General features: G+C 51.4%; 8 protein-coding genes and 1 long non-coding RNA gene across 13 annotated transcripts in view; 6 read left to right on the top strand and 3 right to left on the bottom strand.

The window, feature by feature from the left end:
* Positions 1 to 1,059, top strand: part of Prr15l (proline rich 15 like) — a 5,815-nt gene extending 4,756 nt beyond the window's left edge. Inside the window, exon 2 of the mRNA XM_075942250.1 lies at positions 1 to 1,059. This exon is cut by the window's left edge and continues 130 nt beyond it. Within this exon, the coding sequence (XP_075798365.1) occupies positions 1 to 201 (201 nt within the window). The 3' untranslated portion in view covers positions 202 to 1,059.
* Positions 1,060 to 3,347: 2,288 nt separating this feature from the next.
* Pnpo (pyridoxamine 5'-phosphate oxidase) lies at positions 3,348 to 9,572 on the bottom strand. Its single transcript, XM_075990935.1, has 7 exons — positions 9,291 to 9,572; positions 7,614 to 7,738; positions 6,416 to 6,515; positions 5,531 to 5,584; positions 5,165 to 5,293; positions 4,733 to 4,803; positions 3,348 to 4,556 (listed from the first exon to the last, which is right to left on the bottom strand). Exons 1-7 carry the CDS (start codon positions 9,426 to 9,428, stop codon positions 4,388 to 4,390), a joined length of 786 nt encoding a protein of 261 aa, XP_075847050.1. The 5' UTR covers positions 9,429 to 9,572; the 3' UTR covers positions 3,348 to 4,387.
* On the top strand, positions 9,556 to 27,949 carry LOC142860128 (uncharacterized). Of its 3 annotated transcripts, XR_012912298.1 has the most exons (5): positions 9,807 to 9,909; positions 10,396 to 10,601; positions 17,703 to 17,839; positions 25,305 to 25,511; positions 27,041 to 27,949. It is a non-coding gene; the product is annotated as an uncharacterized LOC142860128 (long non-coding RNA). The 3 variants fall into 3 exon arrangements; XR_012912299.1 differs by lacking the exons at positions 9,807 to 9,909; positions 27,041 to 27,949 and adding an exon at positions 9,556 to 9,777 and having other exon boundaries at positions 25,305 to 25,558; XR_012912300.1 differs by lacking the exon at positions 27,041 to 27,949 and having other exon boundaries at positions 9,887 to 9,961; positions 25,305 to 25,558.
* On the bottom strand, positions 18,854 to 45,248 carry Sp2 (Sp2 transcription factor). 2 transcript variants are annotated; one of them, XM_075990933.1, is made up of 7 exons: positions 45,183 to 45,248; positions 27,935 to 28,014; positions 25,554 to 26,528; positions 22,892 to 23,204; positions 21,806 to 21,980; positions 21,422 to 21,615; positions 18,854 to 19,942 (listed from the first exon to the last, which is right to left on the bottom strand). In XM_075990933.1, the coding sequence occupies exons 1-7, from the start codon at positions 45,187 to 45,189 to the stop codon at positions 19,842 to 19,844; spliced, it is 1,845 nt and encodes a 614-aa protein (XP_075847048.1). In that variant the 5' UTR covers positions 45,190 to 45,248; the 3' UTR covers positions 18,854 to 19,841. The 2 variants fall into 2 exon arrangements, with proteins under 2 accessions (XP_075847048.1, XP_075847049.1); XM_075990934.1 differs by having other exon boundaries at positions 27,935 to 28,011; positions 45,183 to 45,244.
* A 36,616-nt stretch (positions 45,249 to 81,864) lies between these two features.
* Positions 81,865 to 92,332, top strand: Sp6 (Sp6 transcription factor). The gene is made up of 2 exons (XM_075990932.1): positions 81,865 to 81,926; positions 88,945 to 92,332. The coding sequence occupies exon 2, from the start codon at positions 89,002 to 89,004 to the stop codon at positions 90,130 to 90,132; it is 1,131 nt and encodes a 376-aa protein (XP_075847047.1). The 5' UTR covers positions 81,865 to 81,926; positions 88,945 to 89,001; the 3' UTR covers positions 90,133 to 92,332.
* A 4,840-nt stretch (positions 92,333 to 97,172) lies between these two features.
* Scrn2 (secernin 2) lies at positions 97,173 to 101,021 on the top strand. 2 transcript variants are annotated; one of them, XM_075990928.1, is made up of 8 exons: positions 97,173 to 97,313; positions 97,644 to 97,817; positions 98,091 to 98,272; positions 99,249 to 99,448; positions 99,853 to 100,068; positions 100,138 to 100,303; positions 100,392 to 100,572; positions 100,707 to 101,021. In XM_075990928.1, the coding sequence occupies exons 2-8, from the start codon at positions 97,644 to 97,646 to the stop codon at positions 100,863 to 100,865; spliced, it is 1,278 nt and encodes a 425-aa protein (XP_075847043.1). In that variant the 5' UTR covers positions 97,173 to 97,313; the 3' UTR covers positions 100,866 to 101,021. The 2 variants fall into 2 exon arrangements, with proteins under 2 accessions (XP_075847043.1, XP_075847042.1); XM_075990927.1 differs by having other exon boundaries at positions 97,178 to 97,326.
* On the bottom strand, positions 100,994 to 107,431 carry Lrrc46 (leucine rich repeat containing 46). Its single transcript, XM_075990930.1, has 8 exons — positions 107,177 to 107,431; positions 106,978 to 107,086; positions 104,708 to 104,816; positions 103,607 to 103,653; positions 103,278 to 103,387; positions 103,062 to 103,131; positions 102,634 to 102,779; positions 100,994 to 102,205 (listed from the first exon to the last, which is right to left on the bottom strand). The coding sequence occupies exons 1-8, from the start codon at positions 107,196 to 107,198 to the stop codon at positions 101,841 to 101,843; spliced, it is 978 nt and encodes a 325-aa protein (XP_075847045.1). The 5' UTR covers positions 107,199 to 107,431; the 3' UTR covers positions 100,994 to 101,840.
* Positions 107,432 to 107,584: 153 nt separating this feature from the next.
* On the top strand, positions 107,585 to 114,962 carry Mrpl10 (mitochondrial ribosomal protein L10). Its single transcript, XM_075990931.1, has 5 exons — positions 107,585 to 107,706; positions 109,165 to 109,334; positions 112,601 to 112,765; positions 112,989 to 113,133; positions 114,097 to 114,962. Exons 1-5 carry the CDS (start codon positions 107,655 to 107,657, stop codon positions 114,351 to 114,353), a joined length of 789 nt encoding a protein of 262 aa, XP_075847046.1. The 5' UTR covers positions 107,585 to 107,654; the 3' UTR covers positions 114,354 to 114,962.
* Positions 114,963 to 116,962: 2,000 nt separating this feature from the next.
* On the top strand, positions 116,963 to 133,616 carry Osbpl7 (oxysterol binding protein like 7). Its single transcript, XM_075990926.1, has 23 exons — positions 116,963 to 117,162; positions 118,405 to 118,559; positions 118,665 to 118,790; positions 118,939 to 118,992; positions 120,179 to 120,292; positions 120,627 to 120,722; positions 120,841 to 120,958; positions 121,577 to 121,680; positions 121,895 to 121,987; positions 122,077 to 122,209; positions 122,294 to 122,388; positions 122,569 to 122,664; positions 123,626 to 123,763; positions 124,404 to 124,497; positions 125,552 to 125,784; positions 125,964 to 126,101; positions 130,379 to 130,442; positions 130,565 to 130,643; positions 131,633 to 131,777; positions 131,879 to 132,023; positions 132,107 to 132,233; positions 132,348 to 132,470; positions 132,631 to 133,616. The coding sequence occupies exons 2-23, from the start codon at positions 118,485 to 118,487 to the stop codon at positions 132,737 to 132,739; spliced, it is 2,499 nt and encodes an 832-aa protein (XP_075847041.1). The 5' UTR covers positions 116,963 to 117,162; positions 118,405 to 118,484; the 3' UTR covers positions 132,740 to 133,616.
* The last annotated feature ends 3,521 nt before the right edge of the window (positions 133,617 to 137,137 follow it).

Below are 137,137 nucleotides of genomic sequence, written 5' to 3'. Positions count from 1 at the left end.
GGTGCGGAGACCCCGAGCCCTGATGCCGGAAGTCCTCACAGCGACTTTAACACCCGCCTGGAGAAGATTGTGGACAAGAACACCAAAGGCAAGCACGTCAAAGTCTCCAACTCAGGCCGTTTTAAGGAAAAGAAGAAAGTCCGGGCCATGTTGGCAGAGAACCCCAACCTCTTTGACGACAGGGAGGACAAAGGACAATGAAGGCAGCCGAGGAGGACACTAGCGCCTCCCTGCCCCCTGCCACTGGTGGGGTCTGAGGCAGGAGCTTGCCACGCTGGCCTCTTTGGTCATAGCTGATGCCATGGTGGCAGGTGATACCTGCTGGCAGGAGCACCTGGTTCTTAGGTTTGTATTTATGTGCCCCAGATTTACGAAGGGCCTGGGAGATCCCAAGGCCCTCCTCCCCGTGATCACAAACAAAGGCACTCCGGTCTAGGATGAAAAATGGCCGCCTACAAGTACAGCTGTCCTTGGCAAAGCAGCTTGGCTCACAGGGAGGCGGCAAGGCAGAGAGTAGACAGGGAGCCTGGCAGACTCCACCCCCTCCCTGGGCACAGGGTCAAGGGTGAGTTTGGTTCGCCGCTCCCTCTACTTTCTCTACCTGTGACTTGTTCCCCCCGGACCAATCCTAGAAGAGCAGAGTTTCCAGAAGTCACGTGATAAGAGGTTTCCTTGGTGCCAGAGGCGGAGCTGTTGAACTTGAGATCACCTCTGAATTCAAGGAGTAAACCTCCTGGAACTTCGCTCCTCAGAGTGGAGCAGCAAAAGATACGAGCACTCCCTGGGGTGCTACAGAAGGCCAAATCCGAAATCCCCGAGTTATTGCCTTGACCAGCACGTGTGTGGGTGCTGAATTAACTACCCCGAAAGAGAAGCCTCACTGGTCCAAGGGTCCAAACTAGAGGAATGGATGGGTTTCCTCTACTCCTTCCCCGATAGTATTTAAGATGGATCCGCCCCAGAACTCAATCCTGGAGCCTTGAATTTTGTTGGAAAAGTCGTGGTAGGCTTTACCTAGTAATAAACAGTGCTGAGAAACCAGAGGTATCTATGCTTTTATCTCACGTGTCTGGGGATGGCCACGTCCCTACTTTCATGTGGGCTCTTCAAACTTCAGGAAGGGACCCCAAGTGTGACAGTGTAGAAGCTGTGTCAGTAATTCCACCATCAAGCTAGGCTTCATATGTCAGGGGAGAAAGGAAGGAGACAGACACCCCCTGGACAACGAGAAGTTGTGGGGGCTCTAAGAGAGTGGGTTTGAACTTCAGCAACCGGCCCCAAGACTCTGTAGTTCTCAGTGGTTCAGCTTGGGACCAAGGTTTAAATTCTGGTGCCACCGAGTAGCCTGCTGAGTCTGGGGACATTTTATAGAGAGACTTCTCTGTAAAGCCAGGTGTGAGGGCAAATCTCAACTCTTGGTGAGGCAGGGGGATTGCAGTTCAAAGGTCAGCCTGGGGTATACTGGAAGGCCCCATCTCAGGAAATACGACAAAACCTCCTCAGAGTCTCAGGTGGTTCCCTTCCTCTTCCTTCTCTTACAGAATGCCACCATCCCCACCACTTTAGTTAAAGAAGCAGGGGAGAGTTCTCACCCTGTCATGTCAAGTCTGGTTCTTACCCAAGCCACGGGACCTGAGAACTAAAGAAAAAAAAAAATCAGTCAAATCCCTGGAGCTCACAGTGGGAAAGACCAAGGTGGCCACTCAGCTATGTGGTTCAACAGCTTCGAGGTCAGTGCCTCAAAGTCTGCAGGGCCACCCCACCCTAGGGAGCTGTTGCTGAGGAAGTCTATTGCCAAAACAAACAGACCTATACAAGGAGACCTTTGTCAGGTGCCTCGCCCAGGCCAGGGGAACTCAGGGGATAAGGGAGGCTGAGCAGGAGCTGAACAGAAAATAGACTGAGGGGCCCTGCCTTTACCTCAGCCTTTTGCACCCCTCTTCTTCCCAGAACTTTCTAGGTCTGTTACTCAATTCATAAAGTCTCCCACAAAGAGCTGAGATGCCCCCCAACCTTGCAACCTTGCTGTTAGCTTACCACACACACTGTTCACAGCAGGCTGTCTCCCTAGTCCTCCCTGCCCCCATCATGGAGACGGGTACTGCTGTCAGCTCCATTTTCTGGTGGAGTTATCAGAGGGTGAGAGAGGTTAGTTAAGCTACCAGCCCTTGGCCAGGCACTTGGTTAAAGGGAGAGCTGGTCTGTCTGTGTGACCCATGATGCCCCACACCCCAGCACCTTCCATTCTTGAACCTCTTCTATTGTGTGCTGGGGTGGCAGGGGCAGGAACAGTTGCCCTCTGCAGAATGCCATGGGAGATGAGACAGGACAGCGTTTAGGTCTTAGGCCACTGGGAGGTGACAGCCGCCAAGGGGAATGTAAAAGCTCTGGCACCCATGGGAGAGTCAACCCGTGAGCCTAGAGTCTGGGTAGCCTCTAAGAGCCATCCTGAAGGGAGTACCTAATTCTAGACAGGAAATGAAGACGGGTACTGGGTATAGACTCGTGTTTGGTTTTGCTTTTTAGAGACAGGCGCTCACAGTGCAGTCCAAGTTGGCTTGGAACTCACTATGCAGCCCAGGCTGACCTCAAACTCATTACAATCCTCCTGTCCTAGCCTCCCAAGAACTGGGATTAGAGGCATGAACCATACCACTTGGTTTATGCCCCCTCCCCTCTGCCAGACACAATGCTGAGGACTGAATGTACATATGCTACTGCTGAACTTCCTTCCATGGGGTCTCTGTGTTTCACATGCCCTAGAATGATCTCTGCAGGAATCCTCCAAGGAGACAGTACATGTCACCCTAAGCTGAAGGCCTGGTTGGCTCGAGAGACCCAGCTGCCCCAGGGAGTCCCAAGCAAGGCAGCTGCAAGCTTGCAGGAGCTGCTAGAAGGAGGAGGAAGAGGAGGAGGAGGAGGAACCGAGAGTGCAAACACGTGCAGGACCCGGGAGAGGCCATGGTTATCAACCACAGTTTCACTGGGAAGCCACCCAAGCGGAGGAAGGGGGAGGAAGAAGAGGCCGCCTGGAACTGGCCTCCACTGCCCAGTAAGGGTCAACTCTAGCCAGTGGGCTCCCCCTGCTGGACCCAATCTGTCTGGCCAGAAGCTAGGAGGGAGGAAAGTCTTGTACATCCATTTGCTCCCCAGCTTTCCTGTCTGCTGAGGTACCTCCTCCTGGGACCGACAAAAGGCAGAGAACCCTGATTGCTCTTTGAGCTGACGAGGGAGGGGGACTTGCTTGGGGGAGGGGGAGGGAAATGGGAGGCGGTGGTGGGGAAGAGACAGAAATCTTTAATAAATAAATAAATTAATTAATTAATTAAAAAAAGTCAGGTCAAGCATTAATGTCACGCACGGCCGACAGTTTTTATTACATACTTGCATGTTGGAAATGGCAGCTGAGATCAGGCTAAAAACTGGGGACATACACAACCCCCTAAAAGAGGTGGGGTACAGCAAGGTGTTCTCTTCAACAACTCATGTGCACATACTAACAAAGTCACAGTCCACAGCACAACAGCAAAAGAGGTGAGGGAGGGAGGGGAGGGTGCCTGGTGGGCAGCCACAGGGTCAATGTCCTTCTGGACCCAGGTTTAAGTAGGGGGATCAACGCAGAAGAGGAACCCTTGTCAGTGACAGAGGCTGACGCACACACCCAAAACGTCAAAAGAAGTACAGCGTCCAGAGTAACAAGTTCATGACCAACCAGAACAAACAGTAGTTCTCTGATCTTGGATGAGCCACAGAAAACACGGATTGGCCCAGTCTCCTTTCTGTGGTCAGTGAGCCATGCACGTCGGCAGCCTGATGATTCTGTTGCTGGAAACGGAGTCATACCAGCTGCTGCCCCCTCGATGGGCTTTTCCAAAACCCACAAACAAAGCCAAGGGAGATAATTATGAGATCCTTTGCCATTCGTGACTCTCTATGACAGGATCACTCTCTGCTCCAGCTGAGTTCGAAGGAGCTCAGGAGTTCGAGTCCTAGAGAGACTTTGACATAAAGGATAGGAAGGGAAATGGACTTAGTTTAAAAACAAGGACTAGAGCTGGGCCTGGTGGCACTGGCCTGTAATCACTGCTCCTCAAAAGACTGCGGCAAGAGGAACTTAAGGCCAAGACTTGACTGGGGTACACACACCGTGAGTTCAAGGCCAGCCGAGGCGACTTAGTCTCCAAATAAAAGGTTAAGAAAAAAATATTGGGACTATAGCTCAGCGGTAGTGTTACCTACAATGAGCAAGGTCCTAGGGTTTAAGCCCAAGCGCCCCCCAAAACAGAGAAATGTAGACCTGGCTCCCAGTCCTTTGCCCTCTTAGCAGTCTTTCCCCCACTCTCTTTCAGCTGATTTCAGACGATTCCCCAACATTCTGAGTCCAGAGTCACGGTGCAAGTCTCTCATACACCCAGTCTTCTTCCCCGTGGTGGGTCATAGGTCCCAAGGGGGCATCTCCTGCTGTCAGGCCTCGCCGGAAGACAATGCGGTCATGCAGGCGGTTGGTTTGGCCTTGCCAGAACTCTATCACCTGGGGGTACAGGATGTAGCCACCCCTACGGGAGAAGCAGAGCTTTATTGTGCCCTCCTCCTCTCTCATCCTAAACTCTCTTGCAGGAAGCTCCTGGGATGAGCTAGTGAGGGTTTCCCAGAGAAGGAGATCTGCCCAACCCCCCGCCCCGCCCCACCACCATGTCCCTTTTGGATGTCCATCAGGACAGGTGTCACTTACCAGTATTCCGGCTTAGGCACCTCTTGTTCCTGGTAGAGCTGCCCCAATTCCTCATTTTTCTTTCTCAGGTACTGTTCAGGGAAGACAGAGTAGGAGCCAGGCATGGGTGATGATCCACTTAAGGACTTATGAACATAGGTTCTGGGGCAGGACCCCGGCCAGGTACGGGAGACAGAGGGGAGCGAGGGGTTCTGGGGCAGGACCGCGGCCAGGTACGGGAGACAGAGGGGAGCGAGGGGTTCTGGGGCAGTGGTCAACAGGAGAGCCAGACAGAGGAGGCCTGTTTTCAGTCTTCCCACTCTTCTCCCCAGGGACAGCATCGTCTTTTTCTCTCTGCTAGATTGACAGGGCCCTGGCATCTCCCGGAGACAGTCCCTGGGGATGTGCCCAGAGCCTCAGGAATCAAGAGGATCATGCTGAAGCCCCACTCACCTCCCGATCGGGGATCACAGAACTTTGCCGACTGACCACAGCCCCAATCTGGCTGCTCTTGGGGCGGGAATGGAAGTAGTTCTCAGCGTCCTTCTCAGGCAGCTTCTTCACAGGGCCCTCCACACGTACCTGCATGCGGATGACCCTGGCTAGGCGATGCTGGGTCCTACCAATCCCTCTCACCGGTACATGCCCTGTTGCTGTTTTCTCTATCTGCTACCCCACCACTCAGCTCCAACCAGGCCGTCTGAGAGTGCGTGAGAGGCAGAATAATGTGCCTGGTCTGGGGACCCTCCCTGCAATCGTTTATAAATTGACCCCCGCCCACACAGTCCACAGGAAATTGTCTTGGAGATGCTCACTCACCTGCCGGTTCAGGGGCTCCCAGTAGAAGACAAGAGAGGCAAAGGGATTCGAGTCCTGAAACAAGAGGGAAGTCATAGATACCACTGACACAGGAAAGCGATACTCCCTGCACGGAGGAGGAAGGCAGGAGATGGAGGAGACTTTCGACAGATGCATTCACTGTTCCATCTCATTTAAATTCTCAAAGGCGAGCCTCCTGTTTCAGTTCTGAAGACAGGCTCTCAGGGCAGAGTGACGTGAAGTTCACACAGCCGGTGCTAGAGCCGGGTTTAAGCCGGCTTAATTCCCGGAGTGAGGCTTGGCCTCTCCAACCACCAGAGTTGTGGCGTTAGGTATGTTTGTTATTGTTTGTTTTGTTCTCATTGTTGTTTTTGAGATAGAGTCCTACTCTGTGGCCTGTGCCAATCCTCCTGTCTCAGCCTCCACACCCAGCTCACCCATAGAGCTTTGGGAGGTGCCGTGAAATGAACCCCAGGGTGGCATGACTAAATACAAATGAAACGCCAACTCCTGCGCCCCTTAGAACAGGTGTTGGGGACAAAACAGATTAAATAAAAAGCGGCAAGCTCTACTCCACAGAGATTACTGGGGAGCAAATATCCATCCTGTAACCACATAAAGAAATGCACATCAGAGGCTGAAAAGAAATGACAAAGTAAAGCTGTAAGGTGCCCTGTGGGCAAACACTGCCAGGGGCTGAGCCCCACAGGAATGGCAGCTGATTGGGTAGCAGTGATGGAGTGGAGGGTGTGGGTCATTCATTCATTCAGAGTACCAAGGTCCTGTAGCAGGAGGAAGCCTGAGCAGAGACAGGACAAAGCAGGGGAGTGGCAAGAAGACCTTGTAAACAGGGTGGAGGCTGGCCCTGCCAGCCCTGACCCTCACCAGCTCTTTTCCCTTCCGGCTCTCGTAGTTAGTGAAGAAGCGGAAGCCATCCTTGCCAAAGCCCTTCAGCAGCAGCATGCGGGCAGAGGGTTTTCCGTCTCTAGGGCACACAGCAGAGCATCAGGTCAGAAACCAGTCCAGCATTCTCACCCCTGAGCAACCCCTTCAGCCACGCCCCTTAGGGAGGCAAAAATCAATCGTGTAATACATAGCCACAAACTGGGGGGGGGGGGGGGGGGAGGAGTCAGAAAGCCAAGCTGTGGGGTCCAGTGCCATCAAACAATGCCCTTGGGAATTTTGCTGGAGGTACAAGTGTGATTCCACTGTCTGGGGCTCCTCGTGGAGCAAACAGCGTCTCCCTAAGGGATGTATGGCATACAACATCCCCGACAGCCACTTGCTCTTGAACGTCTAGCCTCCAGAAGTGTAAAAAGTAAACTTTTATTGCCTAAGCTACCCAGTCCATGGCACCTTACTGTGACAATGTTGAAAAGCACATGAGACTGGAAGAGAAAGGATCAACACCAAAGCGTGGAGCCAACTGAGCACTCAAAAAGAGGCAGTGATGGACGGACCTCTGCTCAGAGCTCTGGGTGATAACCCAGAGGGTGGTGTCAAAGCCCCATCTCCAAGCCTGGTGCTTTAGTGAGAAGGGAAAAGAGCAACTGAGTAGGCTAACAGATCTCTCGCCTGGTGGTGGTGGCACAAGCCTTTGATCCCAGCACTTGGGAGGCAGAGGCAGGAAATAATCTCTGAGTCTGAGGCCAGCCTGGTCTACACAGAGAAACTCTGTCTCAAAAAACCAGAGACAGACAGACAGATTTCTCAAAGGGTAGGACTGATTGGCGAGTCCTATGCCGGGTTTCAGGAGAGGGAAAGGGCCTCAGGAGCAGTCCCAGGAGATGAAGGGCGATAGGGCTTAGGCAGATACGAGCATGAGGGAAGTCAAGGGCGTGAGTAGACACATCAAGGATCAAGATGTATAAGGAGCTGCATTTTATCGCTGAAGAGCATTTAGTGATCTGGCTTTTTGGTTTACCAGCTAAGGACTGGTTTCCTGGGGCTCAGAGAAGATCGGTAACTCAGCTGGGGCTCTTTTAGTAGAACTGCAGACATACAGTTGAGTGCCCTTAGTTTAGGCCTTCCTACGTCTCAACCATCTGGACCCACCCACACAGGGGCCCACGGCTGTGCCTACCTGGTGCAGGTAGCCAGACACATAGCATTGGCTTCCCCTATGTCCGGACACTGAATGGCCTCCTCAAACCAGGAAGCAAACTGCTTCATGGGGTCCAGAGAGGTCAGATGAGACTCCTCAAATGCCTAGAAAGAGAGACTGACTCATTTAGTGAACACATAATGCTTTTTTTGTGCCTGGTATGAAGTACTTTTCAAGTGTAAATGCATTTAGTTTTCTATACAACCTTGAAACAAACCGGGCATGGGGGGGGGGGGGCACACGCCTTTAATCCCAGCACTCACAGCACTCAGGAGGCAGAGAAAGGGGGATCTCTGTGAGTTCGAGGCCAGCCTGGTCTACAGAGCGAGTTCCATCCAGGACAGGCGCCAAAGCTACAGAGAAACGCTGTCTTGAAAAACCAAACCAAACCAACAAAAACACCTTGAAATAAAAGTACTACCAGGAAGTAGATTCTGTGCCCATTTATAGGAGATGAAACAGGTATAAAATGACCCAGTAAGTTTCTAAGTCTCCTAACCAGGAAGGGACGAACCAGGGTTCGAGAGTGCCGAAGTTCCCGCAGGCCACCTCATCATTTCTCATGGGTTAGTTCTAAGCTTCACGAAGACCTATGTTTTAGACAAGCACTTCTGGAAATGTTCACACACAGTCACGCTTAGCAGATGCAGCTCTAGATCTCACATCCAAAATTGACCTCTTGGTCCCTGAGCTGAGGAGGGAAAAGGAAACCCAGCAGGTACTGAGGGAGGTAAAAACTAAGCTACCAGGTTAGCCTTGAACTCATTGTGCAGCAGACAGATGACCCTGAACTTTGGAGCCACCACGCCTAGTTTATTTGGCGCTAAGGACAAAATCCAGAACCTTTGTGCACGCACACAGGGCGAGAACTCCACCAACTGAGCTACAGACCCACCCTCCACCCCTTTATTGTTTTATACCGTGTTTTGTGACTTGTTTTGTTTTGTCTTTGTTTTTCGAGACAGGGTTTTTCTGTGTTACTGTCCCAGCTGTCCTGGAACTAGCTCTGTAGACCAGGCTGGCCTCAGACTCACAGAGATCCACCTGCGTCTGCCTCCTGCGTGCTGGGATTAAAGGCGTGCGCCACCACGGGCCAGGGTTTTGGGACTGTATATAGGTACTTTGCAAATGCCTGAATACAGGTTGGTGAGATGGCTCAGCCAGTAAAGGAATCTGCCACCAAGCCTGATGACTTGAGCTCAATCCTGGGTGACCTACATGATGGAAGAAAAAAAACCAATTCTTGAAAAACTGTCCTCTGGCCTATACTCCACACACACGCTAAATGAATAAAAACGTAAAACTTAGAAAAACCCTAGACCCACAGACCCTTGTAAAGTCGGTATTATCACTTTATGGATTAGTAAACTGAGGCCCAGAGACGATAAATTGCTCAAGGTGATATGGTGGGGAAAAAAAAAGCTGGGTTCCAACCCAGGTCGTTTCTGAAGTCAGTACCCTTCACAACGGCCTATGACACATCTTTTCCCCACGTTTTCCTCCCTAGTTGTCTCTGAAACAGCCTTCTGCCATCAGAGTGATCCCTAAATCCTGTTGCCCCATGAGTGGTCCCTGAAGCCCCAAAGCGCTCCTCCAACCCCTTGGAAGATGACTCAGGAACACCCCCTTTTCGTGCCCCGGCGTCAGCGGCTGCACCTCTCGGTCCCCGCGGTAACTCTTGCGCATCGGTCCCAGGTCCATGACAGCACCCCGACAGCACAGGTGACGGAGGTAGCCCGGCCACTTCGAAGGTCTCCTGAACGTCACGCTGACGCTCAGCAGCCCGTACGTCATGTAGGCAGCCGGCCACGTGACCCGGCGTCGCCTGATCCTGGGTTCCTCTGGGTTCGGAACCAATTGCTTAGCCTGGGTGCCTAGCCTGGGAAGAATTAGCTAGCAGCCCAGACAAGCTAACAAGTTCTAAATTCTCGGAACCAAGGTGCCAGGACAGCCAATAGCTGTCCAGGATCAGAGCTTGGAGACGGACGCGGAGAACTCATTGGTTTGAGTTTCCTGAAGCGAGACCAATTAGAACGAGAACAGAGGAAGTCAGCAGCCAATGGAAAGCGCCTCCAGGGACGGGAGCAGAGAGACAAGGAAATGCTGTCACTGCCGTTAACACGCACGTGGAGGGTTGTTAAAGGTATAGGGACCGCTGCAGCCGACGCGGGAGGGCGGGGCGGAGTCTCGGGAGCTGGAGAGGAGTGGTCTGCATTAAGTGGCTGAGCTACTGAAAAAAAGAGCCTAGGGCAGGAAGCACCTCCTGGAAGCGGAGGTTGGTAGACTGGGGAAGGAAACAAGGCTTTAGGGCCGGACTCTGAAGCAAGGTGATGGGACATGGAGAAAAAGGGGGTGGTCTGGTGGAGGGAAAAGACTGTGGCTTGAGAGTAGCAAAGGTAGAAACGGATTGTGGACCATATGGGACATGTGTTGAGGGCCTTGAGGGTGGGGTGGTACTCTGGGGATTGGGAAGATGCTCTGGTGTCATGGGGAAGACTGCGAGGTGAGAAGGGAGGCAGCTGAATAGAAAGAAGAGGGAAAATTGCGATCAGGCTACCCCTGACAGGAGTGGTATTCCCCTATGCCTTGGAATCCACTCCTGCCTCGTTTTCCTTAGGGGTGGGCTGGGCTCAGCGCATCCTATCCCTGGGCAGTGGATAAAACATACTGGCCACTGCGCTAACAGATGGAAGGGCTGCCCCTCTCCCAGGCCTCCTGCATCTTGGTTATTTCCCCCTTTTCACATTTTTTTCCTTCCTAGGTAGAGGGGAGGCATAGTTCATGGTCAGTGCCAGCAATAGCCAGCTGAGGATACAGAGGACGGGAGCCTGCAAAATGATTTCATGCTGTAGATGTAGGACTGAGAAGCAGGTGTGGTGGAGATGACTGTAGCCCTGGTGTCTGTCAGCATCTGGAATGGGAACCACAGGAGCAAGCCATCTAGACAGGCACCTAGACCTGTGTCAGGTAAGGAACTTCTTGGCAGGCTTACGTCTGCGGCGGGAACCTGTCATCCTATGTTCAGAGCTTGAATCAACGGAATCTGCTGCCCAGAAACAAGACGAAGCTTGCTGGGCATAGTGATGCGTGTCTATACATAATCTCCGCACTCAGTTGAAGGCCAGCCTTGGCTACATAGCAAGTGTGAGGCTAGTTTGGACCCCATAAAATCCCGTCTTGAAAAAGACAAAGCTCAGTTGTATGAGTCTGTGGGTTCTCTGCCGGTTGGCATTTTGGGGGCTATGATTGTTTCTCCCATGAACATGATGGAGACTGCAGTTGACCTAAGTAGTCATTAGTGTTCCTTGGACAGCTCCACTCTGGGCTACACGTTCATTGGAGCTAGAGTTTTATAGGCTAAGACCGTAAAGTCGAGAGTGTGAGCTGCATGTGGTGCCACACACCTGTGGCTCCAGCCCTTGGGAGACTGAGGTGAAAGGATCATGAGATCCAACTTGACTACATAGTGACCCCTGCCTTTAAAAAAAAATCTCGTGAAGCCTGTGGTGGTGGTGGCGCACACCTTTAATCCCAGCACTTGGAAGGCAGAGGCAGGCGTGTCTCTGTGAGTTCGAGGCCAGCCTGGTCTACAAAGCATCTCAAAAACCGAAAAATCCCACGAGATGTGTATTTTTGTGTCCTATCCATCTGATAACCCTTTGCTATAGACTATCTTTGGGCCAGGCGTTGAGTGAGGTCTTACTGTTACCAAAGTGAAGGCAACAACATGGTTTCTGTCCACAGTGGGGCAGACCTATGAGCCAAAGAGAATCGCAGGTGGTAACACGTTTCTGTTAGGCAAAGGGAAACGGAATCAATGGGGACAGCCAGTCCAGACAGGCTTCAGCGGAGGCACTGACAATAGATTTGTCTCAAGGAGTATTTGTCAGATGGGCCTTGGGACAGGTGTCAGGAAGAGGGAAAGTGGCCGGTAGTAGAAGAAGATATACCTGGGGAGGCAGAGGCAGAGGCAGGCAGATCTCTGAGTATAAGGCCAGCCTGGTCTACAGAAAAGCCAGAAAAAAAGGAAGAAAGACTTCATTCAGGGCTGGATAGGTAGCTCAGTGGCAAAATGCTTTCCTTCCACCACCATAAAAACAAATGCAGGCCGGGCGGTGGTGGCGCACGCCTGTTAAGCCCAGCACTCAGGAGGCAGAGGCAGGCGGATCTCTGTGAGTTCGAGACCAGCCTGGTCTACAGAGCTAGTTCCAGGACAGGCTCCAAAGCCACAGAGAAACCCTGTCTCGAAAAACAAAACAAAACAAACAAAAAAAACAAATGCAAACCGGGAGGAGGGGATCGCTGGGTTTGCCAGCCTCTCCCTTTCCTTGGCATTTATCTAGGAAATTTGCTGTGAGCTCCTCTGTTTTCCCTTTGTCTCGAGTTAACAAACAGGCCTGTGTTGTGTGTTTCTGCTTGGTGGGATTTGGGGTCTGAACCACAAAGCTGCCCTGCGGTTGTGTAACCAGCAGCAGAACAGCCGTGGCTGGCCCTTCCTTTAGTCTTTTTTTGGAACGGGCACTGCATTTTCGTATTGGTACTGCGTGCAACTTTTTAGTGTTCTTCTTTTCTTGAGAGAGGCCTAACTCAAGCCAAGCAATGTCTTGCAAAATTGCATTGCGTTTCACAGAGAACTACGCTGCTCTCTCAGGATGAAACTGAGAAGTTTGGGGTTCAGGAGCTGTTTCCTGGCTGTTTGCTTCCAAAGTCCACCCCCCCTTTTTTTTTAAAGACAAGACAGTTTATCACTATGTAACTCTGACTATTCTGGAACTTGCTGTCTTGCTGTGTAAATCAGGCTGACTACAAACTCCTGCCTCTTGTCTCTTTAGTACTGGATTAAAGTCATGCATCACTTTTATTTATTTTTTATATTTATTTATTATGTATACAATATTCTGTCTGCCTGCAGGTCAGAAGAGGGCGCCAGACCTCATTACAGATGGTTGTGAGCCACCATGTGGTTGCTGGGAATTGAACTCAGGACCTTTGGAAGAGCAGGCAATGCTCCTAACCACTGAGCCATCTCTCCAGCCCCCATGCATCACTTTTATTTATTTTTTAAACTACTTTTTCATTCAATTGTCTGATGAGATTATTGCTTCTTTCTTTCATTTTCTTTTTTCCTTCAAGACTGAGTCTCACTATTTTACTCTTGTTTGTTGTTGTCCTGGGACTCATTCTGTAAATCAGGCTGGTCTTGAACTCACAAAGATCCTCTTGCCTCTGCCTTCCAAATGCTGAGATTAAAGGTATGCACCACCATACCTGCTGTTTCGTTTTGTTGTTGTTTTTTTTTCTTTTGCTTTTTGAGACTACGTTTCTCTTTGTAACCCTGGCTATCCTGGAACTGCCCCAGTAGACTAGGCTGGCCTCAAACTCAGATTCTCTCCTGCCTCTGCCTCCCTTAAATCCTGAGTGCTGGGATTAAAGGTGTGCGCACCACTGCATGATACTGGTTTTTCTTTTTAATTTTAGCGATCGGATTTGTATTTTGGAATCTTGCTCTGGTGACCAAGTGGATGACAAGGAAGGGAGGGTGAGACCAGTGGCAGGAAGCATCTGGGAACAGCTGTAGTATTTAGTGTTATTCAAATGGAAGCTGGAGGTGAGGGGTGGGGGAAGCGGTGTGGCTAATGCATAAGTATTGAGAGGGAGTGTGGAGAGGGGATCAGCTCACCAGGACTGACTCTAGGCTGTATGTGGGTGCTGCTGCTACTTATCCGTGGTAGAAGTTTGGGGGGCAGATGAATCCATCAGCAGAGCTGTCGAGGGTTTATGGGACACTTGTGTTTGGCCCGGATGGAAAATGGAAGCTGGAGCCTAGAAGGTCATGAGCCTCCAAAATGGCACTTAAAGCCGTAGGAACGGGCACTTAAAGCCGTAGGAACGCTGAAGCTGTATGAGAAGAATGGCTCGGAATTTGGGACGGTAGTGAAATGAGGCTGTCATGGTACCACCTCTAGCGCTGCAGGAGGGAGCAGGGCAGGGTCTGTTCCCGAACAGTGGGGTGGGCTGGGGACTGAGCTCAGGAATTCTCAGCCTAGGTGAATTCAGCCTAGAGCCACAAGGCACACAGAAAGGTGAAGGTTGGCTTCCCGCCAGAGCAGCTTATCACCCCAGCTGCACCTGAGCTCTTAGGGGCTTGCTGTGGGTGGGACTTGGGGAGGCCCCACCTTATCAGTGCCCTGCCTGTGGGGCTGTGTGGCTAAGCCCTTCCTCCTGCCCCGAGATGGCTTCCCTACCTGGTCTGTGGTCTTCATCCAGTGTAGCTGCTGTTGTCCATGAGCCTGGGAGCTTCTCTGAGGTGGAGTGAGGGAGATTACGTGGCTTCTGTGGCTCCATCTAAAAATCTTAGCCCACAGACATGCTCAGGAAATGCTCATCTGTAGTGAAAAAGGACGCGTCCAGGTTCAGTGAGAGACGCTGTCTCAAGGGAAGAGGACATCCGGTGTTCTCTGACCTCTGTGTGCGGTTGCCACCTGTCCTGTGATTGCTACGGTCCCTTTAACCCCAAAGATTTCCGCCAAGGGCTAGAGAGGTAGCCTAGCCCTGAGGGCTCCTTGGGCTGGTGAAGGAAACCATCCTGTCTGTGGAGGACAATGTATAAGATGCGCAGCCTGAGAGGAACTGGAGTGGGCACTGCAGTGAGTACCTCCAAGACCTTTTGCTTGAGGGAGGATGGATGGAGCCCTTCTGACCCTGCAGCCTTCAAGATTAGGAATGAAGAAGCACAATGAGACCGGGAACAGAATGGTGCCCAACATGTGGACAAGCACATCCACAGAAAGCCTGAGAGAGCCTGGGAGCAGAGTTAAGCATGGCTTCTTGGTAGCAGCGATTTCTCAAGATTTGCTCTGCTTGCTAGAGGCAAGCACATCTCATTTAAGAGAGGCTTCCTGACTCAGCTTCAGCTGCAAAACCTTGAAGCTTTTTTTAAGAAGTCCTGCCACAAAACACTTAAATGGTGTTGATGAAAAGCTGACTGCATGCTTTTTGGTGGTGGCAGGGACCTTGAAACACCATAGAGTTGTGGCAATAAACATGACTCCACCATGAGGCTGGAATCTCAGAAAGCTAAAGAATGGGCTGGATCCAGCCATCAAACCCAGCCATATTGCTTGACAAATTAAAGACTTGTGTGGTCAGAAGAAAGAGAGATATATAGTAAAGATGAAGAAAACCTCTAAATGGTTTCAGTGTGTTTAAAAAATATATATAAGCTTGGGAGAAAAAAGAAAATAGGATAAAGTCCTTAAAGAAAGAGAGTAGTTGGGTGTGGTGGCACACACCTTTAATCCCTGCACTCTGGAGGCAGAGGCAGGCAGATCTCTGTGAGTTTGAGGCCAGCCTGGTCTACAGAGTGAGCTCCAGGGCAGCCAGGTCTACACAGAGAAACCCTGGCTCAAAATAAATAAATATATATATAACCAACCGCCTCCCCCCCACACACAAAAGATATTTGGCAGAGGAAATTTTAAGATAAACATAACATACATACTACTCTTGGTCAGAAATATATGAAAAAAAAATGTTCAGTTTCTTAAAAAAAAGATGTTTAAAATTGTGAATGAGGCAGATGCAGAGAAAGGAGAAAGCAGTTGTTCCATAAACTAGATAAACTGATGATTTGAATCAGAATGGTCTCTATAAGCTTATATATTTGCATGTTTGGGCCCCAGTTAGCGGAAGTGTTTGGGAAGGATTGTGGGTGTGACCTTGTTGGGGGAAGTGTGCCACTAGGGTGGGATTCGAAAGCCCACATCAGGCCCAGTGTCTCTCTCTGCCTGTTGCAGATCAGGCAGATGAGGATGGCAAGCTCTTTGCTACTACTCCAAAGACGTGCTTGTCTGCTTCCTGCTGTGATGGACTAATCCCTCTCCAAGCGTAAACCAGCCCCCAGCTACATGCTTTCTGTTCTGGCTTTTGTGGGCACTGCATGCATGTGGTGCAGATACATATATGCAGACAGAATGCTCATGCACATAAAAATAAAAAATCCGTTTTTTAAAAAAAAGAGGAGGCTGAGCAATGGTAGCATATGCCCTTAATCCCAGCACTCGGGGTGTAGAGGCAGGAGGATCTCTGTGAGTTCAAGGCTAATGTGGTCTACAGAGCAAGTTCCAGGACAGCCAGGGGCTGTTACACAGAGAAACCCTGTCTAAAAAAAACAAAAAGAAAGAAAAGGGGGGGGGGCAAAACAAATCCCCTATGTGTAGTGGTACATGCCTAGAGACCCCACACTCAGGAGGCTGAGGTTGGAGAATCTTGAGTTCAGGGCTCCCTTGAGTGCTATGTAGTAAGATTGTCTCAGAAAGTCAAAAGAAAATGAAGCAGTCCATTGCTTGGGTTTGCCTTCAAGAAGTGAGTCTTTCCTACCCTTGTCCAGGAAGTAAGCCTGGAGTCTGGGCTGAAGAGCTGCAGTGTTGCCTGTGAGGGGAGTGGAGAGGCAAGGATACAAGGAGGTACAGATGACCTAAGAAAGGAACTTGCAAAGGAGCAACCACACTCGGGTTGTAGGGGCCCCTAAACCTCTGAGCGTGGCTGTACCTAGTTGTCAAGAGCCCCTTCAAGTGTCTGGTGGAGGTCCCTTGCTCAGAGGAGAATGGGCACAGCAGCCTTGGCCACTGCAGCTCTCAGATACAGGATGGCTTAAAGCCAGACAAGGCCCCTGTGCCAGTGAACCCTTGGTTTGTGTGTGTGCCCATGTGCTTGCATGTGTGTGCCCATGTGCTTGCACAAGTGCAAAAATACTCAGGTCAGGGGTCACCTTTGGATGTTTTTACTTAGGAGACATCCACCTTGATTTTTGAGACAGGTTCTCTTTCTTGGACCGATTAGCCAGTCCCAGAGACCTGCCTATCTCTGAATCTCCTAGGACTGAGATGATAAACATACCACCAGGATTTGCTTTTTTTTTAAAATGATTTATTTTTTATTTATGTGCATTGATGTCTTGCCTATATGTGTGTCTGCGTGAGGGTATGTCTGAACTGGAGTTATAGACAGTTGTGAGCTGCCATGTGGGTGCTGGGAATTGAAAGGGGGTCCTCTGGAAGAGCAACCAATACAAGTTAACCACTGAACCCTCCTGGGCTGGCTTTTTATGTAGGCTCGAACTCAGGTCAGGTCCTTATGCTAGCATAGCAAACACTTTACCCATTGAGCCATCTTCCCAGGTAGGAGCCTTTCTACTCCTTGATCTCGTGCTAGGTAGGACATGTTCTCTTCCTTTTAAAACTCGGGCATCCAGGGACTGGAGAGCTGGCCCAATGGTTTAGAGCTCTCCCAGAGGACATGGGTTCGGTTCACATGTGGACTCAACTTGTCTGCGCCTCAAGCTCCAGGGGATGCGAGGCCTCTGGCCTCTGAGGACACCTACCCGCATGGGTGCATGCTCTCATGCACACACACACCCCCTATGGATAATTTAAATAATAAATTTTTAACAAACAAAACATTCCAGGCATCCCACAAGAGACAGGGGTAGAATGCCACAGCCTGTATATCTGCGTTGTCTCCCCGAGAAGGGAACTCCCATATACCAGCCTGCTCCTTCCAGCTGTGCGGTGACATCATTTGTTTGGTTTTTGGTTTTTGTTTTTTTGAGGCAGGGTTTCTCAGTGTAGCCTTGGCTACACTCGGTAGACCAGGCTGGCCTCTCAGAACCACCCGCCTCTGTCTCCTGAATTCTGGGATTAAAGGCGTGCGCCACCACGCCCTGCTAACACCATCCTGTTCACAAAGGAGGCCAAGGGGTCAGCTGGAGGTAAAGCAGACCTTGAAGTCCCCAGGTTCCTGTGCCTGAGGTAGTGTGTGGCAGAAAGTGGTCAGCTGGGTTTTTTTGCACTCCCAGGATTCAGAGCACAGCAAGACCCTTCCCCAGCCTCCAGGGCTACGCTGAGATGCAGGCTGATGGGCTAATAAGGCTTCTGTGCCAGGGTTGATCCAGCTGTTGGTCTAATAATGGCTTGAGAATAGGCAGCACGGGGCACCCTCTGCTGACAGGAGCGATTAAGGGCAGAGAGCCCGGATCCAACTGTGATCCTTGTCCTTTTTACTTTTCAGCTATGTGGGGGTTGACTGGCCCTGGGGAAAGGCTGTTGGCTACTGCAGGTGGCTGGCGACAAGGCTGGAGTGCAAGGGAAAGAAAGGCCAGCGCAGAAGTCTCGGCACACAGAGCTGCGGTCCTGGCTGGTCTGAGGGTAAGTACAAAGTGTCCAGTTGTCTAAGTGTCTGAGGCAGACTAGCTTCCTTTTTCAGGCTTACACACGAACGCATTTCAAATCTGACTAAATCACAACCTATGACTTCTGTGTAGTCCAGTCAAGATGAAAAAGTCCTGAACACAACAGGCATGGCCAACCGGTTGTCCTCTCTGAGGAGCTGGGTCTGGGGACAGAGGAGAAGCAGAAGCCAGAGCTGGTCAGGGTCTTCTCTCTGAGAGAAGCTGGGCCTCTAGCTGCTGACCCTGGAAAGAGCTCTCACTCGATGGGAACTGTGTTTGGTGTAAACCCAACCTTGTAAGCCAAGTTGGTTTTTTTTTCCTCCAAAGATTTATTATATATACAGTGTTCTGCCTGCAGGCCAGAAGAGGGCACCAGATCTCATTACAGGTGGTTGTGAGCTACTATATGGTTGCTGGGAATTGAACTCAGGACCTTTGGAAGACCAGGTAGTGCTCTTAACCTCTGAGCCATTTCTCCAGGCCCAAGCCAAGGTTCTTAACTCCTCTGCTAGCTTTTAATGGACTAGAGGCAACTGCCTTCCTCCAGGGCTGGAGCAGGATAGAGGAGTTAGTCCACCAGCTCAGGAAGTCCCTTCTAGGATTTGTCTCTGTGGCTGATGCAAGACTGGTTAGTGGAGAAGGAAAAACAGACATCTGCATTAATCTCTGGGCTCTGTGAAGTCCTGCTCCGGAAGTCCCCAGAGGTGCTCCAAGCACTCCTCTCCTTTGGGGCTATGGTTTGGACTTGCTAGGGCTAGGAGGGTAAGTAGAGAGTGTGAGGCTCCCTCCTCAGGAGTCCCTACTGTGGACTCTGAAGGAACAGACAAAGGGAGCCCAACCGCCGAGAGCAGACTTTGCCGCGGGCAACTAAATTTATTAGCGAGAGAAATTTTTGTTAGCCCAGCACTGACCAACAAAATACATCATTAATAAAGGATAACAAATCTGTCACTTAATTAAGAAAACATCCTCAAGCAGTTACAACAAAAAATAAAGTTGGATTTTTGTTTAATTTAAAAGCCTCAAAAATAACAAGCAATATGTTTTTTTTTAAAACATGTCGTAGACACAATCGTCTATTATACAATATACACTGTACACAATAGAGCTCAGGCAGGTAAGGTGACGAGATGAAAGGATGTGGAGGGAGTCAGAATGGAAGTTGTTTCCATGTGAGTCCAGATCTGAGTTGAAATGTGTCATTTAGAAAAGAATTGTTAGTGAGAAAAAAACTCCTATGCTCAGCATTGCCCCTGAAACCCTAAACTGAACGCAGGTGAGGGGCGGCAGCTAGTAAAGAAAGGAAGAAGGGAGCAATTAAATAAAATGTCTTTAAAGCACACACATACACAGTGTTCATCATCTGAAGTCCGAGAATAAGGCAACGTTCTCCATAGAAAAAGGAGTGGGAGGAGTCCGCCGGCATCTGACCTTTCAAATAGGAAGTTGGAATGTCTGGAGGAGAGCCATGGCAGGGGCTGGGCAGTGGAGTGGAGGCAGCCTCCCAGCCCTCCGCAGAGGTGGGAGTCAGTGGGAGGCTGGGTACAGGGCCCCGGGGTGTCCCTAGTGGCCAGGGGAGGTAATTGAGGGGGACAAGAAGGCAGAGGATTGGGGGGCATGGCACAATGGGACTCCGGCAGTGTTGGGGCAGGGCATGGATAGGGGGCTCACTTTGCTCCTCGACGGAGTGAAATGCATGTTTTTCCTTTGGAAATAAGGGTCCCCACGCGTCCTGGTTTAGAACGTCTCATTGGGCATGGCCAGTGTGCGTAGCCTGGGCAGGCCAGGAGCTCCTGATGAGAAGGGAAGGGCCTTTGGAAGGAGGGGAGCACAGGAGGAAAGCCCCTCCCTGTGGGGACACAGCCACAGAACAGGAGTGGGGTGAGGGCCGCCCAGGGCATTTGTGGGCACCTGTCCACCACAGACCCAGGCCAATTAGATGGGGATTCCATCTTCAGGGCCTCTTGCTTCAGCTGGCCTTACAAGTTCTTCGTGACTAGGTGGGTCTTGTAATGTTTGGTGAGGTGGTCACTCCTCATGAAGCGCTTCTGACACTGGGCGCATTCGAAGCGCTTGTCCCCTGGAAGAGGAAATAACTGTTACCAAAGAGCCCACGTACAGACACTGCCACAGTCCCAGAAAGGAGAAGCACACGGGAGAGCCCGGGAAAAGCTGACCTGGCCTCATCTCCGTATGCCACTAACAGGGTCCTTCCTGTCATCTTCTGATCTCATCTCTCTGCCCCAGCTGTCCCTTCTAATCCACCTCGTTCCAATGAGTTCCTTGTTCCCTGCCCAGACTGTTCCCTTGAGCCTCTGTGTACCTGCTTTATTCTGGACTGTGTGCCTAGGAGTTTAAACTTTGATCGACATCCTCCTTTCAGGAAGACATGCTCACCCACCAAGTCTGGACCATACTGTCAGGGTATTTATACTTCTGCCTCTGAGGGGGTCTGATCCAGCTAGAAGCTGTAATTTTGGGTCACATGTCCCCTGACTCCAGTCTCTGCTCAGCAGGGCACCATTCACTACCTTGTGGACACTGGGCACCTTCTATAGGGTGCTCTGTATTTGTGAGTGCATTAAAGCAAGGAATGTGATAACAACCTTGACACCAACCCTAGCAGGCCTGGAATACCAGCATTCAGGAGACAGGAGGACCACCAGAGTTTAAGGTAGACCTAGGATACACAACAAAATCTTGTCTTAAAAAAAAAAAAAAGCTGGGTATGTTGATTTACACCTGTAATCCCAACGCTTGGAAAGCTGAGACAAGACAAAAGAGAGGACTGGCTTAGTTCACGAAGATTCGTGCCTGCCTGTATCCCAAGCGCAGAGGGCTGAGTCAGAAGGGGTCAAGTCCTAAGACAAACTGGTACATCACAAGAACCTATCTCAAAAAAAGGGGGGTGGGCTTGAGAGTCTGAGGGCTTGAACTGGACCCCAGCTTGCCCACCACAAGCCACTCCTCCAAGCGTCTCCAAGGCCTTCCTGGGATTAACTGAAGTTAGCTGAAAATGCAAACCACAGTGCCTGGCAAACCTCTTCAGTGCTTGGTGGGATTTTCTGATTTATTTTTACTTGTGACACAGTCTCTCATGTTACCCAGGCTGGCTGTGAATTCCTGATTCTCCTGCCTCAGTCTCTCTGACAGGACGATAGCTGCCCAGCTCAGAGCTTGTTTTTTTTTTTAAAGATTTATTTATTACGTATACAACAGTCTGCCTCGATGTATGCCCACACGCCAGAGGAGGGCGCCAGATTTCAGTACAGATGGTTGTGAGCCACCACGTGGTTGCTGGGAATTGAACTCAGGACCTCTGGAAGAGCAGCCAGTGCTCTTAACCTCTGAGCCATCTCTCCAGCCCCAGCTCAGAGCTTGTTAAGCAGCTCTGCAGAAATGACAAAAGGTGACCACGCTGTGGAGTTCAGCCATCCGACTCTGGGCAACAGCTCAGTGCCTTGGAGGAGCTCCATGGCGGTCTGCATGGCTGGGGACGCTCCTGAGCAGCCAGGGTGGCGGTGCACAAAGGGTAGCTGAAGGGCACAAGGAGACTGACCTGTGTGGGTTCGAGCATGTCGCTGGAGCTCATCACTCCGTGTGAACCTCTTCCCACAAAAGAACCAATTGCAGACAAAGGGTCGCTCGCCAGTGTGCAGACGGACATGGGCCCGAAGCAAGGATGTCTTCCGGAAAGTCTTTCCGCAGTCTGGGATGTGGCATACGTGCTTCTTCTTGCCCTGCTCTCCAGACCTGAGGGGGTTGGGTTGACAGTGGGGAGGAAATGGGAATAGGGAGGGGAGAGAACGAAGAGAAGCATAGGAGTCAGGTCAGAGAGCTCAGGAGAGCTGGGAGGCAGAGTTGGGAGCTGCCACCTGTCCACAGAGCAACTGTGGAGCAGGGCGTGTGTCAGGCTGTGGGTTTGGCCCTGGGTGTCTGTTACCTTTTCTCCCCATCCTTGCAGTTGGGACACGTGCAGGCCATACGCCGCCTCTTCTCCCCTGGCTGGGCCTCTCCAGCCAGGGCCTGCTCCATCTGCAGCTGGATCTGGGTGGGGCTCAGCCCACTGATGGTCAGGTTGTTTCCAGAAACATTCTGCACTGTCAGCTGCTGCTGCCCTATGGAAGAGAGAAGGACGCGGCTCAGGAAAGGAAGCCCAGGCCAGACCTTCTTCCTCTGCCTCCTGCACAGGTTAAGGATGAGTCATGGCAGCTAAGACTTTGGAGAGCAGTGAGAGCCAGGACCTCTCCGAGATTCTAATGCTTCTGGCAGGAAACTCTCCTAAGAACTTTTTATTAATGACCTTTGGGAAAATCACTCTAGGCTACCTTGTCCTCCCTCTTAGTGTCTCCTAAAAGTGGACAAACCAAATGCATAAAATGCAAGATAGAAATTCAGTAGGGAGGAAGAAAGTCGTGACCTCAACCTGGACAGCTGCCCTACTCCCATGCAGAATGAAGACCACCTCTGATAGGCAGCTCAGCTCACCCTCTCTTCCCTAGGTTTCTTAAAGATCTACTTACGTATTTTATGCATATGGGTGTTTTGCATGTATGTTTATCTATATACCAGAAGAGGGCATCAGATGCTATGGGACTAGTTACAGACTGTCGTGAGCCAGCATGTGGGTGCTGAGATTTAAACCCAGGCTCTGGAAGAACAGCCAGTGCTCTTAACCACAGAGCCATCTGTCCCTGTCCCTCTTATTTTCAAGACTGCATTCACAGCATTTATCCTCATTGAACTCGTGTGCAGCACAAGCTGGTCCTACTGTCCAGGACACCCTTCTCTGCCACTAAACCTCAGCACCAGCCTTTCTCTTTAAGAAGCCTTCCTTAGCAGAGAGTTGGTGGCACACGACTTTGAGCTCAGCACTTGGGAGCGGAGGCATGAGTTCAAGTCCAGCCTGGTCTACAGTGTGAGTTTCATGACAGCCAGAGCTACACAGAGAAACCCTGTCTCGAAATGGCTCAGGATTCCCACATGCTGAATACAAAGCCAACACCCTGGCTGCAGGACTTTCCCTCACCGCCAGTGTTGGTGATGGTGACAGGCACACCCTGGACTTGGACTCCATTGATGTTGATGGTCTGCATGGCCTGAGCAGCTGCCGCCAACTGTGCAGCATTCAGACTGATGATGCTCCCAGCAGGTGCAATCTTTGGCAGGGGTCGCTCTTTTCGGAGAATTGCAGCTGAATGCTTTTTGCTGGTGCCACTCAGTTGGGGAGCTCGGGGTGCAGGGCTGTTACAAGTGGTGGTTGAGGTGGTTGCAGTTGTTGTTGAGGGGCTGTCCTGGACGAGGACTGTCTGCACCTCACCAGAAGGTGTGCGAATATAAACCTGAGGGACCAGAGAGGAGAGAGTCCTGAGAGACACGGCACCGGCACCTTCACACAGCCTTCCTTGTCCAGGGGCAAACTGGACACCTCCGTCATCCCGTCCTCCAACCAGCCCAAACATGTATTCAGACAATACTGATGTTCAACAGGACAGTAGACTGGCATAAACAGTTACTGACCTGCGACCAAACCTTTAAAAAAGCACAACACCCAGGCCAGCCTAACCTACATAGCAAAACCACTTTGAAGGGGGAGGGGGGCTCTGTGTTTAGGAGCATCAGCTGCTCTTCCAGAGGACCCAGGTTCCTCTTATCCACATGGCAGCTCGCAATCATCCGTAACTCCAGTTCCAGAGGATCTGATGCCCTCTTCTGACCTGGGGCACCAGACATTCACAGAGTACACATACATACACACAGGCAAAACACTCATACACAGAAAAGATAATACATCTAAAAATTTTCAAAGAGAAACAGGATATTTGTCTTATCTGAAAATGTCATCACTCTTCAAAATACTAATGAAATACAAAGAGGAAGAAAATAATTTTTATCTCGTGTGTGTTTATGTGTGCACGTGTGCTAAAGCACACTTGTGGAAGTCACAGGACAACTTTGGGTGTGAATCCTTGCCTTCTACCTGTGTGAGGCAGGGTCTTGTTCATGCCTGGATGCCCGGCTGGCTGGCTCACAGAGCTTCTGGTAGCTCTGTCTCCTCCCACGTGTGAGCACTGCAAGGGCAGGTGCAAGCTACCGTCTCCGCTTTATGTGGCTTCTCACTCTGGTCCCCACACTTGCATAGCATGCGTTTCACCCTCTGAGTGGTGGGAGATGTCTCCAGACACACAGAAGAGTTAACTATTAAAGTGCACATTGACACCGTAACCACCCCAGCAAGGGGACAGCAGAATCCGGCACACATCCACTCTGTGACACTGTACTAAAAGCATGCCACAGCCTGCACCTGCTCATGCGGGAAACATCACGCGAACACACAGTAGCCCACCTGTGGCCTTTGAGGCAGCAGGGTCATGCCAGTCAAGTTAAAAAGGAAGCGGGGCTGGGGATAGCTCTGAAGCAGAGCACTTGCCTAGGATCTAGAGTCCTGAGTTTAGTTCCCAGCCCCATAGAGTGGGGTGTGAGGAAGTGTCTCAGATAAGAGACGTGACAACCACATGTAAGGTGGACAAAGTCCTTAAGAATTATTAACTGGAACATGCAGTGAAGCCTAAATGGAGCCTCCGAATTACACCAGCATCTCACTACTGATTTCATGAGTTTTTTTTTTTAAGCTTTATTTATTTATTATGTACACTGTGTTCTGCCTGCATGTTATGCCTACAAGCCAGAAGAGGGCACCGTATCTCTTTCTATATGGTTGTGAGCCACCATGTGATTGCTGGGAACTGAACTCAGGACCTCTGGAAAAGCAGCCAGTGCTCTTACTTGCTGAGCCATCTCTCCAGCCACTTGGCATCTAAAGAAAAGACAGAGTTGAACAGCTGGCACAACTACTTAACAGATGTAAAAGAGGGGAAGTAGAAGACGCGACAGCAGCAGATGCAGAAACAGCTGTGAAAGCGGCCTTCTGGATGCTGGCCTGACCAAGAGGCGAGGGCACAGTGTGATGAGAACAGCCAGAATGGAACGTCATCATGTTAAGTGAAATACAGCAGGCTCGGAGAAACCTCACGTGGGATCTAGACTAGAAGGCACACACACACTCCCACATGCACACACACAAATGAAGCACAAGAGAAACCATGAGGGGTGAGGGGAGAAGAGGGTGAGCACAGGTGGAAAGCAGCAAGTATGGCGGCTCACACCTGTGATCCCAGCATTGACGCTGAAAAAGGACTTCAAGTTTGAGGCCAGCCTGGGCCACGCAGTGAGGTGAAGGCCAATCTGAGATATACAGTGGGGCGCTGCCTCAGAAAAGGAAAAAGCCTAACTGTCCTACCTGTGATCTTTCTTGTCAGTTTGTCCTCGTGAACTTTCCCACTTTACTGTGGTTCTGACCTGAATTCTCATTCTTGCTGCTGTTGTATGTAATTTTATGATAAAAACATTTTATTACAAAAGTATTCGTATCTACCCCACAGTCATGCCCGGAGCTACCCCACAATGAAGGAACACAACAGACAAGATATCCCTGTCCCATCTCATTTCTATGGATCAGGACTACTTGGCCCAAGCCCCGAAGAGACCCCAGGGCAGGAAGTCATTCCCTGCCCACCCAAATGATGGTGACTCCAACTTCCCATCAGATCTGGCGATGATCTGCCTCAGTTTCCAAAGCAAGCCAAAGGGTGAGCAGAGGAGAGGGAGGCGGGGCAGAGGGACTATGGTACCTGGGTTGGCGCAGACTCCGTTGTCTGGATCTGAAAGTTCTGGGAGGGCTTCTGGGGAACGGTGGGGAGGGTTGCAGAGGCAGCCTGCACCACCCGCAGTGCCTGCTGGGGGATCTGCACCACCTGCTGCTGCTCAGCCTTGGGTGGCACCACTTGGACTTGCTGGACCACAGCTGGCTGGCCCCCACCAGGGCTTTGGACAATCAGCAGGTTATTTCCTGCCTGGATGATGTTGTCTGCTGTGGTCTCAATCAGCACTGTCTCCACCTGCTCAGCCACAGCCACTGATGGCTGCGAGACAGGAAGGCTCTTCTTCCTGGCTTTTTTGTTAGTCTTAGACAGTGGGGTGGGGGGGCTCTCAGTGAGGAGCTGAGCGGGGGCCCCAGCATCACTGGTGTTCACCAGGTTGTTGACCGGCAGGGTAAGTGTTACATTGCCGCCCCCACCTGTTAGCTTCACCACGTTGGCCCCACTCTGCACAGGGGTGGTAGTTGTATTTGACTTCTGGACAGGAGCTGGCTTGATGGGCACAGGCTTATGGCCAGATGATGAGGGGGCGATGATGGCTTGGTTGGTGCCTGGGATGATCTGGATCTGGTTGGTGAGATTGGGCTGCATCTGGATGGTCTGGGAACTGTTCCCTTGAATCTGCGGGACTGCTTGGTACTGTATGTTTGCATTTGATCGGCTCCCTTTGTTGATCATAGTGGGGTTCTGGATGGCAAACACCAACTGCCCTCCAGGATAGGAGGCACTCAACTGAGAGCCCTGAATCTGAAGTATATTTCCTTTAGATGACAAGATGCCAAAGCTGTTCTTGCTGGGACTGAGCGGAAGAGGGGCTGGTTTAATAGGCACCAGTTTCCGTGGGGCCGGCTGTGGGGGAGCAGGAGGTGTCACTGCAGCTTCAACAGCTGGTGGGCCAATTTTGCTACATGTCGCAGCAAGCAGGGCCAAGGGAGACGGCTGGGAGTCCTGCAAGAACCAGCAGGGGACAGGAGTGAGATGGTAAGACAACCGTCTGCCACAGTGATCCCAGCAGCTCTGAGAGCTCCTCCCCACCCATTCCAGGCCATCACCATATCCCCATGGCCCCTTGCTGTGGTTCCCACTCCATAAAGTGAAGGAAAAAGACAGGGAAGGTCTCTCAGGGTGAAACCCCTCCCCTCCCCACCAGAAGTGGCCCTGGCCATGGCAGACCAACAGCATGAGATGCTTTCCTACTGGTCTCGCTGGCCTAGTGTTAAGGATAATGACACGTCCTGGATCTCAGATGGGGTTTTATTTTTGGTCTTTTGAGACAAGGTTTCTCTGTAGCTTTGGAGCCAGTACTGAAAACTAGCTCTGTAGACCAGGCTGGCCTCAAACTCACAGAGATCCGCCTGCCTCTGTCTCCAGAGTGCTGGGATTAAAGTCATGTGCCACTACCACCCGGCTTCCCCCCCCCCTTTTTTCTTTAAAGATTTATTTGTTTATTATGTATACAGTGTTCTATCTGCAAACCAGAAGAGGGCACAGATGGTTGTGATTGCTAAAATTGAACTCAGGACCTCTGGAAGAGCAGTCAGTGCTCTTAACCTTTGAGCCATCTCTCCAGCCCCCTAATGTAAGAATTTAACATTACACTACTTTCGGCCTTGTCTTTATTATTTACTTTATGAATCTGAGTGTTTTGCCTATAAGTATGTCTGTGTATCACTCAAGTGCCTGATGGTCTAGAGGCCAGAAAGGTGTCAGATCCCCTTTGACTGGAACATGGAGAGTTGTGAGCTGCCATATGAGTTCAAGGAAATCAAACCTGGGTCCTCTGGAAGAGCAGCCAGTGCTCTTATCCACTGAGCATCTCTCCAGCTCTTTCACCTTATTCACTTTTTAAATTCTAAATGATTTATTTTTATTTTACATACAATGGTGTTTTGTCTGCATATATGTCTGTGTGAGGATGTTAGATCCCTTGAACTGGAGTTGCTGACAGTTGTGAACTGTGGGTACAGGGAATTGAACCCAGGTCCTCTGAAAAAACAGTGCTCTTAATCGCAAGGTCTCCCACCGAATCTGAAGCTCACTGAGCAAGACCAGGTGGCCAGTGGACTATAGGCATGAAGTACCATGCCCAGCTTTTTACATGGGAACCTGGAATGGAACTCAGGTACCCACGCATGTGCAGCAGGGACTTACTAACAGCCTAGCCTCAGGAACGCCAAGTTTAATACTGCTCTTTCTGCACAGCTTTGACACTTTAGCCAAGTGGTTGTGTCTCACTTCAGAGAATGAGGATACGTGGATCTTCCTGGGTGTTTGCAGGCAGAGTAAGGTGGAAAATCCACCTCACTGTTCCGCCAGCCTCTGGCCCCTGCCCTCAGAGCCCACTGTGCACTTGCCTGGGTAGCAGCAGTAGCAGGCTGCAGGTAGTCACTAGGACTGACAGCAGCGGTAGCGGCCATGCTCATCTGTGGATCTGCTGGGAGAAAGATGGAGCAATAGGTAAGACACCTGAAGAGAACCCAGGGCTCCTTGCCTCAGCTTTTCATTTTGCCTCTCTCGCTGCTTCTAGGGGTGACCATCTCCTTTGCTCACACTCATCTATCCAGGCCAGGCCTGCCTTCATCACATTGGGAGACTCTGGGACAGGCCGCTGTTTCAAGACTGGCTATGGTGGGTCTGGAGCACCCCCTGCTGGACAACTCTAAATCTCTCCATTAGGGGTAAAGTCTTGTACTAACTGAAGCTACCAGCTCAATCCAGCTGAAGCTAGATGCAAACCAGTTTGGGGGTTGAAGAAAGGCTAGGCCAGCACTCCTGAATAGGACACCCATGTCCTTTTCTAAATAAGCTGCAAGCTCAGCCTTCACACAAAGACACAAGGGCCCCACGAATCAGTAGATGGCAGCTGGGTAATTCCTTTATGTGAATTTTACACCTTTACACTAGACAATTGATATAACCCATAGGGAAGAAGAATGAACACTGAGTAAATCCTATTGTGCATAGATAACTATATATATATAGCTATATAGTATAACTATATAATCTATAATATATAGTTATATCTCTAACAGATTTTTCTCAATTCACTGTCTTTTCTCATTTTTCCACAATGATGAGCCTCCATAGCCACAGGTTCTATATTCACATATTCAACCACCATGCACCAAAAAACGCTGACTCTAATCTGCAGATGATTTAAAGTATATAGGTGTGTAGCTTATGTGTAAATTCTACAAATTATATAAAAAAACTCTTTTTTTTTTTTTTTTTGGTTTTTCGAGACAGGGTTTCTCTGTGGCTTTGGAGCCTGTCCTGGAACTCACTCTGTAGACCAGGCTGGTCTCAAACTCACAGAGATCCGCCTGCCTCTGCCTCCCGAGTGCTGGGATTAAAGGCGTGCGCCACCATCGCCCGGCTATAAAAAAACTCTTAAACATTTATGGATTCTGGTATCTCCAGGGCTCCTGGAACCAATCCCCTGTGGGTGCTGGGGGACCACTGTATCCTCTTGTAATTTTTAAATTTTATTTTTACTTTATTTGAGACAGGGGTCTTATACCATACCCCAGGCCCAGCCACTTATTTTCAATAAGGGAGGAACTAATAAATGAAGTATCTACCTTGCATTGAAGTTTTATTTAAAAGGTAAACAAGCCAGGGGAGGTTGCACACTCCTTAATCCGGGGGGGGGGGGATTTCTCCTTAATATCAGCCACTAATGTTTCAGTTCCTACAGAAAGGGACTGAAGGTTATGATCCAAATCAGCTGTTCCCTCTTCCATAGTAAGGAATTTCTCCTTAACATCAGCCTGTACCTTTTTAAAATTTTGCTCAGTTGATCGAGTCATGTTAAACAAAGATCTGTTCTCTTCCTGGAGAACTTCAAACTGATTCTTGAGAAGATTGTTGTCATTCTCAATTGTTTTTAAGCGTTCAATCTCTGCCTTAAGAATCCTGGATTCGTCTCTTAAAGACTTTATCATATTTCTATTATCAAATCATTTAGTGCCAATGAAAACTACGAATCCCAGAAGGATCCATAGATGTGGGGTGATAGACACCTCTTGTAAAATCTCCCACATGGTACAATTAAAAAAACTGTTAAATTCTTGAATAGTAACATGTTCAAACATTTTATTTATAAAAGAAAAATTTTTTACCTGCAATGATCGGTTCCTGCCAGTGGTGGTCTCTGTGTTTTTGGAGCCTGTCCTGGAACTAGCTCTTGTAGACCAGGCTGGCCTCAAACTCAGAGATCCGCCTGTCTCTGCCTCCCAAGTGCTGAGATTAAAGGCGTGCGCCACCACCACCTAGCCTGCCTCGAACTCACAGAGATCCGCCTGCCTCTGCTTCCCAAGTGCTGGGATTAAAGGCGTGCGCCACCACCGCCAGGCCAAGTCACTTTGTATCAGACCAAATCTGCTGCTGTGGCGGCTTTTGTCGCAAAACCTCAGGTACTTGAGCTTCCGCTAATTCAGGCAGTGGGGTTCCGCTGCAAACTTAGCCAAGGCAGGCAGGGAGGGGTTAATTGCTCTGGCGAGCAGGCGGGGCAGAATGGGCCTGTGTGGCCGAGTGTGTCTCAGACTCGGCACTGGGGCCCGAGTCATGAACTAAAAAACGGCACCCTGGAGCGTGCTGTGTTAGCTAGCGGGCTACACGCTTGAGTCGGGGGGCAAAATAGCCCAACGTTGGACGCCAAAATGAGTTCAAGGCCAGCCTGGCTTCCAGAGCAGGCTCCAAAGCTACAGAGAAACTCTGTCTGGGGGTGGCGGGAGGAAGGTAAACAAGACTGGAGCTGGAGAGACGCTCAGTGGTTAAGAGCACTGGCTGTTCTTCCAGAAGACCCAGAGTTCCAGAAACCATGTGGTGGCTCATAATCTCTGTAGAGATATGATGACATCTTCTAGCCTCCAGCGCATATTGTACACACTCATGTTGTATAAAGCATACGTGCAGGAAAAACAGATACACATAAAATTTTAAGTAAATAAAAGGTAAAACAAGAGGCTAGGTGTGGTGGTGCACACCTTTAATCTTAGCACATGGGAAGAGGCAAGTGGATCTCTAAGTTTAAAGCCAACCTGGTCTACACCTTGGCTACAACCTTGGTCTACAACCTTGGCTGGTTCCAGGCCAGCCAAGGGTTACACATTGAGACCATCTCCAAGAGCATGAGGTAAAAGAAAAGACTGCCATCCCAGAGTTCATAAACCACCAAGGCAAAGCACAGGGGCAGAGTCAGGCGGATCCCAGACATTTGGAAAGCAAATTCCAGGAATCAGAGAGATGGGGGAGGGGGGGACACAGGCGGGGAGGGGGGGACGACTGCTTAGAAGACTCAAGGGGCAAAGGCTCAGTAACTGAGCCCATGTCAGGAATCTAGTGAGGACAGAGGTCAGGGAGAAAACACAACCATTCAGTTTCTTCAGGCATCTAAGGGAACATGATGCTGGTCAGAAAGCAACACAGGCTATCAGCGGTCACGTCCGTGAGAATGCTGCAGATGCTGCCAACTGTGAAGAGCCAGAGTACAGCTCTGGGCAGAGGACGTGTAGATCCCAGGACAGCACAGACACAGCTGACTGCAAAATCCGTGCACAGATAAAAGCATGCAGTTGCAAAAAGCAGTCCTGTGAGCCCAGCCCAGCTGCTTTTAAAGGTTCTAGATGGAGAAGGTTCTAGATGGAGACGTCAATAAAGAGCACACACCACTGACACTGAAGGAGCAGGGCGGCAACGGCGGCTCAGGACGGGGGCTCAGGACAGGGGCTCAGGACGGGGGCTCAGGACCAGGGCCCACGGGCATCTCCAGCCTTTTCACTGTCCTTTTCTTTTAGTCAAGTACTTACTTACAGAGTCTTACACTAGTCTAGCCTTTGACTCCTAAGGGCTAGGATTTAAGACATGGGTCACCATACCCAGATAACAAAAACTTTTTTTCTTTTGTTTTTTGAGAGAAAGGTTCTACGTGTAGCCCTGGCTGCCCTAGAATTCCCTCTGTAGACCCGCCTGCCTCTGCCTCCCTAGTGCTGGGATTAAAGGCGTGCTCCTCCACTACTGCCCAACACAAAAAACTATTTTTTTCCTGTTTTTGGTTTTTTGAGACAAAAGCTTTTATTTAAAAAAAAATCTAAAAAACTCAATCGTAGGACAAGAAAAACAGTATTTCCTATGTATTATTATACATGCTGGGTTCTATCTGGAGCGTTGGCCCCATTCTAAGGGACATTCCAATAAGGTTCTGACCAGGGTACTTACTCTGTATATAAGTTTAAACCAAGTCACTTGTGTGAATGTTCAAAAAGCCAGATTTCCGTTTAACTCAATGAAGCCTTTAGAAGACAGAACCAAGGGCTGGAGAGATGGCTCAGAGGTTAAGAGCACTGACTGCTCTTCCAGAGGTCCAGAGTTCAATTCCCAGTAACCACATCACAACCATCTGTAATGAGATCTGGTGCCCTCTTCTGGCCTGCAGCATACATGCAGACAGAATACTGTATGCATAATTAATAAATAAATCTTACCCAAAAAAAAGGACAGAACCGCCAGGCGGTGGTGATGCACGCCTTTAATCCCAGCACTCGGGAGGCAGAGGCAGGTAGATCTTTGTGAGTTCGAGGCCAGCCTGGTCTACAACAGCTAGTTCCAGGACAGGAACCAAAAAAAGCTACGGAGAAACCCTGTCTCGAAAAAAAAAAAAAAAAAGACAGAACCAATTGCCTCTGAGGGTGATAGTCCCCTTTCTTTGAAACTGTTTAACCAGAGGCAAGATGTTTATTCTGTTGAAGATGGGATGAAAAGTTGAGGTAAATTTTCTTTCCAGTGTTTATCCTTTTGAGGTACAAGGGTGTCATCAGTGGGAGACTTTGCCTAGCATGTACAAGGCCCAAATCAGTAAAACAACGTTTCTTAGATCATGTTGTGTTGATAAAAACACAAGATGAAGCCAGGCGATGGTGGCACATGCTTTTAATCCCAGCACTTGGGAGGCAGAGGCAGGCGGGTGTTTATGAGTTTAAGGCCAGCCTGGTCTATAGAGTGAGTTCCAGGATAGCCAGAGGTACACAGAGAAACCTTGTCCTTGGCGGTGGGGGGGGGACCCACAAGATGAGTGAGTTACTGGCAGGCCTGGGAAAGCAGGCAGTGGGTCTCCTAGGAGGCTCTCAAGGGTTCATGTTCTTATCTTAACCCCTGGCGAATGACAGCCTTCCTGTTAGAAAACACAGGGACACTGCAGCAGGGCAGAGTGCAAAGGAAGTGAAATGAAGATGGTCCAGCATGTCCTAGCCACTTCTCTCTCCCTCTGTAGTCACTGACCCTGGACTCAAACTGACTGGGCTCCTGGTACTTATTCAGTTAAAACAATGGTTCTCAACTTGGGGGTCAAACGACCCTTTTACAGGGGCCGCATATCAGGTAGCCCAGAAATCAGATGTTTACATTATTATTAATTACAGTAGCAAAATTAGTTATGAAGTAGCAATGAAAATAATGTTGTCAATGAGGTCACCATAATAAGAGGAACTGTATTAAAGGGTCATAGGGTTAGGAAGTAGAGACCCACGGAGTGAGAGGTTAAAGCAGAGCCTACAACATAGGCTGCAGGCTATCAGTGCTCCCGGTTGCACCATTCAGTTTGGTTTCATTTTCCTCTCCAGCTGGCACTTGAAATACTTCTTTGGTCTAAAACCACCGTAAATGTGTCTCCTATTATCACTGACAGCTTCATGTGGCCCCTGGGCTGCAGACCTGGGCGATCAAAACAGAGAGCCATTTCTCTGCCACTCCGGAACTGGAAAGAGAGAGCTACAGAAAAGAGAAGCACTTCCAGTTGGTGTGTGGGAAGGAAAGCGGTTAGGAGAGGAGCGCACAAACGTCACCACAGCTCTCTGAGCAGGCTCATTTAACTTGCAGCCGTGTGTTTAAAATGTGTGATGTGGATGGAGTCATGCTTAACTTCCCTCCATCCTAGTCAAAGCACCGCTAAGAGGGGTGTGAAGCCACAGAGGGACTCTTAGAATTCTACACCACTTCCAGAATCTCACACCACTTCCACCATGCTACAGTTTTGTTTTTGTGCTAGGTGTTGGACCAGGGCCCCACACGTGATGGGCAAATGCTCTGCCCAGAGCTATCTCCAGGACATCCAGCACGGTAACAGTACCACTGGCCTGTAACAGCAGTTTATAGCTGGTCACTGAAACCTACATTTATTTAGCAATACGGGCAATAGGGATTGCTGCATATTCCTTCTTTCTACATTTATTTTGTATGTGTTTGTTCACATGCAGGCATGCACAGTGGCATGTGAAGTTAGAGAATAATGTGGGAGTAGTTGCCTTGGTCATCGGGCACGGCAGCAATCACCTCATCCACATCATAACCCTTACCAAATATTCCTGAAAGAAAAAAGTGCATGACTCTCAATGGCATCATTGATCTTATCATTAATTCACTTCAGCTAGAACTTCTGACATCATCAATGACGCAAGCACAGTGACCGAACACCTCAGTCCTGAGGAAAAGCTCTGAGGGGGTTGAACAAGGCAGCAAGGAGGAAGGAGCATAGGGTGCAGAAGGACCATAACAGAACCCCAAGACTGACAGACAGAAAAGCACTGAGCTTCTAGACTCCCACCATTGGTCTCCACCCTCCTTGGCCAAACTCGGTCCCCTCCAGGCCACCATCCACACCCAGGTCACCACAGACCTCTTTGCACAGACCTCTCTTGCTGGTCGCCTCCCCCTGCAGATTCCCGCAGGCTCCTCTTCCTTGCCACTACTTAAGTACTGGCATTCTTCAACAAGTGTCCTTCTCACCCAAGACCCCTTCCATGGGGGGCTGTGACCATTCACAGGGCTTCAGACACCTTTGCAGAGGCCGACAGTCCCAGGTCTCGGCCGGCCCCGCCCCCTGTGGGCCTTCACTGGGCCAGCCAGACACTCCCAACCTGAGCATTCCCTCGGGGCTTTCTCCTCCCCAGCTTCCACAGGCCTGCTTTCCGTGCTTATCTTCACTGCCCTTCCCTCACTTCGGGCTTTTCTGTGTTTCAACGGAATGCTTACACCTTTACACCAGCTTTCATTTTCCTCCCCAGCAAAATATATGGCCAGCCATTTTGTAACAGGTATATCATGTTCTTGGGGTCCTTCCTCTGCTAGCATTCAGCACCCACTGCCGTGATCATGGGTCTCAGGTATGGGATGGATGTACGGACTGGCTCTTCAGTGAGCTATGTCTGCACTGAATTGCTGACCCCAGACCTGCTTCCCAGTACAGGGACAGCTGCGGTTCCTGGGGAGACGGGTGAGCATACAGGAATCTTTGGAATGTAGCTTCTTTCTGGTAGTTCTAATCACAGCAGATCTGTGAGCAGCACCCTCCTGATAGATAACTAGCTCCTCACGATTCCCCTCGTAAAAGTGTCCTTCCTACTTACTAGTCCCAAAGCTCTGGTCCTTGCTTAAATCACCCTCACTCAGCCTGAACTCCCACCCACAGCCTCCAGAGCAGCTTCCAGCCTCCAGCCCGTGTGCTCCGGAAGACTACCTTTGTAAACCTAGAATCCTAACCAGCCACTCCCCGGGCTACACCCTTCCATAGTTTCCAAAAGCTCTTTTGATAAGTTTAGAGAAAGCACTGAGCCTCCTCCCCATCCCCCCCCCTCCTCTCCCATTCTTTCTCAGCCTAAAGTCTGAGCTCTCCCTCTGGCCATTTATGATCTCTGGGTGTCTCTCACTTACTCTCTAGAAGCAGCTAGAAGCAGATGACCTTGCTGGGTGCCAGCGAACACTCCCTGGAGCACCCTTGGCAACGCTGGCCTCACCACAGGGTAGGGAGCAGAGCTCTGTCCTGGGGGCGGGGGTGTCTTTCTCTGGTAGACTGGCTTGGGACTGCATGGTTTAACAGGAAGGACCCTAGCCTGGTTATCAAGCTGTCCTAGGCTAGAAGGGCTCAAAGTTCACAACCAGACCCTAGGCTATTGGGTTATTTTTTTTTTTAACTTTGCAGCTATGGCTTCCTTGGCCCCCCACTATGGCATTTCCCCAGCAGGAATTTTACTCTGTGCAAGCTGCCCTTCTGGTGGCTATTTTGGTCAGTATGACTGGGCCAGAAGCCAGTAAAGCAGTTTCTAAGGCCAGGCCTTCCCAATTGCCTAGCCTGGAAGAATTCAGAGCTGGTGAGGGAAAAGCAAACCATGGCTGGTTTTAAAGAACAAAACTGGCCCTCCGGGGAAACTGGTGAATCAGTGTGGATGAAGAAGGGTGGAGCGAGCAAGCTGGGCTGTGGCAGACTCCACACTGCCTGGACAACTGAACACCCAGCAACCACAATACAGGAAGATGACGCTCACACGCCTTCCATTGCAGAACGACTCTGGGAAGACGCTGCTAAGGCCACAGGCCAAGGGAGAGAACAGAGATCTTCTCCACCCTCAGCTCTGACCCCAAGGGAGCCACGACCCTGAGACTTACACTTCCTTAATGAGCTGTGATTCCCAACCTCTCCTCTCAAACAAAACTCCTCATTCACCTGTTCAGATAGTTCCTCCTATGGTTCAACTTCATTTTTTTTGTTTTGGTTTTTTTTCGAGACAGGGTTTCTCTGTAGCTTTTGGAGCCTGTCCTGGAACTAGCTCTTGTAGACCAGGCTGGCCTCGAACTCTCAGAGATCCGCCTGCCTCTGCCTCCCGAGTGCTGGGATTAAAGGCGTGCGGCACCATTGTTTTGTTTTTTTGAGACAGGGTTTCTCTGTAGCTTTGGAGCCTGTCCTGGAACTAGCTCTTGTAGACCAGGCTGGCCTCGAACTCACAGAGATCCGCCTGCCTCTGCCTCCCGAGTGCTGGGATTTGAGGCGTGCGCCACCACCGCCCAGCCAACTTCATTTTTTTCACATTTCAATCATATTTTATTTGTATATGTATGTGTGCTTATTTGTGCATGGCTACATACATGCCGTGACTAACATGTGGAGGTTCTTTCTTCCATCATGGGAGTCCTGGGGATTGAACTCGGGTTGTCAGACTAATCCTGATATGACAGGCACTGGGCAAACAGCTCCAAGCACTGAGCTAACCTGCAGGCTTCCAACTTAACTTTTCAGTGCTATGGAGTATACGAAAGAATACTCATAGTTATGTTTTCTACTTTTAGTACAGTATTCAGTAGCAACACTTTACTAAAAAAATACTTTTGTGAGCTGGGCAGTAGTGACACATGCCTTTAGTCCTAGCACTCAGGAGGCAGAGGCAGGTGAATCTCCATGTGTTTGAGGCCAGCCTGGTCTACAGAGAGCATTCCAGGACAGGCTCCACAGACACAGAGAAACCTTGTCTCAAAAAACATAAATAAATAAATAAATAAATAAATCAAGCAAAACTTTGTGGTAAATGATTTTGTCCAACTCTCAGCAAACCTAAGAGGTCTCTGTTTTTGAGTCCACGTTGGGCTCACAATCACTACAGAACCAGGGATGACCTTGAGTTCCTGACCCTCCGGTCTCCACCTCTGGAATGCTATGAATACAGATATGTATCACTATGCCTAGTATTCTTTATTTCTTTCTGTTTGGGTGAAAGCTTCACCTCAGTCCCGGGCACTCCTACATCTAAAGAGTCTGTAATGTTTGGGTGGAAAGTTCCATCCCAAGCCCCCTCCTCTGGGAGTTGCCTCAGTCCAGATACCTCCAAGAAAGCCCGCCAAACCGTGACCCCTCCCCAGAGAGGCTCAAGACTACTCCCACAGGATATTTAAATCATCTCCCAGAGAACAAACACGTGGTTTCCCAGTTTTCCTTCCCATCTCCTCTCTGAGGGCCTGGAAGCCAGAAGCGCTGGTATCCATTAAACCTGGGCTTTTTCTAATTTGGTTTGATTTATTGTGATCTGGATTATTGCATCAGTGGAGAGGTTTATTGGGGCACAAAAACTTTTCACTTTTTTATTTGTTTGTTTGTTTGTTTTCAAGACAGGGTTTCTCTGTGTAGCCTTGGCTGTCCTGGAACTAGGGAGAGATCAACCTGCCTCGGCCTCCCAAGTGCTGGGATTAAAGGCGTGCACCACCACTACCCAACACGCCTGGATTTCAAACCCAGGGCTACATTCAAGCTAGACAAGCATTCTTCCAATGAAACTACAGCCCCCCCCCCATCAGGCAGTAGCAGCGCACGCCTTTAAACCCAGCACTTGAGAGGCGGACCTCTGTGAGTTCGAGGTCAGCCTGGTCTACAAGAGTCAGTTCCAGGACAGGCTCCAAAGCTACAGAGAAATCCTGTCTCAAAACGAAAGGAAGGAAAGAAGGGAGGAAGAAAGGGAGGGAGGGAGGGAAGAAGGAAGGAAAGAAAAACACCCTACACACACTATAACATTTAGCAGGTTGAGTATATTAAAATGCATGTTTGACTTCTAATCTTTTCAACTCACTACAAATTTATCCAACAAACAGCCCAAGTAGAGGAGGGTCTGTTCTTGCTGATCCTAATTACTCCCAATAGTCATTCTTGAACTTGACTCCAACCACATTGTACCACCCTCATGCTACTCAAATTGCTAGTGTTACCAGACCTCGTGTTACTGAATCTAATTGCCAACTCCTAGACCTGAGCCCTCATCTTTTGATCTAACAGTTCTTGCTCCTGGAAACACTCTTTGGTTGATTCCCAAGACAGCTACTTGTAAGTCTCTTGATGGTCCTCCCCTTTCAAATTTTCAGTAGCTAAACCATCCAGATTTCAGGACTTGTATTCTTCCTGTCTATACCTATTTTCTGGGCAATTTCATTTACTCTCATGGCTTTCAAAACCGATGCCACATAGATACTATATAATGATGGTGGCCTGAGTTTGTCTGCAGACTTTGTCCCTTCACTTGGACGTATTAGAGGGTGTCTTGACTCCAGCCAGCACTATACTGTGTGTCTGACAGCTTCCATTTCCATGCTCCCTGCAAACATTCCCCACCGCAGAGAGTGCTAACTCCGTCCTTCCAGCTGCTCAGCCTTGAATTATCCTTTTGTTTTTCTCACATGTGAGAGCAAACACTTCTAGCTCCAACTTCTGAACACATTCCAAATATCACTGCTCAGCCATCACCGTGACCCATGTGTGTACCTAGCCAACCCAGAAGGCCACGGAGCTGTCCTTCCAACCTTGACCCTGTCAGTCTGTTCCCAACAGAGACGTAAACAGAACCACATCACTCTTCTATTCAGAGGCCCTCACCAGCACCCCATCAGAGTCAAAGTGCCAACCATCACACACAGGCGTGTAGCCCGACTGCCTACCCCTCCTCCCTCACTGCTTTCCTCGTGCTGTCTTCCCCTAAGGTCCTGGTGCTTGCTCCCACGTCGGCTTGAGTTTACCCTCCCCTCACTCTAGACAGAACTGGTTCAACCCCTTCCACTATTTGAGGGCTTCATGAAGTCACTTTCTCACCAAGAAGACGTCCCTGAACATCCTATGTAAACTGCCTCTCCCACACATTTTCCCTACCTCCCTCTCTTCTTCTATTTTTATCCTTGGACTTATCACTTTCCAACAAGTACTTATTAGTTACTTAATTACTGTCTCTTTACGAATGCAAATTTGCTGGCTGGTGGTGGCGCATGCCTTTAATCTCAGCACTTGGGGGGCAGATCTCTGTGAGTTTGAGGTCAGCCTGGTCTACAGAGCTAGTTCCAGGACAGCTAGGGCTACACAGAAAAACCCTGTCTCAGAAAACAAACAAAACCAAAAAAGAACCAAAGGGGGAGCCAGCAGTGGCGGCGCATGCCTTTAATCCCAGCACTCTGGAGACGGAGGCAGGCGGATATTTGAGTTCGATAGCCTGGTATACAAAACAAGTTCCAGAACAGCCAAGGCTTCACAGAGGAAACACATCTCGAAAGCAAAACAAACAAACAACAACAACAACAAAAAAAAAACAGCAGAAGAACCAAAGGAGGGCTGGGATGTGGTTCAGTTTCACCAAGCTGGGGTTCCATCCCCAGTACCCAATAAAACAAATGTGGTGGTGCCTGTGTGAGCTGGAGCAGGTCAAACACTTCAGTGCAAGCAACTCAACCGCACAGCCAGCACTACAGCTCCAGGCTACACTTTGATACCCTTTCCAGGTAGCACATACATGGGGGACATTAGCTAGGACCGTGAGAGCATCTGAATGTGAACACTTCTGGTTTGTCCCGTGCTCAATTCTTTTCCGCCACACCTGACTGTTGCCACTCCAAGTTTGCTTGCGGCCTGGGCATCAATGTGGGGGCAGTAGGGAATGATGGGAACATTTCGGCATGATGGAAGCGTCCCAGGAAACCATGTAAAGCTTTTCTGCTTAAGAATACTAGGATTCGCCGGGCGGTGGTGGCGCACGCCTTTAATCCACTTGGCAGGCAAAGGCAGGCAGATCTCTGTGAGTTCGAGACCAGCCTGGTCTACAAGAGCTAGTTCCAGGACAGGCTCCAAAACTACAGAGAAACCCTGTCTCGAAAAACCAAAAAAAAAAAAAAAAAAAAAAAAAAAAAAAAAAGAATACTAGGATTCTGGGTTGAAGAGATGGCTCAGACGTTAAGAGCACTGGCTGCTCTTCCAGAGGTCCTGAGTTCAGTTCCAGCAACCACATGGTAGATCACAAGCATCTACAATGAAATCTGGTTCCTTCTTATGGCATGCAGGCAGAACACTGTATAGATAATAAGTAAATCTTAAAAAAAATACTGGGACTCAGAATTCTGTTGTACAAAGAGGAGAAATAAAAGCAAGCGTTGCCCCCACACACCAAGAATCTCCTTATGCACGGACATGTTGCCCTCTCTGCTTTGGCACTGTGTGAGTCACGCTCTGCGCTCTCCCGGCTTCTGAAATGAGTAGTGACTTCATTTCCCTGGAGAAGGGAGGGAGGCTGCTTGCTGCTTGCTCTTCTGAAGCCTGGGAAATGTCTTCATCTGGTTTTGGTTTTTCATTCTCTAATTTCCAAATTAAATATAAACCAGAGGCAGAAATATTTCACTTCCAATCACATGATCCTGCTAGCTGTCTCAGACGCCACTAAGGGATTTTACAAACCCCCACGAGAGGTGACAACCCCAGTGAGGAAGTCTGGAGAGACATCTGGAAACGTGCAGTGCCTGCCGACTCTTCCTGAGCCACTGTCACCCTGTGGCTGAAGACGAATGACACCTGAAGGGCCTAAATCACCACACAGAGGCCAAGTGGCACCTCAGAGGACTTAGCCTTGGCCACCCAAGCTAAACCTCTGCACTATGAATGACTTTGAGGCACCTTAGCACTACTGCACCCCCCTTCCTGGGAACCAGGACCCTGGTAACCAACCACGCGTGCACGGGAGCTTTGAGTACTTTCCATCCCCACTGTAGTCTTTCTTCAATAGACCTGGACCCTGGAACTGGGGTGAGACGACCTGCAAGTGTTCCTCCTTGTAACCGCCATAACATTGATCAAGTAGAGTTAGCTGACCATTGTATGAACTAGTCAAAATAGTTGACAAATGATTTTTGGACTTTCCCTTTGATTCTGTACTACCCTCTCCCTGATTTTGTGTTTTTTTCCTTTAAAAGAGCTTGTAATAGACAAAGCAGGCGTCCTTCTCCTCTCGAGGCTGAGGGACCTCTGCCGTGGCAGAATAAAAATTCCTCTTGCGGCCGGGCGGTGGTGGCGCACGCCTTTACTCCCAGCACTCGGGAGGCAGAGGCAGGCAGATCTCTGTGAGTTCGAGACCAGCCTGGTCTACAAGAACTAGTTCCAGGACAGGCTCCAAAATCACAGAGAAACCCTGTCTCAAAAAACAAAACAAACAAACAAAAAAAAAATTCCTCTTGCTATTGCATCAACCGTGCTGTGAGTGTCTCTTGGGGCGACCTCCTCCTTGGTGGGGCTTTAGGGCCCAACACACTACATGCAACAGCTGCTGGCTGGACACAGCGAGCAGTCCTGATGCTGAAACAAAAGGCTGCTAAGGCGAAGAGACGCCCATCAGCCGACTCCAAAGGCTGTCTAACAAGCACGCTTGTGTTGAAGGGACAGCCTTGACATCTCAACACTACTCGGAGCTCTCTCCAGCCACAGTGAGAATCACCAAGGTGGAGGCTCTGCTCATTCACAGTCCCTGTGCTGAGCAAGGGCTCATCTCACGAGAGCGTGCTGCCCCGAGCACTCAGAGCAAAGGCGCGGTGACTGGTGACGCTCCCAATGCTCCCAATCGTGCACCGAGAGGTCTGGCTGCCCCGAGACTCTGGGGCCAACTCGGAGCTTGCTCCGATGCTGGCTTTGTGCTTTCCTTCAGGATCCCATGAAGCAGCAGAAACATTTTCTATTTCACCATTTGTCAACTGGAACAAATCCACCATGACATGGGGGGGGGGGCATCTCCTCAAGAATGACCCCAATCCCATTCCTCTTTTTCCTTCCCATCAGGCTCCTCAGGAAAGCTGCTCCTGTTGGTTACGGAGATCACACCTTAAGAGACAGACCTATAACTACAGCTGAGAAACTGGCTGTGGAGGGGAAGGGAGAAAGACCCACAGGAGGTAGATGAGCCATGAGGAATATTCACGGGAAAAGCCACCAACAGCCTGTGTGACACCACCTTTCTCAACCTGGAAACACTTATTTGCCCACCCTCTGGGTAAAATTTCCTTGTTTTCATTTTTACTTTTTAAAGACAAGGTCTTGCTTGCTATGTAGCCCAGGCTAACCTGCAACTCACTAAGTAGCCTCGGGTGGACTCAAACTCTCAATCTTCCGGCCTCAGCCTATGTGGTAGGATTAGGTGCATCACCACACCTAGCCTAGGTCCTGGGTTTAGAAAAACTGGGAAGCAGCACCCAAAAAGACAGTTCAGACACGCCACCCAATAAATGCACAAGGAAGTGGATGACCTTTTCCAAACAGATGACCCCAAGTTCACAGCCCACAATACCGCAAATGAGGCGCCATAATCCTATCAACGCAGACGCGCTTACTTAGAAATACTCCATACAACCTTTACCATCCCTGCCTCTTTCCCTGTGGTCATCATGTACTTGACCCAGAATAATTACTACTATTTTCAGTGTCTGGAAGCAGAGTTTCTGAGTGTAGAATAAAGGTAACTTATTTAAAAATGGCCCATTTCTAGCACAGAAATGGGGGAGTCAGGGTCTAGAAAACTGCTGAGCCCAGATCAATGCCAGCTGAGTCTACTGGCTGGCTGCAAGAAGCTTTAAACGTCATTAGAAGGGCCATAGTCGGGCAATACTTGCTTAGAGTAAGCTTGCCACATACCTATGGTCAAGGACTCGTCACTACTTAGTACAAGCGACTATAACTTCTCCAAAACACTTACCTACCACAACAACCAAGATGTTCAAGACCCAAATACTAACTTCCCTACCTGCTGGGAAGGCTTGGGCTTTTCCACCCAGACATCTGCCATCTTTTTACTGCTCATCTCCTCTTTGACAGGCTTTCGCAGGCCCAAACTTCTTTATATTTATTTGGTTGACTCACTCGCTCGTGTTCTCTCTCTCTCTCTCTCTCTCTCTCTCTCTCTCTCTCTCTCTGAGGGTGGGGACAGACAAGGCAATGTGGAAGTTGTTTCTCTCCTTCCTCTAGGTGGGACCCAAGGATTGAACTCAGATAACCAGACTTGGCAGCAAGTGTCTTTACCCACTGAACCATCTCTGACCCAGGCCCAAACTTTAAATCAAATCTAAGGCGAGCCAGCCTATGTGGTGTTCACAGGGATGCCAAACTCTTCCTCTCAGAGCCAGCTGGGTGCCCAGGGAAAGATCCAGTTATGAGCAAACCCTAGATAGTTGTCTTTGGCAACAATCTTTGTCTTTAGCATCTAGCTCAGGGCTCATAATGGTGTCAGAGCAGCTTATTTTCCCTGTTGCTGTTGCATCGAGTAGAAGAACTAGAATTAGAAAACCCAGCAACCACCTCAGCCAAAGATAATTCATACTAATGGGGCCTGATGTTTGCTTGGTCACTGGCCTATAATTCCAGAACAAGGAAGGCTGAGGCATGAGGATCTCAAATTCAAGGCTTACACAGATTACAATACGAATACAAACAAGCCTGGCCAGGGTTTTAGAGTGAGGTCATGTTTCAACACCCCACCCCCCCAAAAAGAAGCCACTGGAACACTGACAACAGCCCCATTGACTGGTTTTGACTGCTCCTTTCACTGTCATCAAGAATTTAAATGAAAACAAGACACTGATGACCCCATCACTTCAGACAATGGATTCCTTTTGGTCGGTAACGGGAGTTGTTACTGTGATCTGGGCTCCGGCATTCCCTCTGCTAACTCACTGTGTGCTGGTTAACACCCTAACGGTTCTAGCCTTAAAAATCCTATCCAAAGCAGCTCTGGGCTGAAGATACAGCTCAGTGGGAGGAGGAGGTGCTTGCCTAGCGTTTGTGAGGATCTAGATTCAGCCTCCAACACAACAGGGGGTAGGGTCAACTCAGGGCTCGGCCTTCCTCTGTAATGCCCAGTGCCTGGCAGGGCACAGCATTAACAGCTGTAGACAGCACATACCAGTCCACACTGCAACATCAACCGCCTTTCTACAATGAAATCTGTGTAAGGGGGACCTGGGGCCAATTCCTGGCTCGCGGATCACTGGCCTTTTCCCCACGAAGCAACAAATAAATGATCCAGTAACCTCCTAAAAAGGGAAAAGTTCAGGAGAAAAGCCAAACGGCGTCAAGTTAATTATGAAACAATTAAACATGACAGACTATTGGAATCAAAACCAAGGAATGTAGTGAGGACAGGTTTCTCAATTGCCCAAGGCAGAAGAAACACTTCCTTTTGTACTAAAATTAGAAAGGCACTGGGAAAGAAACCTAAGAAGGACGGGAGGAAGCGAAGCACCATTAAGTCAGCAACGAGGATGGAGGGAGAAAGCGAGTATCTATTTTATTTCTTAGGTCATCTCTTAAGAACGATTGCGCCTACGCTTTTCCTTGGCATTTCAGTGCATTTTTGCCCCCGCGCGGGGCATCGGGCAATAGTCTGGGAGCTCGGTCAACAAGTTCTCAAACTTCTCAAAATTCCAAGAGTTTGCAGCTACCTAGTCGCAGGCTCAAGGGCCAAGGTACAAACAGTAAGATTCGGTTTTCACTCGGCAGTCATCTGCCTAAGGAGTGCCTGACACCGTCTGGGACTGCGGGGCAGCAGGCTGCAGCCTAAGCCAGTCTGATGGGCACCACTTGGCTCTCAAGCGTTGCTTGCCCGCAGGGAAAGCCGGGGCGGGCATCGGCCGCCTGCATGGAGCAGACTCGGACACAGTCTTGACGGTCCTGCACCACCTAGCTAAGGGGGCGAAGAGGGGGGGGGGTCCAAAATCGCCTAGCTGCCCGCACCGCGAGCCAGGCCCGGAAGCGCCTCCCGCCCGCCCGGGGCTCCGAGGGGCGGGGAGTCTAACGCCCCCTTCCGGGTGCCTCCGCCCGGCCGGCCAGCCGCGCTCCTCCTCCGGGCGGGAATCCTTCCTCCCCCGCCCCTCCCGTAGCCGGGCCCCGGCGCCAGGCCCAGTCCCAGGGGGGCGCCCCCGATTCCGGCTCCCCCTCCCCGAGGCCTCTGCCCATCTTCCCAACCCTTGAGGGCCGGGAAGACCCCACCGGCAAAGGCCAGGACCCACCGCTCATTACGACATCTTCCTCCCTGGCCTCCGCCGCCTCCGCCGCCACCGAGAGCCTGACACCGCCCGCCTAGCACCCGCCAATCCCGGAGCCCGCCACCGCCCGAGCGACGGCAGCGCTCACCAATAGGCGCCCGATACATTGGGGACCGACAGCATTTTTAACCAATCATTGGGAAGCATCTAGAGTGACGTTGGTCTGGCCAATAGAGCTGCGAAACGACACTGATCGACGGTGGTAGTCACCAACCGGAAGTCAACTGAGGAATGAACGACGTGTCCGCTAGCCAACTGGCAGGAGGCAAAGTCCCGCCTGCTAGGAGGTTGATGGACAGCAACAGGAAGCGGGATGGGGAGGGGCTTAGCTGAGAACTGCTTCTGTATTGGTCGTGGTTGACCTTCCACCCACCTCTAACCCAGAAGATGAGTGATAGATCTGCCCTGAAGCCAATCAGAAGTGCTTAGTGTGAGGCCGAGAAATGCCACATAAAGAGCTTATACGTCGTTGTAGGTACAGTCAGGCGTGGAGAGGGTCAGGTAACTCCTGGTGCCCGGCCCCGTATGAGCATAGCCTTCCCCTCAGCCCTCGGCCCCTCGCCCGCTGTCGCTTGGTTCCCTCATCATGAGATTATCAAATCATTTCAAGGCCCTGTTCATCTTCACCAATGTGTCGCAGAGCCGCCCTGATCCTCGCGGCTCTAGACGGGCGCATCGGAATCGCCTAAGCCGTTTCCAAAAGCAGATTCTCAGGGTCGTCCCTAGTCACATTGCTCCTCCTCGGGCATGCCTAGGATCTGCATTTTAACCTGCGCCTCTGGTGGGCAGAATTGCACACTGGAATCTTAGCGACCCTGCTTGGTCGCTGCCTCATTTCCTCCCGAAGGAGGTACTGCTCTTGGTAGGCTTCGCAAGTAGGTTTATCTTTCTCTCCCAAGCCCTCCTCTGCGTGCGACTTAACTTGGGCAAGCAGGCGAGGCGGCATGACATCGAGAGGGAATTTCATGCGTGGGCCGGAAACTACACACCCCCTACACTGGAAATTTAAACTCCGGTTAAAGCCAGACTGCTCACACCTACTTGGGAGGCTGATCTCTGAGTTCGAGGCCAGCCTGGTCTACAAAGTGAGTTCCAGGACTGTTTCACAGAGAAACTCTGAACTGAAAAAACAAAAAACTAGCATACGAGAGTATATATATAATAAAGCTCACAAAATCAACACTTGAGCGACTGATTATAGGTAGATACAACATACATTGCTGGGGTCTCATCTGGACCTTTTGTGAGGCTGAGGATGAATCCCAAACACTTAGAATAAACTTTATTATTGAGCTATACCCCCAGGTCTCAATACATTTTCTCTTCTATCTTCCTTTTCCTTCCTTCTTCCTATCACTGTGAAGGAGAGCTTTGCTGAGATAAAATAACACAAAATTGCTTAGAACGGGGTACTTTTGAATTACCTCTGTGGTTAGCTTTTGAAAAACAAAACATTAGATGCTGTCACTCCTGGAGCTAAAATCCTTCACTGGGGGTTGGGAAGATGTCACTTGCTGCTCAAGCATGAGAGACCTGAGTTCACATCCCCAGAACCCATGTAAAAGGAGTCCAGCATCTGAAACTCCTTCATTCGCTGTGAGGTTTGCACACAGACTGGAGGGCGGCAGGAGTTGGCTGGTGCCACCCTAGCTCCCGACTTTCAGAGACACAGCAGCGGAACAAGACATCCAGTGTCCTGCTCTGGACTCCGTGTGTACATGTTTGTTCCTTCACTGGAACTCTGTGCCACTTACAAGGTCATAAGCTTTCAACTTCAACCAGCTCCTTCACACTCGCACCACCACGCCTCACACCCTCCACACCTTTGCTTCTCGTCGCTAAACACATCGGTCTCTTCCTGACTAGATCCCTTTCCTCTTAGGTAGTAAGCCTTTCCTTTGTAAGGGCCCTGATCAAAATCTGTTCTCTTCATCCCTGCCCAGCCGAGCTTTGTCTTGTTCGTGCTGCCCTGGCTGGATTGTTGCTGGGACAAAGAAAGGGCTTCCCTCTCGGACTCTTCTACTTCAGTTTGTTTGTGTCTGTGCTAGGGATCGAGGCCAGAGGCCATCTTCCACAGGCTCCATCCTCCTTCCTGACAGCCCTAAGAGGCTGAGCATCTATACCAGCCGATCAGGAAATGGATTCAGAGTTCTAGAATGACTGCATACACTTAGATCTGCGTAAGACTTGTTTAGCCCATACATTCTGTTCCCAGGCCAGTTTCCAGTTTGGCTTGCTTCATTGTGTAGCCAGGGACTCCACCTGGGCTCAGTGACTCAGCCACACTAGGGTGCAGGGGTTTTGGTGGGGAGGTGGGGTTGACTATCCTGCTGGGTGGCTGTCAGATCTCTTCTATGACAGAAAAAGGCCCTGTCAGGAAGAGGAAGTAAAGAATGTGGGTGGGGGACATGAGAAGACCTAGAATTCACCGGTGACTGGTGGGTTGTTTTCTTTTTTTCAAGACAGAGTTTCTCTGTGTAGCTTTTAGAGCCTATCCTGGAACTTGTGTTGTAGACCAGGCTGACCTCAAACTCACAGAGATTCTCCTTCCTCTGTCTCCCAATCACTGGGATTAAAGGCATGTGCTACCATTGCCCGGTTTGGTTGGTGTTTTCTTTTTGAGACAGGGTCTCAAGTAGGCCAGCCTTGCCTGAAATTCATGATCCTCTTGCCTCCACCTCCCAAGTGCTGGGATTCTAGGCATGGACCATCAGACCCAGCCTGCACCGGTTGTTTTGAACTGAGTGATTGCCTGTCAGTTTTTGGTTTGGTTTGGTTTGGTTTGGTTTGTCTCATGTGATTACTGGGGATTGAATCCAGGGCCTCCTGCATGCTAAAGCAGCTCTCCACTGAACCATACCAATGGAGTCTTTGAAATTCATTCATGAGCCCCTCAGACTACCACACAAATTCTTTTCTCACAGACCTCTTTTTCCAAGTTGTCCCCTCTCTTCCACAGGAGGGAAGAAGAGGCTAGGCTCCAAAGTGCCTGATTTCTCCCTGACCACATTGTTTTTGCCATGCCGGGGATCGAACACAGGGCCTTGCACTTGAGACTCAGCAGAAAGCCTTTTGCCAGTTCTGAAGTCGGGCTCCTGTCCTGTCCTAGGAAGTCAGTCCCTAGGATGGAAGCGGGCATCTGTATGAAGAAGATCCTAAGATAATTCATGTGTAAGCTAGGCACCAAAGACCCTCGGCCCACCCACTCCTGCCCTTCCATCCCTGACTATCTCTTGTCCCGCCCTACCTGCAGTGGTATTTGAAGAGCAAAGGTAGCTCCAGCTGGGTCTTCTCGCATCACCTAGGGCTCCATCTTGTCCCTGGTGGGTCTGGAGGCAAGTTCTGTCATTGCTGGTCTCCTTCGTGCTGCCAGCTGCTTACAGTCTCTTCCTAGTCCAAGTTGTCACTGTCCCCATTTCTAGTGTGCAAAGTTACTTGCTCTCCACCACTCACAGTCCCGTGTTCATCCCATTCCCCGCTGCACACCCTTCACGCCCAGCCCGGTGCCTGATGGCAGGTGCACAGCTGTTGGCTCTCCTTGACACTTCTCACAGCCTTACCCACTGCCCGTTCAGGCTCGGCTTCCTCTGCGTCCACTTAACTCCTTTCCTGGCCGTGGCTTCCTGTTAAGCCCCCTCCATACTTTGCTGCTTGCCAACCCTCCTCGTCTGTTTCTGTTTGTGGCCGCCCTTGTCTCGCCAGAGTCCCTGAGGATGCTGAGCACACTGAAGGAGACACATGGAGTCATGGTCTCTGTCCCCAGGAAGCTGCAGATAGCTTCAGAAGCGTCTTACAGAAAGAGCCACAAGGCTCAACAATGCTCCTGGCCTACGGTCTAGAAGCATAGGGCAGCCTTGGGCGCCATACTGGCTCACACTCCCTTCTATGACCCCCAACTTGACGGGATAATTCTTCAAACAGTTACAGCCACCTCAGCCTTCTAAAGATGCTGACATTTGCCGTAAGGACCTTCCCATGGCCTCTCCCTTTCCTCCTCTGGTTTTCTCTTTCTTCATCCTCTCTCCACCTATGGGTAAGACTTTCCCAGCCTGCCTTGCTTCCCTGATACGCAAACCCTGACAGAGGCTTGATGGGAAAACTCTTGGTTTGAGTGAACCATGGTTTTTTTTTTTTTCCCCTCTAGGTTCCTCCATGATTTCTGGGTCTCAGCCACTCCAATCTTCCAGTAACGTCAAAAGTAGACTCCCTGTTACGTTCTAGCTGTCCTCACTCTGCATCTCAGTGCATACACACCGCCATCACCTGCCCTTGTCACAAAACCCAGGGATGCCCCTCCAGTCCGGTGGCCGGACTCCCCAGCTCCCTCTACTCTTTGGCCATCCTGCCCAGGTTGATGGCTGCTGGCCAACTGTCACAGAATCTCCCAGCAAAGACATTCCAGCCATCCCTCCCATAGGGTTCTTCCTTCTTGCCTGGTTCTTCCTCTTTGCTAGCCCTCCTGGGTGGGATCTGCATGGCTTCCAGAAGTAAGGGCAGAGAGAAGCTGCTCTTCGGGTAGGGGTTGGTCCGCTGCAGCCTTCCTGTTGTCACCAGCAGAGGGCACCCAAGGCATTTCCAGAAGCCGGTGATCATGGAGGCCTAAGTAATCTGGTGGATATTCTGGATCTGCTATTGGCCAGCCTAGGCCCTGCTTCATCCCCTGGCTGTGAGAGTATTAGGGTCCCTACAAAATGACTCCACAAGAAGAGCCATTTGTCTCCTCAAGAAAACACAGTCCCACCGACAGCCTCTCAGTGTCCCCGAGAAAAGCTTCCTGTCTCAGGCTCCTCCTGGCCCTCTCTCAACCCTGACTGTATCTCCAGAGAGAGAGAGCTACTGCTCTGTTTCCCAGACTTCCCACAGCAGCCTGGAGGCAGCTCCAGCATAGGGAGGACTTTGGCATTCACTGAGCAAGCATGACATCTTTCTCGACCCCTCTCAGCTTGGAGGTCTTGACTCTGTAACACCACACTGGAATAGCCTCCTGAGGGGTCCCCTGAGACTCTTGAGTAAAGAGAGTGGAGGGTCACAGAGGCCATTGGCAGAGCTCCTTCCCCTCCTGGAAGCAGGACCCAGCTGGCAGGGACTCGGGAAGTGGGCGATGGTGGTGATAACAATAACAATAATCATATTAATAATACCATCGGGGCCGCAAAGCGCCTGTGAAATACCCTCTAATGATCCCTTGGATTTATAGATCTCCTTCTCTTCAGAGCCATTGCCCAATTAACCCTCCCAGCTTCCCTAGAAGGGACAATTAACCCCATATTTTATGACCAGGGGAAACCGAGGCCCTGAGAAGGTGCTGGAGTTGGCTGAGGTCACAGTGGATTGGTGACAGAAGGGCCATAGAGCAGCCCCCGCGTCATTTTCTCTGTACCCATTCCCACATGTACACATACATGTGCTCACTGCCCATCCCTGCTCTGCCTCGCCAGCATCTCAGTGCCTGGGAGAACTCGGGCCATGGGCAAAGGACAGTTGCCTGCAGTGATGAAAACGGAGGCCTTGGTTAAAGAGGGCTTAGCCAGGGGCAGTGGCGGCTCCCAAGACATGCTCATTTCAGTTTGTCACGGTCCTAGTCACGACTGCTGAGAAAAGCAAGGTGGGGTCTTGGAATGCTCCACACAGCATCTTCCTACCGGGAAAGAAAAAAGACACAAGGCTATGCTTTTTCTGTGTGCATATGTGTGTGGCTGGTGAGTACTGGCACACACGCATGCGTTCGCGTGTGGGGATGAGAAGCTGACAGTTATCTTCCTCAGTCACTCCACCTCAGTGCTGACACAAAGTCTCTCACTGAACCTGGAACCTGGAGATTCAGCTAGACTGGAGCAAACAAACCCGAGAGCCTTCTGTCTCCAGCTCCCAGCACCTGGATGGATGCGAGCCAGCGCACCCAGTTCTTGATGTGGGTGCTGGGAATCCGAACCCAGGTTCAGCAAGCACTTTATTCAACCAAGTCATCGTCCCGTTCCCCAGTGATCCATCCTTAAGAGCAGCTGTCCACCCTGGCAGTTCCATTAATCTCCTCCATGCCACAGTGCTGGAAGATAGCAAGGTCGTTCCTAGCAAGGGGAGAGACAGGGCAGGCCTTCCTTCAAGAGAAGGAGAAGGTGGGGGAAGCAAGAATACCCCTGGAGAGCGCTGGAGAGAAGAAGGCTTAGCAGTTAGCAGGAGAGTGACTGCTCTCCCAGAGAAACCAGATTTGATTTCCAGCACCCATGAGGCAGCTCACAGCTCTCTGTAACTCCCGCGTGTGGTATACAGATACATATGCAGGAAAATACCAATGCATGTAAAGTAAATAACATAAAAAAATTTTTAAATTGACCTTTTGAGCCAGGCAGTAGTGGCGCACACCTTTAATCCCAGCACTCGGGAGGCAGAGGCAAGCGGATCTCTGTGAGTTCGAGGCCAGCCTGGTCTACAGAGTGACTTCCAAGAAACCCTGTTTCAAAACACAAAGCAAAATTGGGCTTTTGAAGGACAAGAGCAATCATGTGGCCTACCTGGGACTGCTCCAAGAACAAGGAAGAGTGAGTGAGCAGGGCGGGGACACAGTCTTGGAGCTCAGCTTTAAGTTTTCATCTGAAAAGTGGAGAAGAAATAGGAAAGTCTCCGTGATGGTTGGTGTACTTCTAGCATCCCAGGTGACTGAGGCAGAAGGAGCATGGGCTTCAGGTTAGCCTGTACTATATAAGGAGTCTGCTATCAAAAATCAGAAAAGATGCAAGATATGGTGGTGAACACCTTTAATCCCAGCACTCGGGAGGCAGAGGCTGTGAGTTCGAGGCCAGCCTGGTGTACAAAGTGAGTTCCAGCAGAGCCAGGGCTCTATACAGGGAAACCCTGTCTCTAAAAACAAAACAAAAACAAACAAATTTAGAAAAGACAGAAAGGGTTGGGCCTGTAGCTCAGAGGCAGAGTGTTTCCTTCATGTTCAAGGGTTTAATCCTCAGCTCCATAATAACAAGAAATCCGAAAGCTTTTTGTTCTGACCCCAGGCCTGGGAAACAGGAACCTGCTGCTGTGTGCAGCAAAGAGAAGCAAGGTTGAGTAAGCTAAGAATCTGCTGTTATGAAAAGTAGTTCTGTCAACCAGGGGCAGCGATGTAAGAGTGAGTGCGGTGTCATTTGTCTGTGTCAAACTTTGGAGAGAGTTTGGTTTGGCCACTGAGGTTGTTGGGGTCTCTGTATTGAGAAGGGAAGCAGCCGCCACTTTGCTTGGAGCCTTTAAATCAATGCTCCTGCCCTAGCCCCCTCCCACCGGCCCACTCCTGCCCCAGGTTTCCACTCTCTCTCTGGCCTCTGACCCCTCCAGCCACAGCCTGGGATGGGCCCTACTCTGGTTCCTGGTTTCACCTCTGAAACTCCAGGGCTCCGCATTGCTGAGATTTTACTAGGGCTCCCAGCTGGGTCCCACCTTTGATCTGGCTTCAAAAAATCAAGAGCACGAAGAGGAGAGTAATTTTCCTCTGAGCTGCTGGGGAGGAAGGCAGGCTGGAGGCAGGTCCTGACCAGCCCGGCCCACTCTAGGGAGAAGCTGGTGGCAGGGGGAGGGGGCCATGGGAGCAAAGCCACCCTGCCTCCCTTAGCAGGAGGAAAGCCGAGGCCTCCCTCTTTCTGCACCTTCTCCCAACTCTGGGCTTTTCCCCCATTGCACCCTGCTGGGCTGGGTTACTACGGAACCCCTGTCCTTTGCCTACCATTCCCCTGACCTGTCCCTGGTGAGTGGCCACTGACCACACAGAGTAGAGCCTGGCAATGGGCAAGTCCACCCAACCGGATGGACACTTGAGACATGACTCAGGTTGCTATCCCCACAGCAGCGGGACTCTCTTAGAAGCCTGGACTCAGCTAGGAAGAAAAGTCCTGCTGAGAAAAGGAGGGACCAGCCTCATGGTGCTCCCCCCACCTCACCCCCCATCCCCAGTGATACAGGCTACAAGCCCTGGCTCATGGTTTCCATCATCCTCAGACAGAGGCCCCACCCTCTTCTGTTCAAAGGCTCCTGGGTCCTCACCTGTTGGAGAGATGCTCACCTGCCCTTTTAAGTGGCTGGCAGTGTACATCCCCCAATCCCAGCTGAGATCCTGGGCTTCTCAATGCAGGTGGGGATGGAGCCTGGGAGATGGCAAATTCTCTCTCGGTTCAGTTGCCCCCAGTAGAGACAAAGCTGCACTATAGCCTCCTCAGGTGGGGAAAGAGTAGGGTCCATGCTAGGAGAATCCTGGTAGCCAAGTTTGACCGAATAAGAGCTAAGGATAAGGATACCTGGGCGTCGCACTTTCCATGTGGGAGAATCCCTTTTCAGCATTTTGACTCTGGCACCCAGCACCAGGAATTTTGTACATTTTTCATGTCCCTATTTTGCCATCTTCAACCTTTTCCCTTCTAGAGAGGTGACTACATACACACTCTGAAAGTGTTGCCTAGCTGGGCAGTGGTGGCGCACGCCTTTAATCCCAGCACTCAGGAGGCAGAGGCAGGGAAATCTTCCTGAGTTCGAGGCCAGCCTGGTCTATAAGAGTTAGTTCCAGGACAGGCTCCAAAGTTACACAGAGAAACCCTGTAAGGAAAAAACAAAGAAAAACAAACAAACAGAAGAAAGTATTGCCAAAATACTGGGACTTTTCTAGGACTGTCTAGATGTGCCCTGCCTCACACACCATCTGGGCATGTGGGGGCCAGGGCCACGACTGCCATTTTAACATGAGCCCAGAAGCTTGGTTTACCTGCCTGGCTACAGCGAAGACCCCTTTGAAAGCAGCCTCTCTTTGCTCTCCTCCTCCATCTTGCCCTCAGTGCCTCTCCCTGACCCTGAGGCAGAGAAGAGAGTCCAGGGAATGGAGGAAGTTGGGAGCCACCTAGTCTCCAGGGGGCGGGATCCCAAATAGAGTGATAGCCATCGTTCTGGCAGCTCCAACCTGTTCTATCAGGTGAGTAAGTTTTTTTTTTTTTTTTTCCTAGAGGAGAAAGGTGAAGGCCTTGGTGGGGAGCTGTTCTGACTCTTGAAGTGGCCTTGCAGCTCCTGGCCCCTTCAGGCCTTGTGCAAGATCTGTAAATCTCTCACCACCCACAGGCTGGGGGGTGGCACTGAGCCTCTGCTATAGACTTTCATGTCAGGGAGGTTTTATGCATGTGTTGCTGCTGGCAGGCTCCATGGCTCCTGCCTGGGGCCTCTCCCCAGCCAGTAAAAATCCAGCCCCATAAATCTTCACTGCCCCTCTGGGGGCCAAGCTGAATCCCTCCCACTTCATACTCTTCCAGCAAGCCTCTCCCCCCCCCCCACCAGATCCTGCAGAACAGTGGTTGGGAACAGAGGCCCGAGGCCTTTCAGAAGTTACCCTCTCTGCCCAGCTCCTTTGGCATCTGCCACGGCTACACTGGCCTTAGAACCTGTGGCTCAATGGTCGATTTCCAACTACCAGCGTGGGAAGGGCTTCTGGGGGTCTCTAGTGGCGAGGTGCCAGCATCCACCTGAGCCTCCTGAGACAGGTGGCGGTCTGCCTGCCAAGCCCCCAGGTGCAGTTGAGGGTGGCAGACAGCCCAGAGACTATGCTGCTTTACCGGATCCAAGTAGGGAACCCTAAAGAGTGGGAAAGACAGTAACGGTGGCTGGGGATGGAGGCTCCGGTTGATGCTTGCGCTGATAGTCTCAGTGATGAAGCAGCTTGTGTTTTGTTTTGAGACTGTCTTTTTATGTAGCCCAGGCTGCCTTCTTGCAGCAATCCAGCCTCAACCTCCCAAGTGTCAGGTTACAGGTGTGTGCTGACCACCATTCTTAACTTCCCAGTCTGCTGTGGGACACCGGATACTCACTCCGGATGCGGCAGGTGGCAAGTGCTGGGTTGATGGCAGGCATGAGAGGAATGGGTTGTGCCCCAGAGTCCTGCTGGGGGAGGCTGAGGTGGTGAGGGGAACAGAGGGAGCAGGGCATCTCCAGAGTTGGGAACACTGTGTTTAAAGGTTCCTGGGAAGAAGATGCAGGCTGGACAGGAGAGGTGAAAAGGTGGTCCAGAAGGTAAGAGGCTGGTGTCTGGCTCCGCCCTTCCTGGAACTAGCAATGGAAAAGCAAGCAAGAGTGGTTTTCATGCTGAAGGCTAGGAGAGAGTCTGTGGAAGAGAGGGCTCCATGGTGAAGGGACAGGAAGGAGATATGGCCCTAAGGGCTCCCAAACCACCTGCCTGATAGGGCTCTCCTATCAGAGAATGCCGGGAAACCCCAGCCTCTGAGGTGGAAGTCATCCCACGCCGCACCGCACCACTCCTGCTGCGTCCTGATCAGCTGACCTACATCCTGTTGCCTCACACTCCCACTGTAGCTCAAGTCAGTGCAGATGGGGGTTGCGGCGGCGGTAGCTTGGTGCAGCCAATGTCTGCCTTCTATTAGCCAGCACCTGCTACAGGTGAGACACTGCTCCAGACTCCAGTTCCATTCGCCCCCACATCACAGGGGAGGCTGGGGCACAGGAAGATGAAGTAGGGAACACATCCCACCGCGGGACGGGACACAGAAGTGGGGCCGCCCAGCAGTCACGTGGCTCCAGAGCCTGTTCAGGGCCTCTGCCCTTCCCAAGTTCTCCTAGCAAGGCTCTTGGGAAAGGGGGTTCCACTCCACCTCTTCTCACCTCCTACAGAAGCCAGCAGGGGTGGCCCTGGGCAATGGAGAAGCCTGCCAAGCTGTCCTCTCTCTGCATCCAGGGTGCTTCCCACCGCTTCTGCGCTTCCGCTAGTGCCCAGCAACCACCAGGGACTGGGCAAGAGCAAAAGTGAAGCTGACTCAGCCGGTTTCCACCCCCGCCCAGGGAAACGGGGAGCAGCCTCGGCTGGACAACAACCAATTAGGCACTTTTTATTGCCCACGCTGTCATAATCCTCTGAGCTTGGCTGGGAGGAACAAGAGGAAATGGGATAGGATGGAATTCCAAGGTATCTTCCAGTGTGTCCCAGCCACTTGCCTGCTTCCGGGCCTGGCAGCCCAGATCTCATTCACAAGAAGGTCTCCGGAGAGCTGAGTTCTGGGGGTCCACAGGCCTTTGCATGTACTGTATGTAAGAGCCCCTCAGTGTCCAGGCTTCCTCTTGTCCTTTGTAATTCCAGGAAGAGAAGTCATCTCAATTTATTTCCAGGATAGGGCTGGGATGGCTAGGATCATACAGTTAGAGAGGCCTCTAAACCAGGCAGTGGTGGTGCACACCTTTAATCCTAGCACTGGGAGGCAGAGGCAGGTGGATCTCTGTGAGTTCAAGGCCAGCCTGGTGTACAGAGCAAGTTCCAAGGCAGCCAGGGCTGTTATATGGAGAAATCCTGTTTTGGGGGTGGGTGGGGGGAGAGGCCTCTGATGTTAGATATCCCGTATACATCCGGCATATTGGCCTCGGGAGTCAGAGGAGTACTGATTTTTCCCAAAAAGCAAGTGATGTTACCTGTCTGTGATTCCAACGCTCTGGAAGTAGAGCCAGGAGATTAGAAGTTCAAGGTCATCCTTGACTGCACAGTGAGTTCTGTGAAAGTTGGGCTTCATGAGATCCTAATGCACACGCACGTGCACACACACACACACACACACACACAGAGAGAGAGAGAGAGAGAGAGAGAGAGAGAGAGAGAGAGAGAGAGAGAGAGAGAATACTAATTCTCAAAGGCTGTTCTCTCATACCAACAGCTCCCAAGCAGTGGCGATTCACCCAGTGCTGGGAATCAAACCCAGGGCCTTGCACACACTAAGCAAGTGCTTTTCCTCTGAGCCACATCTTTAGACCTCAGTTTTCGGTTTCACTGTGTAGCCCCATAATAGCCCATAGACTAGCTTAGAACTCGTGATCCTCGGCCTCCCAAGTCCTGGGTTACAGGCGTGTGCCACCATACACCCACAGGCTGTTTCTTGTCTTTTGGATTCGTTTGAGAACCCTGCGGCCAAGTCCATCTGTTCCAGGAGCTGTCACAGGGAACTGCATGCAACCCACACAACCTTGCAAGTTTGCAATGCCAGAGGACTTGAGTGAGACACAGGTCTGGAAGCAGAGCAGAGCGGGGCAAGTGGCCCTGCGGTTCTCTGCTTCAGAAGACCTGGGTGAGTGTGGGAGTGGGGTTCTTCTAGGGTGACCTGACCTTCTCAGACCAACAGAAGTGCTACTTTGTCATAGTTTATCCTCGGGGTTGGGGCACAGGTAAACCTGCAGAGGCCATGATCCGTCCCAGTCTGTGGATTCCAAACTCATCTGATGGAGGGGAGGGGACAAGGAGGTAAAAATGTACCTGGATGAGGGCTGGAGAGATGGCTCAGTGGTTAAGAGCACTGGCTGCTCTTCCAGAGGACTCGGGTTCAATTCCTACACCCACATGACAGCTCATAACTGTAACTCCAGTTCCAGGGGCCCCAACACGCTCACACAGACATGCGTGAGGGCAAAACACCAATGCACATTAAAAAAAAAAAATAAGTCGGGGGCTGGAGAGATGGCTCAGAGGTTAAGAGCGTTGCCTGCTCTTCCAAAGGTCCTGAGTTCAATTCCCAGCAACCACATGGTGGCTCACAACCATCTGTAATGAGATCTGGTGCCCTCTTCTGGCCTGCAGACAGACACACAGACAGAATATTGTATACATAATAAATAAATAAATAAATATTAAAAAAACAAGTCATTTAAAAAAATACACCTTGGCTAAGCACAGGTCCACCTTTCCTATCACAAGTAGTCATGGCTCTGATGAATTCAGAGTGGTCCACTGGCTGGTTCGATACATTGTCTCCCCTAGATAGTGGGGAGGTGGGCATGGCTGGAGGCTGCTGTAAGGAAGGAGAGGTGCTGCTTCTCCTGCCAGCTCAGCCCTCAGTAAAGACAGGGTAGGGTAGGGCTGACCAGTCTGGCACTTGGCATGGAGCCAGGGTTCTCAGGCAGCCTGGCAAGCTGGTGAGAGGAGAAGGCAACACCAGGGCTTTTTTTTTCTTTCCCAAGACAGGGTTTCTCTGTGTATCCCTGGCTGTCCTGGAACTCACTATATAGACCAGACTGACCTTGAACTCAGAGATCCGCCTGCCTCTGCCTCCCAAGTGTTGTGTGCAAAGTGCACCTCCACTGCCCAGTAAAGGGTATTTTTTTTTAATTTTAAAGATGGGGCAGTACCCCTCCCATTCCTAAGTTTTAGGCCTTCAAAGAAAAAAATAAATAATACTTTTTTTTTGGAGACAATGTTTCTCCGTAGCTTTGGAGCCTGTCCCAGAACTAGCTTTTATATACCAGGCTGGCCTCTAACTCACAGAGATTCATCTGCCTCTGCTGGGATTATAGGCCTGTAACAGCACCACCTTGCAAAAAAGTAACAGCTAGGACTGTTACACAGAGAAACCCTGTCTCAAAAAACAAACAAACAAAAAGATTGGGAAAGTGGAACAGGAAGCTTATTTTTTTTTTATTTTTAGTTTTTTTTTGAGACAGGGTCTCTCTATGTAGTCTTGACTGTCTTGGAACTTGTTATGTAGACGAGGCCAGCCTCAAACTCATGGAAAGACTCCTACCCCTTCCTCCTGAGTGCTGGGATTGAAGATGTGCACCACCACGCCTAGCTTTATTTTTATTTTTGAGCCAGGGGTTCATATATAGTCCAGGCTAGCCTTAGATTTGATACATGGCCAAGGATAACGTTGGTACACAGGTTGATCCAAGCCTGATCCCATAGTGGAAGGAGGTAACCATCTCTTCCCAAATGTTTTAAATTTTTCATTTTATTTCTTAACCTCTGTGTGCATGTGTATATGCATGTATTGCATGTATGTGTGTTGTGTGCCACTGTGTGTGTGTGTTGTATATGTGTATGCATGTGTTTGTTGTATGTATGTTGCACCTCTGTGTGTGTTGTATGTGTTGTGTGTAGTGTGTGTGGTGTGTCTGTATGCAAATGTGTATGTTGTGTGTATGAGCACCTCTGTATGTGTGTTGTGTGTATGCATGTGTGTGTAGTGTGTGTATGTATGTGTGTCTGCATGTGTGTGTTGTATGTGCGCCTCTGTGTGTGGTGTGTGCCTCTGTGTGTGTTTGGGCACCTGAATGCCACCACACCCATATGGAGGTCAGAAGACAGCTTTGAAGAGTCAGTTCTCTCCTTCAGTTGTGGGATCCAGGGGTCAAACCTAGGGCATTAGGCTCATGCACGGGGTGTTTTTGCCAGCTAAGCCACCACGAGGGCCTGTCTTTTAAAGTTCATTTTATTATTATTTTTTTGTGGTCCTGAGAACCGAGCCCAAGATCTCCTACATTTTATGCAAACATCCTACACTGAACTACAGTCACGGCTTTCTCATGCTACCCTCTGTGCATGGGTGCACGGACTCTTGGTTTACATGGGTTCTTAGAATCCAGACTCAGGGCTTCCTGCTCCCAAAGGATGCTCTCTTACCTGCTGAGACACTGGCCATGTGTGTGGGGGTCAGAGCTCAATGATGGCACCTCCCTCAATCACTTTCTACCTTATTTCTTCTGAGACAAGATCTCTCATTGAACCTGGAGCCCATCAGTTCGGCTAGTGGGCTGCACAGGGAAGAACTCCAGGGATCCTCCTGCCTCCCCTGCACTGGCTTTTCAGGATGGAGCTGTAGGTTCCATGCTTGCACGGTCAACACTTGCCCAGTGCTAGCTCTCAGCCTGCCTTTTCCATTGCAAGCTCACTCAGTAGCCCAGGCCCGCTTTCCCTCGCATACCTTTGGAGTGCTATTTCTGTCACCGAGTGAAGAAGTGAACATGTTTCCTTTCCTTGGGCTTCCCGTTGGCTTCCCGGACAGTAGGCAGGGTCCTGGCTCAGGCTCTAGGATGGTGTGTGGAGACCCTTGCAGGGATCAGGTCAGATACAGGGGTGTGGTTCCTGACCACAGAGATCCCTCAGTCTGAGGTGAGGACTGCTGCACATCCCTGATTCATCAGCCGAGAAACCAGAACAGGGCAGACAGTGGCCGAGCAGAATATTATACAGGGAAGAAACAAAGACGCTTCCTTCAGGAGAGCTTCCCAGAGGAAACTATGGAAGGATTTAGAGAGGAGAGGCTTGTGAATGCCCCTTACCCCCAAATGATGACAGAATCCAGAAAAGAAACTGCTTGAGACTTCTGATCTAGATTCCAAATCATCCCTCTTCCTGGACATGGGCTTCTGTGTTGGGACAAGGGACATTAGGGGAGGAAGAATAAAAGAGGAGGAGGAAGGGAGGTTCCTGTCATATTGGTGAAGATCCTCCCTGGCCCAGAGATGACCCAAAGTCACTTAAACAGAAACAAGAGAGAGGCAAGTTGAGCAGGTCCTAGTCTGGGGCTGGCCACAATAAGTCAGGGAGCCGGGCAGTCTGATCCCATGAGTCAAATCCCTGAATCTCTGGGGAATCCCTTAAAGACTCCAAGTGTCCAGCCTCAAAGCCACTGACAGGTACAGATCTGCCCCTTCTCTGACCTCTTCTTTTTCCTGTCCTTTGGATGCCCTCTGACCTCTAACCTTGGAGCCGGAGGGACCCATTCTTTCCATAAGACAGAGTGGAATCTCCTCCCCCACTCTAGAGATTTGGGGTAGGCCCGAGTAAGAGACGGCATGAAGCACCTATGTGAATGGGTGCAAGGCAGAAGGAGCCAGAAGAAACCAGGGGTCTGGGAAACTCCCCTGCTGGGGATAGAAGGCATGGCTTCCCCTGGAGCTCCTTCCTCAGCCATGCAGAGAGTCATCTTTCACCAGAAAGTCGGGAGCAGGTTTGTGAGATTCAGGGAGAAAGTGAAGGTAGAGAAAAGGGGAAATTAACACAGGTCCCCAGAGATCGCTTCACTTGGTGCTAAGTAGGATATAAGTTAGAAGGAAGGACCCAAGGGTGGGGTCTTTCATAGCCAGGTCATCATCACCACCACGCCTCCTCCTTTGAGTAGACCCAAGCCAGGACAGCCCAGAGGGGTTCCTCAGGGACTTTTCCAGAAGGATCTTCTGAGCCAGAACCCAAGGCATCTAGTCTCCAGATGCACGATTAAGGGGTGAGCCTCCCCTGCAGTACTGAGAGTCCATGACGAACAGTGTAGACCTGGCTGTCTCTTCTGCAGGAAAGAAGTGAAGGGGGGACCTCCTGGGCTCCGAGACAGGCAGGCCAAAAGAACTGGCTCTGAAGGCCCATACTAGGAAGGCCTGGAGCCTGTCTGAGCCCCAGTCTCTGGCAGGAGGGAAAGAGGGTGGCAAGGGGGAAGAATGTCTCTTCCGCTTGGTAGATTAGTGACTCTGAGACAGGAGAGGGCCTGTCACCAGCCCATAAATAAAGCAGCCAGCGTCTCTCCTTCCATCTGTGTTTATCTGTCTGGCCTCGAGTTTCCGGTAGAGGAGATGTCTAGCAGCCCCAGCATCAAACGCCAGGCGCTGGAAGGAGGGCTGGCCTCCCTCCCTCCCTCCCTCCCCTCCTTCTGCACCTTTGGTTCTGTTTCTGTACAGCCCTTCCTTGAGGAAGCGTCTCTCAGCTTAAACACTGGCTTCAGGAGGTTTCTGGGTCCTGGGGGTGAAGGGATGCCACCAGGAATGGGTGACCTAGAATCTCTGCCATCTCTCCCCACTGGTGCTCAGCCTCCCTGAACTCAGGAGAAGGTGCTCTGCTGTGTGCCCCTGCAGGAAATGCCAGACAGGAATCAACTGGGTGCCAGCAGGCCTGAGTACAAGGCAAATCTATGAAGATCGTGTGGGTCATGTCCCACCCCAAATGACTCTTTCTATAACCCCACCCTGACTCTCTGCCTCCCTGGGTTCTCAGACCCCAGGACATGTCCCAGGTTCTGATGAACACCCCAGTGCATACTGGCATCATTTAAGCTCAGAAGGGACAATTGCCCTATGAGGGCAGCCACACTTCCCACCACCTAGTGCACTGCAAGGTGTATAGGACAAGGTAGATGTCTGCTAAACATCCATTTAAAAAGATTTAGCTAGTTTTATTTATGTGTGCGTGTGCCTGTATGTGCATGCATGCACGCATGAGGGGGCCCGAAGAGGCCAGAAGAGGACATTGGATCCTCTGGAGCTGGATGACGTGGGTCCTGGGAACTCATCTTGGGTCCTCTGGCAAGAGCAAACACTCTCAACTGCTGAGTCAATCTCTGGTCCCTGTTTAGCTTTTAGAGATAAGGTCTTACAATATAATCCAAGACTTCAAAGCCATGGTCCTTTTGCCTCAGCCTCCCATGCCAGCTTTTCTAAAAAAAAAAAAAAAACAAAACAAAACAAAAAAAAAACAAATCTACCAAAGATTTCCAAGTTCTTGCTTTCTGATCTGTGCTAGAGTCAGAATGTGCCAGTCACCCAGGTCACGTGTCTGTCTATCAACAGAAGATGGAGTTCATAGAAACACCCTGGTGGTAGAGATTTGGGGTGCTAAGGCAAGCTAATGGGGGAGCACTCAGTGAAACAGGCAAGACTCCTCAGCCCCTTTTGGAGTCCTCCTTTACTCTCTCCAGGAATGATGGGGTACAGGGGCCCTATGCTGGAGGTGGAGGCCAGAGTGAAAATCTTCAGGAAGGCACTGAAACTTTGTGAAAGAGGAATCAGAGTTGAAAGAGATCAAAGGTCAAGAGAGCTTGGTTGTTGTCCAACTCGGGCCTGTGGCTTTGAAATTTCCCAAAGGACCAGCATCCCACCAAGACCTCGTAGGCAAGTGGCTTCTCCCTCTAAACCCGGGTTCCCTTGAGTGTTTGGATGGCTATTCCCGCCAAGGAGGAAAAGAGAGCTTTTCCGGCGAGCCGTCTTCTTCTTGGGTCGGAGCCACTTAGGGTTATGCATTTTGTTTGCACTGCATCTACATTAATTTGCTTGGGCTGGATCAACAAATGTAAATGAATATAAAGTGGCGAGTTTAGGTAGGGAGCCTCCCTGAGGCGAGAAAGAGAAGCTGTGGAGGCGGGGAACCCTGGGAGATGCCTGCAGCTGGAACAGGTCCTCAGTCTCCAGGGCAGAAAGGACAGTGTGCAGACAGCATCAGGAGTCCTGGCAACACAGGCCCCAGGAGGTCTGGGATGGGGGCTGGGAAGCAAAGGACCTAAGCACTCTGGGGGTGGTGGAGGAGGACGAACAGGATTCTCAGGTCCCATGGGACAGCAGGGAGCCTGGGAGCCAAGCCCAGGAATGCACCTACATGGCAGATGGTAAATTCTTGCCTTGAGGCCCTAGAGAGGGAGATGAGGGAGGCTCGAGACTAGGAGAAGAGGAAGAGGAGGAGGAGGAGGAGGAGGAGGAGGAGGAAGAGGAGGAAGAGGAGGAAGAGGAGGAAGAGGAGGAAGCGGGGACAGATTCCAGCACAGAATTTCCTGAAGAAGGAAGGGACAGCATTACTCCTGGACGGGAGAGAAAGACGGCAAAATGCTGCCCCCTTAGCTGTGGCAGAGGCCGGCAAAGGGGAGTTGGGAGGGAAGCTGTTAGGGTCAGTGCAGGACCTGGGAAAGGCAGAAAGGCAGGCCTTCAGGCTCCTGTGGAGGAGCTCCCATGGAACCTGCTTGGGACTGGTATGAGAGGGAAAAGTCCTGATCTGATGATGGAGACATAGTCCTATCTTGGTGAGAACTCTAGCATTTGGAAAAGGCATAGCCTTCATCTTTGGGAGGGCCAGAGCGGAATGGGACAGACAGGTCTGCCTCCAGCTGGGTTGCAGGTGGGGTGTAATGAGTGCTGCCAACAGGATAGGTGCTCCAAGGCACCTACCTGAAAACTAGGGAGTGCTTTACCCAGAGGGGCCTTGACATACAGGAGTAACTACAATCCACAGGGGTAGTGAGAGAAGGCTTCAAGCAGACACTGAACACCTAACTGAGCAAACAAAACAAGAGTCTTATTTCTGTGTTATGAGTGTTTTGTTTCCATGTATGCTTGCACACCATGTGTGTGCCTGGTCCCCAAAGATGCCAGAAGAAGTTGTTGGGTCCCCTGGAACTGTAGTTATAGACAGTCACAAGCTATCAATCATGTGGGGGCTGGGGCTTGGCCCTTGAGCCCCTGGAAAGAGCTGAAGGTGTTCTTATCCACCAAGTCATCTGTAGGCCAGGCTGGCCAAAAGTGTGATGCTCCTGTCTCAGTCTCCAGAGCACTGCAATTACAGGTTTGAGTCACCACAGACAGCTTGAGCATGGTCCTGACAATAAAGACAGGACTTGGGAGACGAGGGGGTTTATCCTCTGCGGGGGGGGGGGGGGGGGGGGGGGGGGAGCAGAAGCTCAAGGAGCCTCTTGGCAGCAATGCTGGAAGGTGGTGATACTGGAGAGGACGCCACATCGGAAGAGCCCTCCTCCCGCCCTGAGAGATGTCCACTTGGTTTTTAGAGAAACAGGCTCGGAGAAGAAAAGCAATGTGCTCAAGATCACCTAGCAGCTAACCACAAAGCGGAAGCCGGAAGCCAGACTTCAAGACGGTCTGCGCTTTGCCCCCTCCAGCTGGCATAGCTTTGATAACCTTGGGCTGTTGTTAGAAAGTTCCAGGCGCGGGAAAGTACCTTAAGCTCTTAAGGACTCTTTTTCCCCATCTGTACTTTGGGCTTTCATCTAAAAAGGGGAAAATCCTTTTCAGGAAGCCATGGTGCTGGCAGGATTTGCTTAGGGCTGGATGGAAGGATGGATGGATGGATGGATGGACGGACGGACGGACTGACAATGGGAAAGCCAGCAGGGCCCAGAGAGGAAGGAGGATTTCTCCCAAAAGATCTAGATCTGAGGATTAGGGTGAGGGAAAAAAAAAAGAGAAGGTAAATTTGCATGTGATTTACATGTCAATTGTGTGAATTCCAGGCCACGTGCTCTGGAATCTCCCTGGCTCCAGCTTCCTCTGCTGTGGTTTCCCCACCTGCTTGAGAGCCTCCAAGTTGCCAGTTGTGTGGCCATAGCTGGAGAAAGTGGGTTCATAAATTGGCCACTGGCTTCCCCAAGACCAAACAAATTTCCTTAGGTCCCTCCTGGGCCTGGGTCCACGGCCTTCCTCACTTCCCAGCCAGGCGACCAGAAGGCCTCCCTAGGCCTGGTGGGAAGCTCTGGGCTGGTTCTCGGACCGGCCTGGTGCTCCGCAGGCCGAGGCCTCCTAGGAGGCCTCCTACTGCCCAGCCTTTCCCTAGCCGAGACTCCTTGGAAGAACAACCCAGCGGGAGTCCCGCGAGGCCCTGCCCTGGCCGCCCCCAGGGCCGATGAGGTGAGAGTGGACCCTGCACCCCAACCCGCCGCGCCCTCTGCAAGGCCGGGGTGTTCGGCAGCAGTGGGCCGGCGAAGAGCTGTCCCCTCCCACTGGAGCCAAATAATTGCCTCCTGCTTTGTTGTGTGGTGTCTGGGGCCCGGGGCCTCTCATTTGTGGGGACGTGCTGTGGCGAGAGCCTCCCTGCGTAATTACCCTCCTCCCCATCGCCGCCGCCGCCGCCACTGAGCCTCCTGCGTCCGCTGGGCCTTACTCACCCCCGCCTGGCCGGCCTGCAGCTCCCCCGCGGCCCAGACGCAGGGAACTCCCTCCCTGTCCAAGCTGTCCTTTCCCGACAGAGAACGTCTCTGCACCCCCAACCCCCGCCACACCACACACACACACACACACACAAACACACACACACACCACCACCACCACCACCAGTCTCTGGGGAGACTAATCTAATAAGGGTATTTCTAATACTAATACTAATAAAAGTATTTCTAATCTGAATACAGTCCCCACTCCGACCTCCATCCACCAGGGCTGACATAGAAGTTGGGTCCAGGGCACGCGCCTCGCCTTGCGCAACATCTGAGCGGCAGTTCCACCTGTCGGGACCTGTTCCCTGTTAAGGCTGGAGATCCCTGCGACCCTGAGACCTAGGCGAACACACCCCAACCAAACTCCTGCCAGCCTCCCTTTGTTCCAGCCACCTGTTTGCTCTAAAGGAAAGAGAGGGAAAGAAGAGAAATAGTGCCTGTTGGTGAGCTCACTCATGCGCGCGCGCGCGCGCGCGCACACACACACACACACACACACACACACACACACACACACACCCGCCCAGTGGTGAAGGAAACTGAGGGGCTCTCAAAAAAACAAAAAGACAGCTCCAACAAAGAAAGGGCCATGCAAAGGAGCCGAAGGGGATACAGTTTAGGCGGAGAGCCCAAAAAAACACGGGGACAAATGCACCAAGAAATGGAGATTTAAGGGAAGAAATAGATCAACAAAGTAACTCTTCTTCTTGCCGTGTTTTATTAAATATTGAATCTCCTTGGAGAATGAACCACTGAAATTGAATGAAGGGGGAAGGGATAGCAAGAAGCATCAGTCTGAGCAAAGCCAAACTTTGTTTCCATGACTGGCCTAGAACTCACAGAGTTCCACCTGCCTCTGCTTCCCGAGTGCTGGGATTCAAGGTGTGCACCTCCACATCCAGCTGGCTAGGACTCTTAGATTATGAAGAGACTGTCGTAAATCACGATACTTTGCACACAATATGTCTGCTCAATAAACGACTGGACCTCTTTTGTGGGACCAAAATGGCCATCAGACATCAGTGATGGAGATATAGGATGGGCGACTGCAAGCTATTTCCCAGCACAGGAACCATTCCTTCGTCCACAGGGTATTTGTGAGCACCGCGTGCCCAATGATACAGCTAGGGAACAAAGGTCCTAGGAATAGTAAAGAGGGCTGTGGACTCCTGGGGAGAAGGCTCACATGAGGGCAAATCCTTCCAGTGTGTTCTAGGGATGATTTAATGTGTTCAGGGAGTTGGAATTTGTCAGGAAACGAGGGGAGGCCCCATCCATCCAGAGAAGATAAACTTGCCATGGAGGCATGCAGGGTTCAGAGTCTTAAGAGGCTGATCCTTCCTAAGGTCACATGGAACAAGTAGGCTGTCCGTGTCTGGATAGCAGTGAGTTCTGGGGTGCTGGGTAGGAATAACAGGTATTTTGAATACTTGAGATTCGGAGCAGCTGCCTGCAGTACGTTCCTGCATAAGCAATAGGGTTTTCTGCCCTGGAAACTCAGCAAGTGTGTGCTATTCCCGCTCCTCCATGTTTAGGCTGGTTAGTTTTTATAGCATCCTGAATTTTTTTTTCCCTCAGCCCCTCCATGGACTTTTCTACGCCCTGGTTATCAGGAAGTCAAGCTCAGAGCCATCTCCCTCAGTTCGGGGGAAGAAAGCCATGCTCTAGTCCTTTTCCTGGGTGGAGGGAAGACAAGCAGGGATGTCATTAGATGAGGTGGGGACCGTGGCTCCTTCACAAACACCCTGCACCTCTCCCCGCCACCTCTTCTAGGCCCTGGAGCAGAAGAGGGAGATGAAAGGGACAGAGCTGACAATGGAGGAGGGAGAAGAGGGTGACACCCAGACTGGACTGATTGAGGATTTGGGGAGCAGATAGAGGAGGTGGGGCAGAGGATAGCAGGGTAGCTGTTTGATCTCATTGGTCATTTTAACATCAAGGCATCCGTTGGCTTCCAGCAAAGTAGGAGAGATAGTGTGTCTATCCTGAGTACTGGGGGGAAAGTGTAGAGTGTAATATAGGGTCCTATAAAACCTATACAGCAATGACAACCTCATCGGGCAGTGGTGGCGCACGCCTTTAATCCCAGCACTCGGGAGGCAGAGGCAGGTGGATCTCTGTCTGCCAGCCTGGTCTACAGAGCCAAGTTCCAGGACAGCCAAGGCTCTTATGCAGAGAAGCCCTGTCTAGAAATACAAAAACAAAACAAATGAACAACTTCACTTCCTCTCTTCATAAAACACACACACACAGAGTCCTCTGGGGCTAGAGACAGAACAAGACCCTGGGTTTGATCCCCAGCAATACTTAAATTAGGCATTGGCAGGCAGTGCAAGCCTATAATAAACCCAGCACTAAAGAGGTCGATAGAGGCAGGAGGACCAGAAGTGCAAGGCCATCCGCAGCTGTAGAGGTTGAGGGCAGCCAGCTACAGGAGCTACACGCCTCAGCTCGAGAGATGTCTCAGTGCTTAAAAAGCCCTCGACTGTTGTCACAGAGGACTCTAGTTCGGTTGCCAGCATCCACACAGCCCTCACAACCGTCTGTAACCTGTAACTCTAGTTCCAGGGGATCGAACACTATCTTCTGGACTTGGTGGGCATCAAGCAGGCACATGGTACATACTCACACATTTAGGCAAACACACACATACTTTTTTTTTAAATCAAGTTTTTATTCTTTTCTTTTTCTTTTTTCTTTTTTTTTAAAATTGTATCTTATGTCCATCATTGTTTTGCCTGCATGAGTGTCTGTGTAAGGGGTCAGATTCCCTGGAACTGGAGCTACAGACAGTTGTAAGCTGTCATGTGGGTGCTCGGAAGTGAACCCAGGTCCTCAGGAAGAGTAGTCAATGCTCTTAACCGCACAGCCATCTCTCTAGCCAGCCCCCAAGCTTTTTTTTTTTAATTAAAAAAAATAAAGAGAAAAGAGGGAGAAGGAGGATGGGGATGGGGAGGAAGGAGGAAGAAGAAATTGATGTTCTTGACTGACAATACAGCTCAAAAGGAAAAGTTCATACTTGGGGTCTTGAGTTTGATCCCTGACACCTGCCCCTCAGTTTCCTCCCATTGGCCTCATGGGAAGTGACGGGGAGAAGAGTCCCTCTGAGGAATCCTAACCCCATCTTGGCTGGACCGTGGAAATCTTTTGATGTAAATGTCCGTGGATCCATGGCACGTGAAAAGTGCCATACCTGTGTGACTAGTAAGCCGTAAGTGCAAATTGAGGCTCTGGAGGTGTAACTTGGCGGTAGGACTATGTTCAGCGTGCTTAGAACCTTGGCTTCCATTGCCCTTACCAAACACAGGCACACAACAGGAGAGGTTTTCGCCAAATGGACACACCCAGTTAGTAACCACCACTCCACTCAAGGAGCACTCCCAAGGCCTCAGAGCACCATGGTGGCCCCTCAGGTTACCTAAGCCCCCAAGAAGGAGCCTGTCTTCCAACTTCAAAGAGTAGGTTAGGATTCGCTTCTTTACGACTTTTGATCTTTACGTAACTGGAATCCAGCACATGCTCACCTGGCATCCTGCACTCTGTACAGTTGTGGGGTACACCTTGTGCTTGACTTTCACCCATCTGTGACGCGCAAGGCCTAGGAGCTGCAGATTACCACTCCCACCCACACATATACACACACACACACAAGCACATATACACTCCGGAGTCTCAAACCAAGGTTCCTCTGAGGTTCTGTTTCTCAGACCTTGTAGTTAGCACTTTGCTGGTCCTAGACTCCCAGATCCCAAACAGGGTGAACACAGGATATCTGGTATTCCTGGGGCTACTATCCAAGATGAGATCTGGGAACTGCTGGTCCCAGACCACACCCCTCCAAAAGGGACTCCAGAGGAAGTCCCCGACCTGGGCGGGGTTAATTAGATGGCGCTTTGAGATCTCAGGATGAAAGGACTGCCTAGGGCCATTGTCCTTGGCCTCCTGTCCGGCTTTGCGGGGGAGGGGAAGGAGCAGCCTGTCCCTTCAGGCCCCAGGCATGGGGCATCAGCCTATTGGGAGTGGCATTGCCAAGCTCCGGGGAGGACTTCTGGTTCTGAGATGCGTCTACCTACAGAGGCAAGGAGTCCAGGACTGAAATATTGAGGACTGGGGAGTCAGGGGGCACACTCCCCTTGGGGTCTGCCTCTCTGCCTCCTGGGCAGCGCCCAGACAGCCCGGCTCTGGTGCCGTGTGTGGTTTCAGGATAAGCTGCCGATGCCACCCAGAGCGCCCTGCTGACAGACAAGGATCTCAACCGCTTTCAAAGACGCCCTTTCATCTGCCAGGGCTAATTACACCTGCAGAGCGGAGGAGAGGGCACTGGAGCCAGCCCCCTCCTTCTTCCCCCGGCCCAGCTCCCAAGCCCCCTGCCTCAGGAACCCTTCCCCGCCCTCCACTCTGCCTGTTCCAAAACCCTGGCGATACCTGACAATTACGAGACGCCTCTAGTGACAAGTGGCCCTGAATTCTAGGAAGGAGCATCTTTATAGTGGGCCTGTGTGTGTGTGTGTAAGCATGTGAGAGTTACTGAGATGGTCTGGCAAGCAGAGGTCTGGGGTCCTCCGGAGTGTGGACAGTCAAATCCATGATGGAGGCGGGTTAATGACAGCTGGAGCTGGCAACTTGTGGATTTATGTGGGAAATTTTCAGGATACCGAGTTTGGGCCAGTCCCCAGAGTAATTCATGCTATGCTTTTCCTTCTTCCTGATATGCCAACAATCCATTCGTGACCGAAATACCCAAGGCCCCAGGTTGGCCTATCTTTCAGCCCAATGCCCAGGGCTGAAGCGTGAGACCTGAGAAGGTATGAATGTAGGCACAGGCAGGAGGGGGAAACCTCAGAGTTGTGTGTGTCTCTGGGCTGACAAGGCCCAGTGCTACCATGAGATTATGAATTTAAATGACACAGTAAAGGAAGTATGCTATGTCTACCCAGGGCATGCAAGGGACTAGTCACATCCAGAGTATGTGTCTGTGTCGGGGTCAGGATGGGCCTCTCGATGCGTGACGATCTGTGGAGACAGTGGCCGAGTGAACCGGTGATGGCTGAGGATGTACGTGTGCCATTTGCACACGACGCTCCACTCTGTCTTGTGTGTTTGTGTTTGTGAGGAACTGTCAGTGGGGATGCACTTCCATGGTTATGCTAGAGGGTCTCCAGAAGGGCATATATAGTTCCCAATCAGGGAATTCTTTCCCAGGCCCATCGCTTCAAGGTGGAAAGAGAAAATATCAGACAAGGCTATCACCTTTCTAGGTGGGGCAAGTGGTGGACAGTGGGTACCAAAAGCATCCTCCATTTGCCCCCTGGTTCAAGAGAACTGTGTTGCCATAGAGATGACAGGACCAGATGACTCTATTGATAAGTAGCCATTTATCTGTAAATGGGAAGCATGATTCTGGATGTTCCGTGCTCATTTTGCGTGAGGGCCTTCATTCAGCCCATCCGAGGTCCTACTTCCCCCAAACTAAGAAGTTCTCTGGGTATCTCCCTTTAGTCAAGGCTGAATCTCCAACCTGGGTGTGGCTGATATTGTGACTTCTCCTTAGCCCTTCCCTTCACTCTCTCAGTCTCTTCTCCTGTAGCTCTATCTCTAGGAAAGGCCACTGCCCTGGCTCTGGGCACCTAGGTACCTTCTCAAATGTTTTCAGATCTTCTTTGGGGGCTGGGGACTGGGCGATTCCCTTGCAGCACAATGAGATGGGGTCTGACGGCCCAGCTGAGGTCACTGGCCACTGAAGTACGTCAGTGGTGGGTGTGTGTGTTCCAGGCGGTCACAACCTCCCTTTCATCCTTTGTTCCTGCCAGCCCGGCCCATTCCCACCGCAGATTCTGATTTCCAGCGTGGCGTGTCCGATGAGCAGGCATCTTCGCCCGCCCGGACAGATCCCTCTCCCGGCCCTGCCCTCTGCTCATCTCCTCCCTGCCTCCCGCCCAGCCACTTTCATTGGGACAACTGCTTTCAGCTTTGCTCTTGCTTTTTTTTTTCTTTGCCAAGCCTCTGATGGCCACCCAAAGAACTGCGGTTAAATACAAGAAAGAACTTTTGTAGGGGTTGCCATGGGCCCCACTTTCCAAAGTGCTGGTCAGTGGGTGGGGAAGGAAAGGAGGCACAGTGCTGGGGTGTCCACAGAGGTGGACAAGATGACTTTTGTGTCCCCCCTGCCCCAGATGCCATCCTTCAGCCTGTGTTCACAATAATGGCTGGCCTCTCAGGACCTGTAGCCTGGGCCCAAACATTTCTCCCCCTTGCACTGGCTGGGTGTTGGGTTTCTTTATGACTAGAGAGGTAGTTTGTATTAGATTCCCACCTGTCAGCCTCACATCTGGCAGGAATGTGCACCCTGTATCCTGGCTACCAGCCTCTCCCAGATACTCTTACGTCTCTTCAACCTGGGCTCATCCTCATGCCAATCTCCAAGAATTCTGTGGCTTGAGGTTTCTCCTCCCCACATCTCCTGGCCTGCTCCTAGTCCTGATGAAGTGGGCCCTTTTGACCATTGCTGGCCCCTTTCCAGTCAGAGTCTGCCAGTTCTTTCCCGAGGGAATGCCAGCGTCCAGTTCTGTTTGGGTGAGCCAGGCATTCTCTAAGAATCGGCCTGCATCTTTCCCCCAACCAAGTCAGGGAATTCCAAGGATGGAAACTTTGACAGTTTCCTCCAATGCTCAGGGACCAGCACAGGGCTGGGGTCCGTGAGCCGAGACCGGAGATACTCAGAGGGGATGATAAAGAGCTGATCAGAAGTGAGAAATGTATCTCCTGAGCTCTGCCCCTGGGGATCAGAGTAGAGAAGAGAAGGAGTTCTGGAAGCTTCCTGGAATGGGGAGGAAAAGAACAAGGGGCAGGTGGGAGGTTCACTGGAAAAGCAGAGCCAAGGCTAGGAGAGGTGACATTCCCCCTTGCAAGGGCAGATGGGGGAGCCTGGACCACCTGACTTCGTTTTCTGGATCCCTGCTTGCCTAGCAATAGGGTTTGGATCCATTGACACACAAACCACACAGTCTTAACCATGCCAGCAAAAGTCCCCAGGCATCCTTTGGTCTTGGCCTGGAAGAGAACCCACTGGGCTCTAATCCTGCCATTAATTATTTGGCTGAGTGATATCTGGCAGACTGTCCCTCCATTTCTCCTGCTCCTGACCCCACTTCTCCACACCGTGAACAGGTGCCTGAGCATGAGATAACCACCTGGAATCCCATCTGGTCAGAGCCAGAGGTGTCCGCTTGGACCTTTTCCTTGGTCAGTGGAGAAAGGTGGAGGGAGACACCGTGCCGTATCTCTTACCCTTCAGTTAGACCACACCCTTCAGCTTAGCTCTGTGCAGGGGGTTCCCAGAATCCCCTCTCATACCCTGCCTACTTCCCAGATTTCTCCACATCCGCCCGCACATCTCAGCCCTGTACAGTAGCAAGGGAAACTCTCAGAGGGAAAGAGGAGCCCAGCGCTCCTGATGAGCAATAATTTGTTTTATGACAGAAAAGGAAATTGTCTTCAGTTTCACAAGAGCAAAACGAATTCGTTTGAAGTACTTTGCCCTGAGGCAAGCAGGAGAAGGTTTCTCTCTGGAGGAGCTCGTCTTCCTTCTCCTTCTCTCCCCCTCGCTCCCCTTCTAATTACTGCAGCTTCCAAGCTGTTGGCATGAATTGATGCCAGGCTGTCAGATGCCAACTGCCTTGGGATCTCACCCCTTGGGTGTGGATGAGGGGATGGAGCCACGGGAACAAGGTGGGGTGGCTCTCGGTTCAGCCTCTGCCATGCCTGAAGCCCTACCTGGTACCATTGGGGAGGGAGAGAGAGGCTGTGTGCTAGGGCCCAGGAGAGCAGCTGGCCCCAGAGCCTTGGGGGACCCCAATGTTTTAATACCTTGAGGGAGGCTGCTGAAGCCTGAGTTTTCCTGTGTGGACTGTCCATACCAAATGGTTGGTCTTCCTTCTTCATCCTCTGGGGCAGCAGCCTGGAAGCTTAAGTCCCTGGGAGCCTCTGGGCAAGAGACTGGGTCTTGGCCACTGACTGGTGTCAGGAGTCAAGGATGGGACTTGGGTGAAGCTCAATTGGTACAGTGGCTGTTTAGCAGGCATGAAGTCATGGGTTGGACCACCAACACTGCATAAAACTGGACACCGTGATGCATGCTCATAATCCCAGCTACTGGGAAGTGGAGGATGGAGGATCAGGAATTCAAGGCTAACCTTAGCCAATTTCAAATTTTAAATTCAAGGCAGGCTGGGCTGCATGAGATCGTCTCTCAGGTGAAAGAAAAAAAAAAGAGCCAGGTTTGATTGCGTGTGCACTCAACATAACAATAATCCTAGCCAAAAAACCAAAACCAAATAAACAAAAAACCACTACCACCACCACCAAAAAACCAACAATCCTAGCATTTAGGAGGCGAGACAGGTGGATCTCTAAGCTCTCTGGTCTATGTATGAGATCCAGGACAGCCAAGCACATAAAGAGATTGTCTCAAAATACCATATACCAAAAGAAGGAGGAAGAGGAGAGGAAGGAAGGAAAGAAGAGAGGGAAGGAGGGTGGGAGGGAGGGAGGAGGGAGGAAAGAAGGAAGGAAGGGAGGTAGGGAACGGACAAACAAACTCAAAGATGCATTGGAAGGACTGAAGAAACAGCTCAATGTTTGGTGGTAGCACACTTGCCTATAATGTGCAAGGCCCTGGGTTCAATCCCTAGTACTGAAAAAAAAAATCATTTGGAGGTAAGTAGGATGGAGAGGCCCCTTTCATGGAACAAACATCTGTGAACTAAATAAGAACTCCAGAACTGCTGGGAATGTTGGTGCACACCTTTGATCCCAGCAGTTGGGAGGCAGAGGCAAGCAGATCTCTGAGTTCAAGGCCAACCTGGTCTACAGAGCAAGTTCCAGGACAGCCAGGGATACACTGAGAAACCCTGTCTCAAACAAAAAAATAAATAAACGAGTAAAAAAAAAAATTAAGTAAGTAAATAAATAAATAAATGAAGGTCCAGGGCTGTCTGAGCATGGTAGCACATGCCTTTAATTCAGTACTCAAGAGGCAGAGGGAGACTGGTCTATGAGTTCAAGGTCAGCCTGTTCTACATAAAGAGGTTCAGGCCTGCCAGGGTTTAGTAAGAAATAAGAAGAGGCCTGGAGAGATTGCTCAGCAGTTAAAAGCACTGGCTGCTTTTCCAGAGGACCTGGGTTCAATTCCTAGCCTCCACACAGCAGCTCACAACTGTCTGCTCCAGGGGATCTGATACCTTCATAGACATGCCCATAAAATAAAGTTAAATAAATTATTAAAAAGAAAAAAAAAAGACGTCCAAAGGCTGAAGAAATGACTCAGTGGTTAAGAGCACTGGCTGCTCTTCCAAAGGACCTGGGTTCCATTCCCAGCACCCACACGATGGCTTCTAACCCTCTGTAACTCGGGTCCTCTCCTAGCCTCCTTGGTTATTGTGCAGACAAACATGTGGGTAAAACACTGGTACACATGAAAATAAAAAAATAAAGATGTTCAGGGCTGGGCACATAGCTCAGTGGTAGAGCATTCATCCAGCAGGTACATTATATACCAGGTCTGAGTAACACACACACACACACACACACACACACACACACAGAGAGAGAGAGAGAGAGAGAGAGAGAGAGAGAATAGTTCACATATATAGAGGTGGTTCACACATCTATAATCTCAACACTCAAGGTCTAGGCAGCCTGGGATGTTTAGGTAGAACCTGTCTCAAAAATAAAAAAATAAAATAAAAGTTCAATGACGCAGAAAATCAAGAGGACTCTCCAGCTACCCCTCTTTCTTTCCTGCCTCCCATCCATCCTTTAGCCATCCATTCAATCCTCTCAGAGAGTGGGGCCCTGTTCAGAGCCCTGTGAGCAGACTGTGAGCAAAGGCTGCTTGCACACAGCTCATCTCCTCTGGAACTCAATGCCAGCCACGGGGACGGAGGAGGCATTTAATAAGATTTGCGGCAGGAGTGACTAAATGCCCTTTTGAATCAGAGATGATACCACAACCGTTGGGCTGATGGGAGAAAAGAACCACTTGCTCAACCCCTTCCTGGCATTTTCCCCATCTTCTCGCGACTCTGACTGGCTCTCCAGCCAGACTCTGGCTAGAGGGTGTGGAGGGCAGGTGAGTGTGGCAGAGTGGGCAGGTACCAGGCTCTAAGACTGCCAACCTGGCACCACTGCTTGGCGAAGGGCATCCTCTTAAGACAACAAACCGGTCTCTCTAATTCAGCGCTTCCTGTCTGTTTTGATAGCATCACCTGTCTGTCTTTGGAGCCCACAGGTAGGTCCAGGGGTTGAGCAGACCTCTGTAGCTCTGGAGCCCAAGTAGCCAGATAAGGATGCTCTCTCTCCACAGTAAGTTTCTAGTTGTTTCCAAAGGCAGAGGCAAGACCTGATGCTCCAGTGAAGACGAGGAACCTGAGTTCCTTTGACACTGCCCCACAGGGAACACCTAGCTGGGTTCTAGTTGTCCCAGGCCCTTAGATCCACAGTTCCTTCTCTCTGTGACTCGGTTTTCCCGAGACTGAAGAATAGGTCTGACTCCGGCTAGGAACCACCAAACTTCATTTCCCAGTGTGGCTGGGAAGTTCTTTGGTTTGTCCAACTTCAGTATGTTTTACTAGCTTTTGAGAAATGGCTTGGACTTTGGGGGTACTTTCTTACCCAGGTCTCATCTGGCTCCAATTCCTGACTCAGTTCTGTAGGTTAAGCTTCTTCTATACTTTGAAGCTACTGGGGACCCATCAAATCAACTCTTCACAACAGTGTGAATGTGTCCGTCATGGTAGACATTAAGATGGCTGCCCCGTGGGTGGTAGGACCCAGGCAGATTCCAGACAGGCCCCCACCCCGGCCAGAGGGGCAGCCTGTGCCACCCCCAGAGCTCCAGGTAATAACCCAGGGGCCACGCCAGGCTCGCCAGCACCTGAGCCACCGGCAGCAGATAATGACTGGGGAGCTGGGCAGGCAGAGCCAACCCCTCAATCAGGAAGCAAATTAAAAAGGGGAGGAATCTCCCAGACAGACCACAACAATGAGGCCGGCCCCCTTTGCAGGGCATTGCCCGCTCTCTCCTCCCTGGCTCATTCTGCCTGCCATCTCTTGATACCCAACTCCTCTTTAATTGATCTAGCATTGGACCAAGCATGCAGGGGGGCGGGGTGGGGGCTTGCGTGGATGCAGGTCAGTGGCTCTGCCTTACTGGTGAGGATGGTGGCCTCTTACAAAGCCTTGTGTGTCAGACTGGCTTGGGACTGGGCACCAAACGGAATGGAAGAGACTGTGCTGCAGCAACTGAAAGCAAGCCCCTGTGGGTGGCTGTAACCAAAAGATTCAGAGAGACCACCCATCTCTGGCTTGACCCTCCCTTACGCTATAGAAAGGACGTCACTAAATCCTAAGCAACTCACAGCCATTACTTACGTACTCAATATCAGTCACTGAGACACTAGGGAGATCCCGTGCCTAGCAGAAAACACTCCAGTCCCTCAGTGAGCTCATCTTTTGTCAGATCAGCCATCAGACAGCTCTGGACTTTAGGCTTAGAGACTAGGAGAAGGCGTCACAGAAGCAAGGGGTGGGGGTGGGAGGGATCGAAGAGGAGTGGGATAGGAGGTTGTGGGGGGATGGGCATGAGTTGGGTTTCAAAGCTTCCATGTAGGCTCATCCAACAGAGCTCTAGAGAAAATGGGGGAAAGCATTTCATACATGGGGCAATGCCGAGTATAGGAGCATCTCCAGGGGCTGGAGAGATGGCTCAGTGGTTAAGAGTACTGACTGCTCAAGCCGGGGTGGTGGTGGTGCACGCCTTTAATCCCAGCACTCGGGAGGCAGAGGCAGGTAGATCTCTGTGAGTTCGAGGCCAACCTGGTCTACAAGAGCTAGTTCCAGGACAGGCTCTAAAACTACAGCGAAACCCTGTCTCGAAAAACAAAAACAAAAAGAGAGTACTGACTGCCCTTCCAGAGGACCACGGTTCAATTCCCAGCACCCACGTGGCAACTCACAGCTGTCTATGATTCCAGTTCCAGGGGACTCAATACCCTCACAAAACATACACACAGGCAAAACATCAGTGCACATAAAATAAAAATAAATTTAAAAAGAAGCATATAGTCAATAAACATGGACCATGTGTTCCCTGTGGCTGGGCACTGGAGAGTCAGAGGGAACACGGCTGGAAAAATAGCCTGAGGGCAGATGGGGAAATGGTACTTAAATTCTAGGCCAAAGAGCATGGGTATTCTCTTGTAGGTAATGGGGAGATGTTGAAGGTTTTGAAGCTGCAGCATGACATGATCAGGGTTTAGGCCCCTCTAGAAAAAGAGTTTTAACTTATCCAGAGGGGGAAATGATTTTTATCTCTGCTCCTGTCTTTTTCCATGGCTGCTACTCAACCAGCCTTGATTCTAAGGCCCCATTCGCTTTGCTGTTGGCTGTAATAAGACTGAAATCATGGAAGGTTTCAACTTCCTTCAATTCTCAGCCAACCCGTTCTGTCCCTGCCTGCCTCTGGCTCCTTCCACCTTCATCCTGGGGTATTAGCCCGCTAAAGGAGACCAGGGAAGCTATTTTTTCCACGCTCATGATAGATCTTTGAGGTTTAGAACCCATGCTGCGTCCCCACACCTGTTCCAGACATCTGGCTTAACTGCCACCCTCTCTAACTGGAGGGCTTTTAGAAGCTTGGGTGACCAGGAGACCTTTCTCTTTCTTTTGGCCATGGCTTCTTCACTGCCTTCACTAAGAAAGGCCCTGGGAGGAGGCCTGTGTGGTATGAGGAGATAGTTCTTGCCCCCAAGGAGCTGCAACCAGCAGGGGAGATAAGACAGCAGCCCCGTGGAAACAGAGCATGAGGCAATTCAGCTAGGGAAATTCCAGGAGCCGGCCACTGATGTTCGGATAAGAGCAGATTCCTAGAGAAGCAGACTCAGAGCCTGGAGCTCAGAGGGAGGATGGTCGACTCTCCCCAGGCAGGGATGGGTGGCTGCGGCAGACACAGCCTGAGCCACAGAGCAGGACCAGGTGTGCTCAGAGCCGCAGTGGATCCAGCCAGCTGGGGCCTTGGGTTTTCAGAGGAACCAGAGGAAGCAAAGCCTACAGAAGTTTTAAGGCCAAACAGTAGAGACTATGGTATCACAATAGCACAGGAGGGCCCTGGTTGAGTTAGTGAGCAGGAAGGGAGTGGCATTTTAGGATGATGAATCTGGTTTTGGTCTGCAGGACAGATTAGGTGAAAGGCAAAGAGGTGGCAGAAAACCCATAGGAGGGGTTAGGGGTTAGCCCAGTGGGTGATCAGACCTAATGCTCTGTCCTCAGCATGGGGGGAGAGAGAGAGAGGGGGAGAGAGAGGTCCCATAGGCAACCTAGAACTAAACTAAAGTTCAGGTAACTAAAGTTCCTCTGGCAGCAAGTTGGCACTTTCCTAAAATTTCTCAGGACCCTGCCCTGCCCAGTTCCTTTTCATTTATTCATTTAACAAATAATAATTAAATACAAAATGCCAGGCACTGTTGGCTTTCTTCACCATGTCTTAGCCATCTGAGACCAGGTGAAAGGACAAGGACTTTCACCCCCACACACCTGGGGGACTTCAGCACATACTCCATTACCCCCAAGCTAATCCAGTAGCTCCTTTGAGCTTTGAGGCAGACATGCAAAGGACTTCAGAGACATGCAGGCAGGCACTAGGGAGGTTTGGGAGCAGGAGACTGTCAGAGGGTGGGAAAGAAGAGGGACCCCTGAATGCAGGGAGAAGCTGGGCTTGGGGCTGGAGAACAAGAAGAGAGGGGAGATGAGTTAGAGAGAGGCCTCTGGGGCTGATGATGGGGGGTGAAGGGAGGGAGGGAGGGAAAGAGGGAGGGACAAATTAGAGAGCTGGAGAAGGAAGCAGGGTCTTAGCAGGTGGGGTGGAGGGAGGGGAACAGGAGGCAAGCTCAGAGGAAATGGGCCCCGGCTCTGGAGACAAGAGTCTGGGTGGCTGAGCTGCCTAGGAGCCACCTGGAAGGTGTAGGCAGCAGCGGCAACATCAAACTTGAGGTAGAGGTTTGGCTTCAGCCGCGAGCTGGGGCTGCTGGCTCCAATGGGAACTGAAAGCCGGTTCCAGGGACCTGAATCTACCCTGCTGGTCTTCAGCTTCCTCTAGCTCCTTCCCTGTTCTTCCCTGAAGACCAGAATGGGACGGAGGGTCAGGACTGACTCCCGGGGATTATCAGTGCCTCACTCAGTAGCTCTAAGCACCGTGGAGCCCATCCTACCTCATCCCATTGGTGCTGGGAAAGCAGAGGTGGAAAGGCAGAGGGCCCCTGACCATAAGGATCCTGGCAGGCTGGCTTCACACCTCTGCTCCTGGTCTACTGGCCCTGGGGGAAGATCTACAGGCCCAGCAGATCCAGGTCCAGAGCTGTGTCCTTTGCCTTTCTCAAATTTCCCCGGCCCCAGATTCTCCTGTCTTCTGGACTGGACCTGCTACCTAAGCATATGGAACCGATTGAAAGAATTTGTATGCTCACCTTATAATTTATGCAAATCAACTCTGTAATTAACTATAATTTGGAGGCATCCTTTGGTATTTCAGACATTTATCCATGAGGAAATGCCCTGGTGATAATACTCCTGTATTAACATTATTTACTCCACCTGTGTGGTCTCCTGAGTGCCGTCCCCCCTCACTGGGGTTTTCTGGGCTGGAAGGTGGGGAGGGACAGGGAAGCCCCTCCTTGGAGCCAGCTTGGGTCTTGCCACAGGGTCCCCTCTGTGCTGGCCCTGTCCTCTTAATTTCGCAGAGGACTGAAGGTGCAGCTTTGCCTCCCAAGTCCCCCATCACCTTATTCTCTCTTGCTTGATGGGTGGCTTTCTGCCACCTCAGTTTTCTCATCTCTGAAATGGGGAGAGGAAGAACCTGTTGGGGCCTTTACTCGATAATTACTGAAAAGCTAATGAAAAGACTGGGAATCCCCAGTCTGGAGATTGCTGGGAGGAGATGGAGGAGGAGTTAGGGTGAGGGTTCCCTGGCTCCCCTGTGGGAGGGAGGTAGCAAGCTAGCCTTGAGATACTGGGTTCGGTGTGGGGGTGGGGTACACTGAAGCACCTGTCCTCAGTGTTGAGGGCCTCATGCCTGGGGATGGGGCATGTCCTATGGTGAGGCTCCAGGATGCTCTCTCCTGTGGGTCAGAAGGTCCAGCGTCAGGAACCTTCGGGACCACAGCTTTAGTTCTCACCTCTGTTCTTCTTCCTGGTCCCGTGTTTCTGTGCTCCAGGACATAGCATCCTAAATTAGGCTCCTCTAATTGGAGGACATCTGGAATCACCTCAAGGCCCTAGCTGGCTTTCCAGCCTCCAGTCTCTTTGCTTTCCTGTGGGTCAGGGCCCACTGCCTGTAGAAGTCTAGTCTTAGGAGACCCTTTGTCCATCCCAAGCCACCAGCCCGGGCTTGATGAGAAAGAGAGGCCTCTGTCTCCTTTTGAGAATGACAGGTCCCAAGCTCAAAAAGGTTTACATTGGCTCCTCCTGGGGGCTCCAAGTTGGGATTTGAACAAAACAGATTGAAAGCACTGCAGGGTGGGGGTGGGGTGGGGGTGGGGTGGGGGTAAAAGAGCAGGCTCCTAGAGATAAGCAAGACTTGTTGAGTAACCAGAGCTACTCTGGCTAGGAGCTTTTTTAGGGAAAGCCTGGCATTGGTGCTGTGTGTGTATGTGTGTGTTTTGGGTCTTAAAAAAAATGGAACTTCTTTTCTTTCCCACCAAGTCCGAGTCAATGGAAGAAAAACCTCAAAATCTCAGGGAGGCAGGGTGGGGGTTGGGGGGCTGGGGAGAGGCTGGCATTCAGAGAGTCCCAACCCCACCAGTGTTCTCCCCAGCAATGAACTCTTTTCCTCCATCCCACAAGAACCACTTGGTCCCTCTCCCACTGCCCACCCTGGACCCTGGAGAAGGAAGTCCTGTGCGGCGCTCTGTCCCCACCCCCAGCTGCCTCTTCCAGCTGTAGTCCTCCCTTCCTGGCAGCCCTCACTCTCAGCTCTCACCCACTCCCACTCCCCCCATGAGAATCAGGCCACTGCTTCCTGGATTATCCTAAAAGCTTCTGAGGCCGGGAGGACTTGGCAGCATCCTGCCTGTTCTCCCAGCTCCCTCTCTGGCTCTCACTGTCGCCTCCTCTATAAAGCCCGGCTCTCCCGTCACCCCACTTGCCCATCCTTGCTGCTGCCAGCTCTGGGCTCCATGGACAGGTAAGAAAGGCTCTTCCCTGTCTAGCATAGGGGACCCTCGAAAAGAAGACCAGGACTCTTCTGAAAGAGATGAGTCTAGAAAACTTTCTCAGTTGAAGAAGGGGGATAAAAGGGAGATCTGTGGGGGAGGGAGGCCTAACAAGGATCCCTGGGAGGTCTTCGGAATGGGTTGGGCTGAGATCTGGGCAAGATGTGGGGCAGGGGACTTCAATTTGAAAGAAAGTATGGGTGAATATTAGTAAACATACAGGGTACACACACGCACACACACATACATACACACACACACACACACACACACACACACGCGCACACACACCCCGACGTTCTAAGAGGTGCTCATCCTTTAGACTAAAAACAGATAAACAGATAATAGAGGCTAGTGATATTTGGATTTGTGGGAAAAAAAAATCAGTACCCAGCACACTGCTTGGTCCTAATAGTCTCTCAAGGTCTGTTAAAGAAGTGAAGAATAAATTACATTATCTGACCCAATATCTGGACCATGCCCATGTTTCCAGGAATCTGAGAGTGTTAACAGAGACAGGAGGAAAGTGTTGGTGGCCTGGGTCACCAGCTTGAAGTTTGGGAGACATAAAGTTGGGAGTGGGGAGTAAGAAATAGTGAGCAACGAGGAACCCAGGAATTAGGAGGTAAGGTCTAGCCTGCTCTGCCTCTAACTTGCTGTGTGATTTTGAGTTTTGTGTCTCCCTGTTGAGGGGTTCAGTTTTCCTATCAGTACCTGGATCTGATAATTTTTATTGTTAGAACAATTCTGTTGTTGTCATTTGAGACAAGGTTTCATGAAGTGCAGGCTGGCCTTAAACTTACTATATAGCTAAGGATGACCTTGAATTCCTGAGCCCTGTCCCTATTTCCTCAGAGCTGGGATTCCAGGTGTTCATCACCACACCCAGTTTTATTAGGTGCTGGGGACTGAACCCAGGGCTTCATTCATGCTAAGCAAATACTCTACCGACCGAGCTCCATCTCCAGTCCCTCTCAGTGACAATGTGGGGTCTGGAAAGGAACACCTGTGTGGCATGGGATTTGTCCCAGTAATCCGAGATAGATCAATTCGCCCTATCAGACACAAGATGTAGGTGGCTTGGACCTAGAGGTCTGTTAAAAATGTCATTCCCAGCCGGGCGGTAGTGGCACATGCCTTTCATCCCAGTACTTGGGAGGCAGAGACAGGTGGATCTCTGTGAGTTTGGGGCCAGCCTGGTCTACAGAGTGAGTTCCAGGACGGGCTCCAAAGCTACAGAGAAACTCTGTCTTGGAAAAAAAAAAATGTTGAACTCCCAGGGCCATCCCTTCTGTCACAGCGAAGCCAGACAGAATAGCAGGGAGAATGTGGGTTTTGGAGCCTTACCTATCTGGACTCAGTTTCCTCTTTTATCAGTTAACATCTCTGTAATCTTGGGCAGGTCATTTAGCTTCTTTGATCCCTGGCTTCCTCATCTGTACAATGGGAATGATAGTAATAATTACTTTGTTGCATGCTCATGAGAATTAGAGGTCCGTGTGGGGAGGAAGTACCTGGAGTACACACAGTGGGTGCTCAATACAGAATTGCTGCCTCTGACGAGCATGCCAGTCAAGGAGGCCGCAACAGGCACAAAGCGAACCACTTACCGTGAAGGAAGTTTGAGGTGAGCCCTGGCAGGTACAAGAGACAGAGACTTGGAAAAATCTGTCTCTGAGAGAATGAAAGGAAGGAATAGAAGCGGACAGTGTCTTGAGGACATCTCGATGTGTGTGACAGGCAATTCAGGCTTGAGTCAGGAGAGGACACAGCCTATGGTGACCTCCTGAGCAGTCAAGTCAATATTAGATCACAACCGTCATTTGGTAGAACTCAAAGTGGGAAAAGGAACAAGTTGGAAGCAGAGGAATGAGGTCCAGGTTGTCTGAAGGAAAGAGAGGTAGCTAGGCAGGGCAGAGAGGCAGAATGACCATGTGGTCCTCGAGAAGCTTCCCTACAGCTGAATTGGACCACAAAGCAGTTGCAGGGTCTTTGCTCCAGGATGGGGCAGTGTTAATCTGGAGTGGGGGTTTCTGCCATTCTTTTCCTAGCTGCTTTCCAATAAACAATGGTCAGCACTTGGAAAATAAGGCAGTCTGCCACCTATAAATGGATGCGGGCACTCAGACTGACTTTAGCTTCTAGCTCCTGCCTGTGTGGCTGGAATAACAGCAGATCAGTGGTTCTCAACCTTCCTAAGGCTTCGATTCTTTAAGACAGTTCCTCATGATGTGGTGATCCTCAACCATAACGTTATTTAGTTGCCCCTTCATAACTGTAATTTCGCTACTGTTATGAGTCGGAATATAAATATATGATGTTCAGGATATCTGATATGCAACCCACCAAAAGGGTGGAGACCCAGAGCTTGGGAACCATTGCTGTAGCAGATGCGCTGACTCCAGATGGCTGGGGAGACTGGAATACCAGGGTCTAACCAGTCTTGTTCCAGGAGCAATATCCACCCAAGTCAGGTTCTGCTCCCTGAGTTAGGGACCCCTAACTCGGCTCTGGAGGTAACTGTGAACTGAGAATTCAAACCCCACCAGTTAGGATTTGGAGGTTGATTGAGTGGACAAACTGTGTTGATTAAAAAGTGTGAATTTGGACCCAAATGGCCAAAGGGATTCTTAAGAATTTTTGTTATGTAACCCTAAGGGCAGGGAAGAGGGAAGGCTGGTCACCAAACTCTACCTTATACGTCTTCTGCTTCCTAATACCCTCCAAGTCGACTGAGGAAACCAGAAGCATAGAATAACATAGTCCTCGAGGGTCAGTGTAAAAGATGTACCGCTGGGGCCAGGATTTACATTTGTGACCTTCTAGTCCAAAGATCTTTCTGAATGTACTTTAATCTGCACGTGTTTCTGGAACAAACTTATTCTAAAAGGATTAAGGGTTATTCTGTTTCTAGCAGGGGCATCACGGAATTTGCTCTTTTAGACGCGATTTACTTATGCCCCAGGAAACCCTCCCAGCTTGTACCCAGGTTGTCCAGGTGAAGGACTCCAGTTTTAGAAGTGACAAAGGTCTTCAAATAGCGGAAGCACTGACCGCTAAGCAGACACGTGCGTGCACTGACCTTCAGAAGGCTCGTGGATTCAGTTAAGCTGAATACTTCAGCGTGTCTCAAACGGGAACGGACAAACTAGTCGGAGTGAAATGAGGATTGAAAGCCGGGTGTGGTCCTTAACACCCGTGATTCTAGAATTTGCGAGGTTGAGCCAGGGAGATTGCTGCAGAGTCGAGGTCGACGTAAGCAGTCAAGTGATTTCCCAGCCACCCTGGGATACAGAGTGAGACCCAGCTTTAAAAAACCAAGAAAGAAGAAAAAGAAAGAAGAGTCCGTAATGGCGAGATTAAATCAGTCTAAATGACAGAACTCTCGGAAATTGATGTTAAAGAGTGCATAGAGAACGCTAGACCCGGTAAGGAAAGAGACAACGAAAATCGCTCAGAAATTCTGTGTCAGAAAGGGTCACCTAGGGAGGTCACAGCGCGCGGGCTTCGGAGGTGGCAGGGAAGGCACATGAGCCACTTTTAGCCAGGCCATCAGGGCAGAGAATTGGGGATACTGTGGTGCCCACCTGAGCTCGAGGTAGGGATGTCAGGATTTCCACCAATTCGGATCTTGAGAGTTTTGTTTAGTGGCGCGGTGGACGCCCTGAAAACGTACGAGAATGTGGCTTTGCGTACCCGCGTTTATTTCCTCCAAGGAATCCCAGACCTTTCTCTAAACTTGAGATACTCAGCCGAGACTCGGAAAGAGCGGGTGGCAAAAAGACTCGCTCAATCCGTGGCTGAAATGTGCCTTTCCAGGGCCATTCAGGTGCCAGCCCAACCCTCAGATCCAAGTGCGCGGCAGCAACCCCGCGTATAGGCTGAGCAACCGGGACCGTGAAGAAGGCGGCGGACTTACGTAGTGGACTTCGATGGCGCCAGGCTTGCCGCCTAAGGGAAGGTGGAGAGAGTACACTGAAAGGATCTGGGGGCCGGTGAGAACCGGAGACTGGGGAAGACATTGAGAGGATGCTCATCACCCAAAAAGTCCAGTGGCCAGATAGAAGGGGAGGATCTCAGGAAAGCGGAGGGGAAAATTCGGCGCATGATGGTGGTGGAGGGAGGGCAGCGGTGTGGCCAAAATACACTTCTCTCTTGGTCTAGGCCTGGGGGTGGGCCGGGCAAAAACTTGGTCTTCAAGTCTCTTTTTCACTCAGTTCTAGCACTGCGAGGCCAGGACGCGGGGTCAAAAAGCACTGGTAGCCACACGCGTCCAAAGGAAGGCTCGATAGCTCTCCCAGGACTCTCGGTCCTTCGTCCCATCCCGGGTCTGAGCCGTGTCCCCCGCCGGACTGAACCAGCTCTGGATCAGATTTCCATGGGATCGGACACGGTCTCTGAACATAGGAAAAACTTTCCTACTTAGGGCCTTAACTCAGGGAGTGGTGAGGACCTGGGAGGAGTGAGGGAGAGGGAGGGAAATGGCCTGGTTAGCCATCCGTCCCGCCCGCCCCCTCCTCGCGCGGGGCTTGGCCTCGCCTCCAGCCGAGCCAGCAAGGGTTAAAGGCGGCCGCAGGTGAGGTGGGCGGGGCCGCGGGTTCGGGGGGGAAAAAGGAGCGCAGGGGAGAGGATGAAGGCAGAGAGCGCGGTGAGTCACGGGCGGAGCTGGCTTCCCTCACTCGCTTACTCGCTCACCGGTGCCTGCCCGCCCTCCACCCTCCCGCCGGCTCTCACCGCCTCCACCGCCGCCGATCGCCGGCTCTGGTCTCGACCCCAGCTTGCCCTCGGCTCCTGTCCCACGCCGCTGAGAGCCGGCCAGCGCACAGGGCCCATGAGCGCCCGTCTGTAGTGCGCCAGCCTGCGGTGCCCCGAGCCCGAGCGCAACCGCCAGGTAGGAAGGAGCCCGGGTCCGCGCGGCCAGGGACGCGCGCGGCGGAGATCCGAGGGGAAAGATGCTCGGACACATGGCAGCCTGCGCTGGCCTCATGGGGAGGGTGGTCGTAAAGGATCCGAGGAACTGAGTACCCAGACGGAGGAAAAACCGGGAGGACGGGAGGGACTGGAGGGACCAAGGGAGTTTGGGAACTGGGGAAACTGGAGCAACTGGGACAACCGGAGTATTGGAACTTTGAAAACCGTGTTTGAACGAAAGTCCCTACTGGGACTGGGAATCGGGAAAGGCAGACGATCCATGGGACTTAAAGACGTCTGTTTCTACCCTCTTTTTCGGACTGGGGAGCCTGTGTTCGCCCTGCTCTCTTTTAGTGCAGCCTCGATTGCAGGCCATTGCATTCTGGGCCTGTGCTCAAGCTCTCTGTCCAGAGAGGCCCCTCGCAGCATGGGTCATCTTAGCCTTCCCATCCCCCCCCCACCCTGGGGCAATTCCCAGGCGCCAAAAGCTATTAGGGTCCCAGGCCTCACTGCTCCAGCCCAACCCCTTCTGGGCTGCCCCGCCCGGGCCCAAGGCTCCATTCCTGCTGCTTCACCCTGTTCCTTTCTTGTGGTAAGGCTGCCCGAGCCAGAGTAGGCAACCGGGTCCTCCTCTTCCCTGCCTCTCCCAGACTATCAGTGCTACCATCCTGATCCCAAAGGCGGGAGGTTAGTAGGGTCAGCTGAGCCCTGCTTCGGGAAGGCTCTAAATCATTGCTTTCTTCCACATCAGACCACAGAGAGGCAAGATTCCAAAGCTCTAGAGAGAGATGGAGAGAAGCCTGGGACCTTCAGGTCATAGATTTGTGGTGGAGAAAACGGTGGAGGTTTTAAGGTTTCTCTAAATTTTTTTTTGTTTTGTTTTGTTTTTGAAACGGTCTCGTCTTTGAGCCCAGGCTGAGCTCAGAAGTTTTCTGTCTTAGCCACCGGAGTGCTGGCATTATTTATTAGATGGTCCCCACACTGCTTAGAGGCTTCTCTTTTCCTTCTCTTCTCCTCCTTTCTCCCTCTCCCTCATCCCTTCGCTCTCTCCCTTCTTTTGCCATATAGCCCAGGCTAGCCTGGGACTCTGCATTCTTCTGCTTCGATTTCCTGAGTGTTTAGATTGAAGGCTTGCATCACCACACCCAGGCCAGATCTCTAGGTTTCTGCTGGGCCTTAGGTTTCTACTGCTTTAAGAAAGAGAACTGGTTCCCAGAAGTACTGAGCAGTGAATGCTTGTTGATTGAATGATTAAATGGGTACCTTAGTCTACTTGTTGCTCCAAGGTCTGCTTTCTTCAATAAGAGCAGGCTCAGAACGGTAACCCTCAACATCAGAGTACTATAAGGGGCTTCTACAAGTTCTCCAGTGCTCTCCCTTGGGTTCTGGGATAAAGGATGCCCATCTCTTCCAAACTCTGATGCTGCCTTCTGTAAGGGAGCAGCGGCTATATTTTTGTGAGTTTCTAACAAGCTGTTCTCTGGGTGATCTCTTTCTCTGGTAAGGGAAAGAGTAGATGTTGAGTTAGGGAATGGGTTTGGTGGGCAGAGTCAACCAAGCGGGGAACTGTATAGAGAGATTAAATGCTATTCCACATCATTACAGCAGGTCTGTGAGATTGGCTTTGGCAAAAAGCTCAGGACCTGTTCTGGACTTTGTGAAGGGCAAATCACCTCAAGCAGCCAGAAGCATACCCCTGCCCTATCTGGGTTCAGAGTTAGCCTGGGGCTAAGATGAATCTAGATCAATCATTTAGGTTGGCAGCAGGTCTGCAGGGGGAAAAGTCCAGGCAGCTACATAGAGATGGTTCTGGCGGTTGGGACCAGCCCAACTCCAGGAGGAGCTGAGTCCTAAGGGCGGGGACACTTAGAGGAAAGGCCTTTCTGTGCCCTGACCTAAACTTTCACATTCTTACTCCTTCCTAGCATTCCCAGGTTCGAACTGATTTGTCTCCACCCAGAGGCACGCCCCCCTTTTCCTCCTAGGGGCTCGGAAGGAGAGCTTTGCTAGGAAGAATCTGGGTTAGGGAAAGTAAGCAGGTCTCCTTCTTTACTAATGTCTTATCTTTGCCTCCTCTAGGTCCCACCTGAGGTGCCCTTGACCGTCCCTGCCCTCACCCCACCCCGGATCCCGGCAATGCTAACCGCTGTCTGTGGCTCTCTGGGCAGCCAGCACACCGACGCGCCTCACGCATCACCGCCGCGCCTCGATCTGCAGCCTCTCCAGACGTACCAGGGTCACACGAGCCCTGAGGTCGGGGACTACCCCTCCCCGCTGCAGCCCGCAGAGCTGCAGAGCCTCCCACTGGGCCCGGAGGTAGACTTCTCACAGGGCTATGAGTTGCCAGGGGCCTCCTCGCGGGTAACCTGCGAGGACCTGGAAAGTGACAGTCCCTTGGCTCCGGGACCCTTTTCCAAACTCCTGCAGCCGGACATGTCACATCATTACGAATCGTGGTTCCGGCCGACTCACCCAGGCACGGAGGATGGCTCGTGGTGGGACCTACATCCCGGCACTAGCTGGATGGACCTCCCCCACACTCAAGGAGCGCTGACCTCACCTGGCCACCCGGGGGCGCTTCAGCCTGGTTTGGGAGGATACGTCGGAGACCACCAACTCTGTGCTCCGCCGCCCCATCCGCACCCGCACCACCTCCTCCCAGCCGCGGGTGGGCAGCACCTCCTAGGGCCACCCGACGGGGCTAAGGCCTTGGAAGCGGCGGCGCCAGAGTCCCAAGGGCTGGATTCCAGTCTGGATGCGGCGGCCCGACCCAAAGGCTCCCGGCGGTCTGTGCCCCGCAGCTCTGGGCAGACCGTGTGTCGCTGCCCCAACTGCCTGGAGGCGGAGCGACTCGGGGCTCCATGCGGGCCCGATGGGGGCAAGAAGAAGCATTTGCACAACTGCCACATCCCAGGCTGCGGGAAAGCCTACGCCAAGACGTCGCATCTGAAGGCGCACCTGCGGTGGCACAGCGGCGACCGTCCCTTCGTGTGCAACTGGCTTTTCTGTGGCAAGCGCTTCACGCGCTCCGACGAGCTGCAGCGCCACCTTCAGACCCACACCGGGACCAAGAAGTTCCCCTGTGCGGTCTGCAGCCGAGTCTTCATGCGCAGCGACCACCTGGCCAAGCACATGAAAACCCACGAGGGCTCCAAAGAGGAGGCTGCGGCGGCGGCCCAGGGCGAGGCCAAGGCGGGCGGCACGGTGGAGCCACCCGGGAGCAAAGGCAAACGGGAGGCCGAAGGCAGCTCGGCGCCCTCCAACTGAGCCCCCGTGGATGTCTCATTCCTGCCGATCTTTTTAGGGGGGCGGCCTGAGGAAGAGGGGAAGGTGGTTATTTATTGATGGTGAGGGGACAGGGAGAGGGGCGCTAGGGTTTTTTGATTTTTAGTTTCTGGGGCTAGAAGGGAGGCTATTTGAGTGTTTAGGCTGCCAGGAGCTAACGTGCCCCTCGCTTCTTTTCTTTCTCACTATTTCACCCTCCCCTGAGTTGCTGAAGCGTTAGGATGGAGCACTCCTACTGTGTGGAGGGATTGGCTAGGAGAAATATCACGTCCCAGGAGCTGAAGGGAAGAGAGACTGGCTTGGGGCGTTGGGGGTAGCTGTCTGGACACGTCTTTAGCTCCTGGGAACCCGGACATAAAAGCACCTCGGAGCCGCCCTAAGGCCTAGGTCCCTTTCATCCCCCTGCTAGTGCTTCTCCCTCTAAAGTTTCCAGAGAGAGGGCAGAGATGAGGTAGGGGAGCCTGGGGTGGCTCCTCTTACGGGGCTGTCTATCTAACTTGGAGGGTTGTTTCGACAGAACAAACCCCCTTCAATGAATTCCTTATAAACCCTTCTGATTCAGTCTACGAGAGTCAGGGAAGGCACAGCTTCGTAACCAGAGCTGTGAGCTGGAGGTCAGAGTTACATGGGGGAGAGGGATCCAGCAGGGAGGTCCTCTTACAAAATTGGAAGAAGTTTGACATGGGGGAGGGGGGCGGGGAATGAAAGAACTAACCGCTTCTTTTTCCAACTCTAATTCAGTCCTTAACTCTTAGACCTTTAAAAAGAACTCAAATTCAGTAGTTCCCATTCTCCATCCAATACCCTAGGTAGTTTTCTAAAGTCAGCCACCAGCACCAACTCCAGAGTTGGCATGGACTCCCCTACCCCACCCCACCCCACCCTCAGGTCCCTATCCTTAGCTTTCTCGGTGGGGATGGAAGGGAGAGGGGTCCTTTGACTGTTTGGGGTTGTCCTAGCAGAGGGATTACAGTGAAGACACTGCCCCTGTCTGAACTCCCCCATCCCTCTCTTTAGCTTTAGTTTGACCCTTTCATGTTCCTCCACTATTATAGAGCCCTCCCCCCCCCCGTGGGAATTCTCCTTCCATATGAAGAGTTCTCCCCTAGAAGGGACTCTAGGAAGCTGTTTCTTTGTCCCTTTCTTAGATGCTAGAGATACATTAGGGTTTTGATCACAGGGTGGGGAGGGTAGATTTCTGCCTGGCAGACCACAGGACCCTGGGGCTGGAGGCACACTCAGGTTTGAGGCCGAGGCCTTGAGTCCCTCCGACCTCTCTCTTGCTTTCTTCTCTCCACCCAGAACCCTCTGCAGGGAATAGCTGTGTGTTGATTTTTAAGTTATAAGCAATGGGTATTTTATTTAATAATTTTAGGGTGTGAGTGTGTATGTGTGTGTTGTCTGTACCTGTATGTATGTATGTGTTTCTCTACTGAGCCTGGGGTCTCCTGAGACCCCATCTTGTAAACCCCGTCCAAGGTCTGGGGCCTAGACCCACAGTATCTCTTCCTCCATTGGGGATGCTGGAGCCCAGTCCAAGGACTGGGAACTGTATGGGAAGTAGGGGCTGGGATCTGGGTAGGAATATGTGTTTGTGTAGAAAGAGCTCCTCCTTAAAAGGGACAGGGTGACTCCCTGTGGGATGTAGGGGCCTGAGGTAGTTTAAGAATAAGGTTCTTTCTGTGTTCTCCCTCTTTTCCTCACCTCCTGCTAACCTAAGCCAGAGGTCCCCTTTCTTACCAAGAGGACAGAGAGCGAGAGGAAAGCTGGCCATGCCTGCAGGTCGCCTGGCTAGGTAGGCACAGAGGGGGAGAAAGAAGGGCACCGTGGGTGTGGGATGCTCTCTCCTCCACCCATCGAAACCAGCCACCCTCTCCCTGTGCTACCAAGACAACTTTTTCCAGTGACCATTCTTAGGGGAACTCCTACATGGGTGTGGGGGGCATGCATGGTCCCCCACTCTGAACCCTAAGATCTGCAGGCGGGGCTTTGGATAGTTTTTGTCTGCCCTGTTCTTCATCAGCCTAGGTTTCTCAGCTGCCTGCCCTTCTAGGCAGCCCCCCTAGAGGAAAATGTAGGATTTTTTTTTCTTTTACTGCTGTGAACCCACTTGGGGGGTGGGGAGGAGGAGGCAGAAACAGCCTGTGTTTTTTATGCAACAATAAAGTCATCAACCAACCACACTCTTGCTTTGTTTGTCTTCCAGCTCAGCCTCCTTTATTATTATTATTTTTTGACTCTGTCCCTCCACAGGGGGGACTGGGCAGGGGGATCCTTGCGCAAGCATCACCTCTATTCAATTGGCTGGGTCAGAGCTTGGATCTGAACCTATACTGAAGGCGATAAGGAGAGAAAGGCTGCTTCCGGATCCATAGTCTCTGGTACTCATCTGTGGAGAGGAGCAGTTTCAGGATGTTTCCGTATTCTACTTATAACTTGTTCCTCCCCGAGGTCCCCTCCCTTCCCAGTCATAGCTGGCCGCCCGACTCGCCCCACCCCCATGGGAGCATGCGTGTCAGCCGGTCCCTCTGGCTGTGAGTGAGATGGGGTGACTGACAGCGATTTCTTCACCCAGGGTGATCCCTATCAGAGACAAGGCGATGAAAGGCAGCCAGGATATCTGATGGGCATCTGCCCAGCTGGAAAGTATGAGGGAAAGGTTGCTGCTACTACTCAAAGCAAGAAACCTGCCGGGGTTGCGCAACCGCAGTGTGCACAGGCGCACCCTCACGGGACTCGCTGTCTTCAGAGAGACTAGAGATGCCCACTCACAGCTGGTATCCAATTCAGAGTGAAAGCCTCCTGACTGCAGAGACCCGGTGTTTGGAAGGTGATAGGGGATCAGCTTTTGTTTTGGCTTCCTGCCTCCGTAGGACAAGGTTGGTCATTGCACCCTGTCACCTTCCCTACATACCTTTTGTTTATATTTTTTTTTCTCCAAATGTATTGTTTTCCCTCGTGGGATTCCCAGTCCCTACAACCCGTAACCCAATTTCTCTAGTCAAATCTGGTTCTCAGATTGGCCCATCCTATCACAAGTCTGAGTGATCTGGGAGCCTCAGAGTTAAAGGGGACCCTGGAAGAGGACATCAGGATAATTTGGGGGCTGTGGAGAAAGCCAGACTGGTTGGGGGTGGGCACCTGCTTCCATCTGTTACAGGATGTAGCAACACTCAGAGCCTGTTTACCTGTGACCTCCTGCCTGAGGCACTCCTGCGGGGCACCTCTTTTGTCTTCCTGGTTCTGGGGGAATTAGACCCCAGAAACCTGGTGAGTCCCCTCTTTTTCCCCCATATCTGCCCCCAGGGGCAGGAGGGCAGCTGTAGGGCCGGCTGGGCTTGTCTGGGCAGGGCCAGGGCCCTCCCTCTTCCCCTTGCAACTCCTCCAGCTGACCTGCATTCTTAGCAGGGGCCTTTGGTGGGGCTCTGATACATGCTTGATCCTCTGCAATGCTGCCTGGCTGGCCTGGGCCCCCTGAAGGAACCCAGGGTCACCTATGACCCCTCAAAAGTGGCACCGCAGAAGGATTGTAGTGGAGAGGCTGAAAAGGAGGGAAATCATCCCGTCTGGATTGAGCCTCTGGACGACCTCTCTGAGTCTTCTCCTATCCAGAGAAGTGGCGGGTGAATGCAGTCAAAAGTAGAAACGTGACAGGAGGCGGCCCTGGAACGCAGCCTGAGGTTGCTTGAAGTCCGCAGCTTCCACCTCCTCCTGCTCTTCCGGCTGCCTCCTTCTTCTTCGGCCCGTCCCGCCCCCCAGCGGACAACTGGGGAAGTGCAGAAGAGGAACCAGTCTTCGCAGGGCGCCTCGAATGCCTGTGGGCAGGTACAGCCTTGAGCAACTTCGCACCCCTCCTCCAAGACCTGCGGAAGCAGCTTTTACAACCCCCAACAATCCTTTACTGCCTAATGGATAATAGCAGCAATGTAAATTTAAAAAGAATATTAGGAGCAAATCCAAAGAACTGTTAGAACTAATCAAATAAAAAGGTCACAGAAGGGCTGGAGAGATGGCTCAGAGGTTAGGAGCATTGCCTGCTCTTCCAAAGGTCCTGAGTTCAATTCCCAGCAACCACATGGTGGCTCACAACCATCTGTAATGAGATCTGTGCCCTCTTCTGGCCTGCGGGCATATACACTGACAGAATATTGTATGCATAATAAATAAATAAATAATCCTTTAAAAAAGGTCACAGAATACAGTCTACAGAATAATAAGAAATATTTCTTTTTCAAAAAAAATTTATTTATTTATTAATTATGTATACAATGTTCTGTCTGTGTGTATGCCTTCAAGCCAGAAGAGGGCATCAGACCTCATTACAGATGGTTGTGAGCCACCATGTGGTTGCTGGGAATTGAACTCAGGACCTTTGGAAGAGCAGGCAATGCTCCTTAACTGTTGAGCCACCTCTCCAGCCCCTCAAAAAAAAAATTTTTTTTTTGTTTTTTTTCGAGACAGGGTTTCTCTGTAGCTTTGGTGCCTGTCCCGGAACTTGCTCTTGTAGACCAGGCTGGCCACGAACTCCCAGAGATCCGCCTGCCTCTGCCTCCCGAGTGCTGGGATTAAAGGCGTGCACCACCACCGCCCGGCCTCAAAAATTTTTTTAATGTGGTTTTTAATCCTAGCACTTGACCAGGCAGATCTCTGAGTTCAAGGTTGTCTGATCTCCAACGCGAGTTCCAGGACAGCCAGGACAACACAGAGAAACCCTGCCTCGGAATAATAAAATAATAATAATAATAATAAGTGTGAATGTTTTGCCTGCATATATATATGTACACCACATGAAGACAGTGCCCTTAGAGACTAGAAGAGGGCACCAAAACCCTGAAACTGGAGCTACAGATAATTGTGGTAGCTGAAGAATAGCTGAATGAAAAAATCTCAGCCGCATCCTCACTTGAATTCCAAAGATATATTCCTAGTGAGGCAGAATGGGCAAACAAGAGCTATAAGGATCGAGCCGGGCGGTGGTGATGCGTGCCTTTAATCCCAGCACTCGGGAGACAGAGGCAGGTGGATCTCTGGGTTCGAGGCCGGCCTGGTCTACAAGAGCTAGTTCCAGGACAGGAACCAAAGCTACAGAGAAACCCTGTCTCAAAATACAAACAAAAAAAATTGATTAAAGTAATCACACACAACTCACACACACTATCTCTCTCCTATGTATATGTATTGCAAGAATTAAGATTGTTGAAATATTACAGACTCCATGTAACCCCTAGAAGTAATTCATTGAGGTCATATGAGCATAATTTATAAGATGCATTTTCTTGTTGGTGGTGTATTTTTCTTCTTTCTTTCTTTCTTTCTTTCTTTCTTTTTCTTTTTAATTTTTTTTCCCCAGGGTTCTCTGTAGCTTTGGAGCCTGTCCTGGAACTAGTTCTTGTAGACCAGGCCGGCCTCAAACTCACAGAGATCCACCTGCCTCTGCCTCCCAAGTGCTGGGATTAAAGGTGTGCGCCACCACTACCTGGCTGACATGCATTTTCTTCTGGCTACAGAGATGATACATAGAGGAAAAATGAACTGAAAATCCGAAATATTTGAGGTCAGAATCCAGCTTCACACCACTGTATGTCCCTCTTAACCCAAATTTCTCCATTGCTATTTCATTTTCACTGCATGTAGAAGGTAGAAATATCGTATTTTTGAAATAGAAATTTCTAAATTTCCTTCCAAGTGTTGTGCACTTATGGGGCCGCACAGAACTTGGGTTTTTGGAGGCAGGAGAGTTCTGTATATGTGACATGAGACACACGGGACACATGGGGGCAGGGAGATGGCTCAGCCAGGAAGGGTTCAAACAATGAAGCACCTGCCCTGCAAGCACCAGGGCCTGGGTTCCATCCTGAGTGCTGCATGTGCTCACAATCCCATTCCTGGGGAGCTGGAGACGGGAGAGCAGAATCAAAGCTTCAGGTTTAATCAGAGGTCCTGCCTCAGAAAACAAGATGGAGAGCAACCAAGGAAAACACCCACACTGACCTCTAGTGTGTACAAGCACGCACACACATGTGCATGTACACTGCACACGTGGACACACACAAACAGTCTCCCAAAGTCGAACAGTAAAATATATTAAAGACAACGGCAACAAGGTGGGCCGCTCCTGAAGCAGACATCTAGAACTGAAAATAAATGAGTGCGTTCTGAACCTGAGTTTGGTTCCCACCACCCATGCCAGGTGGCGCACAACCCCCTGAGATTCCAGTTTCAAGAGGAAGGGAACACTCTTTTCTGGCTTCCTCGGGTGCATGCCCTCCTGTACACATAATACACACACACACAATTACAAAACTAAAACTGCTGTGTGTAAGGATGTTTGTCCGTATGTGTGTCTGGTGTCCATGCAGGCCAGAAGGCATCGGATTCCCTGAAAATGGAATTACAGACAGCTATGAACCACTGTGTGGGTGCTGGAAATCAAACCCAGGGCCTCTGCAAGAGCAGCCAGTGCCCTTAAGTGCTGAGTTATCTCTCTAGCCTCTAAAAATAATTTTTTTAAAAATTGGTAAAATGGCCGGGCGGTGGTGGCGCACGCCTTTAATCCCAGCACTTGGGAGGCAGAGGCAGGCGGATCTCTGTGAGTTCGAGACCAGCCTGGTCTACAAGAGCTAGTTCCAGGACAGGCTCCAAAACCACAGAGAAACCCTGTCTCGAAAAACCAAAAAAAAAAAAAATTGGTAAAATGAATGCTACAGTAACCTAAGATATTCCTAGGCATCATGTCTTGTGCTGTGCATTTTACTGGGATTGAATCTTGGGAATTCAAGTCAGGATGCAGGCAGCTAAAGTTCTCCCTTCATCTCCAGAATCCCCAGCACCGTTGGCTATTTTATGAATACTCTCTTTTCACTCAGAGCCTTCTTTTCTCCTTCAGCTCCACCTCCTAACAGTGACTCTCTCTGATAAGACTGAACAGGAAGTCCAGGACACCCAGGCAGGATTAGGAAGACAACTTAGTTCCAAGAAGTAGTGCTAGCTAGCGCGCACCCTCGTGGGAAACGTTGGGATTGCAGGTGTTCTGTTTCGGCCCCGCCTCCGGGGACAAAGGCCTTCCAGGTCACCTGGGAACCTGGGTCCAGAGGAGCAGTTTTGACCTGAAGCGGAGGCGGTGGTTCCCAGAACCGAGTTTGAGGGTCTTGAAAGCAGAACGGGTGAGAGGTGGAGGTACTGAAGATTTGGAAGGGGTTGTACGGAAGAGGAGCGCTAATGTGGGCATGCGCGGGAGCGTGGGATTCTTACAGTGCCTAGAAACGACCCTACAGCCTGGAAGGGCTAGGTTTCCAAGGGAGACGGTTCTAGCTCGCAGAGTCTGCGTTGTCTGCTGACTCTAAGCCGAGTGCCTAGTTAGTGTACAGTGTGCTCTGAGTGTGCACACAGTGCTGTTGTCCCCAAGCGACTGGCACGGATTCTGTGCCCCACCGGTGGCCAGGATTGTGGAGAGGTGGCCTTGGAGGGACATAATCATTCCCGCCTCTTCGCAGATGGCCTCGTCGAGCCCTGACGCCCCTTGTTCCTGCGACTGCTTTGTCTCTGTGCCCCCTGCCTCTGCCATCCCAGCTGTGATCTTTGCAAAGAACTCGGACCGCCCCAGAGATGAGGTGCAGGAGGTGGTGTTTATACCCGCAGGCACTCACACCCCTGGGAGCCGGCTCCAGGTGGGTTAGGACTTAAAAGGAGCTGGGAGGTTTAGACCTTGTTCCAAGACCTTCCTTTTTGTGTACCTGGGACATTGGCAGAAGAGTATGGACTTCAAGTCCACCAACCTGAACCTTGAGTCTAGTTAGCCCCTGCTAACTCAGTTTACTCATGTGTGACCTGAGCACAAGACCTTTCTTAAGGCCATTATATAAAGTGGTCGACAGAGTGCCAGGGCAATGCAGGTTCTAGATTTTTTTTTTCCTGTGAATTCTTCTTTTCTTTACCTCCAGTGCACCTACATCGAAGTGGAACAGGTGTTGAAGACACATGCTGTGATTCTGAGCCGCCCTTCTTGGCTGTGGGGGGCTGAGATGGGAGCCAACGAACACGGGGTCTGCATTGGCAACGAAGCAGTGTGGACCAAAGAGCCTGTTGGGGAGGGGGAAGCCCTTCTGGGTATGGATCTACTCAGGTACAGACCCGTTCTTCATGCCCACCCTCTCTCCTAACACTCGGGTTCAATGGGCTTGCATCTCTGTTGACCTCGTCCTGTGGCCTCTCTAAGAAGCTGTGTGCACCTTTCCTTCTTTCTTTCTTTCTTTCTTTCTTTCTTTCTTTCTTTCTTTCTTTCTTTTCTTTCTTTCTTTCTTCTTTCTTTCTCTCTCTCTTTCTTTCTTTCTTTCTTCCTCCTCCTTCTCCTTCTTTCTTCTTATTTGATTTTTTCAAGACAGGGTTTCTCTGTGTAACAGCCCTGTCTGTCCTGGCACTTTCTCTGTAGATCAGGCTGACCTTGACCTCAGAGATCCTGCTTTGGTCTCCCAAGTACAGGATTAAAGGCCTGGGCCACCAAGCCTGATAAAGAGCCTCCTTTGGCCCAGAGTGATTTAATATTTTTTTTCAGTACTATTTTTGTTAACTGAAATCTCTCATAGAGTTCTGGTTTATAGAAACTGATAAAGGTGGGGCAGCTCAGACTGAGGAGGAGTTTGGGCAGTTCTTCCTTGGAAACGGTGTTCCAGACCTTTCCGTGGAACTCTCACTTTAAAGCTTGGAAACCACTGGCGAATGGCTTTTTCATTTTTTTTTCTTGTTTTGTTTTGTTTTGGTTTTTGAGACTTCCTATTGTATCCCTGACTGATCTAGAATTTACTAGGTAGACCAGGCTGTCCCTGAACGCAGAGAGATCCACCGGCCTCTGCTTCCCAAGTGCTGGGGTTACAGGTGTATGCCGCCACATCCGGCTGATTTTTCATTTTGCTTTGGTATTTTTGTCAGTTTTGAGATAAGGAGTCTGGAGTTGAACTTCTGATCCTCCTGCCTCCACCTCTTTGTTGGGATCACAGGTGGGTGCCGAATGCAATGCCATTGTTGCTGCAGGGCTTGCTGTGCCACATGGGCTGTTCATCAAACCTCTCTGGATCATCTCTGTCCTCTGACCTCTCCGACAGGCTGGCTTTGGAGCGGAGCAGTACTGCCCAGGAGGCTGTGCACGTGATTGCAGGCTTGCTGGACCGCTATGGGCAGGGGGGCAGCTGCCGGGAGGACCCTGTGCCTTTCTGCTATCACAACACCTTCCTACTGGCTGACCGGACAGAGGCGTGGGTGCTGGAGACAGCCGGGAAGCTGTGGGCTGCTCAGCGGATCCAGGGTAGGAGTCTAGCGTAGAGCCTGCCTCCGAGGGGGAGCCTCGACCTCCCCAGGTACCGCCCTCCGTTTCTGGAGGCTCCCACTTTTGTCCTCCCTGACAGCCTTGGGCAGTGATACCCTGGGAAACTGGAAATGAGCCCACTTAGGAACTCTTCCTGGCCAGATGCTCCCATGCTTTAGTCTGCCCTTTCCAGAGCCTTCCTGGACCTCTCATATGAAAGCAACTGACACTTTGCCATCTTGTCCCTCCCTATGACTTAGCTCTGACTGATCTGTCTGTCTCATCACTGTAGGTCCCTTGAGGGCAGGTTGTGCTTCTTAAAACCGTAATCTAAGCACCTCCCCCAGGATTTGGCATACAGCGGGTGCACCATGTTAGATGAATAAACCCCTCTTCTTCCACAGGAGGCGCCCGGAACATTTCTAACCAGCTGAGCATTGGCACAGACATCTCAGCAGAACACCCAGAGCTCCGAAGCCACGCCAAGGCCCAGGGTTGGTGGACTGGACAGGGCACCTTCGACTTTGCAGAGGTCTTCTCCCTGACCCAGCAACCTGTGCGGATGGAAGCTGCCAAGGCCCGCTTCCGGGCTGGGCGTGAGCTGCTACAGCAATGGCAAGGTCTGTGGGTGGTGGGCAAGGGGGCCACGGCACCCTAGCTGGGAGTCTCTCTCACACTCTCCTTTGCAGGGAGTATCACGGCAGAGGTGATGATGGACATTCTCAGGAACAAGGAAAGCGGCATCTGCATGGACTCTGGAGGCTTCCGCACCACCGCCAGTATGGTGTCGGTCCTGCCCCAGGATCCCTCAAAGCCCTGTGTCCATTTCCTCACTGCCACACCAGACCCATCCAGGTGAGGGTGAAGAGGACACACTGGCCAGGGGACATGGCAGGACATGTGCCCTGCTGCTACTTCGGTCCTTCCATCTGTGTCTCATTAGGTCGGTATTCAAACCTTTCATCTTTGAAACAGGGGTGGCCCAGGCCCCCCAGGTGCTGTCCCCCACTTTTGGAGCCCAGGACCCTGTTCGGATCCTCCCCCGATTCCAGACACAGGTGGATCGGCGGCACTTGCTCTATCGTGGACACCAGGCAGCCCTGGGGCTGATGGAGGAGGGGCAGGTAGGAAATACCTTCCAGATAGTCTGGACTCTAAAGGGCAGAGCTGGGGGTAGGTGGGGTCTTCAGCTAGTCTCGGGTTTCTCCTGCATGGAGGAGGGGGGGTCCACATTCCTTACCTCTACCTTTCCTGGCAGGATCAGGGAAAATGTGTCCAGCAAAAGCAAAAGAGTTTGGAGCTGGAGGGCTTGGAGGCTCTCAGAAAACTACTAACTGGTGAACAGACCCTGCCTCCCCACAGGCTGAGCGGCCTCTTCCAAGCCTTTGTGGAGAAGGAGCACCAGGCTTATGCTTAAGTGTACAGCCCCTCTTGGCCTGCTGGGTGTAGGAGCTTTGGGGCCAGCTGCCCTGTGCCGTGGGGGTGGGGGTCACAGTCATCCCCTTCACACCGCTCATCCAGGTTCTGGGTGGCTGGTACACCTTTGGCTTAATAAATATGTTTTATTTCCTTATTCAGTGAATTGAATCTCGGGTATTGGGGAGAGATGAGCCAGGGCAAGGGCAGTTCCCAGCAGACTGGTTGCTGGAGCTGTGGTGCCAAGCCATAACCCCTGATGATGGGTGTGATGGGTCCTAATTCATGCATGTTTGCATGAAGATCCAAGATGCCTCATGAGAGCTGGCTGCATTTGGGGACACCATATGACATGAAAAGCAAGGGTTTAGTCCTTAGCTTGGACTGCATGGTGACGCAGTCTTTAATCCAACTACTCAGGAGGCAGAGGCAAGTGGATTTCTGTGAGTTCCAGGCAAGCCTGGTCTACCTAGTGAGCTCCAGGCCAGCCAAGATTACACAGTGAGGCCCTATCTTAAAAACAAAACAAGAAGCTGGCACACGCCTTTAATCCCAGCACTCGGGAGGCAGAGGCAGGTGGATCTCTGTGAGTTTGAGGCCAACCTGGTCTACAAGAGCTAGTTCCAGGACAGACCCCAAAGCTACAAAGAAACACTGTCTCAAAAAATCAAAACCAAAACCCAAAAAACAAAACAAAACACCACAAAGCTTTGTGAGGTGATCTCCACTTCTTGCCCACTAGAGGAGCAGCGAGCCCACTGGGAACCCAGCCCTCTTGGTCGTTCTTGAAAGGTTAAGCGTTAAGCTGCTTTTGGGGATTGTGTTTTTGACATCTGGTTTTCGTTCCTTTCCTTGACTTACCCCACGTGACATGAAAAAGCATTCTAAGCCCTAAGATGCTTTATTGGAAGCTGGGGCTCCTGCCACTAGTGAGGGAGGGGCCCGGGAAGGAGGGCAAGTGCACAGAGGCTGTGCGCTACTTGGTGTTTCTTCTGGGTGTAGTTTTTGTCTTATTGGGGGCTGCAGCCAGAGAGGTCTTGGCTGTGGCTGTGGCTGCTGGCGCCCTCTTCCTCACCCGGACAGAGCTTTTGTGGCTCCTGGGCACTGGTTTCGTGGTAGAAGAGGTGGTCTCGGTTGAGGAGGCGGCCTTAGGAGCCGACTCTTTCTCGGACTGCACAGTAACAGCAGAGCTGCCATCCCCAGCCATGGGCACTGCAGGCAGGATGGGCAGGTCAGTGAGGACAGGCTGAGTCTCCATCCTGGACAAGTGCTCTGCCAGGACCTCCTGCTGCCTTTGCTCCTGATGCTGCTGCAGTTCCTTCTCCAAGTCCTTGAAGAACCCTGGGGGAGGAAAAGCAGAGCCCTGAGCTCGGCAGGAGGGCCTTGGGCTCAGGTATGTCTTTGGTAAACCTCCTGGCATCCCTAGTAGAATAAGTATCAGGCTGGCGCTGGGAAGAGATGGGACCCCGCATCCTCGAATTAGATCCTGCCAATTCCAGACAGAGGAGGGCCATAGACACTCACTCCGTCATGAGTAGCAGGTGGCCCTGTGGCTGATGAAAAGTGAGTAAGTAACCCCTGAGCCACGCAGGGAAGATATCACCTTCCACTGTCCTGACTGGCACTCGGGAACATGAAGGGCCTGGAGTAGAGACGACTGCAGAGCTGAGAGATCGTGCAGACCTAGCTTTCTAGGACAGTGCCGGTGCCATTACCCCTCTCCTAGGGCAATGCGAACCTGGGGAGGCCACAAGCCTGGAAATAATCACCTCGCTCTGCGCAGAACGGGCCATTCAGCTCTGGAAATTCCTCCTCCTCATCTGAGGATTTGTCCTCTTCGTCGGAGGTCCAGCGCTCAATTATAGGCTGTTTGTCCAGGTCCAAGAGCAGTGGCAGGGCTTCTATCACCGTCTTCCTGTAAGGCAGAAGGAGCAGAGGTCACCCATGAGGGCATGCGTGGTGTAGAGCCTGGGACAATACAGTGACGTGTGCTTCAGTGCCCATACCTGGGTGGGTATGACCCCGAGACTAGGGAATGGACCTGGGGTCAACCCAAAGAGCAAAAGGCTTGTGAGGTGCTGGATAGAAAGGGACAGATCAGTGTAGGGGCAGAGGGCCCAGGGAGGCAGGCGGAGAGCGGCTTCCTGGAGCAGTGGGCGGGGCTCATCTAGCACTTCTTTACCCCTACCCTCCTCACCTGTAGCCATCCTGGGTGGTGCAAGGGTTTCCACACAGGTTGAGGATGAGAAGGCTCTGGGGGAACTCGTCTGTGAGGTAGAAAGAATGAGTGAGGGGCTCATGCCCGCTCTGCCACCCCCCCACCACCACCACCAGGGAGAGAAGCAAAACCACAAGGAGGAAGGATGCCACTTGGGACCCACTCCATGAGCCAGGGCATGTGTGGCGCTCCTACCTAGCTTTAGGACTTCTATCAGGTTCTCAGAAAGGTCCAGAAACTGGAGGTACTGGAGGTCAAGGAGGTTTTCCACCTGCCTGATTTGGTTTCCTGCCAGAGACAGGAAGCTGCAGGGGAAGAGGGAGGAAAGACTGCTGGAGGAGGGAGGGCTCCCCTGTGTAGGCAGCTAGCCGACAAGTGGGGGCACAGAGTGGGGTGAGGAGAGCAGAGCCAGCTGTCTCAGCTGGCAAAGAGCCAGGCTTGGAGAGCCCCCAGACAGTTCTAGGGGAGTAGCCGGTCTCTCACCACCCAACGCCTTACTCCTTTGCTGTCTTGGTGCCACATACCGCAGGGAGGTGATGCATGCCAAGTTCTCAATCCGCTGGATCTTATTCTGTGGGATGAAACCAAGGTGGGGAAAACAAGTTTAAGGTCAGCTGGGTGGGGAATCCTTTTAAGGGGATGAAGCCCTAAGACCATGCCTAGTCTCAGCTGCAGCCACTCTGCTTTGAGAAATGACCACTCAGCCTGACTGTGGCTAGATGCCATTACCTGGGGAAGGTGATTTCTTTTCTCTGGTCAGTGGCTAATGGGTGAACTTGGAGCTAGTCCAATGAGCAGAACCAAAGGACTAGAGGAGACTCAAGAGAAGGAAATCAAGTGGCCAGTAGAGAAATGGAACAGGCCTCCTTGGTGGCCTGTGAACCGGGAAGAGCAATGACTCTATTTGAGTTGGCTCACAAGGTTTTGCATAGAACTTGAAGGGCTTTGGCTCTGTTCGTCATAGGAAAAGCTGAAGATGACCCAGCCACCCCTGCACAGCCTCCCAAACATCTGGGGGACATAGGATACAGGAAAAATCTTTTTTATCAAAACAGTAAATGAGCACTTATTTGAACATTTTTTTATTATTTGAACATTTTTAATGATGCTTATTTATTTGCATGCACGTGTGTGTGTGTGTGTGTGTGTGTGTGTGTGTGTGAGGGAGAGAGAGAGAGAGAGAGAGAGAGAGAGAGAGAGAGAGAGAGAGAGAAAGTAAGTATGTGGAACTTCCTATGTAGCCCAGGCTGACCTCAGTCTTGAGATCCTTCCACTTTAGCCTCTTGAGTACTCAAGGGACTGGCACATACCACTGTCCCCAGCTGGAGTGGTGACTCCAGCATGTTCAGGAGCTCTTGGTGGGGTTGGGGTAGGAAATTTTGGTTTGTTTGGGGTTTTTGTTTGTTTGTTTGTTTTTCAAAACAGGGTTTCACTGTGTAGCCCTGGCTGTCCTGGAACTTGCTTTGTAGACCAGGCTGGCCTTGAACTCACAGAGATCTGCTTGCCTCTACCTTCCAAGTGCTGGAATTAACGGCACCTAACACCAGAAATGCAAAGATATAAACCGTTCAGCGGTTTTCAAACACACTAGGGAGAGAACAGGAGGCATGGGAGCAAGACTTTACCAATTGCAGGTAGAGGCTGTGAATATTCCGGAGGCCCTCCAAATTGCTGATCGCAGTAATCCCTTCCCGATCCAGGCGGACAGTCTCGAGTTCATCAAGAGTGTGAAACCTGGAGGAGAGTGAGCAAAATAGTGCACTAGGGGTCACACCTGCGGCCTGTTAGTGAGCGGCGGGAGGGAGGGGAGAGGAGAAGACTTGTCTCAAGGAAAGGAAGGGAGCTGAATGGTTTTGATGCTATGCCAAGAACAGCTTCTTGACCCAGAGCAAAAGCTGACGAAGGGCCCTCTGGATAAAGGGGGGTGACTGCTCATGGTTCCTGGAGATTCGGAACAAGAGAAGCCTTCCTTGGTCAGTTTGGATGGCAGAGGTAGGGTGGGGATAGATGCAGAAATATTCTCATAGCTTCTAGAAGAATCTTCTTCACTCCGTTTTGAGTCACCCATGGAGGGAAGTCACTTGTTCCATCCATCCATTCATTAATTCTTACTGAGTACCCTCCAGAGTAATGGCATGGATCCTTGCCCGTCACTATCAGGGAAGCCAGCCACATAGCTATGGCCAAGTGGATGCCAGAGTCAGGTACAAGGAATGGAAGTGGGCCAGACAGAGGTGGCTCACATCTTTAACCCCAGCACTCGGGAGGCAGAGGCAGGCAGTCTCTGTTAAATCCGAGGCCAGCCTGGTCTACAGAGTGGGTCTCAGGACAGGCTTCAAAGGCTATACAGAGAAAACCTGTCTCAAAAAAACAAAAACAAAATAATGTATTGTATTTTAACTGAGTGGTGGTGGTGCACACACCTTTAATCCCAGCACTTGGAAGGCAGGCAGATCTCAGTGAGTTCCAGGACAGCCATGACTGTTACACAGAGAAACCCTGTCTTGGCAGGGGGTGGGGCAAAAAGAGATGAAAGTGGGCACCAACTCCAGAGTGGAGGAATCAGGACCGGCTTCCTAGAGGTGGTAACCAATGGGTAGGCAATGGAAGAGAGATGAGGACGAGGCATTTCAGGCAGAACAAATAGTACATGTGTGTATTAATTCAGCCTGTCTTGAACTTGAATGTTTCTGGGAATACTTTGTGTACTGGAAGATGCAGATTCTAACTTAGTAGGTTTGAGATGGGTATCTTTTTTTCTTTCTCTTAAAGCCAGGGCTTCATGTAGCCCAGGGTGGCTTCAGACTCACTATGTAGCTGAGGAGGATGGTCTTGAACTTCTGATCTTCTTGCCTCTACTTCTTGAGTGCTGAGATTACATGAAAGCCACTTTTTTAAAAAAAATAATCACTGTCTTTTTAAAATACTTAATATATATATATATATATATACACACACACACACATACAGTATTCTGTCTGCATATACCTCTATAGGCCAGAAGAGGGCGTCTTACCTTATTATAGATGGTTGTGAGCCACCATGTGGTTGCTGGGAATTGAACTCAGGACCTCTGAAAGAGCAGCCAGTGCTCTTAACCTCTGAGCCATCTCCTCAGCCCTGAAAGCTGGTTTTATGTGGTGCTTAGCACTCTGTCAAGTGAGCTAATTCCCTCCCCCGGTGGTGAGTCTTCATTTCTGACAAGAAACCAGGTGATGTCAAGCTGCTCCCACTTCTAAGTAACAAGGTGCAAAAACGTGGCGTGAGAAATTACACACTTAGGTGTGGCTGGAAATATTTCGGTTCGTGCTGTTTGGATTTTATTCTGGATATAGTAGGTTGCGGAGGAAGCTTCAAACCAGGGAGTAACTAGATTTATAATTTATAATGATCAATTGGGCAATAAGAGTGCGGGGAGGCCGGATTGAGAACTGAACGGAGAATTTCTGAGTTTGCCAGAGCATTCTCCAAGGCAGCTGAGGATAATGAAAAAAGAACCATCCTAAGGAAGGAAAAATCATACAGAGAAACCCTGTCTTGAAAAAACAAAACAAAAAAGAAAAAGAGGGCTGGAAAGATGGCTCAGAGGTTAAGAGCACTGACTGCTTTTCCAGAGGTCCTGAGTTCAATTCCCAGTAACCACATGGTGGCTCACAACCATCTGTAATGAGATCTGGTGCCCTCTTCTGGCCTGCAGGCAGAACACTGTATACATAATAAATAAATCTTTAAAAAAGAAAAAGAAGGAAAGAAAGAAAAACCAACTGGGAATTACTACTGGCTGGAGTACGGTGTAACTAAAGAGACAAAAATGAGTCCCAGAATCCATGCAGCTCAGCAAACTGAACATCTGCGCTTCAGTGTTCAGTTACCCCTTCCCTTCGCCTGCACTCACATCTTTTCTGACAGGTCTTCATCCTCAGGGAAGTTCAAGTTCCTCTTGGTGATAAGGGCTTCGGTGATGGGGACTTCCTCTTCCTTGGTGCTCTGGGCAGCCTTCTTAGCTGTGAAAAGAAGGGCAGCCCCTTTGTCACTTGTCTTCATTCTCGGAAACCTGACCCGACTGTCGTCCAATTGTTCTGCTACCCGCTCACCTTCCTGCTCACTTCTTGGCATGACCTAAAGTAAATAGCGGCTGCTTGAGGCAGGGGGTGGACGAAGAGGAGCAGAGAAGCTTAGCTGGCGGGTCACTAAACCCAGTTTGGAGGGAAGATTGAGGAGACAAGGACAGGGACGTTTGGTTCAGAGTCAATTATTGGGTGTGCGGTGGAAGACCGGGATAAATCGGAGCGAAGGATCTGGAGTTAGAAGTTGTTGGCGTGACTTCACTGGCCGCAAACTGAAAAGACCTGAGGGATGAAAAGTACGGTTGCTTGCGGTCTCGCGTCGTTGCTAGGAGACGGGACGCCACGTAGGCGTGGGGGCGGGCACTATAGGCCCGACTCTACGCATGCGGATAGCGGCTTTATCCGGCGGCTCACCCATTGTTTCCGGCCCTGGGCTTTCCTTGCAGCCCCACAATCCTTAGCTCCTTCCGTCTCCGCGCAGCGCTCGTGGGAACTTCCTGTAGCGATGGCTGCGGCGGTGGCGGGGATACTTCGAGGAGGTCTCCCGCCCCGGGCGGGTAAGGAGAGACCCAGGGCCTGACCGCGGACAGGCCAGCGCTCTCTAGCTCCCTCCCTCCTTTCCCTCCAACCCTTCCCTCGGTGACCCCGCCACTAGCCGGGTCTCAGATCTGATTGGGTCCAGTTCCCTGAGACATCCCCTCCACCCCCACCCTCTCCCCCATACACACTCTGGTAATGACAGCGACGGTGCCACCAACGACAATCTTATTTCTGCTTTGGTTTTTTTCTAACCCTTCGCTCAGTCCTTGCTGGGATTTTAATATATCGTTTCTTAAGGCCAGCCTGAATGCAGCCTCCCCGTCTTCTCTCACAACCCTCGTTTTGTAAAGCAGGTTCCTCGTGAAATCCTTTGCTTGTATCCTATTTATTTACACCCCCGCTTAGCTAGTTCACAGTCTACTTCTGCATTTGCCAAATGCGCCTGTCTCGTTTGTTCAACCCCATGGAGGGCAGCACGGTGTCCATTCATTTTAGCTGGTTAGTGGCATGGTGCCTGACGCCGGTAGGCCTTTAATGAGTGGATTTGACACCGTACTTTTGACCAGGGATTGCGGTTACTGTTTTACACTCATTGCCTCATTTGAATCTTACAGCAAAAGCACCTTGGGAGGAAGGCGTTATCTTTACAGATAAGCACACTGGAGTTGGGGCCAGTTCAGTGCAGGGCAAGAATAACACTGACAATCTGCAGAGTAGGGCTTACAGTCAGTCCAGTTCCAACTCATTCCACAGACGCTCGTAAGAGGTCTTGCGGCCGTTAACCGTACAGCATCTCACCCTGGTAATCCTCCACGGTCTCCAAGAGCCTTCTAGCTGATCCTTTTTCTGCCATACCTGGAAATTGCAGTGGTGGTCTTTTTTGAGACAGGGTCTCTCCAGGTAACAATCTCTGGCTGCCCTGGAACTGGCATTGTAGGGCCAGGCTGGCCTCGAATCACAGAGATGCACCTGCCTCTGCCTCCAGAGAGCTGGGATTAAAGGTGTGTGCCAACATCACCAGGTTAAAAAATACATATAACTTTTAAAATTCTAACACTGCACATAAGAAGGACTTTTAGAGGGCTGGGTCTGTAATCAACTTGTTAGCATGCTTGCTTAGCATTTCCGGAAGCCCTGCATTTAATCCCCAACACACTTCAACCAGACATAAAGGCAAATACCTGTAGTCCTAAACAGCACTCAGGTGGAGTGGGCAGGTCAGGTCATCTTCAGTTATGTAGTGAATTCAAGGTAGCCTGGGCTATGAGAGATCCTGTCTGAAAACAAAAATCAACAGTTACAAAGCCAGAGAAATGAGAGTCTTAAGGGGTGGAGCCACTGATAAGGTCCCCCGCTGGAAGGAGAAGACGTTTGTGCCGCGTCTAGGTCTGTGTGTCTTTCTTTGTAGGGGTGGGGGTGTTCTTTTCATCCGTCGGAGATAATAAGCGGTATCTGATTGTGTTGCCGTCTTCCAGCATGGCTGCCCACCCTCCAGACCGTGCGCCATGGCTCCAAGGCTGTGACCCGCCACCGTCGCGTCATGCATTTTGAGCGGCAGAAGCTAATGGCTATAACTGAGTATATTCCTCCCAAACCTGCCATCCACCCCAGATGCCTGCCACCTCCTCCCAAACCCCCCAAGGAGGTAAGGAGACTTGGTGTATGTTATTTGCTAGAAGGCTGATAAGTTAGACCCCAAGCCATGCAGGTACTCACGCTATTAGTGCCCTTTCCCACTCGGAGCCCTGTGTGTGTGTGCGTGTGTGTGTGTGCGTGCACGTGTGTGTGTGTGTGTGTATGTTATGTGTGTGTGGAGGTCAGAGGGCAACTTTGAGGAGTCAGTTCTCTCTTCCCACTGTGTAGTCTGTTTCTGCTGCCTAATCCATGCTGCCTGTAAGCGTCTGGTCAGACAGGTTCAAGTTCTGTTTCTGCCTCCGCATCTTGCTGCAGGAATGCTGTGGGTGCAGATACAGGCAACCACATCAGGTTTCTTTTGTTTGTCTTGTTTTTTCAAGACAGGGTTTCTCAGTGTAACTTTGGCTGCCCTGGAACTTACTCTGTAGACCAGGCTGGCCTCGAACTCACAGAGATCCACCTGCCTCTGCCCTCTGAGTGCTGGGATTCAAGGCGTGCGCCGCCACCGCCTGACCCACATGAAGCTTTTTGATGTGGGTTCTGGGGATTGCATTCAGATTGTCAATTTTGCACAGCAGATGCTTTTACTCTGAGCCATCTCACCCATCCCAGATTCTTTATAATAAAATACGCACTTGATTCTGCATCGACGTTGGGCTCTGAACTGCCTGGGCTGTCTGCATTTTAAAATTTTTATCTGTCTCCAAAAACATGCGAAAACTCTTAAGCAGGTTGGGGGGATTTTATTCCTGCCTTTCTTTTCTTTTCTTTTCTTTCTTTCTTTTTTCTTTTCTTTTTTTTTTTTACTTTATTTATTTATTATTCATATAATATTCTGTCTTTATGTCTGCAGGCCAGAAGAGGGCATCAGACGTCATTACAGATGGTTGTGAACCACCATGTGGTTGCTGGGAATTGAACTCAGGAACTTTGGAAGAGCAGGCAATACTCTTAACCACTGAGCCATCTCTCCAGCCCCTCTTTTTTCTTTTCTTTTCTTTTTTTTTTCTTTTTTTTGAGATGGGGTGTCTTAGAACCAAGCTCTTCTCAAACTCCTGGATGCTGAGATTACAGGTGTGACTGCCACACCCTGCCCTTTCCTGTTTCAAAGGAGCTGAAGCCTCCCTGTGTCTCTAAGGGGCGACAGAAGTGTTTTGTCTTTTGAAAAGGACAGGAAGAAGCTAGGTGTGGTGTCCCAGGCCTGTAATCTTTTGCATTTAGGAGGTGGAAGCCGGAGGATCAGTTGTCCAGGATTAAAGTCGTCATCAATCTGATTACAGGGGAAGGGCAGTTTAGGTTCCCTCTCCACTATTGCTTAGATTCCTAGCTGGGGTCATCCTTGTGGTTTTCTGGAAGTTTCCCTAGTGCCTGGTTTCTTGCTAGCCCCACAATGGCTCTGTCTTTCAATGTATCTCTTTCCTTGCTCTCCCTCTCTGTCCTTTACCCAACTCAATCTTCTTGCTCCCTCATGCTCTCCTCCCTGCTCCCCTTCTCCCCTCCCTGCTCCCCTACCACCACCACCCCCATGCTGCCAATTTACTAAAGAGATCTTGTCTACTTGCCCTTCCCAGGGGGATCCATATATGCCTTTTTTAGGATTCTCCTTGTTTCCTGTCTTCTCTGGGGTCATGGACTATTATAGGTTGGTTATCCTTTGCTTTATGTCTAATGTCCACTTGTGAGTGAGTACATACCATGTTTGTCTTTCTGTCATTTGCCTGCCAATTTCAAGATGCCATTTTTTTTTTTTACTGCTGAGTAATACTTCATTGTACAAATGTACCACATTTTCTTTATCCATTCTTCTGTTGAGGGGCATCTAGGTTGTTTCCAGGTTCTGGCTATTATGAATATTGGAGTTCCATATCCCCCAGGACTGTAATGAGACCTTGTCTTAAGAAAAAAAGGGGGGGGGCTGGAGAGATGGATCAGCGGTTAAGAGCACTGCCTGCTCTTTCAGAGGTCCTGAGTTCAATTCCCAGCAACCACATGGTGGCTCACAACCATCTGTAATGAGGTCTGGTGCCCTCTTCTGGCCTGCAGGCATACACACAGACAGAATATTGTATACATAATAAATAAATAAATAAATATTAAAAAAAGAAGAAAAAAAGGTGGGAGGGGTTTAAGGGCTGGAGAGATGGCTCGGCAGTTATTTGTTCTTACAGAGATGGGATCCTCAGCACCCACATAGCAACTCACAACTCTCCCTGTAATGCCAGTGCCACCAGATCCAGTGCCCTCTTCTGGCTGCCCAGCGCATTGCATGCATGGACTGCTGACATACATGTAGACCAAATACTCATAACACGTAAATTTTAAAAAGGGAAAATGAAGTCCTGAGGTGTCAGGGTAAAGGCACCCAGTGCCCAGCCTGGGTTCTTGGGATTGGCCTCATTTCGTTCAGGCTTGGTGTCAAGTACCTTTACCCACTGGTTCATCTTCCAGCCTCCCATCACATACTGAAAATTGATAGAATGAGCTGGGCAGTGGTGACATACATGTTTGATCGTAGCACTTAGGAAGCAGAGACATGTGGATCTCAGAGTTGGAGGCTAGCCTGGTCTAAAGGGTGAATTCCAGGACAGCCTGGGGTACAGGGAGAAACCTTGTCTCAAAAAACAATAAGAACTAATAATAATAAAATTGGTAAAATAATTCACCTTAGCACAGGGTGATATTGATAATTGAAGTAATTGTGTGTGTGTGTGTGTGTGTGTATGTGTGTGTATGTGTGTGTGTTTGTTTGTGTGTGTATGTGTGTGTGTGTATGTTTGGCACTGGGAGTTGAACCTGTTTATTTACACATGCTAGACAAGTGTTCTGCTACCAAACTCTGTCCCGAGCCTTTATTTTAACTTTTATTTCAAGACCGTCTTACTAAGTTTCAAAATTTAGTCTTAAACTCACTCTGCAGTTCAAGCTTAACCTTTGATTCTCCTGCCTCAGCCTCCTGAGGAGCTGTAATTCATTTTACAGGCTTGTATTACTATAGCCTATAATTGAAGTACCTCTTGTTAACTATGGTAACAGGCTGCCTGCCAAGGTGTCTGGAGAAGGGCGGGTGCTCTCAGGTTTGCAGACTCCCTCTCTGAAGCCTGCGGTTCTCAGTGGAAGCAGAAAGTGTATGGTGGAGGTGTTCCACATCGTAGGCCTCGGGCCGGGCTGCCCACCTGTTCCCCAGTCCTGTGCATTCCGGCACCACTGACCACCCAGTCCCTGGGGGGGGGATTGTACCCCGAGATCTTCATATCTCCTCACCCCATCCTGCCGCAGGAGTCAGGCCTCATCCATCTCCTTCGTCGGGACATAGCAGCAGTGTTTCGAGACCACCGGATGATTGCCGTCTGCCAGAACGTGGCCATGAGTGCAGAGGACAAGCTTCTCCTGCGGCACCAGTTGCGGAAACACAAGATCTTGATAAAAGTCTTCCCCAACCAGGTATTGCCCCACTCAGGCCTGCCTTCCTCCCGTGCCTGCTGAGGAGACCTGGGAGCTGCTGCTCCTGCAGGACACTTCCGACCTCTGCTCTAGTAGACAAGCTACCTAGTCTGGTGCCTAACTGTGGGTAGGGACTGAGGAGACTCTGAGGTACAGCCTGGGGCTAAGGTATGTGGCTTTTCCCTTCCTGCCCCCCATTAGCCATTCTTTCCTGTGATCCCAGGTCCTGAAGCCTTTTCTAGAAGATTCCAAATACCAAAACCTGCTACCCCTTTTTGTTGGGCACAATCTGCTGCTCGTCAGTGAAGAGCCCAAGGTCAAGGAAATGGTGCGGATCTTAAAGAGTGTTCCTTTTCTGCCGCTGCTCGGTGAGTGGGCAGCCCTGCTGGTTAGAGCTGGGGTGAGGTAGGTGGGTGGCAGAGCCTCTGGTGGATGAGGCCTGAGTCACCATGATTCTTGGGGACTGATGTGTCACTGAATACCTGTGCTGTGTCACCGCCCCACATCATTTCTGTGCTGGAGGAACGGGAGCAAGGGTGTCTCCCAGTGAGGGGAGGGGGCATCGGGCCCTCTGAGTCTTACCTGTCAGGTGGTGGGTACTGGTGAAGGTATCAGTATCTCTTAGACCAGCAGTGTGGCTCAGCAGGTAAGGTCCTGCTGCCAGACCTGAGGATCTGAGCTCAGTTGCCATGACCCACAAAGTGGGAGGAGAGAACTGAGTGGTATGTGCACGCCTCCCCACCCCCACAATAAATAAGTAAAAACACTGAAAAATAATAAGGAAACAAGTATCTCAAATAAAAAGGGCTGAGGACCAGTGCTGTGACCATTGTATTGGGGTTCAGTCTGTAGAGGAGACTCCTTGTGGCCCCAGAAAATTCAGATTTCCTAGAAACTTATATTTACAGTCACGCCCCTGACACTCCAAGGTTTTCTTTCCCTAGTATTTCATTGCAAAATACACACAGCATGGGATACACCATCCTCCCGGTGTTCAAGTGTGTAGTTGAGTGGTTAGACACACGGTAGTGTCGTGCAGGTGGCAGCCCGTCCATCTCCGTCACTGTGCATCTGTGCCATCTAGACGGCAGCTCATTTCTGCACTCCAGGAGCCTGCTCCAAAGAAGTTAGGGTGTGTGAGACCAGGTGCTTGTTTTCAGGGAAGGAGGAGGGGATTGGTGCCCAACAGCAGAAGTGGGATGAGGCACAAGTGTGACCCTGATTTTAGGGCCAGCTGGAAGGGGGGAGGGCACTGGAGAGCAGGTTCTTGGGTTGGGGTGATGTCTCAAGAAGAGCACTTTCAGGAACCCAATGCCCCTGCGGTCTTCCAGGTGGCTGCATTGATGACACCATCCTCAGCAGGCAGGGGCTCGTAGACTATGCCAAGCTGCCTAGCCTGGACCTGCTGCAAAGGGAGTTGGTTGGAGGACTCACTTGCCTTGTGGCCCAGACCTGCTACCTGCTTCAGCACCAGCCTGCCCAGCTGACTTCCCTGCTGGATCAGCATGTCAAACAGCAACACGAGGATGAGGCTGCCACGCCAGCCAGTGGGAAGCCCCCTTCTCCTGACCCCGCTCCGGAGTCATAGCCCGCCTGCTGTACCTAGCTCCGTCCCTGTGGTCTGGTAGAGATCTAAAAGAATTTGAAGTGCGGGTGTGGCATGTGTGACTTGGCTCTCATTGGGGACAGGCCTCTTGAAGATAGAGAAAAATTCCACTTCAGAATGAGGCTGTCCATTGTCTTCAGATTCACAAGTCGTTGTCTTTAGTCATCCCGACTAGGGACCTGATAGGGACAGCCTCCTTGAGCTCTCCAGACACAGAGCAGAGGATGGCGATCATCTCGCCCAGCCCTCTTGGCCACTGCCCCTTGTCTGTCTTCCCAGCCACCCTCTTGGTTCCTCTGCATGCCATGATGGACCTTGTGAATGGCACATGCTGAATCCTCTGCCAAGCGCTGTACTAAACACAGGTGCCAGCTCCTTACCATTTAGGAAAGGGCAGAGTTTGAAGTCCTGGATTAGGCCTTGAACTTGATTCCCCAAAGCCTCAATTTTCTATAGCAGAACTTCTTCATAAAGTTACCCAGGAGCGGATCCTGGGTGGGCTCAGAGCTCAGTGTCCCGCCCCGGGGTGTGCTGGGCTGTGGAAGGGGTGGGAAAACTTCTTCGTGATAAAAATAAAATATGTTTTATGGACTCTTGTCTTTTAAGATTTATGTGTAAAACTGTGCCTAAGTTTAAATCTCTGCCACGTGTGTGCCTCGTACTTATGTTCAGGAAAGGGCATCAGGTCTGGAGCTAGAGTTGCTGGTGACGGTGAACCACAGTGTGGGTGGGAATCAAACCCGAGTCCTTCAGAAGAGCAACAGGTGCTGACAGCCGAGTCTCCAGCCCTGGACTCTTCATCTTATGGTTATTCTCTGGGTTATTTCAAGCCATCTCTGAATTCTTGCTTTCCTTCCTAAAAACCCTCCTCCCTAGTCACCTGCCCTTACAGATGTCATGTCCTCATGAAGGCACAAAAAATCTGGGGGAGCTAGAATTCACTTTTTTTTGGTATTTCGAGACAGGGTTTCCCTGTGTAACAGTCCTAGCTATCCTGGAACTATAGCCCAGGCTGGCCTCAAACTCACAGGGATTCACCTGCCTCTGCCTCTGCCTCCCGAGTGCTGGGATTAAAGGCATGCACCACCATGCCCCAGCCTAGAATTCACTTTTAATATGGACTCTGGGGGCTGCTGCAGGAGGCTCTCCCCGGGTCTTGGGCTGTTGCAGGAGGCCTTCCCTGGGTCTTAGGGGGCTGTCACAGGAGGCCCTTCCGGGTCCTGGGCTGTTGTAGGAGGCCTTTCTGGGACTTGGGGGTCTGTCATAGGAGGCCTTCCCTGGGACTTGAGGGTCTGTCATAGGAGGCCTTCCCTGGTCTTGGGGGTCTGTCATAGGAGGCCTTCCCGGCTCTTGGGGTGCTGTCGCAGGAGACCTTCCCTGGGTCTTGGAGAGCCAGCGGTACCTCTAACAAGAAAGGTGCTTAGCCTGTGGCCTGCATTGCCCTTGATCGGAACACATCCTGAATGGATGGTGTTGAATGAGGGAGTGGCTCCTCAGCCTTCCTCCCAGACTTGGAGCCATGCCATAGCATCTTCAGTCCTGGACAGACACTGGGGTTGGAGATCTGCAGCAGCTATCCTCTGGCCTGGGCCAGGACCAGCTTCTTACCGAGCCCAGCTCTGCGGATGCCCAGGGATGCTCAATCATTTAAAAGGCCCTTGAGGCTCTGAATGTCAGCAGCTTTGCCCAGTGCCACCGGGTGGCTCTGCTTCCAGAGGCCTACCTGGTGCTGCCCACTCCCTCCTGGAAGGCTGTATCCATGCTGGCTGAGGTTGTGAAGGGAGCCCAGACACCAGGTATCCCTGAGTCTGACAAGGTGGAGCAGACAAGTGATCCACATTATTTCTAAGGCCATAGAGCCTTCACACCCACATCTGCTTGTGGTGCCACCATTTCTTAGGGACCAAGCCTGTCAGAGCACGTCCGTTTGGATGAATTGTAGGTATTTCTCAAGAGCCAATTCTTGATTACTTCAGCAACTGAACTTAGTGTTCCAGCAGTGGGTAAAGGTGTCTGAGGGTCAGAGGAGGGACCCCCAAGTTGGCTTTCCTTTATAACAACAACCAGCCTGTGACTGCCCCATAGTTGGTCCCACCCCAGACACTCACTGCACGGGCCTCTCCTGAGCCCCACAGCCGACCTGCTAGGCCGTCCTAGCAGTGAATAGCCTCTGGGTTTTCAGCTGTCCCTTGTCCCTCCAGTGCCTTGCTGACTATGCTTCTGGCATAGTTTGTCATATCCCATCCCAGAGTAGGCAGGGGTGGTGTGAGTTGGGAGGACATCTTTGTCCCTACACAGTCAACCTGATATCTTTGCTAGTCCAAAATGCGCCCTCTATTTCAGGTGTAAACCGAGAGGCCCGGTTGAATCAGGAAATGGCCTTGAGTGCTCCCAGGGTCAAGGCCACGCTAGCCTGAATGAATAAATCTTTTACCTCCTGTGGCTGGAAGCCAGCATTTTTCCAGTCCTCTGATTCACGTGGAACTATGCCCAGTGGGGACTGCGCCCCTCAATTCCAAGTCATTCGGTACCACACGGTCCTTAGTCCTCCCGGGAGCAGGGGGGCAGAGCTGAGCGGCAGCCCGGAGCTTGGCGGGAGGAGGCGACGGGGGAGGGGCAGGTGGGGAGATCCGGCTGGAGGGGAGGCTCCGACATCTCCTTCCTTCCTGGTTCCTGCAGCAGCTGCTGCCACTGCTCAGCTCTGTGAAGAGGTAGCTGGCGACTCGGGGACAGTGACTCAGAGGCGGATCAGTGTACGGACCAAGAAGCAAGGGCGTCCATGGACTCTGGGGTAAGGGGGCCTTGCTGGCACCACTTGACATTACTGGGAGGGCTTCCTCTCCTCTGGAGCTGGAGGGTCTGCTCCTCCAGTGAAGAGGCTGAGAATGGAGGTGGTTAGGGGGACACTCACCTGGCTCATCTCCTTCCTACTGCCAGACACCTCCCACCTCTGCCCGGAGCCAGCAGTGAATGGCCCAGGTCCTAGGGGCCCGGACAAGGGCATAGAAACACCCAAACACCGGAAGAGTTTGGAAACTTCAAATGGTCAAATGCAGGAGTTTCCCCTTGGGTCAGCCTCTTACAGTCTGGGTCCTTCTGCTGTGACCTCCTGGCCACACTTCCACTGCCTCTTCCCTGTCCCTTCTGGCCTTAACTCCTCAGGTGCTTGCTAGCTGCATAAGCTCTGAGCTGCTTCCCCAGACACAGGACAACATCACCCCTCCAGTCCCCTCCCCCTTCACACACACACACACACACACACACACACACACACACACACACAGCCTCATGCATTATTGATCTCCCGGCGGAGCCAGGACGGCCAGAACCAGTGCCAAGGGCGCCTGTGGGCACTGCCGCGGGACCTGGACAGACCTGGTCATGTTCCTGGTCACCTCTTCTCCCACCCACAGTGTCCCAGCCTGCCAGGGTCCTGCACCTGCTGGGTGGGAGGTGCTTCTCAGGAGCACAGAGGACTAACGTGGTAGATGGAGGAGCAGGGGAAAAGACCCAAGGTGGTTATCCTCGGGGCACGTTTGGAGCGAGGGGGCGTGGGAAAACAGGACTGCTTCAGACCTCAGTTTCCCTGTGCAGGAAATGGGAGCAGAAGCACTGGCAGCTAAGGGGTGGTCTGCAGGGCAGTTGTGGCCAAGCTGTAGAAGTAGGCAAAGAGATCCCAGAGGAAAAGGCAGCTGAACTGAGGAGCTCTTGCCCGCCTAGTCTCTGAGTCCTTCCATCTCTTCTTAGACCTTCTTCTTTCTTTCCTCCCCAACCCCAAGGAACCAACATTTCCTGGATCCCTGGGGTGTATGTCCAGGGTGGAGCCATATACTGAGTGCTAACTTACCCCCCTGGCAGTGGCCACAGTGGGGGCTGAGTTGGGTGCTGCTGGCGAGGTCCATGGTGGTGTCAAGGCATTCTGGGGGTGTGAGGTTGGCATGCAAGTGGGGGATGTGGATCTTAGGGCAGGAAGGACCAGCGGTGGGGAACATGACAGCAGGGTCATACTCATGGGTCTCTCTTTTGCTTCAAGGGATTTCCCAGGACAAGGTGACACCCTTCCCTTGCCCCCCTGCTCTGCCCTCCTCACCAGGGAGTACCCTCTCCTTCCTCATGGACTTCCAGGAAAGAGACACTCCCTCCCTGACTGAGAGCACCCAATCGTCAAAGCCCAGCAGCACCCAGCAGGTCTGAGTAGAAAGCAGTGGTGGCTGGGCCTGCCCTGGGTCCCTGGGGGATCGGCTGAGGTGGCAGGCTAACCAGCTGCTGCCCCCCATCTACCCTGGATTCCAGGCCTCCGAGCTGTGGGAGGTGGTAGAGGATCCTCGGGGCAGACTGGGGGCAGAGGACATCATGCCTGAGAGACAGGAAGGACACCTGCTGAAGAAGAGGAAGTGGCCTCTTAAGGGCTGGCACAAGGTAGGGTGTCAGGGCAAGGGAGGAGCTACTTGTGGGAACTGCTGGCCAGCCCGGGCATTCATGCGTGCTGCAGGAGAAGACAACTGTGTGTGTTTGCTCTCTCCCTACGCCACGCTCTTGCCTGCCTGGTCCTGCCCCTTCCGTACAGAGGTACTTTGTGCTTGAGGATGGGATCCTCCACTATGCCACAACGCGACAAGACGTAAGTCAGGTTCCAGGTTGGGGGTGTGGGGGGAGCCTGTGTCAGATGTTCGGAGCAGGTGGCTGGAGCCTTGAGATAGCCGGAGCGGAGTCTGAATCTCACTCAGTTCCCCTTTTCAGCAGCCTCCGCCAAGTTACTGTTGACTTTCTGCGTCCTTAGGCTCCACATCTGCAGAGTCAACAATTTAAACACATGTGCGCACACACAAGGCACACATACACACATGTGCACACACAGGCACGCACACACACACACACACACTTTGAAAGTATATCTGTGGGGCTAAAGAGATAGCTCAGAGTTAAGAGCACTGGCTGCTCTTCCAGAGGTCCTGAGTTGAATTCCCAGCAATCACATGGTGGCTCACAGCCATCTGTAATGAGATCTGGTACCCTCTTCTGGCCTGCAGGCATACATGGAGGCAGGATGTTGTATACATAATAAAGAAATAAATCTTTTTTAAAAGGAAGTATATTTGTACTGAACACATGCAGGTTTTCTTCTCACTGTGATTCCCTAAACACTAGACTCACCATTCCCAAAGCATTGACATGGCGTTAGGTATTAGAAGTCGTCTAGGAATGGCTAATGGGTGCAGCCATGGTATGTAGTTTATATGTAGAAACTGTACCTTTTACCGTTGGATATTAGCATCTGTGCATTTTGGTTTTCTTTGTGGCTCCTAGAGCCCAAAATATCATGAGACAACTGCTTCCCTGGCCCTCAGCCTCCTTCCTTGCTGACACGGGGTAGGGGGCACACTGAGCCACCCGTGCCGTTATCTGAGATGGGGTAGGGGGCACACTCAGCCACCCGTGCCGTTATCTGGATGATGCCCATTGCAAACTAAGTGCCCAGGGGCTTTGTCACCCTTGTCCTTGTCCTCCTCTTGTGCTGGGAACAAGAAACAGGGTGGAGCCTCAGGGTCCTTCCAAAGGGCGTTCTGTTTTCCACCACATAGAGCTCCAGGGGTGGAAGTATTTTTTCCTTACTTGATGACTTCTCAGACCTGCATGAAGTTGGGCACAGCATAGTGTTCTATGTACACGAGGTGATGAACGAGCCCTTTCATATATGACTTGCGGTGCTTGGCCTGTGAGTCTTGAGTGGCCTCAAGGAGATGGTGATTCTGTGCTTCTGGGAACCTCAAGGCAGTCCCCTGTCTTCCACCAACCCTCCACTCCAGATCGCCAAGGGGAAGCTCCATGGCTCCATTGATGTCCGGCTGTCTGTCATGTCCATCAACAAAAAGGCCCAGCGCATTGACCTTGACACAGAAGACAACATCTACCACCTAAAGGTGACATCCCTGGGAACAAAGTGTTCTGGGCACTAGCCTGGCATAGGTGCCGGGGCACAAACATAGACGCTAAGGGTTCTCTGAGTTTGACAAGAAGAACGTCTCAATCGTGTGAAGCAGGCAGGAGTGGGCCTGCTCCCGTGGTTGGCTGCTATATGAATGGATACACACCTCGGAGCTCTGATGCTTGGGGCATTGTACTCTGTCTGCAACAGGGTTTTGTATAAACTGGGTGCTCTAGGGAAATTCCCTGCTTGCCTGGAAATCAGAGACCTGATGTTTTGCTCCTGGAAAGCAACCCCTCCCTTCTTATCTCTCTCCATCATTTCTGCAGATCAAATCCCAGGACCTGTTCCAAAGCTGGGTGGCCCAGCTCCGAGCCCATCGCTTGGCCCAGCGCCTGGACATGCCCGGTGCCACTCATCGGAAGGTAAGAAGGGCCCAGGCGTGAGGGTGGCTGATGTGAAGATTTAAGGATGGAGGCCGTGGGAAACTGAGACCCAGAGAGCTGGGTACCATCTTTCCTGACCCTTGGCTTACCCCCACAGGTTCCTGGTACCCAGATGCTAACAGCAGGTAGTGCCTCCGCCTTACCTGGGGTTGGCCCTCGAGAGAAAGTATCATCCTGGCTGAGGGACAGTGATGGGCTAGACCGCTGCTCTCATGGTGAGGGTCCTTGACCCCAGGGCCTCTGTGGGTAGGGCCCATGTTCTCAGGTCTGGGCAGCAGCAACATGAAGGGAAAATGTTATCTCCATCACTTCCTTGGAGGGACCCCCTCTTCTGGGGAAAACACACTCTGCCTCCAAGATGATCAAAATCTTCTTAGTGCCCCTAGGAACCCCAATTTGCAGATGATAGTAGGCACATGCCCTAAGCACGCAGCTCACTTGAAGAATCCTGCCTGAGGCCAATGCAGTAACATTTCTGAATAGCAACAGGGAAAGACTATGCCCTAGAATTGAGTTCCTGCAGCCGGAGACCGAGATAGTGACCCAGAGAGGGTAGTGTGTATAAATAAGGAGAGACAGATAGTAAGGACACCCAGCCTGGGCACAGGCAGAAGAGGTGGGGGGTAGTCTGCAGATGGGATGGGGTAGACTACTGGCCTCCCAGACAATCAGAAGCGGCTGTGCCACAAGACTGGAAATGATTTAATCTCCTGAAGAGAGGAAACAGTGTCAGACTCCCCTGGGTGCCAACTGGATAGAAAAAAAGGGATAGGACAGACTAGAAACCTCGGTTCTTTTAGGAGAGCAATGTCCCCTCCTTCCTTCTCCCCCAGCGCTCTCCGAATGCCAGGGTAAGCTCCAGGAATTACACAGACTCCTTCAGAGCCTGGAGTCCCTACACCGAATCCCCTCCGCCCCTGTGATCCCCACACACCAGGTAAGGGTCAAGGGAGGAGGCAGAGACTGCTTGGGCCCCTCATCCCTGTCACTTTGGGGGACAGGGCTGCCTGCCTCATCCTTGTTTCAGCAGCCTCCAGGCTGTTTCTTTTCTGTCTGGGTCACTGCCGGCATGCCACGCCCATGTGCCTGGTGATCTGGGCTCTCCTCCATGGCTTTTTCCAACCCTGTGAAATTACTCCCCAACTTGCCAGGCCTCAGTGACAACTGAGAGACCCAAGAAGGGAAAACGGACCAGTCGCATGTGGTGCACACAGGGCTTTGCCAAAGATGACACCATTGGACGGGTGAGATGGGGGTCCAAGCCTCAAGTTGCAGGGATGCAATGCCCTGGACATCAGGAAGCTGTCCCTTCACCCCTCATGTTCACTGCCAGGTTGGTCGTCTCCATGGCTCTGTTCCCAACCTGTCTCGGTACCTGGAGTCTCGGGACTCTTCCGGCCACCGTGGGCTGCCACCTCCAGACTATGCCCACCTGCAGCGCAGTTTCTGGGCCCTGGCCCAAAAGGGTAAGTACAGGCTGGGTGGTAGCTCCAAGTGGGTCAAGAGGTCAGGAGAAGAAGAAGGGTCTGACGTCTGGCCTTCCCCGGCAGTGCACAACTCCCTTAGCAGTGTCCTGGTTGCCCTCACCACAGAACGGGATCGACTGAGAGACCTGCATCAGGGCTCAGAGCTGTCACAGATGGCGGTGAGCTCAGGGACATGGCCGCTGACTGGAGGGAGGGCCTGAGACCGAGATGGGACTGCAGGTCCCCTTGGCAAATCTGTGCCAGGGCTCAGGGGTTGGCAGAGGCTGTCCTGAGTGGGTGAGGGTGGCAGGTGGGGAGGATTTTGCTTTCCCACCCTGGTTGCTCACCCTCTGCCTCAGGTCTCTGAGGCCCCAGATGGTCATAGACGCCTCCACTCACTCTCCATCTCCTCAGACACCACGGCAGACTCCTTCAGTTCCCTCAACCCGGAGGAGGTGAGGATCGAGGATGGATAGTGGGTGCTGGCTCTCTCCCAGGGGTGAGGGCCAGGGGCAGAGCACAGGGTTGAATTTTGTCTGGAAGTAGGTGGGGGAGGGGTGGGAGGAGATCCAGCTTGCCTTGCTCTTACACAGCATCATGGTTCTCTTGGCGGGTCCTCCAGGCAGCTTGTATCTCCTCACGTCGTGTTTGGTTTGCAGTACTGAGCCTTGAACCTAGGGCCCTGAGCCTTCCAGGCAAGCAGTCTGCTTCTGAGCCACATGTCCAGCCCCTGAGAATTTTGACTTCAGAGCCTATGAGGCATTGGTTCTTACCTTCAACCGGTCCAGTCCAGCCTTTTGACATTGCAACATGGCATTGTCTTGTACAAAATTCACACTCCAGAACCATATCATGAAGTTAACAATAACGACAACAAAATTGCCAACAATTTTTTAACGATGTGTTAAGTAAGTTATGATTTTGCGCTGGACTGGATTCATAGCTGTTCTCGGCTGCATTCTGTCGGGCAGAGCTCACAGACCACCAGTTGGAGATGTCTGCATCATACAGCTAAAACCCAAAGAATCCAGTCGATGGGCTCGTGGTCCCTAGTTGTACCCAGGCTGAGTTAGAGTCCGAATGCATGCCAGCTGTGTGTTCTGGGTCTCAGTCTTCTAATCTTCAAGCTGGGGACACAGCTGCACCTGTTTGTGGGGTGGGGGTCCAGGCTGAGTGGGCCAGCGCAGGAAAAGGGTTTGAAGCCAGGCTTTGTTGGTGTCACCTCTCCCAAGTCCAAGTTGTTCCCTCTCCCTTCACCCTTCTCCTCCCCTCTGGTACTTCTCCTGCTTGGCAGGAATTGAGTCTGGTGCGGTGTGTGTGTGTGTGTGTGTGTGTGTGTGTGTGTGTGTGGCTTCCTTCTCCGGGAACTCTCACTCCGATGGCCTCTGAGGTCTCAGGTCCATCTGTCTTCCACAGCAAGAAGCTCTGTACATGAAAGGCCGAGAGCTGACCCCCCAGCTCTCCCAAAGCAGTGTGCTGTCCCTCGCTGACTCCCACACGGAGTTCTTCGATGCCTGCGAGGTTCTCCTTTCCGCCAGCTCTTCCGAGAACGAGGTGAGGGAAGGGGAAGACGGTAGCAGGAGTGGAGGGACGTGGGGAAGATGGGTTTGGGGTCCCGAGATTCCTGTGTCCTTTCTCGCCACCCTGGCAGCTATCTCTGAGAGATTACCCATTGTGTGGCTCTTAGAACCTCTTCTCCCAGTTTGCCACGCCTTACCTTACTGTGGTCTCTGAAGTCATCTTCCCACGATCCCACGTCAGCTTTCATGGTCCTTTGACCCCCATGTCCCCAGACTCTGAATCTCAGTCCCCCTCAGCTTCCCTCTTCTCTATGTCTTGCCAAGTTCCCAAGCTCTGTTTTTTATTTTTGGTTTTTTGTTTTGTTTTGTTTTCCCTGAGACAGGGTTTCTCTCTGTAGCCCTGGCTGTTCTGGAACTCACTCTGTAGACCAGGCTGGCCTTGAACTCACAGAGATCCACCTACCTCTGCCTCCCAAGTGCAAGGATTAAAGGTGTGTACCACTACCACCCGGAGCAAGCTCTTTTCTACCAATCAAGTACAGGATGATATCTTAGGGCCTAAAGTCCTCCTCGCCCAGTCTTTTCTCTTTCATCAAAGAGTTAACTGATGTATTCTTGCCAGGTCCTGGGCATTGCCATTTAGTCTACCCTACCTATCCACTCTCCCTGTTCAGGGTTCTGAGGAGGAGGAGTCGTGCGCTAGTGAGATCACCACCAGCCTGTCTGAGGAGGTGCTGGACCTCAGGGGAGCCGACCGCTGTCAGAAAGGTACCAACTGGACGAGTAGGCAGGGGGCTAAGGGTGAACTGGGGTGTGTGTGGAGAAGCTGTTGGCTCATGGTCCGGGTGCCATGTAGAGGCAGTCCTTTGTGTCTGGTGGGCTTTTGTCTTTGGGTACTGATTCCAGAATTGACCTTGGAACCATGAGCTGGGGAATATTTTGGGGGCTGTTCTGGGAGGTTGACCAAGCTTGGGGATGGCGCTGGCCTTCCTTCCAGCAGTGTGAGATGGCTCAGTAGGCTGTGACAGGGGGGACAGACGGTTCTGCTTGGGCTTTTAGCAGAGTAGCCCTGGGCCCATCACTTTACTTTCCAGAACCCATTTCCTTTTTTCTCTCTCTTTCTTTCTTTCTTTCTTTCTTTCTTTCTTTCTTTTCTCTTTTTTTGAATTTTAATTAAATTAAACTTCTTTTTGGTTTTGGTTTTGGTTTTTTGAGACAGTGTTTCTCTGTATAGCACTAGCTGTCCTAAAACTCGATCTATAGACCAGGCTGGCCTCGAACTCAGATCCGCCTGCCTCTGCCTCTTGAGTGCTGGGATTAAAGGCTGGGGACACCACTGCCCACCTTATTTCTTCTTCTAGAAAAGGGGCTGAGGACGGGGGACGTTTAGCTTGGCTTGTAGAGTGTTTGCCTTATCTGTACAAAGCCCTGGGTTCAGCCCCCAGAACCAAGAGTGGTGGCACAGGCCTGGAATCCCAGCACTCGGGAGGTGGAGGTGGGAGGGTCAGATCAAGATTATCCTCAGCTACACAGTGAATGCAGACCCAAGGAGATCCTGTCCCTGTACAAAACTGCGGGGAGGGCAGCAGATGCTCCGCATCCCAGCTTCTGAGCATGACAGTGGCGCTGTGCTGTCTGGGTGGTTCTCAGCTCTGCTGCCCGTCCAGGGGCTCACAACAGGCGGATCCAGCATTGCCCCAGGAGGCAATGCCAGCATGCCTCAGGAGTTTAGGAGGCAGTCCTGTGCAGTGGGCCTGGCTTCTCTGGAGCACTAGTGTCCCAGAGGAGACTAAAATGACTGGCCCACGGGTGTGTGCTCCAGGGCCTGCTGTAGGGCCCCCTCGCCGCCGCTGCCTGCCAGCTGCCAGTGGGCCTGGAACAGATGTGAGCCTGTGGAACATCCTCCGCAACAACATCGGCAAAGACCTGTCCAAGGTGTCGATGCCTGTGCAGCTCAACGAGCCGCTCAACACGCTGCAGAGACTCTGCGAGGAGCTGGAGTATAGCAACCTCCTGGACCAGGCCAGCCGCATGACCGACCCCTGCGAGCGCATGGTACCCACCCAGAGTCACCCGTTCCTCCCTGGGGTTCTGTCTGTCTTCCCAAATCCTGCCAGGGTGGGTCCCTGGTGCTGAAGCACCACGTCTAAACCCCAGACTCTGCTTGCAGTGGGCTGCTGTCTCCTTCCTGGGGTGTCCTTGCGTATGTGGCACCCTCCTTGGCCTTCCCACAGGTGTACATTGCCGCCTTTGCTGTCTCTGCCTACTCCTCCACGTACCACCGGGCAGGATGCAAGCCCTTTAACCCCGTCCTGGGAGAGACCTACGAGTGTGAGCGGCCTGACCGGGGTTTCCGTTTTATCAGTGAGCAGGTATGGGCCCTGTGGTGGGAGGGCTGTTCTCACTGCTGGGGCAGGGGAAGGCCTGGGCTTCGGGGACCAGAAGGTGGGCTAGCAGGGCCAATGGATAGAGGAGAATAGAAAGCAGTGGCCCTTTGCCAGGCACATGCCCGGGGGGAGAGCTCTGTTCTGTATATGGGTAAAACAATTCGAGAGGGCTAGTGAGAGCCACAGCCAAGGTGTGCTGGGGAGGGGGCAACAGTGCCAGCTAGGTCTTGAAGGGTGGGTTAGGGAAAGTCTGGGTAAAGAGCTGGGACGTTGGTTTGTTTCGTGTGTGTAGGCTAAGGTGGATCACCTGTAGCAAAGCCAGAGACGGGACTGAACAGGCTAAATAAGCCCTGTGCTTTGTAGGTGAAAGTGAGGTGCATTCTGGGGTTTTATTTGCTTCTAAATCCGAAGCCATTGAGAGGCACGGAGAACTTGAAACGGAGAAGTGGCATGCTCACAATGGCACTCTGGAAAGAGCACTCAGGCCGCGGTGAGCAACAGTTGGCAGAGGCCATTATCGGGCCATTAAAGTCATCAGCCTGAGAGCTGAGGGCAACCTGCACTTAGCCTGTGGTTCCCTGAAACTGAGAGCTCTGTGTGCGTCACCATTGACCGAACTCAGCGGGTGCAGGGGTGGAGGAGAGGGTGGGGAGTGACCCTGTGCAGGGCACCACGGCGTAGGCTGGGGTGGAAGAGCTGCCAGCCTCGCGTGGACAGCAGACGGGAACAAGTGTGCAGGGACCTCTTAGAGTGTTGGGCAATGAGATAGGTGAGTGGAGGGGGGTCCTGTATGGTTCTGTCTCTCTAGTTGAGGAGATTCAGTGCATGGGTGCAGATGCCAGCTAGCAAGAGAGAAGGTAGAAGGGAAGAAAGGACCTCGTTGCATGTTGCCCCCTGGGTGGGACTTCCTGTTGGCTTTGAGGCTTATGGACCAGGGACTGGAAAGAGATAACAAATCAGTGGGTTCCCAGCTTAGTAGGTGGGAAAAACCAGGACGATCCCTTGTGGGGTTTGTCACCAGGAGGGGAAATGGTCCATGGGACCTGGGGTGACAGTGACTTCATGAGTGAGGGACAGGAAGGACAGGGTAGAGATGAGACTATGCGGAATGCACAGGTGTATCCAGCTTGCAGCCCATTGGCTGAGTCCACCTCAGGACAGCTGTGAAGGCAGCTGTAGATGACAACATCATATTGCCACATCAAAAAATGGACAAGGCTGGGTGTGGTGACACATGCCAGGGGAAGTTAAGGCAGGAGGAACTCTGTACATTTGTGTCCAGTCTGGTCTACATAGTGAGTTCTAGGACAGCTAGGACTATACAGAGAGACCCCATCTCAAAAAAAAGAAAAGAAAGAAAGAAAGGAGGGAGGGAGGGAGGGAGGGAGGAAGGAAGGAAGGAAGGAAGGAAGGAAGGAAGGAAGGAAGGAAGGAAATTTAAAAAGTTAGAAACCCCTGACAACAGTGAAAGTTAAAAAAATCAAAACGAGAGCTGGGCAGCGGTGGGGCAGGCTTTAATCTCAGCACTCGGGAGAGACAGGCTCTGAGTTCCTAGCTAGCCCGAACAAGTTCCAGACCGGCCAGAGCTGCACAGAAAATCCTTGTCTCGAAAAACCAAAAACAGCTAGAAAAAGGGCCAGTGTGGTGGCTCAGCGTGTAAGAGCAGTGGCCACTAAGCCTGATGACGCGAGTTCAAGTCCAGTGATTTACATGGCGGAAAGAGAAGCAATTCCTGCCAACTGTCCTCTGACCTCCACCCGCATGCTCCCGTGCACACACACATATGTAGATAGGTGTGCACACATATTACATTTTATGTGTGGAGGTATTTTGCCTGCTTGTGTGTCTGTGCAGTACTTGCATACATGGTGCTGTAAAGGACAAAAGAGGACACCAGGTCCCCTGGAACTGGAGGAACAGATGTGTGTAAGCTGCCGTATGGGTACTGGATTTATTTATTTGCATAGTAAGACCCTTAGGAAAGCAGCCAAGGCTCTTAACTGTGCAGTCTCTCCAGCATCGCCTCCATTTAAATTTTTTTAAATGTATGTATATATATATATGTGTGTGAGCATATGAATTTATGTGTGTGTGTGTGTGTGAGCATATGAATTTAGTGCCCTAGGCAGCCAGAAGGTGTTGGATTTCTCTGGAGCTGTAGCTACAGGATGTTTTGAGGAGCTGCCCAGTATATGCTCTTAACTGTTGATCCCTCTTTCTACCTCTGAGTGAGTGTGTGTGTGTGTGTGTGTGTGTGTGTGTGTGTGTGTGTGTGTTTTAAACTAGGGACTGGAGAGATGGCTTAGGGATTAAGAGCACTGTGTGTGTGTGTGTGTGTGTGTGTGTGTGTGTGTGTGTGTGTGTGTTTTAAACTAGGCACTGGAGAGATGGGTCAGGGGTTAAGAGCACTCACTGTTCTTGTAGAGAACCCCAAGTTCTGTTTCTACCACCACAGTGTGGCTTACAACCAACTGTAACTCCAGTCCCAGGAGATCTCATGCCCTCTTCTGGTCTTTGCAAGCACATGTACATATACATACATACAGGCAAACATATATCCATGTAAATTTTTGTTTGTTTGTTTGTTTTTTGAGATAGGGTTTCTCTGTGTAACCCTGCCTGTCCTGGAACTTGCCCTGAACACTAGACTAGCCTTGAACTCTCAGAGATCCTTCTGCCTCTTGCCTCTCAGTGATGAGATTAATGGTATACAGCACCACTGCCCACCCCAGCTAAATTTAAAAAAAAAATTAATTTAAGGGGCTGGACAGATTGGCTCAGGGGTTAAAAGCACTGCCTACTCTTCCAGAGGTTCTGAGTTCAATTCCCAGCCAACCACATGGTGGCTCACAACCATCTATAATGAGATATGATGTCCTCTTCTGGCATGCAAGCATGCCTGCATGCAGAATACTGTATGTGTAATAAATAAATCTTAAAAAAATTAATTTAAAACTAGAAGAAATGCAGATTATTTTCAAGAAATGTAATCACAAGGGAAAGCAGAGAAAAAGGTGGGCACCAGAGGGAGGAGAAAAGGGTGGGCACCAGAGGGAATATGAAAGGCTGAGACAACTCATTCTTTTATTTAGTTTTTGTTGGTGTTGTTTGCTTTGTTTTTTGAGATAGGGTCTTACTATGTAACCCTGGCTGGCCTTGAACTTGCTATGTAGATCTATCTCTGCCTCCTAAGATCAGGGATTAAAGAGGGTGCAAATTTTACACAGCAGAATAATGTGTACAATAGAATCCTCCCATTCTGGCCTAGGGAGGGGACTTCTGCTACTATCCTGCCGGAAATGATGGGCACAGATGCCAGCAGAGACATGCCTGTCTAGAAGGGGGAGGCTGAAAATGCAGTCATGGCATGTGTACTCATTGGTGGCTCCTCTCACTCAGCATAAAGCCTTATTCATATTGTTGAGTGTGCCAATAGTGTATTCCTTTTATTAATGAATATCCCTTTGTGTGAACGCACAGCAGTTTGCTTGTTTCCTTTTTGATTGACGTTTGAATTGTTTCCTGTTGGGGGTATTATGAATAAAAGCGCTATGAATATTTGTGTTGGAAAATAAAGGGAAGGCTTGCTGCTTCGGATGGGAGATGCAGGAAACCCTTTTGTTTGTAGAGAAGGGGTCATGTGGGAGGAAGGACTGAAGGGAAGCTGTGTGGGAGGGCTGTGGAGCCATGAAGGAAGAGCTGCCAGCCTGGAAGGCTTGGAGGGGAGCAGGTAGCAGGGATGAGGCCAGAGTGGAAGGAGTTGCCTTTTCCCGCATGGGTTGGAGGCCCTGTTTGGTATGTTGCAGGGAATGTCTGTGCCAAAGCAGGGCTGCTTTTTGAGGGCTCCATCAGCAGAGTTGGTCAGGGTGGCCAGCAAGGCCAGTGATCAAGGAGAACACAGGCCCAGTGGGGGACAGAGATGATAATGAATGTGGATGGTGCCTGGGGATTGCAGGAGCAAATGGCTTAGAATTAACCCATTCAAGCTGGGCAGTGGTGGCGCAGACCTGTAGTCCTAGCACTTGGGAGGCAGAGGCAGGCGGATCTCTGTGAGTTTGAGGTCAGCCTGTTCTATAGAACGAGTCCAGGACAGCCAAGACTACACAGAGAAACCCTGTCTCAAAGATCAAACAAACAAGAGTTAACTGATTCCCCTGAAACTAGGTAGGAATCAGAGAATCAGGGTGGAGGCCAGGTTAAGAAGACCCCAAGCTCCTCAGGGGCAGTGTTAAGGACTTTTGTTTGTTTGTTTGTTTATCAAGGTCTCCCATCATCCCCCGATCTCCGCATGTCACGCAGAATCGGAGAACTTCATCTTCTGGCAAGGTGCAGGGTTGGATGGGCATGAAGGTTATGGGTGGCAGGGTGCGGGGGTGGCTGGAACAATCTGGATCACTCTGGCCTTATGTCTGCTGCTCCCTCTCCCCCTCCCGCCCCCCCCCCCCCAGACATGAAGTGGAAGAACAAGTTCTGGGGCAAATCCCTGGAGATTGTGCCTGTGGGGACCGTCAACGTCAGCCTGCCCAGGTGAGTACTGTAAATTCCAGGGGCTGGGCCTGACCACGGGCCTTCTCCTGGCTGCAAGTGGGGCCTGGTCTAGCCTGGAGCTGCTGGAGGTGACAGCAGGCGGCGGTGTCTGTACATTTTACACCTGCGTCTGCAGCGGTTACTGTGAAGAAGGCGAGAAGCCTGAGAACCGGGGTGGGGGCTTAACGAGGTCATCTGACTAAGTGTCTTTCACAACTTTTTGATCATGACTCACCTCAAGAAAAGCACTTGAGACTTCAAATCTATGGAAACGAGGCATTCTCACCCCCACCCCCGACACACACACACACACACACACACACACAGAAATCTAAATGGATGCTGGAACGAATGGATCACACCATGCTTGAAAACCCTCATCTCAGCCGGGTGTGGTGGTGCGTGCCTTTAATCCCTGCACTTGGGGAGCAGAGGCAGCCCTGCCTCCAAAATGAGTTCCAGGACAGTCGGGGCTACATAGAGAAACCCTGTCTCAAAAACCTAAGAGAGAGAGAGATAGACGGAGACACAGACAGATAGCAGAAGCTAAAGGGGAAGGAGGCCTTTCACTAAGAGTGACAGGGACGTGGTTTGGTGGTGCACACTGAAGCAAGTAGGTATCTGTGGGTTCAAAGCAGCCCGGGCTATGCAGCAAGTCCCGAGGCCAGCCAAGGCTACACAGTGAGACCCTGTCTCAAAAATCCCAGAACAAAACGAAAGAGTGGCAGGGACCCTTCTGTAGTCTTATTTCTGTGACCCGTGCACTCGGGAACTTTGTTATGGAATCCGGACTTGTTCACTGGAGTGTTCTGTAATGGGGACTGAGTTTATGAACAAGAGTCGCACCTCCCATAGCTGGTGCCGGACCTCGGCACTCCTCCTTCCGGCCCTTGTGACTTGATACAGGAAGAAAGGGGCATCTCCATTAACAGCCCACCTGTTTCCCAGGGCTGGTTGACTGCTGCTCTCATGTGCCCTGTCTCTCTCAGGTTTGGGGACCACTTTGAGTGGAACAAGGTGACGTCCTGTATCCACAACATCCTCAGTGGCCAGCGCTGGATTGAGCACTATGGAGAGGTGCTTATCCGAAACACACAGGATAACTCCTGCCATTGCAAGATCACCTTCTGCAAGGTAGGCGCAGCCGCGTGCCCACCCCACCTCTCCACCTGGAGAGGCCTCTCCTCTGGGGAAGGGGGAGAGCCCCTCACTCACTCCCACCTTCTCCACCCTAGGCCAAGTACTGGAGCTCCAACATCCACGAGGTGCAAGGCGCCGTACTTAGCCGCAGTGGGCGCGTCCTCCACCGCCTCTTCGGGAAATGGCATGAGGGGCTGTACCGCGGCCTCCCACCGGGTGGGCAGTGCCTTTGGAAACCCAGTAAGTGGGGTGTCCAGGAGGACTGAAGAGGGTGAGGGTGGCTGTAACACAGTCCACCTGCCCCAGCCCCTTGCCTCCCCCAGATTCAATGCCCCCAGACCATGAGCGAAACTTCGGCTTCACTCAGTTTGCCTTGGAGCTGAATGAGCTGACCGCAGAGCTGAAACGGACCCTGCCTTCCACTGACACACGGCTCCGGCCTGACCAGAGGTCAGTGCCTGGCTGACCTCCCTAGGAACTCCTTAAAATGGGAAAGGGGCAGGGACCTCAGCTCTGGGAACCCCTGAGGCTAGCCAGTTCACTGCCTGATGTCTGGATCATCAGGTACCTGGAGGAGGGGAACATCCAGGCAGCGGAGGCCCAGAAGAGGAGGATAGAGCAGCTCCAGCGAGACCGGAGGAGAGTGATGGAGGAGAACAACATAGTGCACCAGGCACGCTTCTTCAGGTGCCTCATCCCCTGCCCGCCCCACCCGCCGCTCTGGGTCCCTCTGCAGCCTGGCTCCTCATTACCGCCTTCTGCTTAGAGTAGTTTGTGGGAGGCAGCACCGGGAACTAGCCTGCGTTCTACCATCCTCTACCCACACCTACTGGTGCTTTTCCCCCAGGCGGCAGACAGACAGCAGCGGCAAGGAGTGGTGGGTGACCAACCATACATACTGGAGGCTGCGTGCTGAGCCAGGCTATGGAAACCTGGATGGGGCCGTCCTCTGGTAGCCCTGGCCTCGGGGCAGGAGACTCTGCGCCCTCACTCCTGCCCCTCTTCCTACCATGGACATATGGGTGAGGTCAGGTTCACTCTCACTGCCCTTGAGGGCAGAGGGGCAGCCAAGCCTCCAGCCCTTTCCCCCTCTGCTGGCCAGAGGGGCTGTATCTCAGCGCTCTCCCACTCCACCATCGGGGTGGAAGTGGAATCTGGGCTTCCCAGTCTTGTTACCCCAGCAGCTGGCATGTCAAACCCTTCTCGCTCAGCCATCCTCCTCTTCTGGGCGTGTTTTGGGGAGATGCCAGGTTCCCCAGATTTGCTCCCCATTTCAGTGCCTTCCTAGGACACAGGGGGCCCCCTTGATGCTACCCAGACTTTTCTGTGCCCAGGGCGCTGGCCGTGCTGCGAGGTTGGAATGGGTGGAGGAGAGGAGATGCCCTTGTCCCATCTGTCGTCTTTGCAGCCTCTTCGCTCTGCCCTGACCCATCCCTTGTCCTGCATCCCCTTCTCCCAAACTGCGAGGCACCTGCCGCTTCCAGCTCCTCCACCCCAGGGGCCACCAGTGGTCCCTTCAGGCTTGGCTTAGCAGATGCCCCAAGAGGTGGATGAGCCTTCTCCAAGAGGTGTGGAGCAGGCTGAGTTGCCTGGCCTCAGACTCACCCAGGAGGGAGTGAGCCAGTGTGAGTGTAAGTTTGTGTAGGAGTGTGTGTGTGTGTGTGTGTGTGTGTGTGCGCGCTGTGTCCTGCTTGCCGGCGAGCAGGATTCCTAATGTAGCCAGGACACCCCCGCTGCTGGTGTCTGTCACCGCTGCTGTTCATTCTCAGTTTGCCTGAGTCAGGTGAATTGCTATAACATTCCAAGCTCCAATAAAGATTGTCCTAGACTTTGGCCTGTGACCGCTCATTGACGACTATAGGCTCTGGAGTTCTGGGGGAAGAATCGTAACCACTGCTGTGTGTTGACTCATGTCGCTCCAAAAGGTCTGTTTCCAGAAAAGTAGGGATGTAGATTGGGGCGGGGGTGCTTGCCTGGCATGCAGAAGGCCAGTCCTGGGTTCACTACTCAGCACTGGCCAAGGAATGGGGGAAGAACCTAACGAAAGTTAACTTACTTGGGCTAGCAAGATGGCCCAGGGAGTAAAGACGCTTTGCCTTGCAAATCTGCTGATTCAACTGGTTCCTTGTGAGAACAACAAAAGTTGGGCACAGGGAAGAGGAAAGAGCTTTGTGGTAAATGGGTTATCCGGGAGTGTGCCCTGTGGGAGGTGGGCGTACTGACTCCGGGCCTCCACAGCCAGGCAAGTCCAGAGTGAGGTAAGGCAGCAGAGCAGAGCGTGCTCTGAGCCCTGAGAAGGAGACGTCCTCCTGGCGCACTGGCTGTCAGACTTCTGGCCTCAGCAGCTGTGGACTTTTGCTTACCTGGTTGTTGTATGTGCACGTTCATGTGTGGGGGTGTATCTATGTGGGCATGGGGTGTGCATGTGTGTGTTTTCATGTGGAGATCTGAGGACAGCCTCAAGTGTACTTCCTCGGGCACCTTTTCCTTTGTTTGAGGTAGGGTCTCTCATGGACCTGGGATGTCACTAAGAAGGGTATGGGCTAGCTGACCAGGGATGTCTGTGACACTCCCTGTATCTCCCATCCCGTTGTCAGGGAGATGACAGCATGAACTTTCATGGGGGTTCTGGGAATCCAAACTCGGGTTCTTGGCACTTGTGAGGTAATCAGCTTAATTACTGAGCTCTCTCTGAGCTCTCTCTGTCTCTGTCTGTCTGGCAGTGTCTGTCTCTGTATCTCTCTCTGTGGGTTTGGGTGTCTCCAGCTTGCTCTTTTGAGACAGTGTTTATACACTGTACCCAGGCTCCCTGGAACATCCTATGTAGTCCAGGCTGGCCTGAAACATTTAGAGTTCAGCAAGCCTTTTGTCTCAGCCCCCTGAGCACTGACGTTACCTGAGCCACCACACCCAGCTTCAGGGTGATATTTCAAAAATACTTTCCTGTTTTTAAAATGCCCCCATTGCCTCCTGGTGCCCAGAAGCAGGCATTTGGCCGAAGCAGAGGGTCTCAGTCCACGTTCAGACCCTTCCTTCTCTCACAGGGCTTCCTCAGTGTCTCAGAGGAAAATGCTGGAAAAGCAGATTGAGCTCTCATTTGATTTTTCCTCTCCTCCACCCCACTCCACTGTAACAACAGCCCCCAAGTCCCTGCTCTGTGTTAGTCAGCATCCCAAGAAGATCCTGGGGTCAAGCTCTGGAGACCCCGAAGTGGGCAGCTGAACCCAGGTCTCTCCTCCAGTCTCAGGAAAAGTGGGCTCCTCATTTCCATGAGCTTTTGTTGGAGCTGTTTAAAGAGATGTTGCCAAGGCTGGCCTGGAACTCACTGTGCAGCCCAGGCTAGCCTTGAACTCACAGCTGCCCTCCTGCCTTAGCCTACCAAACACTGGCATCACAGGCAGAGCCGTTATGCCTGGCTTTGACCATGGTGGCCGTTACTCGCTCGGTTCTGTCTCGCTGTTGTCAGATTAGACAGTCCCGCTACATGGCCTGGCCTTGAACTTGTGATCCTCCTGCCTCACATCTCCAGTTTACTTATGGAGACTGTTAACATGAGCACACTTGATATAGCACCACGTGCCAGGAATAACTTCAGCCCATCCCCCAAGCCGGCTGAAGCCTACATACATCAGGACCTTTTTATAACAGTGTGCACACCCTCCCCGTGCAGCAGACACCAGCAGGACCAGCCTGAGTTCACCTTCCCCCACATCGTCAAAGAGACCCAGTTCCAGTGTTAAATTCCCCCCAGACCCAGGGATCAGGCGTTCTGTGACTTGTGCTCTCCCCATTCTGTGTCCACTCTCAGACTAGTGCCGCTGCCAGCTGGGCAGGTGCAGGTGGGGGCAGGGCAAGGAGGTGAGACTATGGTCATTTTTGCTGGTTCCACAGGCCATTCCCTCCTCCAAGTCTCTTTCCTTTCTTTTCCAATCGCCTTTGGAGTCTGTCGCTGTGTACCTCGAACTGTGTACCCCTGGCCTTGGCACTGCTGCCTCGGGATTTACCTAGAGTGGGGCTTCCCCGCCCTCTTCTTTTTTTTTTTAAATATTTATTTATTTTGTATACAATATTCTGTCTGTGTGTATGCCTGAAGGCCAGAAGAGGGCACCAGACCCCATTACAGATGGTTGTGAGCCACCATGTGGTTGCTGGGAATTGAACTCAGGACCTTTGGAAGAGCAGGCAATGCTCTTAACCTCTGAGTCATCTCTCCAGCCCCTCCCCCCCGCCCTCTTCTTTGAGACATAGCCCAGGCTGACCTCATCTCACCCTCCCAAGTGCCAGGATAATAGATGTATGGAAATACACTGCCCCGTCAAGCCAGGGTCTGCTGGGTTTGTGCTAGTGTGAGGAAACTTGATGGCTTGACTCTTGGAAAGCATCTGTGGACAGTGTCAAGGGCCGAGGGCAGCCATTCCCATGGAGGGTGTCGGTTCTTTACTCCAACAGAAAGGAATGATGAACTCCACACTCAGGCCCCCGTCAGTCTGGTCCTGGCAGCGCTCTTCACTGCTGGGCCTCAGGGCAGACCTAGAGATCTGACTGGCTGGAAGACAGGGCCAGCTGGGGCAAAGAGAAGCAATGTGATCTACACTCTTGACTCAGCTTGAAGGAAAGCGGTGAGTGAAGCCAGGTCCCTTCCATGGATAGAGGAAGGAAGGATGGGGCCTGACACAGGGAAGTGCTTGGGCAATCCTAGGAGAGAGAGAGGAAGATGCACGTGGGGGGGGGGTGTTACAGCCCTCACCCCAGACACACAGCTCTAGCTGGAGATGTTTATCATTTTAGATTTAGTTACTGAAAAGATGCTGGAGGCACCTAAATCGCATTTAGGGAAAAAAAAAGGCCAAAAATATCCTAAGTGGAAATGATGTTTTGCATAGGCAATTTCAAATCAGTGCCACCAAAGGCTTTTGGTGCCAGGGCAGTATCTGGTGCATGCTGGATTCTTAGTAGGAGAGGTACCCCAAACTGAAGACTCTGTCTCCAGGAAGAAAGGTGGGGGGAAGGGTATGGGTGGGAGAACGAACTGGAAGGGCCGGGACAGTAAAGGAAGGAGAAAAAACCCGAGAGGATAGTGTGTGCGTGTATACACACACATGCACACACACACACACACACACACACACACACACACGTGATGCAATTCTCCAAGAATCCTCAAGAGGGCGCCTGGCGCTCTAGAAATGCGCAATTCGGCCACACACCCTCAAAGCACTCCGAGCTGAGACCAGCAGGGCTAAGTGACAGAAACTACATATAGTCCATATCCCTATAAATGCCCAGTCATATCACTTCAGCCCGAGCACAGCTCAGAGCACTCAAGTTCTTGAAGGCAGGGGTGACCCCAGCCA

This window comes from Microtus pennsylvanicus, chromosome 11 (genome assembly GCF_037038515.1).
Source record: "Microtus pennsylvanicus isolate mMicPen1 chromosome 11, mMicPen1.hap1, whole genome shotgun sequence".
Classification (NCBI taxonomy): domain Eukaryota; kingdom Metazoa; phylum Chordata; class Mammalia; order Rodentia; family Cricetidae; genus Microtus; species Microtus pennsylvanicus.
Note: the sequence above shows the minus strand (reverse complement) of the source record. Positions and strands in the feature narration are given on the sequence as shown.

What these genes read in the sequence shown, in the direction of transcription:
- Pnpo (XM_075990935.1), bottom strand. Translation starts at nt 9,428, where the DNA reads ATGACGTACGGGCTGCTGAGCGTCAGCGTGACGTTCAGGAGACCTTCG. An exon ending in GTTACCGCGGGGACCGAGAG is followed by an intron (nt 7,739 to 9,290) that starts GTGCAGCCGCTG and finishes CTCTCTTTCTAG; the next exon opens with GCATTTGAGGAGTCTCATCT. An exon ending in CTGTGATCCCCGATCGGGAG is followed by an intron (nt 4,804 to 5,164) that starts GTGAGTGGGGCT and finishes TTCCCTGAACAG; the next exon opens with TACCTGAGAAAGAAAAATGA.
- Sp2 (XM_075990933.1), bottom strand. An exon ending in CGGAGTCTGCGCCAACCCAG is followed by an intron (nt 23,205 to 25,553) that starts GTACCATAGTCC and finishes CTGGTCCCTCAG; the next exon opens with GTTTATATTCGCACACCTTC. An exon ending in TGCAAGGATGGGGAGAAAAG is followed by an intron (nt 21,616 to 21,805) that starts GTAACAGACACC and finishes CAACCCCCTCAG; the next exon opens with GTCTGGAGAGCAGGGCAAGA.
- Sp6 (XM_075990932.1), top strand. Translation starts at nt 89,002, where the DNA reads ATGCTAACCGCTGTCTGTGGCTCTCTGGGCAGCCAGCACACCGACGCG.
- Scrn2 (XM_075990928.1), top strand. Translation starts at nt 97,644, where the DNA reads ATGGCCTCGTCGAGCCCTGACGCCCCTTGTTCCTGCGACTGCTTTGTC. An exon ending in CTGGGTATGGATCTACTCAG is followed by an intron (nt 98,273 to 99,248) that starts GTACAGACCCGT and finishes CCTCTCCGACAG; the next exon opens with GCTGGCTTTGGAGCGGAGCA. An exon ending in GCTGCTACAGCAATGGCAAG is followed by an intron (nt 100,069 to 100,137) that starts GTCTGTGGGTGG and finishes TCTCCTTTGCAG; the next exon opens with GGAGTATCACGGCAGAGGTG.
- Lrrc46 (XM_075990930.1), bottom strand. Translation starts at nt 107,198, where the DNA reads ATGCCAAGAAGTGAGCAGGAAG. An exon ending in GCCAAGAAGTGAGCAGGAAG is followed by an intron (nt 107,087 to 107,176) that starts GTGAGCGGGTAG and finishes TTCTTTTCACAG; the next exon opens with CTAAGAAGGCTGCCCAGAGC. An exon ending in CCCGTTCTGCGCAGAGCGAG is followed by an intron (nt 102,206 to 102,633) that starts GTGATTATTTCC and finishes TTCCTCCCCCAG; the next exon opens with GGTTCTTCAAGGACTTGGAG.
- Mrpl10 (XM_075990931.1), top strand. Translation starts at nt 107,655, where the DNA reads ATGGCTGCGGCGGTGGCGGGGATACTTCGAGGAGGTCTCCCGCCCCGG. An exon ending in TAAAAGTCTTCCCCAACCAG is followed by an intron (nt 112,766 to 112,988) that starts GTATTGCCCCAC and finishes CTGTGATCCCAG; the next exon opens with GTCCTGAAGCCTTTTCTAGA. An exon ending in TCCTTTTCTGCCGCTGCTCG is followed by an intron (nt 113,134 to 114,096) that starts GTGAGTGGGCAG and finishes GCGGTCTTCCAG; the next exon opens with GTGGCTGCATTGATGACACC.
- Osbpl7 (XM_075990926.1), top strand. Translation starts at nt 118,485, where the DNA reads ATGGACTTCCAGGAAAGAGACACTCCCTCCCTGACTGAGAGCACCCAA. An exon ending in CCAGCTCTTCCGAGAACGAG is followed by an intron (nt 123,764 to 124,403) that starts GTGAGGGAAGGG and finishes CTCCCTGTTCAG; the next exon opens with GGTTCTGAGGAGGAGGAGTC. An exon ending in CACCAGGCACGCTTCTTCAG is followed by an intron (nt 132,471 to 132,630) that starts GTGCCTCATCCC and finishes CTTTTCCCCCAG; the next exon opens with GCGGCAGACAGACAGCAGCG.